We start from the raw sequence: 103,299 nt of genomic DNA, 5'->3' as shown, positions 1-103,299 counted from the left end.
AGGGTGGTGCGTCGGGAGAGGGCGCGGAAGCTCTGCACCTCCCTCCCCCAAAACCTTATTCTGCGAACCTCTTCCTTTTGGCTGTTTCTGCGTGTATCCTTTATAGTGAAATTGTAAGTACAGCACCTTCCTGAGCGCTGTGAATCATTTCATGGGATTATTGAACTCCAGGGGAACGCTGGAAATGCCCCAATTTGTAGCCGTCCAGGCAGAAGTGTGGGTAGCCTAGAGACCCCACTTGCTGCTGGCATTTGAAATGCGGGGGGCGGTCTGGTGGGATTGAGCCCTTAACCTATAGGATCTTTGCCAACTCTCAGTACTTATGGTCAGAATTGAATTGAAGTGTAGGATACCCACCTGGTGTGAGAGATTTGCTGTCGGAAGGCATGTCGCACTATGGCATAGTACACTTCCCTCCCTCCCCTTCCAAACCAGGACTCGGTACTGACGCCCACAGTTCCAAAGTCAAGACTGTGAAACAGAATACCAGCTCAGAGGCTCAGGCTCGGAGCCCCTTCGCCATACTACACATAGCCTGATGGCCAGGAAGTCCCTGGTGGGGTAAACTCATAGATTTCGTGGGTAGAACCACCCCATCCAAAGGTTCCATGTCTCATGACCCAATCTATAATCTGCCCATAACTCCAATCTGTACCTCCACAGAAGTCCCAGATCTTAGATTGAGTCACCTCAGCCAGCCTGAGGTGCATAAATCATTCAGATCGCAGAGGGAGAGGCTGGGGAGATAAACACACCCCTGGAATGTCAACACATACACTGAATTAGAAATTAATCTCTCCCAAGGCATCTGGCTGGCTTTGTCGGTAGAACGTGTGGCTTTGAGTTCAAGCCCCACATTGGGCCTAGAGCTTACTTACAAAATTTAAAAAGGAATTTTTTATTTTATTTTATTTTTTTTAAAGATTTTATTTATTTATTTGACAGAGAGAGACAGCCAGCGAGAGAGGGAACACAAGCAGGGGGAGTGGAAGAGGAAGAAGCAGGCTCATAGTGGAAGAGCCCGATGTGGGGCTCGATCCCATAACGCCAGGATCACGCCCTGAGCCAAAGGCAGACGCTTAACTGCTGTGCCACCCAGGCGCCCCTAAAAAGGAATTTTTTAAATTAAAAAATTAAAAAAGAAATCAGTGTCTCCTCTGTTTGGTTGTAAACTCCAGACCAGCATCTGCTTTTGCTTATCATTGTGTCCCTGTTCCTGATGCAGGACTAGGGAGTCCCTGCTTGATAACTACTTCTTGATTGAATAAATATTGACTCAAACTTGTTTATTATTTTTATATATATTTTTTAAGATTTTATTTATTTGAGAAAGAGAGAGCGGGTGCGTGTGAGCATGAGCCAGGGGGAGGGGCAGTGGGAAAGGGAGAAGCAGACTCCCCACTGAGCAGGGAGCCTGACCTGGGGACCTGGGGCTCAATCCCAAGACCTTGAGATCCATGACCTGAGCCAAAGGAAGACATTTAACCGCTTAACGGACTGAGCCACCCAGGCACCCCTCAAATTTATTAACATAAAAAAGAAAGCTTAGCTCATTCATGGCTGGCAGGAGTGCAAATGGTCTAGTCACTTCGGAAGATAGCCTGACAGTTTTTTACAAAGCTAATCATAGTCTTAACTGCCCAATCCAGCAATCGGGCTCCCAGCTCTTTGACCAAGTGAGTTGAAACTTCCTGTCCACACAAAAACCTGCACATGAAAGTTTACTGCAGCTTTATTCAAAATTGGATGCAATCAGATATCCTTCAAAAGGTGAACGGATAAACAAAGTTTTGGCATACCCGTGTAATGGAATAGGGTTATGACTTCGGCCTCGTCTTGGGTGTAGACCTTATTTAAATAATTAAAAATAAATAAAAAGATTACATACTTTGGTTCCAACTAAATGATATTCTGGAAAAGACAAAACCATAGACATAGTGAAAAAGATAAGTGGTTGCCAGGGGCTTGGAAGAGGGTAGCTGGAACACAGGATTTTTAGGGCGGTGGACTTACTTTGTACCATACTGTAATGGTAGATAAATGACATTGTCTTTGCCAAAACCTGTAGAATGTACAACACAAAGAGTGAACCCTAATTTAAACTATGGACTTTAGTTAATAATACTGTATCAATATTGGTTCATCAATAGTAAATGTACATAGTAAGGCAAGATGTTGAGAGTGGGGGGAAATGAGTGGGGGAGAAGGGTTATATGGGAACTCTGTACTATGTGCTCAATTTTTGGTAAACCTAAATCTGCTCTAAAAAATAAAGTCTGTTAATTAAAAAACAGTAAATGAATGCCTCTATAAAAGAACTCTATAAAAGAAATTCTAAGATCATTTCAAGCTCTGGGCCTCAGGTTCCCCATGTAGAATAAAATCGAGCGGAGTTCTAAGTGTCGCGCTCGTGCGGAAACGGAGGGCGGCTCTCCAGTCGTCCAAGGATCCAAGACAGCACTGCACAAGGTGCCCCTTTGGACCTCCGAGGCCGGTGACAAGACCTGCACCCTACCTCGACCCCACCCCCTACGCGGACACTGCTCACCCAGCGAGCGCGTCCCAGCCCAAGCGCTTGCAAAACCTCCAGTCGCCTAGGCCACGCCCCCGCGCGCCATTGGCTCTCCGATTGGACGGCTAGGTGGAGGTGTGGCCGGAAGGGGTGAGTCTGATTGGCAGGGCGTGAACGACGGCGTGCGGCGAACATGGCGGAGCGCGTGAAGAAGCGGCCCTGCGGCCCGGTAAGTGGCGGGTGGTGGGGCCCCGGGACAGGACAGGAGATGGGGGCGCGAGAACGAGCCGCGTGGGGGCCCGTGGCGGGGCCGGGCCGCGCCTCCCGCTCCCTGCTTGTCGCTGATCCGAGGCCGGAAGCCCCGAGGTCCCGCATGCTCGTGGCCGCGTGCGCCCCTGCTTGGATAAGAACCGGGGGTGGGTGCCGGGGTCCGAGCCAGGGCCGGGACAGCGTCAGGTAACCCGTTGCTGGAGCCCCTTGCAGCTACTCTGACCCGGGCGTGGATTCAGGAGATGAGACCCTGCCCGCCCTCTCGAGCCCTTTCGAGGCGTATCTCTTATGACTCCCAGGGCGACTTTCCCCCTGAGCTTCAGTTTCCTCTTCTCTCCTGTCAGACTCGATTCAGCAACTTATTGAGTGCTTGCTATGTGTCAGACCCGGTCCTAGGCACTAAAGTATAGCAGAGCTCTGCCCTCCGACGCTCTCCCAGCAGCGGCAGTGAAGGGCCGATCCGTGGTTTCCTCACCACCCCCATTTATAGGCAGGAAGTGGGACTCCCTTCCAGTTGTGATCATTAAGCCTCACTCCTATACCTCTTCCCATTCCTACTCTAGGGTGAACATGGCCAAAGGGTCGAGTGGCGAAAATGGAAGCAGCAGAGTAAGTAAAGGGGTGGGGAGGAGTGGATCTATTTAGCCTTGCCCGAAGCCACTCCAGCAGTGCACTGCTGAACCTGGGGGAGAGCCTCCAGGTTTGTCCCTCTGGGTCCCCCAGCACCCAAAATGGGAAAGAAGGGGCCACGGAGTTTCCTCTGGCTGCTCGCTAAGCAGCTCTGGAGAGCCCAGGCTGATGGTTCTGGGAGGACACCATCTCCTGGATTGCTCCGTGTCCCTCTCCCTCCAAGTCCCTCTCCCCTCCACCAACCCACATGTCCTCTTCTCCAGAGAAAGAGGAGAAAAAGAAGTGGAAGGATCTCAAGCTGATGAAAAAACTGGAGCGGCAGCGAGCACAGGAGGAACAGGCAAAGCTCCAGCAGCAAGAAGAGGCGGCTGCTCAGAGGGAGGACCAGGGTGAGCAGGCTGGGTCCTGGGCAGGGGAGAGAATGTCCTGTCTGGAAGGGACCTTAGAGACCCATGGGTCCAAACATCTTGTCCTGAGGGAGAAACTGAGGCCCAGAGAATGGGAAGACCCGAGTCCTAACGTCCTGCTTAGGTAGATTTCAGTCTTTTGGGACATAAGCGTCCCATATCATAACTTCATACCTCCAGAACTCAGCATCATCACGACAGTTTTTGGTGTTGTTTTTTTTTTTTTTACTTTTTTATTGAGCACTTTCTGTGTGCTTTAATCTAGTTTTTCGTTTATTTATTTTGATTTTATTTTTAAGGAAGCTCTACACCCAACGTGGGGCTTGAACTCACCACCCCGAGATCAAGAGTTGCGTGCCCTACCGACTGAGCCAGCCAGGCGCCCCTTATTTTGATTATAATAAGAATTTGTCTTTTTTTTCCTCGTTAAATAATACTTGTTCAAAACAACCCCTCCCCCAAAATACAGAAAACTATAAAGAAGAGAAATCCCAGCAAACACTGCGGTGAGAGTTTCTCCAGATGTTATGTTATATCCACTCATACATATGTAGAGAGTAGACAGATACGGTTGTACAAAAGTGAGATCGCTTTACCCATTTGCTTCTGGACCTGGTTTTTCTCATTCCACATTGTGCCCTGCGTGTCCCTCCACATCCGTACGTCTGGATCTCTCCTAACAAATTGTATCTTTTCTTCTTGTCTAGACCCAAACCTCAGGAGGGTTAGGGTGTCATAACGTGCCCTCTAAGCCCATTGGCTACCAGTGACGAGGGTGACAGTGGGAGCAGAAACTGAGCATGTCAGCTGTTTCAGACACCAGGGAAGTCCTTCCTGGGTGTCCCTTCACGTGGCTCCCTTTGGGTGACTTTGGGAGAGAGAATATGGTGTTCCCCCGGAGCTAGACAGCCTGAACCCATATCTCAGCTCTCTTGCCTTTTGTGTGACTTTGGGCCACATGTTTGATCTCTCTGGGTCACAGGGTTCCCACCTCTCGATGGGGATCATAGTAATACTTGGGCTTATGAGGCATATGCACACAGAAAAGGCCCTAATAATATTAGCTGTCTTTAGTCTCCCCATTGGACAGCTGGAGAACTGAGGCAGTAGGGGCAGAGCGAGCATAGGAACTTGGGCCAGTGCCTCTAACCACTCTCCAGACTTGCCCTGTGGTGTGCCCTGCTCCTGGGAGCGTTGGGGACCAGTAGATCCATTTTCCTCCTGGGTAGATTGAGGCCTGGAAAGGGGAGTTGGAGCTATTTTGCTGGCCTCAAAATTGCTCCCAGAGGGAAAGTTCTCTAACTCTGGGCCCTGGGATTCGAGGGAGGGAGGGGAAAGCACGGCCCTAGCCTCTCAGACTGACCGTGAGCGCCCCTCCCCTGCCCAGGTCGGCCCTACACCCTAAGCGTGGCCCTGCCAGGCTCTATCCTGGACAATGCCCAGTCACCGGAGCTCCGCACCTACCTGGCTGGCCAGATTGCCAGAGCCTGCACCATCTTCTGTGTGGACGAGATTGTGGTGTTCGATGAAGAAGGCCAAGATGCCAAGTGAGGGGGCCATCCAACAGGGCACCCGGGCTCAGGGAGGAGGGAGGGACTGCTGGGATTGACTTGGCTTCATCCTCGTTGCTGCCTACTTACCTGGGCTGAGAAAGCTGCCTGAAGTGTCCCCGGGGGGTCTGGTGGGAAGAGTCGCAAAGCCAGGGCACTACAGGGGTCAGATTGGGTGGAGGAGCTCTCGAAGGGAGCACAGTAGGCTCTGGAAGCCCTATCTTTCTCTCTCCAGGACCGTGGAGGGAGAATTCAGGGGAGTCGGCAAGAAGGGGCAGGCATGCGTACAGCTGGCCCGGATCCTGCAGTACCTGGAGTGTCCACAGTAAGGGCGTGAAGGGCAGGCCCTGAGCGTGATGAGGAGGAGGAGGTGACGGGGAGGAGGAGGGGTCGGTCGAGGTGCAGGTCAGCCAGGAGGTAGCCTCCCCTGGGAACTGCCTGAGATCCACGGTCTTTACTAGGTATCTAAGAAAGGCGTTCTTCCCCAAGCATCAGGATCTCCAGTTTGCAGGTAAGGCCGGAGGGGGTGCTGACCTCCCTTTCTCATGGATTATCCCCCAGACCCTGAGACATTGCTGTGCAGTTGAGAAAACAGGCCCAGGCAGGGCAAGGCCTGTGCCTGGCGGCAAGCAGCAGGTCTGCAGCAGGCCTGGAACTCGGAGCAGGCCTCCAAGGTTCCTGCCATACCACCGTGTGCCTTTGCGCCTCCCTACCCACAGGGCTTCTGAACCCCTTGGACAGCCCTCACCACATGCGTCAGGATGAGGAGTCCGAGTTCAGAGAAGGCATTGTGGTGGACCGGCCCACCCGGCCAGGCCATGGGTCCTTTGTCAACTGTGGCATGAAGAAGGTAGGGATTGGGAGAGTGGGTTGGGACATACGTTCCAGACGTACCCAGGCCACAGAGGGCAGGCAGGGTCCTGTGAGCGGGGAGCCCTGGCCCCAGGCATCTGTGCCTACAGTCACCCCACTGATGCAGATTTGGGCCAGAGAAGTGCCCCCAAACAGGGCTCAGTAGATAAAGCCAGGAGCAAATGTACTGTTTCTTAAAAAGTCACTGAACAGAAGGTAGTCCTCATGCTCAGACCCAATCTGCCCCAGCCAACACCCTACAAAACAAGTTCCGAATCCCTCTGGGGCAACTCCAGCAGGATCCGGAGCCATGCCGGGATTGGCGCATTCGTCTGCCACCTGCTTCCTCTCAAGTCTTCCGGAGTCAGAGACAGAAACATTTCAATGTGGAGGGTCCCCTCCCCTCAAAAAGAGTAGACCAGAAATGAGGGGCTAAATGCAGACCAGGATGACCCAGACGAAAGGAGAAAACAGGAGAAGCCTCAGAAAGGAAAGAGAGGGCCCTATCCTGAATTCAGAATTGGCACAAAACAGACATCGGGTGTCATTCATCACAGCTCCCACTGACCTCACGCCGGGCCCTGGGCAGCGTAACAGGAGCTGTTGTTTATGGAGAGTTTGCTCTTCGACAGAGGAGGGCACCAAGGCTCGCAGAGGTTAAGGGGCCTACCCAAACCCGTGTAGCTAGGAAGTGGTGTAGCCATGTCTGTTCAAAATGTAGAAGATGGGATTTCATCTCGCGAAGGACTTCCTGCTCTGTGCCAGGCCCAGGGCGCTCGTCTTTGCCCAGTGTCCTGTGGTGCATGTTTGCAAGAATGGTCTCTTTTTTTTTAAAGATTTGTTTATTTGAGAGAGAGCGCATATGTGCTCGCATAGGGGGCAGGGAGGGGCAGAGGGAGAGGGCGAGAGTCCTCAAGCAGACTCCCCACTGAGTGCGGAGCCCGACGTGGGGCTCGATCCCAGGACCCTGGGATCTTGCCCTGAACCAACACCCAGAGTTGGCTGCTTAACTGACTGAACCACCCAGGCGCCCACAAATGGTCTCTTGAGAGCAGGTCTGGCCCAGGTGCCAGAGAAAGGGGACAAAGGACCCCTTTGACCTGGACCCCTCAGGGACCTTTCCCGCTAGCTGCCCAGAGCCCCCTCCTTCCCCAGCATCTGGGAGAATGATGACACCTGCTGGCCCTCTGGGGAACAGCACCCATTTCTCCTGACTTCTCCCCAGGAGGTAAAGATTGACAAGAACTTGGAGCCTGGACTTCGAGTGACGGTACAGCTGAACCAGAAGCAGCTCCCAGGTATCTGGAAACTTCCCAGCCTGGCCAGCTGCAGGGCTCGGAACTGCCTCCTGCCACCTCCTTGTCCTTTGCCCCATCTTCACCATCTCCCTGCTTCCTCTCCAGAAAGCAAGACCTACCGGGGAAAAGTCGTGTCATCGCAGGACCCTCGCACCAAAGCTGGTCTCTACTGGGGCTACACGGTCCGGCTGGCCTCCTGCCTCAGTAAGGACAGAGCTTCCTCCTTTGAAGAGTTGACCCCTCTCTGGGAGGCCACAGAGAGCCTTGTTTGACCCAAAAGGCAGACCAGGGTCCTGTTCCTGCCACCTTACTGTGTGTCGGTCCTTAAGTGAACGCCTTTCCTTCTCTGGGCCTTGGTCTTCCTGACTGCACTTCTTGGAACACCGTAAAGGACTTCTGAGGAAAAGGATCGTGATTCGTTAGTAATGTCTGCCGTGGGGTTGGGAATAGGACAAGAGGACCAGATAGGTCCAAGGTGCACTATGAGTTCTCAGAGCTCAGGGCTCCTTCCTACCCACCTTCTGCTTTGTTTCCTCAGGCTAGCACAGGTGTGGTTTCTCCCTGCTGAGTCCCGGACTTTCCAGAAATGGTGGATGTGTGTGGCTGGGTGTGGCCGCCTGAGTCCCCTTCTCCACCCCTTCCCCGCAGTATACAGACACACATAGCCAAATGGCTCTGGCATTGGACCAGGACCCCCAGTGAACCAGTCTCTTCCCCCAGGTGCTGTGTTTGCTGAAGCGCCCTTCCAGGACGGGTATGACCTGACCATTGGGACATCAGAGAGAGGCTCGGATGTGACCTCCGCCCAGCTTCCCAGCTTCAGGTGGGTACGGCCTGGGGCAGGGGCCGGGGTAGGGGGAATAGACCTGGAAACCTGTCTGGTAGGGGCAGAGCTGTACAGACCGGGCCCCTGCTGTGTCCCGGGAGTGGGGGGCTGAGAGCTCTGGGAAGCTGCATCCAGTGTGGCCTTGGTGAGCAGTGACTGATCCCCCCTGTGGGTGCCAGGCATGCTCTCGTGGTGTTCGGGGGCCTCCAGGGGCTGGAAGCTGGAGTGGATGCTGACCCCAACCTAGAGGTGGCTGAACCCAGTGTCCTCTTCGATCTGTACGTCAACACCTGCCCTAGCCAGGGCAGCCGCACCATCCGCACCGAGGTGAGCCTTCCTGCCTCCCGCCTCCAGCCCCAGGCTGTTCTCAAGGTCCTGCCGCCAGCCAGGGGTCTGTCCGAGCGGGGGTGCCGTCCCAAGGCTGTCTTGAGCCAGCCTCCTCTGGAGTTGGTTTCCTGACAGCCTCAGCCTCTCACCACCGCGAATTCCAGCAGGGACGGGGTAGGAGTGAGCTGGGACTCAAGAATCCTGGGTGGGTGCTGGTGCCCGTCCAGCTGCTCCCAGGCTGGGTGACGCAGGAGACCCTGGCCATCCCAGCTCTGGGCCTCAGTTTCCCCAGCCATACGCTCAGTGTTCCACTTCCTCACACGTGACCGTGGTGGGCAGGGCCACCCTCCCCGCTGGGCCTCACTGGCATCTCAGTCCTGTGGCAGGCAGTATGCAGCCAGCTCTTGGAGCCTCAGTCCTGGGCACCCATGGGACCAGTGGACCCACTTCTGAGGTCCGCACACTAGAGACACTTGGCTTCCAGTAGTCTCAAACAGGGTTGACTACACAGGGGGGCAGCTCCAGTCTGTCCCTGACGGCCCTACAGGAGCCACACCCTCCCCGCAGGAACCCCTGCACCCACCCTGTCCTGGGGCTGAGAACTCCCCTAATCCTGACCCTGACCCTGGGAGGCAGGTATTACCATGAACACGTTTTACAGAGGGGGAGAGTGAGGAGCAGAGAGGGAGAGCCCTTCCCCAGCAGGGCACGCAGCCAGCCCGTGGCAGATCGGCAGGGTGTGGCCGAGCCTGTCCTGAATGTCCTTGGGGCTCTGTGGAGGGCAGCAAGCCCCTGGGGGTTGGTCCCGGGTGGCTGAGCCTGGCAAGGCCCCAGCCCACGGCCGCACTCCCCTCCAGGAGGCCATCCTCATCTCCCTGGCCGCCCTGCAGCCTGGCCTCACCCAGGCGGGTGCCCGGCCCAGCTGAAGGTCCTGTCAGGCCGAAGACAGCGAAGAAGCAGCAGGAAAGCCTGAGGCTCCTGAGCGGCCCCTGGGACAGACACGGCCAAGACTTTCGTCTCCAAAAATCACCACCTTTAATGCGACCCAGTCCCCAGTCTGGCAGGGTACGGCCTTCACTTGCAGCCTGCAGTGATGGACTTGAGGCTGCCTGCCCGTGCCAGAATATTTGGCACAAAGAGCAGCCCCGAGGCCCGCTCAATGCTCTCGATGGGCACCAGGAAGCGCTCCAGCGGGACCGCCTCATCCACAGGAGCATTGGGCATCACGTAGGAGCGGAGTTCGATCTGCCCGCCTGCTGCCTCCAGGATCAGCACCTTGAAGAAGTGGGTGGGCACCGCCACGTGGTTCTTGCCGATGACCTGGTACTTCACGTAGGACTTGCCGTCAGCCTCCGTCCTGCAGGCAGACCGGGCACACGCGGCTTTCAGAGCTCTCGAGGGGTCTGGTCGGACCTGAGGCTATACCTCCAAGAAGCCTTCCCCGACCTGACTTCCACCTTGCATCAGCCTGTAGCACTGCGCCCTCAGCGGGAGGCTTCTGTGCCCTCCTCGGCGCTCCCTGCAGGGTAGACACTCCCCTACCCTGTTCTCCTCGGGCCCAGCACTGGGTCAGGCAGGGTGGGTGGTGGCAATAAACTCTGCTGAGAGAATCAGGCCTCGTGGGCGTTCACCTGCACTCGTGCAGCACAGGGCATGGGGCCCAGGACACGGGATGGGTGACTTCCAGTCTTCCCCTTGGCGGGGCGACCCCATTCAGCAGGCACCTGCTAATTACCAGTGCCTTGGCCAGCCCATGCTGACCGCTTCCTCCAGTGACCTCCACCACCCCCCTTTCACCCCTAAGCAACCATGAGGTAGGGAATGGCTATTAGCCCCACTGTAGAGGAGAGGATATTGAGGCCATTTGCTCATGGCACCCAGAGACCAGGTGACAGGGCCTGGGTTCCATCTCAGGCCTGTGGATTCCAGAGCCAGCAGCTTTGCCACAACCCTTTGCCTCCCCGATCTCAGTCTTCAGTGGGCTGGAAAACTCAGCATGCCCAGAGGAGCTCAGTCCCTTCTACCTGGGAGACAGGGCTGCAGAGGGACAAGAGTGAAGGCTCAGGGTCAGGGAGATGGACATCAAACCCCTGGCTCCAGGAGATGGGTGAGGAAGGGTGCTCCAAGCAAAGGAGACAAAGCAAGAGCCTGGTGCAAGGCTATCTGGACAAAGGGAGTCAGGTGCATGTGGCAAGAGGGGAGGAAAGAGAGGAAGAGAGAGGCAGGTTTGGGGCCTGGTGCCAGGAGCAGAAGAGACAGTCTTGGTGGGTACCCCACAGGTCTCCAGCTATAGAAATGCAATTAGGGGGCCTGAAGCAGGGAAGAGACAGTCTTGTCAAGAAACCAGATGACGTGACTTGGCACTGCGTGTGGACCCGGAGGCTGAGGCAGGCCTGGATGGTGAGTGACAGGAGGGGGCCTCTAGTGAATGGGAGGCCCTGGCATCCCCAGCATCCCCCACCCCACCCCCAGTTCTAGCCTTACCTGGGCAGGAAGAGTGGCCCCGTGCATACATAGACATTTTGGTAGGTGCGGGTCAAGCTGCGGCTGTACTTTTCCAGGTTGTTCCAGGCATTCTGGTTGAGATGGGGCACCTGGTTGGAGAGGTGGGGCTCAGACTATGGCTGGGGCCCTTCCCCCATTGTCAGTTGGTCAAGAATTGGCACCAAGCCGGGATAGTCCGATGGGGAGTGGAGTGGGCAAGCATGCTGAGGTAATGGGTCCAAGGAAGGAGAGACGCCTTCAGGCCACCTGGCCATGAGGGTGCAGCCAGACAGAGCTCAGGGGGTGCTAGCCCGCCCCCATCCAGAATGGGAGGACTAACATCCCAGGTCTCAAAACCGTTCCTCAGCTCCAAAGAGCCACACTAAAGAAAGGGGCATTTCTCCCTCTTTGGAGAGAAAAACAAGCCTCCCCTGACCCCCCCAACCCCAGGGGCTCATGGGAAGGCCAACTCCCCAGGCCTACCCTCTCTCCTTTCTGAACTGCAGGCAGAGCCCAGCAGCTGGAAGTCATGGGTCTGCTCTTGACTCCCCACTCTTGAGTTCTCCAGTGTCTAGTCAAATGGGCAGGGAACTGTGATGCTGGGAGAGCAAAAGTCAGATGGGAGGCTCAGACCCCCTGGGCTTCACCCAGAGCCCCAGGTCAAGTCTCCAGGCCCTGCTTGAACTGGGCTTGAAATAGGGCACACAGTGACTGCTAACTGCTGACTTTGCAAATTACTTTCCTTTGATTCCTGGGAGGCAGGCAGGGAAGGCCAACTGGCTGAAAGCTCAGGGTCCTCTAGACAGACTGCCTGGGTCTCCTGCTGTGTGACAATGGGCCAGTCACTTTGCCTCTCTGTGCCTCAGTTCCCTCATCGCAAATAGTAGGTGCTGAATGCATGCCTGGCCCAGGAGGAGTGCTCAGTACTTTGGGATGCATTGTTTTCGGTTCCTCGGCGCGGCGCTGCGAGGAAACTGAAGCTCAGGGAGGTGCCCAGAGGCCCACAGTTAAAGTCGGACCGCAGAGCGGGTGCTGGGTGGCCCCGTGCTCGGTGCCTCCCGCCTGGGACGCGCGGGGTGAGCAGCCAGGCGCCTGACCCGGAGCGCGCACTTGACAGCTTCTCTGCTCCGCAGAGCGCAAGCCGAGGCTCCGAGAGGCTCCGGGGGGCCGGGGCGCGGGCGCTACCTGGGGCGCGACGTTGCTCAGGTAGAAGGTGTCCTCCATGGCCTTCTGGCTCCAGCGGTGGTTGGCGGCGGCGGCGAGGTGGCCGCGGTCGAAGCCGCTGCCGCGGTAGTCGGCGTTGGTGGCGCGGTGGTACGCGTGCACCGAGTCGTCCTCGCGGAAGTCGCACGAGCGGCGGTCGCCGTCGCCACGGAGGCGCTCGGGCCGCAGCTGCTCCACCACCCAGAGCGCGCCGCGGGTGCGCGGGTCGTAGCACAGCACGTACGACTCGCGGCTCTTGAGCTGCGCCAGCCCCGGCAGCCCGTACTTGGCCAGCTCGCCGGCGCCCGCCGGGGCCCCGGGCTTCGCGGGCACGGGGGGCAGCTCGGCCGCCGCGGCCACGGGCAGCACGGGCAGTCGGCCCAGCAGCCCCGGAGGCGCCCGCGCGTCCACCCGCCGCCGCCGCCAGCCCTCGGCCGCCGCGCCCAGCCCCGCGCCCAGCGCCAGGGTCAGGCCGGCCCGCAGCGCCTGCATGGCGGGGAGCGCGGCCCGAGCGCAGCTGGAGTGCGGCCCTCTACGCGCGGGGAACGCCGCGACCTCCGGCGTCCGACCCGCGAGGCTCTTAAAGGGGCCGCACCGGCCTGCGGGGCCCACCGCGGGGGAGGGGGCCGGGGAGGGGCGCGAGAGGGTGAGACGCTCGTCGTTTCCACTCACGGGCGCTTCGAACAAGGGACCCCAACAGAGCGGGTCGGGACTGGCGCGGAGCAGACGTCCCGGCGCCCTTTCTTTGCACTTTTAAGACGCGCACGAGGCGCGGGGGGGGGGGGCGGGGGGCACCGGGTCACTCCCTCCTGGTTCGTGACTGGCTGCCACCGCCCGGCTCCGCCCCGCCCCGCCCCCTCAGTGGACTGACGGGGACCTTCCGCGCGGGCTGTAGGAGCTCGACTAATGAGGCGAGGACGTGTCAGGCACTGACCTCAAGCGCTTCCAGTACTACCTGCCTTAACCTTCAAAAGAGCTCCGAGAGGACGTTCCTAGTTGGCAGAACAAGAAAACAAGAACAAGACCCCTGGTCTGCCTGACACCAAAATTTACTCCCCTAACCACTACACCGTAAGTCAAAAGTTCTAGGACATCGGTAAATATTTTAACACCGGACAAGAGGACAGGGATGCAGGCAGCTGATTGGAACAGAAACGGGCACGATTCTAGAAGGCAGTTTGGCAGTATGTGTAACAACCTTAAAAAGTTTCATACCTTTCAACCTAGTTAGAGGACTGAGCTGGGGAAATGAACCGGGAACGCAAGGATTTTAAACAGGAAAGCTTCCCCACAACGGAGGCAGAAATAAGCAAAATATCCCAAGATAGGGGCTGGATTCAGACATTTTCAGCATATGAGAATGCTATGTAGCCCGTAAATATATTTTAACATCATACAGCAACTTGCTTACCACCTAACCTGAGGGGGGAGACAGTATACAAAACTGTATCAAGAAAATGACAACGATGTAGCAAAGACTAACACGTTCTCGGTGATTTTCTCTAGATTGTGGGTAGTACGGATTTTATTTACTTGAATTCTCAAAGCTTTATCAACCTCAAAAATAACTTACTTGTAATCAAGTGTGTAGTGCCTCCTTCCCTAGCCCACTGGCCTTTTGCCTCCAGCTGCAAATCGCAGTGGTCGAATGAGAAGACTTGAATGGGCTCGTCCAACAAGAATTTCCCAGCCTTTTTCTTTGCCCACTTTCACAGTCTCCTGACCACCCCTGCTCAGACTTTTCCTTGTTTCAGGCCATCATAGCACCAATGCCCATTGCAAAGAACACATGATTTATTAAAGACAACTTGTCATCAACAGCATTGATTCAAGGAAATAAAACTGATGAAAAGAACAAAAGCAGACTCACATTCTGACCCCCAAGTGAGACCTGCTGAGTTCATTTTGCCCAATCTATAAGCGTCCAAAGTCCTGGGGGAAACTTCCCAGTGGGGAAGCCTCAGGCACTCTGGCTCTCAGGGCACCTCCCCGGAGAGTCTGGGGTGGGGGAATTACCAAGGGCCCTTCCTGTCTCCAGGCAGTATCCCACTGGGGACCACAGCCTCATCTGGACAGGGTCCCTGCTCTTGACCCTCATCCCAAGGTCAAGGAGAGAGCACTGGACCTAAACCTGTCACTGAGGCGAATCAGATGCAGTGATTCAAGTAGTATGGCCCCAGGAGGGAAGGCAGGGGACAGGCAAGAGGGAATGCATCAGGTGTCCTGGGCAGAGTCTACTGGGTCCCAGGCTGGGGCCCAAGCCTCAAGCTGTGAAGGGGTCAAAGTTGGGACTGAACCACCAGCTGACAAGTTCTGGGAAGAGGCTGAGCTAGGCTGGTGGGAAGTGTCTCTGCGCCATCTGGGGTCTAGCAGTCCGGAGACGATACCAGCCCTCTCGACACCAGCCCTCCCGTAGCCCTAACCCTCAGTTCCAGTACAGAGCTCACAGCCCTCCCAGCCAGGACCTGCTGGAAAATCAGGAAGGTCCCAGAGGCAGGGGGAGAGGATGTGGACTCTGACCTTGGAAGGTCAGGAAGACTGTCTCCAACTGCTTTTTACCCTCCTGGCCCCACCCTTCACCTCCAAATCAAGCACTAGCCAGTCTGCAATAAATAACCAGGAGTCTGAATAAATAGTAAAAAATCTCCCAAATACTGTGTGTTGGGAGAGGAAGAGGCAAAAAGGCATGTGCATAACATCCCAGCAGCATCCAAGGTACAACCTGGTATAGGAGCCACTTGGGGACAGCTTCTTCCTGGCCCACAGCCAGGCCTGGGCGGGCAGCACAAAGTCCTGCCTACCAGCTCGGGAAGGCTTTAGGGACAAGAGGGCCACCACTGGCCAGTCTGAGGAGAGGCTGAGGACCCCTGCCACATTGCCCAGCCTTCCAGACCCAAACCACCTGCCTCCTCACTAGAGGAGGAGGGGCTTGGTCAAAGTAAGCCCGCTCCTCCCACAGCCCCAAGGCAAGAGAAGAAAGCCGCTCCTGCTTGGGTGCCCCTGCCCCAAATCCCGGGAACAGCCCAAGCAGGTGACCAGGGAAGGGCCAGCAGCTCCTTCACCCTGCTTGCGGGAGACACACCTTTCCTCGCACCGACAGGATCCAGGGCTGTTAAGCTCAGCTACCCCAGGCCCAGGGAGGCTCCCATTGGTCCCACCTGCCTTTGTATGGGCCTCACCGCTCTGGGCCAGGATTTGGAGGCCGTGGGAATGACTACTCTCCTGAAGCACTTGGATCCCAACCCCTGGTACAGTACCACTTTCGTGTCCTTTTCCTTCAGGAAACAAAGGCCTTTGGGGGGAATCTCTGGAAGACCCAGCTCTCTCTCTTCTCCTTCCTCCAACCTTGGGCAGAAAGGACGGTAAGGGGCCCAAAGCCTTGTGGGCCATCATTTCTCAGCAGCTTTCCGTTTCCAAGATTTCTGTCGGGAGCAGATTCGGGGCCCTCTAGTGAGGCACTGGGACTCCCTCCCAGTCTGTGGGACCTGGGGGGCCTAGGGCTGGGGACAGGAACAAGCCAAAGTTGACCCCCAGGGACTTAGCTAAGCCAGACTCCTCATTCTGTCTCTGGGGTTCATGGAATGGGGGGGGGAGGCTGGGGATAAGGCACCCCAAGAAAGAAGGGCAGAGGGAGAATGGAGAGAGGGGCAGACAGAGCGAGAGAGTCACACACACTCTGTGAAGGGAGGGAGACAGAGAAGAAAAACCTCAAGGGACCAAAGATACCCCCACCCCCCTCACACACACACTGACAGACACACACACAGGAGCAGCAGACACCTGGGGGAGGAAGGGACACAGACACACCCATCCCTGACTACAGACAGAAACACACGCTCAGTGGGAGAGGACCAGAGGGTGTGACCTGGGCCTGGCAGCTTCTTAGCTCCTTCACAGTGTCACCTTCCCCATGGAGAAGCCTAAGCACCAAGCCCCAGAAGAAGTGGTTTCTGGCTCATTTGCCAAGCACCTCCTGCAACCAGAGCCCAGGAGAGCCGAGCAGGAGAGGAGGAAGGGAGGAGCAGAGCAGAGGCAGGGACGGACCCTTGCCAGCTCCCAGTGCCCCCAGTGTGCCTCAGCCCCAGGAAACCACCTCATGAGCTCCAGCCTTGCTCAGCAGCCTGGGCAAAAGGTCCCCGGGTCAAAGAGCAGGGAGGGAGCCAGGGCTGGGTGGTTAGAAAGGAGCATGGCACAGTGTGCCCCCAGCGGGGAGCGGCCTAGGGTGAGGGAGCCAGATGAGGAGGCCTGGAGTGGGCCAGTCCTGCAGCTTCCCCTCGGGCTGGCTGGGATCCCAGAGGCTCCTGCGTGTCCCAGAAGCCAGGGCATAGGGGTCGGTGTCTTCTCTCCCAAACCTGGGCCTCTTGCCAGCAGGCTACTTTGAGTCTTGGAGTTCCTTGGCCTTCTGAAGGATCTGGCAGACATCTGTGATGGGGTAATCCTAGCAATGGGAAAGGTCAACGATATGCCTCTGAAGTCAGCTCACCCTTCACCACCTCTGCCACACCCACGCCCTTCCCACGGGGCCCCGTCACCATGCTGGGCCCTGGGCCTCAGGGACAGAGACCACAGGCTACCAGACAACATTGGGCATTCTGCCCAAACCGCTGCATGGAGCAAACACTACACCCACTGCAGCCCGAGCTGACCCAACCCAACCAGCACCAACCAGTATCACAGCCCCTTCTCCTCAGGAACCAGGACTCCCCCATCTCTCTCCCGCCCTCAAACCCGAGTGCCGTTCATAACGAGCCTGAGAGTGGGCCTGACGTTGCTCACACACTAGTTCAGTGGGTTGCCTCATCAGTCTGAGGAGAAAGCGACTGTGACTAGGCCTGATCAATCCGATTACTGCAAACCCACCCCAGGCCAGGCGTTGAAGAAAGCGAGGCCTGGAGAGGTTGTCACTTGGCTCAGGTCACGTGACTAGCACAGCGGCACAAAGACGTGGACCCTGAGCTGTCTGCTTCTGCACCCACGTTCTTAACCACTATAGTCCCCTCTCCTCCCCCAGGCCCGAGCACTTGCACCCCCAAGCGCTACGATGGCCCAGGCGCCGCTGTGTCCCAGGTACGATGAACTTCCGTAGAGCGCGTGGTCCAGAGACGTCTAGTCATTCACTCAGGGCCACACCACACGCAAGGGGCAGAAGTGGGATGCAAACCCAGATGCAAACCAGATCCGCCTCCGGAGTCTGGACGCTTCTGCCTTGCTCCTGACCCAGCCTGTCCCAGCAGCCGGCGTGGGTGGCTGCTTGGTAAGTACGTGCCTCCCGGCTGAAGACGGGGCTCGCCGCTCCGAACCCCATACCTGCAGGAGCCGCATGTTCACGGTGAAGTCCCCTTCCAGCAACTGCTCCCGGATCAGTCTGAGGAAAACAAGCAGCGAAGGTGCTGGAACCCTGGGCCGCAGAGGGCAGGCCCAGTGGGCCCCTTCCCGCTCCCTCCTCACTCCCCACGAGGGCAGTCCCTGCACGTGCCCCTCTGCTGGCTGTCACACTCACATGAGCATGGCGCAGCAGACCAGGAGGAGGAAGTCGAAGCGGTTGTCGTCGGCGAAGAGGGAATCCCAGATCCGGATGACGTCGGGCAGCAAGAACTCCTGGGACAGCAGCAGTGTCAGCCAGCGGAAGGCGAAGAACTGGGGCTTGATGTTCTGCTCTTGCTGGGGAGACAGAGGCGTGGGGTGGGGTGCTTGGCTGCCACGCAGTGCCACGCAGCCCATCACACCGGCCACACGTGTCCGTGCCAGGCACACGGAGTGGGCAACGGCACTGGGGCACCTGGAGAGCCCCGGCCGGCCGAAGGGGCAGCCACGGCTTGCTACCGGCCGGTGCTTCCAATATTTCAACAGAAGCCAGAAATCCAACCTTTTATATAAGCTCTCCAGATTTACAAACGATGGCTTTAATTCTTTCAAAATACGGTGTGGATTATAACCTTGGATTTAGGGCCAGACAGACCCATTACCAGTCACTTACTGATAAGCCTGGCCTTGTGCTTAGTATGTGCAATAGACCGTTTCACTTACTGACTCCACACCACAGCCTTACGGGGCCGTCATTCCCCGAGATGAGCCCTCCGGTCAGGCCCAGTGAATAGTAACTGAAAAATTGTTACAAAACAGCAAAAACGTATCTGTATCAGTTTAAAAAGACCTGCTTACATGTTTTTTTTTTTTCAAATGATTTTTGTTTATAGAGTTTCTCTTCACAAAACTGTTTTCTGAAATAAACAGGGAATGCCACTCCCATAACTTTCTAGAGGATTTTTAATTTTTAAAAATGACGTTCGTCCTTTTTTCCCGGAGGACCACCACCGGGCTAAAGTCATTCAGATATGGTAAATGCCCCGCGCCATGGCTGGCACACGACGGGCACCCTACCAACTTCCTCTTCAGGCCCAGCCTGCTAGGCTCCCACGTCAGCTGCTGCCTTGGTCTTCCGGTCGCGCCACAGCGCTTGGGCAGTGCTCCCCAGCGGCAGCAGCCACTGTCCATCCCCAGACTCCAGCCAGACCTTTCCCCAGGCCTGGGTGCTCAGGAGGCCCGCTGTCTGTGCCCCTGCCCGCCTGCCCGCCGTGGCCCAGGCGTCCTGGCGCCCCTCACCAGTTTCAGGTAGAGTTCCACGTCCTTGGCCTTCAAGGTGCAGTACACCTTTTCCATCTTATAGGTGATGCCACATTGTGAGTCGTCCAGGCTCTTGATGAAGTTGTCCCGGATCTCAGCCATGAGGTTGGTGAAGCAGAAAAAGGTGTCTGCCTCGGCGTGCTCTGGGCAACAGGGACGGGGGGAGGGTAGCTGCAAGAACACTGATGCTCTCCCAAGTCCCACCCCATCTCTCACGTGTGTGACGGGCCACCCACCCTCCTGGTCAGGCTAGGGCCCTCCTCTATCCTTCACCATGCTCCTCCCCTACGCTAAGGACATGATGTCTTCTCACGTCTTCTGGCAACGCTGTACTTTCGCTCAGCAACTATCACATGCTCTTCTGATGACATTCTTCCGATCGTTACTCATTTAATTCCTTGTCAATCATTCAGCTTCCTGTATATACATCTCATCTCCTCTACCAGAATTTCGGTTATTTTTTTTTAAAGATTTTATTTATTTGTCAGAGAGCGAGCGAGCATAAGCCAGGGGAGTGGCAGGCAGAGGGAGAAGCAGGCTCCTCGCTGAGCAAGAAGCCCGATGCGGGACTTGATCCCAGGACCCTGGGATCATGACCCGAGCCAAAGGCAGATGCTTAACCGACTGCACCACCCAGGCGCCCCCAGAATTTCAGGTATAAATGCTGAGAGATCAGTAAGCTTCCAACATTCTAGAAAGCCTGAGCTGCAAAGGATCTTAGGAACCATCCAGGTCAACTCCTCACATCTGATGGAAGGGAGATGGAGGCCCAGAGAAGGGAAGTGAGCTGCAGAGCCCAACAAGGCCCATCAGCCCAGCTTCCCTTGGTCCATTTTTCTAGGGAGCCACAGGAGGGATGCGGGCAGCCAAGAGCCCTTTTACCTTTCCACTCGCTGTTGGGGTCGGTGGCAAAGGTATAGTAGAGGGGCCCCACGATCTCATTCATGCCCTGCACGTAAGCGATGCCAGGGTTGAGCTTGGCGTAGATGAACAGGATACGCTCCACCACCTCCCAGTGGGCCTCGCAGCCGTTGGGCAGCACCTCATACTCATTCAGGGAGGACGGCGCAGAGTTCTTCTGTGGGGAGCTCATCTGCGGGAGGACAGAGCCGGTAAGGCGGGTGGCGTCACAGATAACGTGTTCTCACCAGAAAAGCTTACCCTTCCAGCCTAGACTCAACTTCCAGCTTACGGGGAACACACGGCAAAGCAGGACGTGTCCAATACCGTAAGGAGAAATGGGCAGACAAATCCAGAATGTGGGATATTCCACAAGACAGCTGGACTACCGTCTGATTCACGGTGATAAGAGCTACAACAACACTTACCTCTGAGGTGACGGCGTACTGACTGGGAATGGACATTAAGGAACATTCGAGATGATGGAAATGTTTACTGTCCTGACTGACGTGCCAGTTACAAGATATATATGTAAGAAAAAGTTCATCCAGTTGTATACTTAAGATCTCTGCATTTTACTGCATGTAAGTTATACTTCACTTGTTTATTTATTTATTTAATTTATTTTTAGGTTTTATTTACTTATTTGTCAGAGACAGAGAGAGGCAGAGAGAGCGCACAAGCAGGGGGAGCAGCAGGCAGAGGGAGAAGCAGGATCCCCGCTGAGCAAGGAGCCCGATGTGGGACTCGATCCCAAGGACCCTGGGATCACGACCTGAGCCGAAGACAGACATTTAACCGAATGAGTCACCCATTTTAATTTTTTAAAGACTTTATTTATATATTTGAGAGAGAATGAAAGCAATCACAGAGGGAAAGGAATCACAGAGGCAGAGGGAGAAGCTGACTCGCCGCTGAGCAGGGAGCCCGGTGCAGGGCTCAATCCCAGGACCCTGAGATCATGGCCTGAGCCGAAGGCAGACGCTTAGCTGACTGACCCACCCAGGCGCCCATACTTTACTTTTTAAAAAAACCTTTAAGTAGGGGAGCCTGGTGGCCCGATTGGTTAAGCATCCAACTGCTGGTTTCAGCTCAGGTCATGATGTCAGGGTTGTGGGATCCAGCCCCGGGTTGTGGGATCCAGCCCCGCATCAGGCTCTGCACTAAGCAGGGAGCCTGCTTGAGATTCTCTTCCTCTGCATCTCCCCTGCGTGCACGTGCACTCTCTCTCTCTCTCTCAAATAAATCTTAAAGAAAAGAAAAAGCTGGGAGATAAATAGAAGAGGATCCCTGCTAGAGGGGGATCTTCTTGCAGCAGAGCAGAGGTCTCCAGCAGGGGTGCCAGCAGAAGCCTCGGGGGGGCTCTGCATTCAGGTGCCTGCCTGGGGTTCCCTGTGTGAGAGAGCTACAGGCTGACGCAGGCAGGGACGGTGTATGGAGCCATCCTGGAAGCACGGGGTCCTGAAGACGAAGTCCCTCTCCCATCATACACACGTGTACATGGGCGCTCACACACACATCACTAACATGTACTGAGAGCTTTCTAAGTGCAAGACAGTGCTCTACAAGCATCCTGCCATTAAATCCTCTGTACAATCTAGAATATCGGCTCAACATCATTTTCAGGATGAGGAAACTGAGGCTCAGAAATGTTAGGTCACTCGGGGTGCCTGGGTGACTCAGTCGGTGAAGCGTCTGACTTCGGCTCTGGTCATGATCTCAGGGTCCTGGGATCGAGCTCTGAGATGGGCTCCCTGCTCAGTGGGAGTCTGCTTCTCCCTCTGCCCCTCCCCCTGCTCGTGCTCTCTTTCTCTCTCACTCTCTTTCTCTCAAATAAATAAAATCTTAAAAAAAAAAAAAAAAAAAAAAGGAATGTTAGGTCACCCATCAAAGGCTCACATTACATGGTGGCACTAGGACTCGAACCCAGATTGGCTGACTCTGGAGCCTGAAGACGAGACCTCAGAGAAGTGCTTTCCAGTCTTCCAAAAATCTGCAGAGCCATGACCTCATTTCATCCTCTTGGCAATTCAAAAGCCAGGAGGATGGAAATGATTAGGCCCAGCTTATAGAAGAGGAGACGGAGGCCCAGGAAAGTGAGCTGGTATTACTGACCCAAGGTCAGATGGGTGTTCAACTTGAACTCAACTGTCCAACCACAGGCCTCAAGGTCCAGGGATGAAGCTTCTGGTCAGGTTCTCTGCCACCAAGACCAAATCGAAACCTAAAGTGGGTAAGAGCTTGGCTCTCACACCCCAATTACTATAGTGAAATGAATGAAGTCAGGTCCCCACCTTCCCTGGACCCAGAACATCAGCAGTGAGTAAGAGGGTCGCCCACAAAACCAAACATTCTGCGCCCTCCGACCCACGCAACTCTGTCCTAGTTACAGTGGACGCTGGGATCAGCTGTAACTGCCCTTGTCACCCTGGTAGCAGAAAACGGCTGCTCTCCTAGAGACACAGAGACTTGACCACTCATTCTACTGGGGGGAACAAAAGCTTCTGCAATATCATCTGTCACTAGCTTGTGAGAGCTTACAGAGAAGGGTTGTTCCACTGTTGGAGGACAATGAAACATTCTGAGGAGCACGTTGGGAGTTCCACGTACCAAAGCATAGGTATAAATTAAGGAATAAGGTAATGTGCTTCATCTGGTTACAAGCAGCTTCTCCGAGTTCCAGGAATCTGCTAGAAGAATGGGACTCAAACACTCGGCAGGACTTGGCCAGCACACGTCCTCTCAGTTCTAGCGCCTGGGGCGCCTGGCTAGCTCAGTCAGCAGAGCATGCGATTCTTGAGCTCAGGGGTGTAAATCTGGAACACCCGTGTTGGGTGTAGAGATTACTTAAAAAAATAAAATCTTTAAAAAAAAAAATTCTAGCTCCTAAGTCTCTCAGCTCCACACCCCCATTCTACCCTGGCCCTTACCCACCTTTGCCTGGACGATATAGCCGCCTCCTGACCTCCGCTGTTACCCCCCCCCCCCCCCCCCGCCGATCAATACCCCCCAGGGCCCACACCAATCCTTTACAAAGGTGGACCCGAATCATGTCACTGGCCTGCCTAAAATGCTGCAAGGCTCCCCAGCCCTCGGGACAAAGGCCCCAGGCAGCCTCACCCCCACTGATCTTGCCAGCAGCCTCCAGCAGCCCTGCCTCTAGCCAGGCTGGACCCCACTATTCCCTGAACGCACCACACTCTCTCCTGCCTGAAGCCTCCAGGTATGCCCTCCTCTCCACCTGGAATGAGCTTTCCTCGTAGTTCTTGGATGCTGGGCTTAAATGTCACTTCCTCAGGAAGTCTTCCTGGACGCCCAGGCCCAATCAGCTCCCCACCGCCATCACTGCTCCCACCACACTTTCCCATCAACGTGCAATTACTTTTTCAAGTAATTCACCGCACAGCACGGCCCTCCCCCAGTACCCCTTACACCCAGCTTTTGATACCTGACTTGCAGAAAGAACCCCAGAGGCGGACCTGGCAGGACCACATTACCCAAAGTCCCTCTGGGTAACTGTCAGGGCAGATGGTCATAGGCCCAATGGCCAGTGGCCAGGGCTCCAAGGGAAGCACGGAGGAAAAGGCTGTCCTAGGACATCCCTGCGGCCCCCAGGTTGGCTCTCACATTTGTGACTCCACTCCGGTTCCGGGCCACTGTCTGGGATTTCAGCGTTGTCTGTTCCACCCGCTTTCGAAGGGTCTCGAACTCATTCTGGGGGTCGAGGATAAGGAGGCAGGGGTACTCGGTGGCTCTCTGGAAGAAAGATATGTCTGGGCACAACCTCCTGTCAAGAGGGAACAGGACAGAGTTCTGTTACTCAGGGTGGAAGCCTGGGGCATTCCATCAGCACCCTACTGCAGGGAGCTCCAGTATCCCAAAAGGCATCTTCTGGGTTTTTTAAAAAATAACATTTTATGTTTAAAAGTTTAGTTTTTAAAGAGCAATACACTTATTATACATGCATATATACACACACGTACACACGCAAAAATATACCCATATTCTTATGTGTTATTTGCAAAGAGATACACATACAAATTTTTTAGGTGTCCGTATGGTCTTATAATCCAACTCTTCTCTTAAACCACAAACATCTCTCCACGTCAAAAACATTTATCTAGGGACGCCTGGACGATATAGTCGTCAAGTGTCTGCCTTCAGCTCAGGTCGTGATTCCAGGATTCTGGGATCGAGTCCCACATCGGGTTCCTTGCTAATCGGGGAGCCGGCATCTTACTCGGCCTGCTGCTCCCCCTGCTTGTGCACGCGTGCGTGCACCTGTGACAAATAAGTAAAATCTTTAAAATTTTATCTAATGTGCACAGGGTATTAAGTGTAGCGTGGCTCGAAATGGCCACATTGCACATTGTATAACAGGACAGCATATACAGCTGACATAGGAAGATGTCCAAGACAGGGGGAGAGGAAAAATCAAGGTGGGAGACAGTTTCTAGAATGTGATCGAGCTGGTATTGTTGTTTCCGGGCTGACTAAGGTATAACGGACACACAGCGCCGTGTGAGTTTAAGGCAGCAAGTTTTTCTCGTGAACGTACAGCAGCAGAGGCACATTTTCCAGACGTCTTACACAAAGCACATTGCAAACGCGCCCTCCAGAAACGCTAGGGACGTGCTACAGTCGCTACCAGTGTGAGACGCGAAACCGTTTCTCTAGAACGGGTTTAAGACGTGGTTCTTGACTCCCAGCTGTTAATGCACCTTGTGGACAGAGGCTGGCCCAACACCAGCTTGAGAACACAGGAGACGAGCCCCCTTTTGCACCCTGGCTGAGCCGCGCTGGGCTGGGCGTCCACCTGGGGCCTTCTGAAGATGGGCCTGGGCAACATGAGCATAGAAAGAGGAGCGGCCCCCACCCAGGGTGGTGAGGGCCTGGAGACACAGCTCACACCCGCTGCAGGAGGAACTGAAACCAGGCGAACAGATTCCAGAACTCCAGCTCTAACCACTCAGCCCCGCTGCACACAACCTCCGTTCCGGCTCCTCACGCAGCCCTGCGGGAAATCCCGCCCGCTGCCAGACCCGCCAACCCCACGGGACGGCCCAGGAGTGTTTCCACATTTCTCTGCCAAGTGGAAAAGCACACCCACGTACGCACTATAGCTCACAATTTTTCAAAAAACACACATTTGACCCTGTCCCTCCTATGCTCAAAACCTTTGCACGAATGCCCCATGTCCTCGGGATCAAGTCCAAGGTCCGACCCCTGCCTCCCTCTGGCGTGGCTTCGAGCACGCTGGCGCTCACGCAGCTCCTCGAACGTGCTTCCGCGGGCTTTCCAGGGCCTTCCCACAGGCAGCTCCCCCCAGCCACGACCCTTCCCTCCGTCTTCCCCCAAGGCCTCCCACTCCCGAGACCTCAGCCAAGGCTTCCCCCAAACTCTTTAAGCACCCTGAACGCTCCCCTCAGAGCATTTACCACAGACGCTAATTACTCAGAAGATCGGTCTTGCTGAATGACTGTCTTCCCGTCCTCCCCACCAGGTTCTAGGCTCCTAAGAGGGACCATGTCTGTCGACGCCATGCTCAACCCGGAGCCTGGCACAGAGCCTGCTGTGCAGTAGGGCCGCAATGCCTGCCGCCGGAGCGGTCAGATCAACCCATACCCGCCTGGGGCACCAACGCCACCGGGGCAGGGAGAAAGGAGCGTCAGGCCCTCGCCCCGCTTGCAGCCCCATTCACAGGCCCATACTGCTGGCCTGTGGGCCTGGACCCACCTGCTGGATGACCCACCAGTTCCTCAAACACCTGTGGGCGCGGGCTGGAAAGTACGGGACTGGAAACTCCCCAACAGTCCTACGGGCCAGCTCCTGAGCCCCAGGGCCCCACTTACCGGACGTCTTTGTCGATCTGCAGCAGCACCTCATTGTCCTTGAAGTAAGTGTTCCACCGGCTGTCGGGGTTGGGGTTCAGCGGCTGTGGGGAGAGGATCAGCTGCTCTGTGCTACGTCAGACTAGGACGTCAGCGGGCAGACTCCAGCCTGGGGGCCTGAGCAGAGGCCCCAAACCAACAATCCCACCAGAGGCCCCGCCGAGGCTCTGAGACCGCCTGTGAGCTACGCGGGGAGCCTCCCACATCACGTTCAAACTGCAAGTGCGGTCCTGCAGTGTGCTCCGAGGGCGTCCCTGCTGGCCAGGGAGCGCCCTGTCTGCGGCTGCCGCTCTCGAATGCTGCCTATACCAGGCGCTCGCTGAATGCTTGCTGGATGAATGAATCGCCCATCCTAATCCTCGGAGCGTGGGCCTCCGTCCATCCATCCCCACTTCCTGCACGAGGGGAGGGGCTTGGTATTTGAGGAGAGAACGAGGCTTCCTCCAGGCCACAGGAAGATAGTCTATTCTCACTCCTGCCCTGCTCTGACTTTCTTCAACTATAAAATTAAAACCTTTCCCAGGACAAAGAGGTGAGGAGGAAAGGAGACAGAGCCCACACGGAGGACCGGGCTCAGTGCTATGCACACACTCGGGAGCCCAAGCTATGACTTACATTTCTGACTGGGGCCAGGGCCTGGGAAGCAGAAGGGAGAGACAACAGCCTTCACAGGCCAAGCGGCCCGACACAGAAAGGAGGTACTGGACGGGCCCAGGGGACCCAGATTGGCTACACCTGTCCTCTGGGGTGGGGGGAACCTGCCAGCTCCAAAGCCTGTACCCCTCCCTATTCTGTAGCCTCACTCCCTCCTGCCACCCGTACTTACATGGTCCTCAAAGGTCACATCCTCCCTGGACACACCCATGTTGGCCTTGGCAATGCCAGGCTGGATGATCATTTCCCTCAGGAACTGGGAATATAGCTCCCTGGGGAGAGAAGAGGACAGACACATGACCCCAAAGGTCCCGTCCAGGGAGCCCAGACCAGAGAAGCAGCAACAGGAGGCAAGGCCTGTTGTCTGATACAAAGGCCCTCCCGTCATCCCTTCCTCATGGTCTCACCTCTGCTTGGCCAGGATGGAGGTCCATGAGGCTCTTTCCAAGGGGAGGTAGTTCAAGAGAATCTGCACAGAGGGAGGGGACAAAGCTCTGGCGACTCTCCAGCTCAACCCCAGACAGTAGATGGAGGCTGACCGGCCTCCAGGAAAACGTCTAATAAAGCCCAGAGAAAACCAGATGGGCTGAAACCCACGAGTGGAGGTGTGGGCTGGGGATAGCCTCCCCTTTGCTCTCCACTGCCTCCCTCCTCCTTTACCCCAAACACCAGCCCTTTCTGCTGCTTTCTTCACACAGACTCTTCCAAATAATAATAAAACCTGGTGCTCCAAGCGGCTGGAAACCCAGACACTGGGCTTTGGCCCCCACCTCAGCTAAGAGCCGTGGGCAGAGCATGGCCTTTTTCTGGTCCCATGAAGCATCACTTCCGCTACACTGTATGGGCCAGGAAGGAGAGGGCTTCACTGGCACTACAAAGCGTTCCATCCCCAAGGGGATCCTGGAGGGACACCAAGAAGAACAGAAAACCCACAACTTCCCAGAAGAGTTTCCTCGAACAAGCAAGGAAAGGCGTAGAACAAGAAGGGGCCGGGGTGGCGGCAGCCCATGCAGGAACCCAGGGACTCTCGGCAGAGCAGACGCCCCAGGCCAGGCACACCCACCTTCCAGCAGAGGCACCGCAGTCCGCCCTCACAGGGGATGCCTGTGGACACAGCAGGCAAGAGTCACGCCCCAAGCCAGAGCCCCCGGACCCCCCAGCCCTCCACCTCAGAGCCAGTTGGCAGGGAATGGAGTGGGCAAGAAGTACTTCTTCAAGGATCATCTTCTGTCAGAAAGATGACTGGACTGGATCCTAATCCTGTGTATTTCTCCCCATGATCCTTGCCCCCAGCCCAGAGCTCCCTCTGTGTGGAATGTTCTTTTGAGGATAACACCTTCTTATTCTTGGTCATTCTTCCTCAGAGCAGCGTTTACCCACCATCATCTCTTCCCAATGAAAGTCAGATCTCTTGTTACAAACGATGACGGATCCGTGGCTTCTCCTTCATAGCGTCCATCACAGTCGGGATTGTATAACATAGTTGGTGTATTTATTTAACATCTGTAACCCCGACCACCGGGTAAGCCCCAGAAAGAGAAGAACCAAATGCGTCTTACAGTCCCCGTCTCTACCATGGGGCCCAGCACACAGAAGGCATACCACAAATATTTGTGGAACATAAATTAAGCTATCAGTGGTAAGTGCTTTGTGCCTGATGGACACTATTTCACTTAATCCTCATTAAAACCCTAGTAAATAGGGAAGATTAACATAGTTGTCTGTAAAGACAGAGCAATCAAGGACTCAAACACAGGTCTGTCTTAACTCTACAGCCCAAACTCAACCACTCCTGCAGAATGGCTCCCCCGAGGCCTGGTAGATTCTTGAGCTCAGTACACATCCCGTGACCCCTCAAGGCCTTCAGGGTCTGAATATCACTCCTGAACAAAACAAACCCCTCCTGCAATACAGTCAGGAAGCTCGCTACAGCAGCCGTTGCTCCAGGACCCCTAATACCATGAACAGGAGCTAATGCCCCCACCTCAGAATCTGCCCGGGCAGGAGAAGAGCAACTCAAGAATTCCTTGCTGACAAAGTCACAAGGGCCGAGCAGTAACAAGAACCACACAGAACACCCAGGATATTTTAAAAGATAAGCAAAAATCTCCATGCTGGAAGGTTCACCATGCTGGGGAGGGCAAAGTCAAACATTGCTGAAGTCCAGCTCCTAGAGTCAGGGTCTCAAGGCCTTAACCAAAGTTCACTATTGTCGGAGTCAGCTTTGATCCCCAAGCCTAGGGCAGAACCAGGAACCGCTCTGCAGCTTACCAAGTTCCACAACACAGGAAGTGGGCTGAGGAGTGAGGAAGACACTGCGCGGCTCCAGGCTCATGTCTCCTCCCGCTCCAGCCTCCCAGCCTGCCGCGTTCAGCCTTCTCCAGTTACTCTCTGCCAGCAGCAAGCACCACTTAAACGCCAGGAAACATCCTAAGGCCCACAGGCCTGCCCTTGGTGGTCAGGGCCGTCAGGGTTGTTCAGAGTCACAAGATCTGGAGAAGTCCCCAGGGGGCGGCCTGACCCCAGGACTGACCAGATGTTGGGGCCTTGGGTACCTTTCCCTCCATTCTAAACACAATGCTGCTCTAGGGAGACCCTGAACCCAGAGAGCTGCCGCTTACCACTAAAACTGAGTTCCCGAAGCTTTTCCAAGGCGATGGTGGGCTCCTTCAGGACATCATGGAAATCTGCAATCCTAGAAGGCGGGATGGGGAGGCAAGTGAGGCACACCCAAACCCCACGGTGACAGACTTAGCGATCACTCCTGAAGCCCAAAGCTCTCCTATCACCAGTCTTCACCCTGCTCCTCCCGTCCCTTCAGGACAGAAAGGCAGCAAAGCTGTCAAGGTCCTGGCCAAAGGCATCCTTGGGGAATGACAGAACTACAGATCACTTCTTCCTCCAAACCCAGAAACAGAGAGATTCTTGTCTAGAGGTTCTCAAATGAACATCATGAAATTAGACACATTTCTAATATTTAGTGAGCAAGCATTTATTGGGCACTTCCTGCTGGCCAGGCCCAGCCCACAGGGCCACTATCTGAACTCAAGGAACCCTAGGAACCAGGAGTAACATGATCCCTAGACAAGGGGCCTGTGTCATCTGCACGCAGCTCTCCAGGCTCAAAAATATAACCATTAGAAGACCTCTGGGCTAGCCTGCAGGCAAAGACCAAAGGGTTAAAGAACAAGTCCTGGACGAAAATTGAAGAGTGAGCAAAATTTGCTGCGGGATTTGGCCTGGGGGAGGGAAGACTGGAGAATCCAGGTTCTCCAGCATGCCTTGTAAAAAACGTGCCAGGGGGACAGGGAGCATTTGGAGGGGAGGGTACTGGGGCAGAGAATTAACAGGGGAGACAAAAACTGGGGGGGGGGGAGCTGGAGAACGGGGGGCATCCAGGCCTTGGATGAGGAAGACACGAGGGGAAGAGGGAAACCCGGGGTCCAGGATGAGGGAGAGAGATGGGGTGACACCAGGGAGCAAAAGAGGTGCGTCCGCTCCGTGCCCTCTTAGCCCCAGAGGCAATGAGGTGTGAAAGTGGGCGCCCGAGACCCTCTACCGGGAGGGGGTCCCCGACTCCTGGCCGCACCTGCGCCCCCCTCTGCAAGGAGGCAGCTTGGCCGAGAGTGGTGTGGCTGGGTCGGCCCCATGGCCCTTACCTGCTCTTGTGCAGACTCGACATGGTGTTGACTTCCGGATCCCCCCGCTGCCTCCGCCGCCTCCACCGCCGCCGCCGCCCCCTAGGGAAGCGGGGCGCTCTGCAAAGGCCTCCGACCGGAAACGCAGCCCCCGGCGCGCGCGTTCCGTCTCGCCCCGCCCCTCTGCCCGACTCCGCCCCGCTCACGTGCCGCCCATCCCCCCACTGCCGCGGTCGGCCCCGAGATTGCCGGGAGCGGGGTCCCGCCGCCCAAGTTAGGGACGCGCCGGTGAGCGCGCAGGCTGTGTGCCCGAGGCCTGTTCTTTGCGCTTCCCTGGGCCTCAGTTTCCATCTATGCAGTATACTTGTCACCCTGCCCTCTTCCTTACCCGGTCCTCGCCGGCGGTACACTGTGGCGTCATTGTTTCGGGAATGTGGACCTTCCCTGCTAAACTACACAGGCCTCCAGGCTGCTCTTTTTACTGCTGAGTCCTCGACGCCTGTGACAGCAGCGCCCGCACCGAGCAGACGGTTCAGTAACTGTCGGATGGAAGAGCAGGACTACAGTTCAGTGGCTTGGCTTTTGGAGTTGATGAACGTGAAATGTACCGTATCAGCACAATAGAAAAAGAAAGCCAAGATTTCAGGATCCTTCCCGAGAAAAGACCCAACTGGCAGCCTCACAATGATTTTTCTCTACACAGAGGTGCGCATATATGTATAATTGTCCTTATTTTTTTAATTTGTCCACTGATGGGTGAAAACGTTGTCACTGGACCGGGAAACCTCAAACCCACCCTCAAGCTCTCAGGACTTCTCCGCTCCATGAAGCCCGCACACAGATACCTATCTGTTCCTTTATTCGCCAGTCCCACGATTGCTGCTCCCACTTGTGTGCTAGGTACCGAGCTAAATGTTTCTGTAGGCTGCAAAGATTACGTTCTTGTATGAAATACAAGACCTAAATGAATACTGTCATAATTGCACAACAGGAAAGGACTATTTTTCCGGATAAAAAGAATAGCAGTTGGTTAGGAAGACAAGGAAAAACACAATGGTATGTTAAGAAAATGGCAGACTGTGGGCTATCATTTAGAAAAAAATAAAGTCCTATTTCTACCTCACATCTGACAGAAAAATAAATTCCAGATGAATTAGAGCTTTTCAAGGGGAAAATCTATGGGATTAGAAGAAATACACAGAAAAATGTTTATAATTTTAGGGAAGGGAGACACAAGACCCAGAAGCCATGAAAGATAAGACAAATAACTACCAGAAATTTAAAACCTCTATGTGGCAAAGTAAAAAACAAACATCAATAGGGGGAAACGTATGCGCCCTTTGTGATAAAATGTGAATCTTCCTAACATATACGGAGTTCGTTTTTTAAAGATTTTATTTATTTATTTGATAGATCGAGAGAGCACAAGCAGGGGGAGCGGCAGGCAGAGGAGAAGCAGGCTCCTGACTGAGCAAGGAGCCGGATGTGGGACTGGATCCCAGGACCTTGGGATCATGGCCTGAGCCCAAGGCAGACACTCAATGGACTGAGCCACCCAGGAATCCCAGAGTATTGGAATTTTAAATAGTGGGGTCTGGCAAGCTGCTCTGAGGTGACATGTAAAGAAACATCTGAAGGAGGTAAGAGAGCCAAGCTTATAAGTAGGCACTTCAAAGAAGAAATAACAATGTTTCACCAAAGCCTGAAATGACATTAAATTGGGCTTACGCTGAGATGAGTATGAATTGAATAACCGTCTTCTGCCTCTTGGATGGGTAAAAGGAATCAGCATTTACTGGGGCGCCTGGGTGGCACAGAGGTTAAGCGTCTGCCTTCGGCTCAGGGCGTGATCCCAGCGTTCTGGGATCGAGCCCCACATCAGGCTCCTCCGCTGGGAGCCTGCTTCTTCCTCTCCCGCTCCCCCTGCTTGTGTTCCCTCTCTCGCTGGTTGTCTCTATCTGTGTCAAATAAATAAAATCTTTAAAAAAAAAAAAAAGGAATCAGCATTTACTGCACATACCATCACTGGGCTATGGAAGAACAGGCCTCTCTCCAACGAGTTTATTTATTTTTTCTAAGATTTTATTTATTTATTTGACAGAGATAGAGACAGCCAGCGAGAGAGGGAACACAAGCAGGGGGAGTGGGAGAGGAAGAAGCAGGCTCATAGCGGAGGAGCCTGATGTGGGGCTCGATCCCGCAACGCCGGGATCACGCCCTGAGCCAAAGGCAGACGCTTAACCGCTGTGCCACCCAGGAGCCCCTCAAACGAGTTTAAAGTGAATTAAACCAATACAGCTTTTTCCCAGAGCAATTTAACAAGTACTAATACGATTTTTTAAATTTGTATTTAACTTTCTATATTGAAATACTATAGGTTTGCAGGAAGCTCCAAAGATAGTACAGAACGATCCTTTGTACTCCTCACCCAGTTTCCCCACTGGTTTCATTTTTATACAATTTTACCAGCTTCGAGATATATTTGATGTGCCCTAAGCTGCCCATATTTAAAGTGTACACTTACATAAGTTTAGAGATATATATAGGTATATATATATACACACACAACTGTGAAACCGGCACCACTATTAAAATAATAAGCATATCCTTCGCCCTCAAAAGATTCCTCCTGCCCTTCCCATCTTCTGCCTTCTTCCTCTTTTTGTAAGCCCTCACCTCCCCCTCCCCCCCCTCCAGGCAACCGCTCATCTGCTTTCTGTCACTATAGATTAGTTTGCATTTTCTAGAATTGTATATAAAAGGGAACATATGCTGTGTGCTCCTTTTTATCTGGCTTCTGTCACTCAGCATAATTATTTTGAGATTTTGCATGCTGTGGCATGTATCAGCACTTCACTACTTTTAATTTTGTTTGTTTATTTTCAAAAGACTTTATTTTTAAATAATCTCTACACCCAACGTGGGGCTTGAACTCACAACCCTGAGATCAAGAGCCTCATATTCTACCAACTGAGCCAGCCTGGCGCCCCCACTTCATTTCTTTTTATTGCTGTGTAGATTCCATTATATGAATACACCATTGTTTATCCATTCACCTGTTGGTGAGCATTTGGGTCGTTTCCATTTGTTGCTATTAATCTAAAGCTGCTATGAACATCCACGCACAGGTCTTTATATGGACATATGCTTTCTTTTTTTCTTGGACTGGAAAGGCTGGATGAATTTTAAATTTTTAAGAAACTGCCAAAAACAGGGGCGCCTGGGTGGCTCAGCTGGTTGAACGGCTTCCTTCGCTCAGGTCAGGATCCCAGGGTCCTGGAATCGAGCCCCACATCGGGCTCCCTGCTCAGCGGGGAGCCTGCTTCTCCTTCTCCCTCTGCTGCTCCCCCTGCTTGTGCTCCATCTCTCTCTCTCTCTCTTTCTCTCTGTCAAATAAATAAATAAAAATCTTAAAAAAAAAAAAAGGACGTGCCAAACCATTTTCCAATATGGCTGTATCGTTTTTCACCCACACCAGCAGCGTGTGAGAGCCCCATTGTACCACATCCTCACCAACACTTAACATGGTTGGTCTTTTTATTTTATTTATTTTTATTTATTTTTTAAAGATTTTCTTTATTTGACAGAGAGCAAGAGAGTACAAGCAGGGGGAGCGGCAGAGGGAGAGGGAGAAACAGGCTCTCCTCTGAGATCATGACCTGAGCGGAAGGCAGACGCTTAACTGACTGAGCCACCCAGGCGTCCCTGGTTGGTCTTTTTAATTTTGACGTTCTAGTAGGTGAGTATTGGTATCTTATTATAGCTCTAATGTGCATTTCCTTAAGACTAATGATGTTGAGTATCCTGTCATGTGTTTGCCATTCATGTATGTTCTTCGGAAAAATTATCTGTTCAAATCTATTGCCCATTTTTTGTTGAATTGCCTGCTTTCTTACTGAAATTGAGGGTTTTTTTTTTTTAATGATTTTTTATTATATTATGTTAGTCACCATACAGTACATCCCCGGTTTCCGATGTAAGGCTCGATGATTCATTAGTTGTGTATAACACCCAGTGCACCATGCAATACGTGCCCTCCTTATAACCCATCACCGGTCTATCCCATTCCCCCACCCCCCTCCCCTCTGAAGTCCTCAGTTTGTTTCTCATAGTCCATAGTCTCTGAAATTGAGGGTTTTTTTTAAAAGAGTTTTGTTTGTGTGTGAGAGAGAGAGCACAAGCAAGGGGGAGAGGGAGAGGGAGATGGAGAAGCAGGCTCCCCTCAGAGCAGGGAGCCTGATGCAGGGCTCGACCCCAGGACCCTGGGATCCTGACCTGAGCCGAAGGCAGAAGCTTCAGCCACTGAGCCACCCAGGCGCCCCCTGAAATTGAGTTTTGAGAATTCTTTAGATTTCCTAGATACAAGTCTATTTGATTTTGATTTTTAATTGTGATAACATAAACAAAGTATAGAATTGACATCTTAACCATTTTTAAGTGTACAGTCAGTAGTGTTAAGTGTATTCACAAGGTTGTGCCAATAAGCTCAGAAACTCTTCATCTTGTAAAACTGAAACTGTGCTCACTAAACAACTCATTCTCTCCTTCTTCCCCGCCCCCCTGCCCTTGGTGATCCCCATTCAACTCTCTGTCTCTATGAATTTGACCACTCTAGGTACACGTAAGTGGAATCATGTAGTATTCTTTTAGTGACTGCCTTATTTCACTTAGCATGATGTCTTCAAGGTTCGTCCACACTACAGCATGAGTTAGAATTTCCTTCCTTTCTAAGGCTGAATAATACTCCCCATGTGTATGTATACGTTGTAGATATTATATACTACAATTGTTTATCCATCCCTCTGTCCCAACATGGGTTGCTTCCACTTTTGGGCTGCTGTGAATAATGCTACTATGAACGCGGGTATACAAATATCTCTTCAAGACTCAGTTTTCTGGGGCACCTGGGTGGTTCAGCCAGTTGAGCGTCTGACTCTTGATCTCAGCTCAGGTCTTGATCTCAGGATCATGAGGGCAAGCCCCACGCTGGGCTCCATGCTGGGCATGAAGCCTACTTAAAAAAAAAGAGAGAGAGAGAGAGAGACTATTTTCAATGCTTTGGAGTATATACCTAGAGGTTGAGTTGCTGGGCCATATATAGAATTAACATTCTATTTTTATTAATTAATTAATTATTATTAAAGATTTTGGGATTTTTTATTTATTTTTTAAAATATTTTATTTATTCATTTGACAGAGATAGAGACAGCCAGCAAGAGCGGGAATACAAGCAGGGGGAGTGGGAGAGGAAGAAGCAGGCTTCCAGCGGAGGAGCCCGACGTGGGGCTCGATCCCAGAACGCCGGGATCATGCCCTGAGCCTAAGGCAGATGCTTAACGACTGAGCCACCCAGGTGCCCCGATTTGGGGATTTTTTAAAGTAATCTCTGCGCTTAACATGGGGCTCAAACTTACAACCCAAAGATCAAGGGTCACATGCCCTCTGGCCTGATCAGCCAGGTACCCCCATTGTATTTTTAATTTTTTGAGGAACAACCATACTTTTTTCCGTAATGGCTAAACCCATTCACATTCCCACCCACAGTACACAAGGATTCCAATTTCTCTGCATGCTCACCAGCACTTTCCTTTTTTTTGATCATGGCCATCTTAATGGGTACAAGTCTTTTAAAAGTATGTGATTTGCAGATATTTTCTCCCAGCCTGGGCTTGCCCTTATATTCTCTTAAGCAGTGTTTTCAAAGAGCAGAAGTTCTTAATTTTGATAAAGTCTGCCATTCCTTTGACGTCATAGCTAAGAAACCTTTGCCTAATTCAATATCACAAAGATTTTCTCCTTCATGTTCTATAATTTTAGGTCCTACATTTAGGTCTATGATCCATTTAAAAATGTTACAATCCATCTTGAGTTAATTTTTTTAGAAGTTTTTTTTTTTTTTAAGATTTTATTCATTTATTTGACAGAGACAGCCAGCGAGAGAGGGAACACAGCAGGGGGAGTGGGAGAGGAAGAAGCAGGCTCCCAGCGGAGGAGCCCGATGTGGGACTCGATCCCGGAACACCAGGATCACGCCCTGAGCCGAAGGCAGACGCTTTAACGACTGCGCTACCCAGGCACCCCAGAAGTTTTTTTAATTTATTTGTCAGAGAGAGCACAAACGGGGAGCAGCAGACAGAGGGAGAGGCAGGCTCCCCGCTGAGCAAGAAGGCTGATATAGGACTCAGTCCCAGGACCCCGAGATCATGACCTGAGCCAAAGGCAGATGCTTAACCGACTGAGCCACCCAGGCATCCCTTGAGTTAATTTTTGTAAATGACGTGAGGTAGGGATCAAAGTTTATATACATGCATATCCAACTGTGCCAGCATCATTTGTTGAAAAGATTACCCTTTCTCCAACTAAATTGCTTCTGCACCTTGGTGAAAATCAATTAATCTTATGTGTGGGATCTATTTATGGACTCTATGTTTTGTTGATGTCTTTGTCTACCATTTTGGCCTCACAACACTATGTAAGTAACTTTGTAATAAGTCTTGAAGCTCCTTTATACTATAATTCTGTAGCAATATGATAAGTCTTGAACTTGTTAGGTGGGGGTATAACTCCATCAACTCAGTTCCTCCTTTTCAAAGTTGTTCTGGCCTTTGCATTTGGTCCTTTGCATTCCATATGAACTTTAGAATCAGCTTGTGAATTTCTAGGTAAAAGTTGCTGGAATTTTTATTGGGACTGCATTGAATCTATGGATCAATTTGCAAATAATTGATACCTTAACACTACTGAATCACCTGCTCCATGAACATAAAATCTCTCTCCATTTATTTAGGTCTTTAATTTCTCTCAGCAGTGCTTTGTAGTTTTCAGTGTAGAGGTCTCGTACATAATCAGTCATATTTATCCCCAAATATCTCATATTTTTTTGATGCTATCATAAATGGTATTTTTAAAATTTCCATTTCCAACTGTTTTTTTTAAAGATTTTATTTATTTATTTGACAGAGAGAGAGCCAGCGAGAGAGGGAACACAAGCAGGGGGAGTGGGAGAGGAAGAAGCAGGCTCATAGCGGAGGAGCCCGACGCGGGGCTGGATCCCAAAGCGCCGGGATCACACGCCCTGAGCCAGAGGCAGACGCCCAATGACTGCGCCACCCAGGCGCCCCCCCATTTCCAACTGTTTAATACTAGAGTACAGAGATACCATTGTTCTAAATTTTCTTTTATTATTATTTATAATAACAAAATGAATTAATTTTTAAAAGGTTTTATTTAAGTAATTTCTTTTTTTTTTTTTAAAGATTTTTATTTATTTATGCGACAGAGAGACAGCCAGCGAGAGAGGGAACACAGCAGGGGAGTGAGAGAGGAAGAAGCAGGCTCCCAGCGGAGGAGCCCGATGTGGGACTCGATTCCGGAACGCCAGGATCACGCCCTGAGCCGAAGGCAGACGCCTAACGACTGCGCTACCCAGGTGCCCCTATTTAAGTAATTTCTATACCCAACATGGGACTTGACCTCACAAACCCAAGATCAAGAGTCACATGCTCTATGTACTGAGCCAACCAGGGATCCCTAATAAAGTTAATTTATAATAAATTATTATTTCTTACTTTTAACTGCTTTTGTTGATCTTGTATCCTGAAAACTTGCTAAACTCACTCATTAGCTTGAGAAGCTTTTTTGTGGATTCCCTAGAATTTTCTATGCAGACTATTGTTTTCGTTTCCTCGGACTTGTGTAAAAAATTACTACAGATTGTGTGGCAGTCTATTTTATTGAGAATTCAATTTATTTTGTTAAGTTTTATTTTATTTTATCCTAACAAAATGCTTGTATCTATATTCACAAGGGATAGAGGCACCTGGGTGGCTCAATCGGCTAAGCGTCTGCCTCTTCGCTTTGGCTTAGGTCATGATCTCAGGATCATGAGATCAAGCCCCAGAAGAGCCCCGTGTTGGGCTCTGCAGTGGTCGTGAAACCTGCTTGAGATTCTCTCTCTCTCCCTCTGCCTCCCCCCTCCCCTCACCGCTTATGCTCGTGAACTCTCTCTCTAAAACAAATAAATAGGGGCGCCTGGGTGGCACAGCGGTTGGGCGTCTGCCTTCGGCTCAGGGCGTGATCCCGGCGTTATGGGATCGAGCCCCACATCAGGCTCTTCCGCTATGAGCCTGCTTCTTCCTCTCCCACTCCCCCTGCTTGTGTTCCCTCTCTTGCTGGCTGTCTCTCTCTCTGTCGGATGAATAAATAAAAATAAAATCTTTTAAAAAAAAAACAAAACAAAAAAACAAACAAATAAATAAATAAATAAAATAAAACATAAGTGCATTTTAACAACTTTATTGGGATATAATTCATAGACTACACATTTAGAGTATATATTTAAAGTGAACAATTCAGGGGCACCTGACTGGCTCAGCTGGTAGAGCATGGGACTCTTGACGTCAGTGTTGTGAGTTTGAGCCCCATGTTGGGCGTAGAGTTAACTTAAAAAAAAAGAAAGAATAGAATAAAGTGAACAATTCAGTGTGACCATCAAGGTCTTTCTAGCTGGACTAAGAATCAAATTGACCTAAAACAAATGAACAGGAGAAAATTAGACTTAATTTCGTACATACAGTGAATCCACACACATGGAAATTCCAAAAACAGAGAGGCAAAGTGAGATATAGATGTCATTCTGACTGGGTGTTATACACAACTAATGAATCATCGAGCCTTACATCGGAAACCGGGGATGTACTGTATGGTGACTAACATAATATAATAAAAAATCATTAAAAAAATGTCATTCTGAACCAAGGAGAAGGGGGTAGGAGTCTGAGACTTCAAAAGGAAGAAATGTAATTTGTAGGAAGATGAAAAAGCATAAATGTCTGGCAAACAAGTGTTTGCTGAGCCACATAGAAACAATGGGGCATAGAGGACTCGGATCAAACATGCCTTGCTAGGTTCCTCCCTGTCTACCATACGTGGCTCATAGTATAATGTAGTTATCTATCTATGGTCCTAGCTCTCTTCCCAGAGCAGGTCCTCTATCAATTCTTTTTAGGCAGTTGCTGGGGCGGGGGAATCTGCTGGGTTTTGATTGCGTAAATAACGTTTATGCCAATGCAAACTATCTTGGGACCGCCTGCCCTTGGCCTCTACAAGTGATTTTCACAATATTCACACAGTCATACATATAGAACTATCGTCCATCAACCATGCAACCATCATCCCTATCTAATTTTAGATCATTTCACCATCGCAAAAAGAAGCCCTGTACCCACTGGCAGTCATTCCCACCCCCCCCCCAGACCTAGGCAACCACTGGTCTACTTTCTGTCTCTATACATATGTCTATTCTGAACATACGAATAGACTCATATAATGTATGGTCTTTTGTGACTGGTTTCTTTCATTTAGCACATTTCCAAGGTCCATCCGTGTTGTAGCACATCAGTACTTCATTCCTTTTCATTGCCCAATGATATTCCATCGTATGACCGCATCATGCCATATCATTCCCATCTGCTAGTTGATAGACATTTGGGTTGTTTCCACTTCTTGACTATTGTGAATAATGGTGCTATGAACATTTCCTTTGGAGTATATACCTAGGAGTGGAATTGCTGGGTCATGTGGTAACTCTAACTTTTTGAGGAACTGCCAAATTGTTTTCCAAAGCAGCTGCACCTTTTGAAATTCCCACCAGCAATATAGAAGGGTTCCCATCTCTCTACATTCTCAGCAATACCTGTCATTGTCTCTTTGACCAGATCCATTCTAAGAATATGAAGTTGTATCTCATTGTGTTTTTTTTTAGACTTACTTTAGAGAGACAGGTGGGGGGAGGGGCAGAGGGGGAGAGGGGAGAATCCCAAGCAGACTCCAACCTGAGCACAGAGCCCGACACCGGGCTTGATCTCACGATCCTGAGATCATGCATGACCTGAGCCAAAACTAAGATTCGGACACTTAACCAACTGAGCCACCCAGGGGCCCCTCTCATTGTGGTTTTGATTTGCTTTTGCATGATGACTAATGATGCTGAGCATCTTTTCATGTGCTTGGTGGTTATTTATATAACGTTTTTTTAATTTAAATTCAATTAGCCAACATAGAGTACGTCATTAGTTTCAGATTTAGAGTTCAGTAATTCATCATTTGCATATAACACCCAGTGCTCATCACATAATGTGTCCTCTCTAATGCCCATCACCCAGTTACCCCATCCTCTACCCACCTCCCCTCCAACAACCCTCGTTTGTTTCCTGTAGTTAAGAGTCTCTCAAAAAAAAAAAAAAAAAAGTCTCTCATGGTTTCCCTCTCTGATTTTTCCCATTTAGTTTTCCCTCCCTTGCCCTTGATTCTCTGTGCTATTTCTTATATCCTACATATGAGTGAAACCATATGATAGTTGTCTTTCTCTGATTGACTTTCATTTGTATAACTTTTTTGGAGAAATGTCTATTCAGCTCTTTTGCCTATTGTAAATTGGGTTATTTGCCTTTTTGTTATTTTGTTGCAAATTCTTTACATATTTTACATTGCTAGTTCTTTATCGGATATATGACTTGCAAATATCTTCTCCCGTTCTATGGGCTATCTTGTCACCTTCTTGATGCCCTTCGAAGCATTAAAGGTTTTAATTTTGATGAAATCCAATTTGTTTATCTTTGTCATATAAGAAACCCTTGCCTAACTCAGTCACAAAGACTTACTCCTATGTTTTCTCCTTAGAATTTTATAGTTTTAGCTCTTACCTACACATACATATATAATACACACACACACACACACACACACACACGTGTGTGTGTGTGTGTATATACATAAAATAAAGGACTAAGGGGATCCTCACCAAACTGCCAAGAGTGGTCATCTCTGGGGAAGGGAATGAAATTGAGGTTGGGTTCGGGTTTGAATGGAGATTTCATTTTTCTTCCCACCATACATCCCTGAATTGTTTGAATTTTTTTTTTTTTTTGCAAGTATGTCCTCTTTTGGTAATCTGAAATCATCAATAGACTTTTCAAAGGATTCAAAATTGTACAAACGTAGTTGCATACGGTGGAAGCCTAAAAGATACAACGCAAAAGAAAAAACGCGCGCCAAAGTAGTCATGGCATCATAATTGGCGGGGTGGGGGGGGCGGGCGGGGGTTGTGTCAAGAAAGTAGCTTCTAAACTGAGATTAGGAGGAGGAAGAGAGAGCGTGTTGGATATAGATATAGCAAGAAGAGCGTTCAGTTGGGAAGAAATTTTTTGAGCCTATAGAAGAGAAGGAGATCATTACAAGAACCAAAAATGCTTTAAGCTGTGTGGATTGGAGAATGGAAGGAAGGACAGATGAGAGGAAGACGACCAGAGGCTGGAGAGGTGACCCTAGTCGTCTGTGTTAAGGGTTGCAAGCAGGGGAGTGCGCTGATGTGCTCCAAATTCGGGGGAGAAAATCCCTCTGGGACCGTGGAGGGGAGGGCGCGTGCGGAGGCTGCCGCCGGGATGCGGGGAGGAGATGTCGGTGGACGGAGCCGGGCACTACTGGGAGGACAGAGGCTGGTCTGCGCGATCGTCGGGACTTGGCGACAGGAACCGGAGCTGAGGGAAATGCAGGGGCCAAGGCCGACTCCCACTTCCCCACGTGGCGGCCCGTTAGGTAGCTGGCTAAGCCGGCGCGCGTCGGGCCGCGTGGGCGAGAGCTACCTGCGAGGCACCCGCGGGGGACGTTCAAAGGGGCGCCGGGGCTGGGGTGGGTGGGGGGGCGTCCAGAGAGACGTCGGTGCTGACGCGGGAGGTGGAGTCCGTCCCGCCCGTCACCACTGCCCGGGCTCTCCCGGCCCGCAGGCCAGAGCGGGCCCCAAAGCCGGAGCGACACAGCGGGTGCCCCCGCAGCCAGGGAGCACCCGGAGCAGCGTGCTCGAGTCCCGGTGGGGCCCACCCGCACTCCGCCGCCCGCAGACCGGGCCCGGCCGGGAGAGGAGCCGCCGCGCGCCCCGGAACCTTCGGCCGCCGCCGCCCGCATTCGCCGCGGGACCCGTCGGAGGAACCCGTTCTCTGTTGCTAAGGGGCGGCCCCGGAAGTGACGCGCCCCGGGTTTGTTGACAGCGGAGGCGGCGGCGGCTGCAGGCTCCGAGCCTCAGGAGCCGGATCGGGGGAGGGGCCGGGCCCCGGAGCCAGCACCCGGCGGCCCTCAGCCCCGCCCGCAGCCCTAAGGGCAAGGTAACGGCCACGGGATCCCCCCTCTCCGGCGCGACCCCCTCCCGCGCGGGGCTCCAGTCCCCGGGATCCCAAGCTCCGCCCCGCCGACCCCGGTCTCCCGCAGACCCCGGCCCTGGCCTGGCGAGATCCCCTGTCTCCCGGGCGCTCTGGCCCCAGATTCCCCCGGGTCACATCCCCGGCTTTCCTTGCAGAGGAAGCAAGCATCCCGTCGGCTCCCGGTGCCGAGGGTATTTATCTGCGTCCTCCCCCTTTCCCTTCTGCCTCAGGCGCCCGGGCATCACCGCTGCAACCTCTTGCACAGGTCCATTTCGGCCAGTGGTGGGAGGGCTCCTTTCTCTGCCCCTGCTGCCAGGTTTGGGAAACGTGCCTTTAAAACTGAGCTCCCTTCCTCCGGAAAGAAAATGACGCCCTGTCGGATGCCCCTACAAAATGGGGGATCGATCTAGGGCCAAAAGGGCCAGCCTCTGCCCCTCCTACCTGTTGGATGAGCTTAAGTTCCTCCAAAGCAATGCTTAAAAGCTCAGGGACGGCTTGGACTCTGGAACGGGTCCCAAAAGGGATGACAAGGTGCAGGAAATCCAACAGGATGAGAAAGGGATGGGCTGGGGTTGCAAACCCGAGGGCCAAGGGAGCCTGGTAGGTGAGTTGAAAGTGAAACTCACTGCTGGCCACTATAGTTCTGTGGGTGGAAATTGACTTGGCTGCCCTTTGGCCCAGGGAGTCCAAGATTTCCAGTCTGTGCCTGTGCCTGTCAAGGCGCTTGGTTTTTAAGGGAGGAAGGGAGGCCTGATGCCTCCACAGGGAAAAACACCCCCTTTGATCTTTTCCACAGAATGTTTCTCTTCAGGGTTCAAAATTGTTAGAATGAGCTTTGAAGACAGCTTGGAAAAGAGTAACAGGAGACTATGCTTAGAGCAGGAGGTGGTTGCCAGTGGTGAGGGGTCTCTGTTTCAGTTCATTGCTTCATTGAGAAAATAAGAAACATATAATATGTAGGATGTCATGGAGAAAAATAAATCAGGAAGGGCCCTGGCAAGGGCCAGAGAGTGGGGTCACCTTTGTGGAGATGTTGATTAGAGAAGATCTCTAATAAGGTGATATCTGAGCAAAGTCCTGAAGGGAGGAAGGGAGCAAGCCGTGCATCTGTCTACAGGCAGAGCATTCAACAGCAAGTGAAAAGGTCCTGAGGTAGTATACTTGATGAGTTTTAAGAAACAACAAGAGGACAATAAGACTGGAGCAGAGTGAAGGAGGGGAAGAGTGGGAACCAGGTAATGGTGGGGAGAATGTCAGGGGCTGTCCCTGTGATGCAGGGTCCCAGAGTATCTAAAGGAGCACCTTTCAGATCTGTACAAACATGGTAGTCAGAGAAAATATAGATTTGTTTTAGATGACAAATAGCCATTATGCTCTGGCCTGGCGTTTTAAGTACTCTTTTTCCATCTTTGAGATGACCGTTGATGGAATTAATATAAGAAGGACAGCCATAGAGCACTGTAGTTAAATCAGGTCATGCAGCTGCTTCCTGGTTGTGAGAACTTGGGTGAGGGACCACCTCAGTGTCCTCATTTGTAAAATAGGGTTGTTGGGCTTAATGAGACATCAAGCACTGAAGTGCTTAGCGCGCTGTTTAGCACGGATTAAGTACTTGGTCTCTAACAGTTGTGATGATGGCAGTGGCCATGATGAGGAACTGTTTGCATGTGTCTACCTCAAAGCCTTTCTTTTTAGCACCAGCTGGTGGTGCCACCAGCTCTGGCTGCCTCCCTGAGCTAGTCGAATTTTGGAGAACAGTGGGGGTGGGGGGAGACACAGTGGACACTTCCTGTCACCCCTCAGTAGAAACAATGCTTGCATATCCTACAGAGAAGATGGCAGCTTGGTCTTGGCTTTTCTGGACGGCACTAGAAGGTGGTAGGGGCTTTTAAAAAAGAGCCCAGCAAATCCCCATTCTACCACATAAAATAGACAAAATGATAGTGTTGATGGAAATGTGACATGAAGACAGGTTGGGAAGGGCGATCCCTGTTGCCCTCAGACACGCGGTTGGGTTGTGTGTGGCTGATCTGCTGGTGGAGAGTGTTAATCCGAGAAGTACCCAGCAGAGGCTGAGACTTTGCAGCCTGCCTTATAGGGAGCGGAACAATGGTTGATCTCCCTCCTCACCCTTCAAGCCTGGACTATATCATCAGGCCTGGGTCATAAGCTGAACAGGGTAACTGGGCCAGATGATTTAAAAATGAGAAGTCAGAGCGCTTGGATGCTGAGAGCCAGCCTATTCGAGCAGCTGTTGTGGCTGGAACCTAGGACCAGCTACCTGGGGACCTGGATTCAAGCCCCAGCTCTGCGGCCGGCTCACTGTGTGAACTCAGGGGGGCGAGTTCCGTCCCCTGTCTGGGCCTCGGCTTTCCTAGCTGTATACTAACTGTGAAGTCTGTTGAAAGGATGAGATGAGACTCAGGTCGTGAAAGCATTTGGCGTACTCTAAAGCTCTCTACAGAGGCAAAGAACGGTTCTTGCTATGACTAGAGCCGTCAGTACCTCAGCTGTTCTCGACTCCTGAAATGCCACTTCAGGGACCCCTGTTGAGTCATCTGTTTTGGGACCGACGTTCTTTATCTGGCTCAATCACTAAAGCTGATTTACCACCTGCCAAAATGAACAGAAGGCTCTCCAGGCATGATTCCTAGGAGATCCCTCCTAGGTGATTGCTCACCACCTTCTTGACATTATTTCATGGCATCTGCTCAGCAACCCCACAAGGCAGATGCTGTTCGCAGCACGTTGACCGATAAGGACCCTGATGAATACTGAGGCCGGTAAATATCGCTTGGGGATCTCACGCAGCTGAGGCTCCTTCATCTGCAGCCAGCCAGCCATACAGTCACTGTGTCATGGAGACGCCATGGATCACACAAGGTCCCCACCAAGAAGCTTCGAGTCGTGTGGCCAAAATGATATTTGCTCATAGCACAGTGAACCAGCGATAACAGCTCATCTGTGCTCGGTGCCTAAGGACATGCAGAGTTTTAAGGAGTCAGTGAAGCCTCATTGGCAGAAACAAGATCTGAGGTAGGGGGGAAATAGTTCCTGCCCATAGCGTCATGGGAAAGAGAGCCAGGCACTTGCTGGGGGACCTTGGGCAGGTCCTCACACATCTTTGAACCACGGTTTATTCATCTGGAAAACAAAATAATATGTTCCTCCTAGGTTCTTTGTGCCTTCAGCGAGAGCACGCATGGAAAGCTCGGCACTCTGGGTCTGGACCTAACACATACATGTCTGTGTGTTGCTAGGTACAGATAGACCCTTGGACCTATACATAATCCGTGGCAGAGTACTTCACCACTCCTCAGCTGCTTATCTATAAGTCGTGGATTCTAGTAACTCCTGCTTCGTGTGGTTGCTGAGGGAATTAAATGACCTAACGGATATCGAGTAGAGCTCTTGGAATATGGTACTCAGGATAGGTGTGAGTGCAAGCTTGGAACCCAGGTATTCCCCAAGGCCCCTCTGCCTCCAGGTGGCTCCAGTGAGCGGGAGGTGCATCCCTCCCTCATGACATTTCTGCATCTTCTTAACATCACCCAGTCTGCGGGTTAGGCTGGGCAGGCAGCAACCCGTTGGGATGCTTTCTGCCCCTGGCCTGCACCCTGGCCCCTGGGAGACCCTGGCACTTGCCCTGACTCTCCTCGTAGCAGCTTCCCACCCCCAATATCTGGCCTGGGATCTGCTCCCTCCTGGAAGGCTTCCAGCTTCTGTAAATAGGGCATTTGTTTGGATTTCCCCCCCCAGCTCTTGGGTTAATATTTCACAGGGTGGGCGTTGCTCCAAGGCCCAAGCTTCTGGATCCCCCAGCCTCTCCATCAGCCAAGTGTCAGGTCGCCGGTGGGGTCCCATGCTCCTTCTGGACCACAGTTCCTCTTCCTCCCCACGCTGCATGGACAGAAGACCCAATGGTGTGGTGAGATGCACGGGTTTGGTTTAGGACCGCGTCCCCTGTCGTCCGTTGTGTGATTTCAGGCAAGCCTCAGTGTCTTCATCAGCAAACGGGGTAGCAGTCAGTAATCAGTACCTCAGCTGCTGTAGTGAGGTCAGGGCAAAGGCAAACCTTTATTCTGATGCGTGCCGGGCACAGACTGGCACGGAGGATCCGGGAGCCTGCAGGCAGACCGGGTTCCCATCCTCCATGAGCTCACGGGCTGTGGGAAGGGTGTTCGGCAACTGTTACACAAATGTCAACTAGCTTCAAGTACCGGATCCTAGGGAATGTGTGGTTTGTTGGTTAAATAAGGAACTATATGCAGTAAAGTGTGAGGGGCTCAGCACCCCACCTGGAAGCAGCACTGCTTCTGTTTTCTGCCTTCTCTCCTCTGCTCTCCGCTGCCCGCCCCCCTGTCCCCCATGTCAGAGCTCAGGATGGATCCAGTGTAAAGAACCTGCGAGAGAAGGGATGGAGGAAGACACAGGGTTCTTCTGACTGGGCGGCGTGCTCTCAGAATCAGAGTTCCCTCTGTCCCCAGTGGCCAGAATCCCAGATGGCTGGTGCTTGCTTCAGGAGTGAGGAGCCCTCGGGGGTGGGCGTGGGGAGGGTAGAGATGGCAACTGCATGGGGGCACAGTGGCAGGGCGCCCCAGGCCTCTCGGCCTCCGTGCCAAGATGAGGACGGCCCCTTCCTCCTCCAGCTCACCCCAGCCCCAAGCAGCAGGGTCCCACTGCCAAAGGGTGATTAGCAGATGGTACCATCTGTCTGGTTTGTCTGTGGGTGACCTTAGTGGCTGAAAGGGTGGTGTTTCTTCTACCTGGGGAGCAGGGTCAGGGCCTGGTGGGTACCTGGGTAACTGGGCTCAGCCGAGAAGAAAAGGCAAAACCCCTGGCCGCGCTCTCTCGTTCAGAGCGGTGAGGGTTCCTCTCTGGCCTCTGGGGCCTCCCACTGTCCTGGCACAGTGGACAGGGAGGATACAAGGGTCTGCCTTGTCCCCCAGGCTCCTGCCACGTCTGCCACAACCTACAAGTCCCTCTCGTCCCTTCCACAGGCCCGTGTTGAAACCCTGCAATGTATCAGGCCCACACAGGGTATTCAACACTTCCTTTGCTCAGCAAATTGTTGTGGTATTGGGCCTGTGGCATCAGCGTCCCATACCCTCTGGCCTTTCAGCCTGGGCACATCTATTCCTTCTTCCTGGAATGCCTTGCCCTTCTCTGCCCACCACCAGAGTTAACTATGACTCATCTTTCAGGTTGCAGCTGAAATATCACTTCCAAGGAAGTCTGCCCATGACTCCCCAGTCCAGGGCGGGTCCCCTGGCATAGGCACCGAGAGCCCCAGGTACCTCCTTCTCCTCCAGAACACCGGTCCCGGTGACAGAGCATGGGGCTTGTGTGTTTCTTAGGTGTATGTCCATCTCCCTCGGAGTGAGTTTGCTCCATAAGGACGAGGACCTTGTCTGGTTTGGCTCACCCCCGAATCCACAGTGCTCAGTAGACAGCTCCTGAGTGGATAAAGAGGTGACCTGGGCTCCGCACACGGACGCCGCCGCACAGACAGCCCGGTTCCTGTCCTCATGGAACTGGCCATCTGGCAAGGAAGCCCGATCACTAAACCAGCATTAGTTCAAAGTGTTAGTTGTTACGATGGGGCCATGGGCGCACAGGGTGGGAGCACCCTGGCAGGTCAGAGAAGGCTTCCCAGAGGAAGCGATGTTGATTCTAAGGCCTGAGATATACGAGCTGTACGGGGAGTAGCTAGTGAAGGGGTGTTCGAAGGTGGTGTGGGCTGTCACGTGCGTGGGCAGGGATGCTTCCTGGAGGAGGGACACGGATGTGTTTTGGGGGCGGGAGTCGTATTTAGAATAAAAAGTGGGATAATTCACGGAATTGGGATGCTCCCAGTTGAAAGAAAACAGACTGAGCAAAGGTCTGAAGGTGACCCTGTGCTTAGGGCCTCTTGCCAGTAGCGCGAAGGAGGCCAGGCTGGCTGCCGTAGGGGCCAGTGGGCACCGAGTGGGCCAGAAGGCTGGCTGTGGTTCAGCAGGCCTTGAGTGACCGCTTGAAGAGATGGGACTCCGGTTTCTAGCGGGGTGCGCCTCCCTGCCAGCAGTGCTCCCCGGGCTCCTGTGGCCCAGGGAAGATCTGGACGCGAATGAAGGTAAAGGAAGGCCGTGCTCAGTGCCCAGGCAGCCTGTTTATTGTGCCTTCCGTCAAGAGTGGCACACAGCCAGTGGGGACAGCTGGCACCACAGGCCTTGTGGCAGGAGACCCAGGCTTGAGGAGCACAGGCCTGGAACTGGGCAGGAGCAGACCCTGCTCTGTGGGGGACCAGGGCAGGTGAGGCAGGAGAAGGAGATGATGATGGTGGTGGTGATAATCGTAATTGTAATAATAGTTGCTCTTTGTTGAGCAGTTACCACGGACTGGGTGCCAGGCTAAGTTCTTCCGGTATTCCATGTTATCCTCACATGGTGCTCCTGGTTTTAGAGAAGAAACCGAGGCACAGAGAGGTGAGGACACTTGCCCAAGTTCACCTGCTCTTAAGTGGCAGGGCTGGAACTGGAAGCTGGGTGGGCCTGACTCCCGAGCTCTCAGACCACTGCACTGATTAAGTGGTGGTGCCAGAACTTAGACCTTGTGATTCCAGAGGGGACAGGGCTCTGCCCGCCCCCACCCCCTGCCGGATTTCTAGAGCAGCCCCGAAGGCTCAGATATGGACGTGGGGGTTCCAGGAAGCCAGGGGCAGTGCTGGGACCCGAACTCCTTCAGAGGTCTCCAAGGGGTAATATGATGGAGTCCGAGAGACCAGGTTCAAATCCCACGTTGGACAGAGTAGCCTCCCTGAGCTTGAGTTTTCTCATCTGCAAGATGGGATCATAAGCAACATTTCTTGTATACTCAGTCTCATCAGGCCTGAGACCAAGGATTTTCCCATCATCTCATTTACTCCAGCAGCCCTGTGAAGTGGGGATTATTATCCCTATTTTCCGATGAGGAAACTGAGGTCCAGAGAGGTTAAGTAATTTACAGTGAATTGTAGAACCGGGTTGAAACATGGATCTATCTGACGACAGAGCCTGCACTTAAAAAACCAACCAACCAAACAAACAAAAACCCGACGACAACCTATGGAAGTATAACGTAGCTAGGGAAAGGCCTGGAAAGCATGCGTGGACAGTTGGATAAATGTCCACAAGCGGACATACCTGTTCCTGAGGCCCCCCTGTCACTTTCTAATCACTGCCTCTCTGCAAAGGGAATCGCTACCCTGACTTCTAACACTATGGATTCCTTTTGCCTATCCCCGCCCCCCCCCCATATAGACTCTGGTAGGAAGATGGTTGGGATTAATTCCTGACTTTCCTGGGTTCTATAAATGGTCGATTGTTTTCTATCTTGTTCATTCAATTTGAATGTGAAGGTTCAGTTTTCATCGTCTCTCAGCCACTTGTAGCTGAGGAACTTCCCTCTCAGAGCAGCACCTAACTGACCCCAGTCCCCTCTGAACATGGACCCCTTTTGGTGTCCAGGCCATTTTCTTAACTTTTATTGAATTCTACATTTTTAAAAATCACACACCATGGTATACAGTTCCCGAATATTCCCAAAGTGAGCACTCCTGTGTATCCAGCACTCAGATGCGGGACTAGAAGCTTCTCAGCACCCACCCAAATGCCCAAAGTAACCTCAGTCCTGCCTTCTGCCACCACAGATCAGATTGTCCTGGTTCTTTAACTTAATGGAGTAAAACATGAATGGATTCATTCGGTATGTAATATACTATGTGCTCTTTTGTGTCTGACTCCATTCACTAAACTCGAGAAGTTCATCCAAGCTATTGTGTTAACAATAGTTTGTACCTTCTTGTTGCACTTAATATTTCATTGATGAGTGTACCGTACTTATTCATTCTAATGTCAGGGACGTTCAGATTCTTTTCTGGTTTTGGCTATTCTGAGTAATGCTGCTGTGAGCATTCTGGTCTGTGTCTTTGGGGGACATGCATATGTGCATCTCTGCTGGGTGTGTGCCTAGCTGTGGCATTGCTGAACATTGAACATGTGTGCATATGCAGCTTTAGTAGATAGTGTCGCACAGTATTCCGTTACACTGTCAGTTCGCACCAATTTATGCTCCCACCCGCAGCGTGGGTGACATCCCATTGTTCCGTCTTCACCACAGCACAAGCTTGGTATTGCCTGGGTTGTTTCCAGTTGAGCCATTCTGGTGGGTGGGAAATGGTATCTCATTGTGGTTTTACGGACACTAATGAAGCTGAGCCCTTTTCCGTGTGTCCATATATTCTCTATGGTTTATGAAATGCCTGTTCAAGTCTTTTGCCCATTTTTTAGTTGGGTGCTATGTCCTTTTTAAAACAATTTGCGGGGGGGGGGGGGGTTGCCTGAGTGGTTCAGTCGGTTAAGTGCCTGACTCTTCATTTCAGTTCAGGTCGTGATCTCGAGGTTGGGAGATCAAGCCCTGTGTGGGGCTCCATGCTCAGTGGGGAGTCTGCTGGGGATCCTCCTCTCCCTCCACCCCTCACCCTGCTCGCTTGCATATGTGCAGCCATGCGTGCACTCTCTCTCTCTCTCTCTCTCTCTCAAATAAATAAATAAATCTTTTTTTAAAAATCAACTTGGGAGCACCTGACTGGCTCAGTCAGTGTAGCATATGGCTCTTGATCTCAGGGATGTGAGTTCGAGCCCCACACTGGGTGTAGAAATTGCCAAAATATGTATGTATGTATTTATTTATTTATTTATCTGTTTATCTATCTATCTATCTATCTATTTATTTGAGAGAGAGAGAGAGCACAAGTGGGGAGTAGCAGAGGAAGAGGGAGAAGCAGGCTCCCCGCTGAGCCGGGAGCCCAGTGTGGGGCTCAATCCCAGGACCCGTGATCCTGACCCGAGCTGAAGGCAATGTCTTAACCGACTGAACCACCCAGTTCAAGATTGCTAAATTAAAAAAAAAAAAAAGGTTTGTAGAAGGTGTTTATATATTCTGAATATGAGTCATTAGTTGGATATATTATTAGAAATATTTTCTAGTCTGTGACTTGTCCTTTCTCTTTCTTAATGATTTCTTTTGATGAATGATGTGCATTTTAAGGCAGTACAATTTTTTTTTATTAATAATGATTTTTTATTATATTATGTTAGTTACCATACAGTACATCCCCGGTTTTCGATGTAAGGCTCGATGATTCATTAGTTGTGTATAACACCCAGTGCACCATGCAATATGTGCCCTCCTTACTACCCATCACCGGTCTATCCCATTCCCCCACCCCCCTCCCCTCTGTAGCCCTCAGTTTGTTTCTCATAGTCCATAGTCTCTCATGTTTCATTCCCCCTTCTGATTACCCCCCCTTTCTTTATCCCTCTCTTCCCCTACTGATCATTCTAGTTCTTATGTTCCATAGATGAGAGAAATCATATGATAGTTGTCTTTCTCTGCTTGACTTATTTCACTAAGCATTATCTCCTCCAGTGCCGTCCATGTTGTAGCAAATGTTGAGAACTCATTCTTTCTGATTGCTGAGTAATATTCCATTGTATATATGGACCACAACTTCTTAATCCAGTCATCTGTTGCAGGGCATCTCGGCTCCTTCCACGATTTAGCTATTGTGGACATTGCTGCTATGAACATTGGGGTGCATATGGCCCTTCTCTTCACTACGTCTGTATCTTTGGGGTAAACACCCAGTAGTGCAATGGCTGGATCATAGGGTAGCTCAATTTTTAACTTTTTAAGGGACCTCCACACGGTTTTCCAGAGTGGCTGTACCAACTTGCATTCCCACCAACAATGTAGGAGGGATCCCCTTTCTCCACATCCTCTCCAACAATTGTTGTTTCTTGTAAGGCAGTACAATTTTTTTTTCTTTATGGTTTCTGGGTGGGTTTTTTTTTTTTTTTTTTTTTGTGACCTGTTTAAGAAATGATTCCCTACTCTAAAAGTCACAAGATGGACTCCTGTGTTTTCTTCTAGAAACCTCGTTGTTTCACCCTTCACATACAGGTCTGTGGCCCATCTTCGATTAATTTTTGTGTATATATGAATAGAAGTTTCTTCACTTCAATGCAGATTGGTTTATCATATTTCCCTTATGAGTCTTTTTAAAGGAATCTTTACCTAGTTCAGGCATGAAGATAGTAGGAGACTTTAGGGTTGGTGGTTTGTTTTTTTTCCTAAGTTTTTTAGTAATCTGTACTCGGGACCCCAAGATCAAGAGTCACATCCTCCACCAACTGAGCCAGCCAGGTGCCCCGACTTTATTTATTTATTTATTTATTTATTTATTTATTTATTTATTTATTTCAGTAGGCTCTACGCCCAAGGTGGGGCTCGAACTCACAACCCCGAGATCAAGCATTGCATGCTCTTCTGACTGAGCCAGCCGGGCACCCTCCGACTTTAGTTTTTTAATAACGGTTTTATTGAGCTACAGTTCCTATACCATACAGTATACCTATTTAACATAGATGATTCAGTGGTTTTTAGTATATTCAGAGTTGTGTGACTCGCCATCATCAATTTTAGAACATTTTTATCACCCCAGAAGAAACCCCGTACCTATTAGCAGTCACTCCCCATTCCTCACAACCCCGCAGCTCTTGGGCCACCACTGATCTACTTCTGTCTCTATAGGTTTCCTGTTCTCACTAGACATTACATATCAACGGGACCCTACAATATCTTGCCTTTTGTGTCTGGTTTCTCTCGCTTAGCAGAGTGTTTTCAAGGTCTGTCCGTGTCGTAGCACGTGTCAATACCTCATTCCTTTTACGGCTGAATAATATTCCGTTGTATGGGAGACGATTTTTGTTTATCCACGCATCAGTTGATGGAAAGTAGTTTCCACTTCCTGGCTATTATGAATAATATCGCTGTGAACATGAATGTGCCATTTTTATGTGGACACATTTTCGTTTCTCTTGGGAGGAGCCTTCATTCTTGATCATATACAATGAGATTCAGTGACAGCCTGTCTAGAAAGCCTTGGCACAAACTGAGTGTTCACATGATGACAGCTATTTATGGGTTAGGTTACATAGTAAGGGACACCCCTGTGTCGCTGTTAAGGAAAGCCCCTGTTATCCTCACCCAAGCATGGAGTCCCCAGCACATGCATGTCTGCCCACAGTTACTGTGAAGGCATAGAAATGCTTGGACAAGGCCCCGTGCCCTTTGCAGGTCAAATCACACCTAGCAGGGAAGGAATCAGGAGCCCTGGGGCATGTTTCTGCTAAGCTGCTAATTTGAGTGTGACATCCTAGGGCCTCAGTTTCCCTACTCAGAGAGTGAGCATAGGGTAGCCGGTGGTTGTGGCTCTTACGTGTGGCTCACTTAGCTTCTTCCTGTTCCCCAGGCTGTGGTTCTGCCAATGATCCTGTGAGTGCTGGGGAGTCTCCGCTGCCCCTAGGGGCCCCTGTCCCGGATTGGTCCACCCACCCGCCCCCAGCATGGCGTCCGACACCCCCGAGTCCCTGATGGCCCTCTGCACCGACTTCTGCCTGCGCAACCTGGATGGCACGTTGGGCTACCTGCTGGACAAGGAGACGCTGCGGCTGCATCCAGACATCTTCCTGCCCAGCGAGATCTGCGACCGGCTCGTCAATGAGTGAGCAGGCGAGGGGCTGGGGCACGGGTGTGAGTCTTACGCACAGCATGAGCACGTACGGAGGCTCTGGGGCCATCGTGTGCACCATGTGGGGATGTGGCTATGAATACACACGTGTGAGGGGGTGTGCACACACTTGGGTATCTGTGGGTGCAGGAGAACACTGGTATATTCATAACCATGAAGTTACATACGTGCACGTTGGTATGTGTGTGGAGGGGTGTGCATGTGAAGGAAGGGGTGTATATACACACAGGGGCTTCTGCAGCACGGGGTATGTCTGAGTGTGTAGCTGTAAGTGTGCACTACATCTGTGAGAGGGTATAGAAACCTGCATATAGGGTTGCCTGCGTGGCTCAGTCATTAAGCGTCTGCCTTTGGCTCAGGGCGTGATCCTGCGGTCCTGGGATCGAGCCCCGCATCGGGCTCCTCTGCTGGGAGCCTGCTTCTTCCTCTCCCACTCCCCCTGCTTGTGTTCCCTCTCTCGCTGGCTGTCTCTCTCTCTGTCAAATAAGTAAAATCTTTAAGAAAAAAAAAAGAGAGAGAGAGAAAAGAAAGAAAGAAACCTGCATACAGGGGCGCCCGGGTGGCTCAGTCAGTTAAGGTCTGCCTTCAGCTCAGGTCATGATCCTGGGGTCCTGGGATCGAGCCCCGCATCGGGCTCCCTGCTTAGCAGGGAGTCTGCTTCTCCCTCTGCCTCTGCCCCTCCCCCACTGCCCTACGCGCGCTCTCTCTCTCTCTCTCAAAACAATAAAGAAAATCTTAAAAAAAAAAAGAAACCTACATATGAACGAAGGAGTTCTGGCTGTTGTGCGTGTGTGTGTATGCGCATACCTGTGCCTACAAACACGTGTCTGTGTGTGCACATGGACACACACATGTTTACGTGCTGGTACACAAATAATGGATCTGTGACCAGGAATCGAATCATTCGGAAAATCTTTATGTGGGCCCTCCTGGGGCCTCCCCACTCTCAGAGGCTCCTGGCCATAGGATATGCATTCACTCACCTCAGGGAGTTCAGTCTAGATGCCCAGAAGGGAAATTGTTAGACCAAACAGTTGCATATAAAAATGGGAACTTGTCGGGACCTGTGGGGCGCTTCGCTGGCTTAGTCAATGGACCGTGCAACCCTTGATCTTGGGGTTGAGTTTGAACTCCATGTTGGGTGTGGAGATTATTTAAAAATAAATTCTTCAAAAAAAAATTTTTTTAAGATATGTTATTTATTTATTTATTTGAGAGATAAGAGAGAGCACGGGCGGGCAGGAGGGCCAGAGGGAGAGGGAGAAGCAGGCTCCGAGCCGAGCAGGGAGCCTCATGTGGGGCTTGATCCCAGGACCCTGGGATCATGATCTGAGCCGAAGGCAGACGCTTAACCAACTGAGCCACCTAGGTGCCTCAAAATCTTTTTTTTAAAGATGTATTTATTTATTTGAGAGAGAGAGAGTGCAAGTGGGAGGGGCAGAGGGAGAGGGAGAGAGGAAATCCCAAGCAGACTCCCCACTGAGTCAAACACGGGGCTCCATCTCAGGACCCTGAGATCATGCCCTAAGCCGAAGTCAGGAGTCAGCCGCTCAGTGGACTGAGGCACCCAGGTGCCCCTAAAAATAAAATCTTTATAAAGTAAAATAAAATTGGGGGCCCCTGGGTGGCTCAGTCCGTTGAGCGGCTAACTCTTGATTTTGGCTCAGGTCGTGATCTCAGGGCGGCGAGATCAAACCCCACATTGGACTCTACGCTCAGCAGGGAGTCTGCTTCTCTCTCTCCCTCTGTCCCCGCCCCTGCTTGCTCGCTCGCTCTCTCCAATAAATAAATAAATCTTAAAACCATAAATAAATAAAATCTGAAAAAAAGAAAAGAAGAACGAGTGGGAACTTGCATGTGTCCTGAGGACAGAGCCCGACTTGTGATCATGTTCTGAGCACTTAACGCGGGTCAGGCACTTGCCCGGATGCTTTGTGGACCCGAGTCATGTCCATTTTACAGAGGAAGAAACCAGAGTCCGGGGAAGTTCCATTACTCATGTGAAGTTGCCCAAGTAGTGAGCAGCCAAGCCAGGATTTAGAGTCCAGGGTGTTTGACTCCCGAGCCTTTTCCACCAGACCAGGATTCTTGTATCAACTGGCATCTGAAACGGGGTTTTATTGAGTGCTTGCCCTTACCCAGCTGGGAATGTTAAACCCCTTGGCTTAATCTTCCTGTTGGAAAGGGTCCTGGGAGGGGCTCGATCAAGGAACAGAAGCTGGCTTAAAGATGAGGAGTGTGGACGTGTGTGGTTGTTATAGGGGTGCACGGTTTCGGGAGGGAGAGTTTGGGATTTGCTATTGATTAGAGGCCCTTTCATCACCTTTGCTCTCCTAGGGCCTGGGGCCACCTTCATCTCACCTGCAGGGCGGTCAGGATCCAAGCAGGTGCTGTTAGAAAGAGGGGCAGGGGATGGAGGAGATGGAAGTTGCTGACGGGTGGTGAGGGAAGGTTTCAGGGACAGGAGGGCTGGTGCTGAGCCTTGAGGGACGACGAGGGTCCCCGGGCCCTTCCCACTAGCCAGGCTTTTCTCACTCCCAGGTACGTGGAGCTGGTCAACGCCGCCTGCAACTTTGAGCCGCACGAGAGCTTCTTCAGCCTTTTCTCAGACCCCCGCAGCACCCGCCTCACCCGGATCCATCTCCGCGAGGACTTGGTGCAGGACCAGGACCTGGAGGCCATCCGCAAGCAGGTGAGACCTGCGTCGCCAGCCAGCGGGGACAGCCATGGGGAGGCCGGCCGGAGAGGGCCAGTGAGTCGGGGGCCTGGTGCTCGCCTCCAGCACAAGAGTCCAGCGCGCCCCCGCCTTGCACACGTCCCTCCCCAAGCCCACGTGTGGTCTGGGGTCCGGCCTGGGGGTGGCCGGAGGTGGGGGTGGGTGGGCCGTGGTGATGACGGGGCTGTGCCTGCTACCAGGACCTGGTGGAGCTGTACCTGACCAACTGCGAGAAGCTGTCTGCCAAGAGTCTGCAAACACTGCGGAGTTTCAGCCACACCCTGGTGTCCTTGAGCCTCTTCGGCTGCGCAAACATTTTCTACGAGGAGGAGAACCCAGGGGGCTGTGAAGACGAGTGCCTCGTCAACCCCACCTGCCAGGTGCTGGTCAAGGACTTTACGTTCGAGGGCTTTAGCCGCCTACGCTTCCTCAACTTGGGCCGCATGATCGACGGGGTCCCTGTGGAGTCCCTGCTACGGCCACTCAACTCCCTGGCTGCCTTGGACCTCTCGGGCATCCAGACGAGCGACGCGGCCTTCCTAACCCAGTGGAAAGACAGCCTGGTGTCCCTTGTGCTCTACAACATGGACCTGTCAGACGACCACATCCGGGTCATCGTCCAGCTGCACAAGCTGCGGTGAGCTGCTGGCCCAGAGCTCACCAGGGTAGGGGTGGGCAGGTACGGGTTGGCAGTCCCAGGAGGTCCGTGAGTCCCTGGCCGGGCAGTAGTGGGTTTGGAAGAGACAGTCCCCTTCCTTAAGCCCAGTGTTTTGGCTGCATCCGGGCTGTTCAGGGCCTTGGGGTGCCAGCAGGCTCTTCCCCAGAATGCCCTGGAGCAGTTGTGGCAGGGATGGGCCCCTCCCCTGCCATGGACTGAAGGAGCAGGGGTCTCTGAGGCAGCCCCAACCCGTGTCCAGCTCCTGACCTGTGGCCCCCACTCCAATCTCCAGACACCTGGACATCTCCCGAGACCGTCTCTCCAGCTACTACAAGTTCAAGCTGACTCGCAAGGTGCTGAGCCTCTTTGTGCAAAAGCTGGGGAACCTGATGTCCCTGGACATCTCTGGCCACATGATCCTGGAGAACTGCAGCATCTCCAAGATGGACGAGGAGGCAGGGCAGACTAGGTGGGGACCCACCTGCCATGGTTGCCAGCAGGGTGTCATTCAACAAGCATTTGCCGAGCCAAGTCCTGTCCTGGGTGCTAGAGATAAAGAAACGAACCAGGCCCTGCCCTCTTGAGTCCGTACGAGCTAGTGGGGACAGAGGAGTCATTATTAGGACTGTGGCAGGGGAGGCAGAGGGCTGTGGGGTTGCCCTGAGGATCAGGAAAGAGGAAGGAGGAATGGCATCCAAGCTATCCTGAAAGCTCCTTCTGAGTTTGCCAGAGGAAAGGTGTTCCAGCAGAAGGAACAGCATATGCAAAGGCTGGAAGGTGCAAGCTTGAGGAGTGACCGGGAAATTAGGACACTCAGCCTGGCTAGAGACGGGTGGTGGTGGTGGTAGGATGGGCCAGCAGTGTCCGCCATGCATTAGGTATCACAGCAGGCAGGATGCTTCCTGGCTTGGCTGGTTGAGAGATCTGATTCAAACCCATCCAGTTATAACTGGCTATAAGCCCTATCCCCAGCCATACGTTCACGGGGTTGGGTTGATGGGCATGTCCCTTCGTGATTGTTGGTAGGACTTTACATAAAGGTGACAAGTTCTCACTAGAAGGGCACATAGTATTTTCCAAAGATGGTTACAACAGTATCTCCCATCCCACATGTTGTACAGTGTGACCTTGCCACCTTTCCATCAAGAGGTGGGGGGGGTCTATGTCCCAAAAGATGAGGCAGGAAGGCCTAGTAGAGGGCCCTGAGGAAATGCCTAGCCACCCCCAGGGAGAAGCCCTCCTGAACCCAGGGCAGCCCCAGTCCATAGGCCACTGACCCCGACACCCTGTTCCCCCAGCATTGAGCCTTCCAAGAGCAGCATCATGCCTTTCCGGGCCCTGAAGAGGCCACTGCAGTTCCTTGGGCTCTTCGAGACCTCCCTGTGCCGCCTCACACACATTCCCGCCTACAAAGTGAGAGAGGGAGTCAGGGAGGGGGGCGAATAGGGAGCCCGGGGACGGGGAAGGGGGCGGGCTGGGGGCCCCAAGGTGTCTGCCCTGGGGCTAGAGATGGAGCTGGGATCTGGGGACTTCTGGGTGGTTCTGAGTCTGTTCCATTCCCAGGTCAGTGGTGACAAAAATGAGGAGCAGGTGCTGAATGCCATAGAGGCCTACACGGAGCACAGGCCTGAGATTACCTCACGGGCCATCAACCTGCTTTTTGACATCGCACGCATCGAGCGCTGCAACCAGCTTCTTCGGGCCTTGAAGGTCGGCCTCAACCCCGGGGGTCCCCAGCCGGCAGGTGCTGGACTCGGTTGAAGCATGTCCCCCGAGCCCCCGTCCCTCCTCATCCCCAGGACACTAGCGGTCCTACCCCCGAACCCCAGGCCTGACTTGTCCCAGCGCTGGCCTTATCCCAGACCCCTGGTGCTGTCCAGTGTCTGCCCCCCGCCCTCGCTTCCGCTCTCAGAGAACAGGCTTGGGGTAAGCCGGACCCCAGAGGACCCGTCCAAGCCCCCCTGGCAGAGCCCTAGGCCTGGTCTTGCACGACTTGAACAGGACTTGCCAACCCAGGCCTACGCTGTCTTCCTACAGCTGGTCATCACGGCCCTCAAGTGCCACAAGTATGACAAGAACATTCAAGTGACGGGCAGCGCCGCGCTCTTCTACCTGACCAACTCCGAGTACCGCGCGGAGCAGAGCGTCCGGCTGCGCCGACAGGTCATCCAGGTGGTGCTGAATGGCATGGAGTCCTACCAGGAGGTGACGGTGAGCCCCTGCCCGCGACGGCCCTGCATGCTCAGGCCCAGCCCCTCCTCTCCCTGTGCACCCTGTGTCCCAGCCTCGCCCACCTGGCCCCTCAGGGGGCCGTGCTTATTCGCACCCTTTTCCGCCTGGCTCTGTACTGCACGCCCCCCGCCCCCCCTGCTGCCGCCCGTCTTACCCACAGCATCCCTCCCAGACTCTGGGACCTGGTATTCAGGACCCTGTAGCCCGGCTCCACCTGACCAGCCCATCCCCCATGCCACCCTCCCCACCCAGGGACCCTGTTCTCCTGCCTCTGGGCCTCTGCTCATGCTGACTCCTCAGCCCTTCTGCCCAGGAACGCTCTGCTGGTCGGGGGGCAGGGAGATTGTTTTCCAATAGCTGCTTTTATTATGAAAGTAAAATTTTGACCTTAGAAAAATTATAATTACGGATATAAAGTTAAAAAGAAACCACCCGTAATCCTACCACTCAGAGATAAGCCGCTGTTGATGGTGGATACCTGTCCTTCTGGATTTCACCTGTGCATGTTTATTTAGTAGATGGGGTCATCCTGCACTTACTTACTCTTTGCGTAACGTGGATTTTTATCTCAGCAGCGTCTTATGAACGTGAACATCTTCCAGATCAACAAACGTTTTTACAACAGAACTTTTTTTTTTTTTTTTAAGATTTTATTTATTTATTCGACAGAGGTAGAGACAGCCAGCGAGAGAGGGAACACAAGCAGGGGGAGTGGGAGAGGAAGCAGCAGGCTCATAGCGAAGGAGCCTGATGTGGGGCTCGATCCCATAACGCCGGGATCACGCCCTGAGCCGAAGGCAGACGCTTAACCGCTGTGCCACCCAGGCGCCCCTACAACAGAACTTTTAAAATAATGTTTCTTTTCTGATTACAAAAGTAAGACATCTAATGCCTAGAAAACAAATTCAAGCACCATTGACCCTTAAACCACATGGGTTTCAACTGTGCTGGTCCACTTAAATGCAGCTTTTTTTTTTTTTTTAAGATTTTATTTATTTATTTGAGAGAAAGAGAGAGAGAAAGGGTGGGGGGAGGGGCAGAGGAAGAGGGACAAGCAGACTCCATGCTGAGCACAGAGCCCAGTGGAGGGCTCGGTCCCACGACTCTGAGATCATGACCTGAGCTGAAATCAAGAGTCAGATGCTCAACTGACTGAGCCACTCAGGCACCCCTTTTTTAAAAAACAGAGTGATTGGTTTATTTGAGAGAGAGTGAGATCAAGTAGGAGCAGGGGGAGGGGGAGAGGGGGAGAGTGAGAGAATCTTAGGCAGGCTCCGTGCTGGGCACGGAGCCTGATGTGGGCCTTGATCTCACAACCCTGAGACCAAATCAACCTTGATCTCACAACCTGAGCCAAATCAAGGGTCAGACACTTAACCGACTGAGCCACCCAGGCACGACTAGATGCAGATTTTATTTGACAAATACAGTGTGCACTGTCACTGTATTTTCTCTTCTCCCTGGTTCCCTTACATTTTCTTTGCTCCAGCTTACTTTATCGTAAGACTACAATATGTAACACATATAATGAGCAAAGTGTGTCGATTGCCTATCGATGTTATCAGTAAGGGTCCCTTCCAGTCAACAGTAGGCTGTTAGTGGTGAAGTTCTGGGGGAGTCAGAAATTATACGTGGATTTTCAGCTGCACGGCAGCAGGTGGGGAGGAGGTCGGCACCCCTAACCCTCAGGTTGTTCAAGGGTCAACCATAATATGAAAATGTGTTCAGGCGTTTGGGTGGCTCAGTCAGTTAAGCATCTGCCTTTGGCTCAGGTTGTGATCCCAGGGTCCTGGGATCGAGTCCCCCATCAGGTTCCCTGCTCAGTGGGGAGCCTGCTTCTCCCTCTGCCTGCTGCTCCCCTTGCTTGTGCCGTTTCTCCATCCGTCAAATAAATAAATAAAATCTTTGAAAAAAGAAAGAAAATGTGTTAACTACAGAGTGAAAGTTGTTCCCAGTCCAGCTGTCCTCCCCCTCGCAGCTGGGCTTCACCGTCGTTTTATAGCTGCTGGTGTCAGCACAGTGTTCAGCGTCCTCATCCAGGGAAGGCCACTCTGGAGCCGACCGTGCGCCCGAGCTGGGAGGCAGTGGCCAAGCCCTGTCCCCACAGAGTAGCCCAGGCTGCCCCACAGGCGCAGGCCGCAGTCACTGAGTCAGCCCCCATGGTGAACACATAGGTGACTTTTTTCTTGTTTGCTATTTCAAATAAGGCTTTGCTGACTCTACTCAATTGATTATCCTTATAATGCGTGACTAAAAGTGGCATTGCCGGGGCAATGAATGTGTAGGTGTATTTTTAAAGCATTTGGGATGTATTCTCGAATTATCCTCCAGAAAGGCTACGGTAGAGATACAGTCTCTGCAGGGATGAGAAGGCCTGCTTTCCCACTGCCTCCCAACTCCAGACTTTAGAGCAACTGTTTTCTACCTTGAGATTGATTTTATCATCCGGTAAAAGGGGTGTCTTTTTTTTTTTTTTTTTTTTTGACAAAAATGCTAGTTGAAGACTCCCAAACAAATTAATAAACTCTATCAGAGAAATGGAAATTAAAATAACGAGATATCACGTTTTATCTCAAGAGACCGATGATGCCCAGCGTTGACAGAGGTCAGGGGAGAGTACTTTTGTATACTTATCATGGGTGAAGTATGAGTTGTATCACCTTTGTGGAGGCCAACTGCCAGAATTTGCCAAAACTGTAAATGCATTGATCTTTGGACCTCTGTATTCCACAATTCAAATGTTTTTTTTAGAGGAAAAAGATATACCTACATCTGCCCTTTTTAATTAAAGATAAATGAGAAGAAACCAGAACGTTTTAGTATTAGGGACCTGGAAAAGTAACATACCCACACAATGGGATATTATGGTATGTCCCTAATGTGGAAAGATGTCCACTGCATGTTGATATGCAAAGTTTTGGGCCAGTATTTATAATATCTTTTTTTGCCTCGCCTCTCCCCCAAATATATATTTGTATTTGCGTGATAGAAAAATCTAGAAGGACATGCACCAAACTTTTAACAGTGATTACTTCTGCGGAATAAAGTGAGAGACTTTTTAACTTTTCGCTCAAATACTATTTGAACTTTTTACAGTAAGTATTGGCTCTTGTAATTTAAAATAATTTTTTTCTCAAATTAAAAAAATTATGGGTAATTGGGGGAAAAAAGTTAACTAAGGGTGCTACCCTCTACATTACATAATTGATGAAGCACGATGATCTCCCAAAATCTAACGAGAAAGGATGGAAGGGTATTAAATTACAGACACACACTCTAAGAATACTTAAAAAAAAAAAAAGCCCATAGACAACGCACAAAGAAATCAAAGACGTCGAGCAGCGTGAGGCCGCCTACGCTGCCAGTGGGACCGTAAACGGTACAGCCACTTTGGCAAACAGTCTGGTGTCACCGGGTCAAGTTGAAGACGTGCCCGCCGCGTGTGACCCAGAAGCCCGTGCGCATGGACGCCAGGATGCATGCGCGAGACATCGTGTGAGGTTGCCAAGCGCTGAAGCCTCCTCAGATGTCCGCCAACAGTGGGATGGGCGAGTGAATTCAAGGACCGTAACGCAGTGGGCAAGTGAATGCTTTTCAGCTGCTTTAACGAGATCCTTGAACTTGCAAACCTATGGTAGACAACGATAAGCAAGATGCTAGAGAGTGTTTCGTGCAGACTAGCAGGGACAGTAGTTCTCTCTAGTGGGGAGAGGGGCTGATGACCAGGAAGGGACCCACGGGGATTTCTGGGTGCCAGCAGTGTTCTATTTCCTGACCCAGGAGGCGGTTGCATGGTTGCCGAAAAGCTTGTTCGCTTCATAAATGCTCGTAAAACTATACATTTGTGTTTTATGCCCTCTTCTGTATGAAGATTATATTTCACCATTTTTTTAAAATGTTAACAAAAAAAGGCTTGGAGTCTCCTCTTCCAGAAAGCCTTCCCGGACCATCACGGCTCTGGCTGATCTCACGCCTCCAGAGCGCCCCTGGAGTCCAGCTCCTGAGTCCGACCCTGACCGTGCTTCCCTGTCTCCCGGCCCGGCCCAGGTCCAGCGGAACTGCTGTCTGACCCTCTGTAACTTCAGCATCCCCGAGGAGCTGGAATTCCAGTACCGCCGGGTCAACGAGCTCCTGCTCAGCATCCTCAACCCCACGCGGCAGGACGAGTCGATCCAGCGCATCGCCGTGCACCTGTGCAACGCCCTGGTCTGCCAAGTGGACAACGACCACAAGGAGGCCGTGGGCAAGATGGGCTTTGTTGTGGTGCGTGCCCTCGGGCGGCGCCGCCTCCCCTCCCTCCCTGCCTGCCATCTCCAGAGCCCCTCTGCTGCAGGAAGGATTGAGGCTAGACCGAAGGAAGAATTTCCTCACCGTGAATGTAGCTTATGTCCCGGAGATTTGCTCTGCCTGGAACACTCTGGCATCCTCTCCCAGCTGCTCCATCCGCCCATTTGCTCCCGCCGCCCAGGCCACTCCTGGCTCCTCAGACCAGGTCCCGTTAGGTCCTTCTCACTGGGGTATCTCAGGGACTGTTTAACGTCGGCCTCCCCACTGGCTTGTGAGTTCTGCGAGGAAGGACAGTGTATGCTTGTTCCTTCTTCCGTCATGACAGCCCCAGCACTTTTTAGCGTGGGGCCTGGCACACAGTGGGGAGGTAAGTATTTGCCGAAGAATGGAAGGAAAGGATGAGGAAGGAGTGTCTGGTCTCCTCTTACTTTGGCGCCGCATAGGCCGGAGCCCTCAGAGCAGAGGGCCAGGCCCAAAGCTACACAGGGAGCCAGGGTGGAGCCGGGACGAGCACCCAGGCCTCCCGATGCTAGGGACCAAGGCTGTGGGTTGCAGCCGCCCAGACCAGAGGGGCACGTTTGATCTTGTCAGGATGCATCAGCCAGGAGTAGACGTGCCGACTCTCCTCTCTCCATCTTGGGTCTTGGGGGACACATAGCTCTTGAGCCCTGGCCCCCCGCAAGTTCTCTTCTCTGCCCACAGACCATGCTGAAGCTGATTCAGAAGAAGCTGCTGGACAAGATAGTAAGTCGAGCCTTCATGAAGCCACTCCGCCCCTCCCCTAGCCCGACGGGATGGTTTGCCCCTGGAGGATACCCATGTTTTTTTTTTTTTTTTTTTTTAAAGATTTTATTTATTTATTCGACAGAGATAGAGACAGCCAGCGAGAGAGGGAACACAAGCAGGGGGAGTGGGAGAGGAAGAAGCAGGCTCATAACGGAGGAGCCTGATCTGGGGCTCGATCCCATAACGCCGGGATCACGCCCTGAGCCGAAGGCAGACGCTTAACCGCTGTGCCACCCAGGCGCCCCAGGATACCCATGTTTTGTTAGGGGACGCCCTCACGGGTGCCAGAGCCTGCGGGGCCCTCCGGGTGAGCTGTGCTGAGCCCGCCTCTCCCTTCAGTGTGACCAGGTGATGGAGTTCTCCTGGAGTGCCCTGTGGAACATCACGGACGAGACACCCGACAACTGCGAGATGTTCCTCAATTTCAATGGCATGAAGCTCTTCCTGGATTGCCTGAAGGTACTGCCCGTGGTCAGCGCAGCGGCCTCCTTGACCACCCACATGGCCACCCTCCTGTCCCCGGGCATCCCACCACCCAGATCCGTCAGCAACCTCTCTCCCCGTGGGCAGTGGGGGCCGACTTACAGGCCCACCCCTCTTAGAGCCCTCCCTCCAACGGAAAACCCAGTCTCGTCCTTGTCCACAGTGATTTCCCAGGCTGCCCACAGTCTGGCTGGGGTTTGCTGGGACATCAGCTGGATGGAATTCTGTCCAGTAGGAGGGTCTTTTAAAAGTCATCCTTGGGGCGCCTGGCTGGCTCAGTTCGTAGAGCATGTGACTCTTCATCTCAAGGTCATGAGTTCAAGCCCCACATTGGGCATAGAGCTTCCTTTAAAAAAATTGGGGCACCTGGGTGGCTCAGTCGTTAAGCATCTGCCTTCGGCTCAGGGCGTGATCCCGGCGTTCTGGGATCGAGCCCTGCATTGGGCTCCTCTGCTGGGAGCCTGCTTCTTCCTCTCCCACTCCCCCTGCTTGTGTTCCCTATCTCGCTGGCTGTGTCTCTCTGTCAAATAAATAAATAAAATCTTTTTTAAAAAATAAATAAAAATAAAAAAATAAATAGTAGCAATTATAAAAAATAAATACACCTCATCCTTTATTTTCTTGTTCTAGTTTCTACGAGGTTTCCCTTCAACAAAATTTTGAGCTTTTGACAAATAGAACCCTGTTTGTCCTCTTTGGAGTTTTTTAGGTCAGATCTCCACTCAGCCTTTGATTTTGTAGCAGGGAGCCCCCACTATTTGAATCCCATACGGTACATACCCAGCACTGTATTCGTGCAGTAGGATACGAGAGATGCGAGGACAGCAGCGTATTGTTCCCCGTCTTGGTCTGGCTGGAATGGCCAGACGCCCATAAAGTTTCTCGGTTAATGGTACCAGACACTTCACAACAAAACCGCACCAGATGCTAATTAAGTATTAATCGATGTGGCCCCGCTGGCTCTCATTTTGCCAGGAATTCCCAGAGAAGCAGGAACTGCATCGGAACATGCTAGGACTCTTGGGAAACGTGGCCGAGGTGAAGGAGCTGCGGCCCCAGCTAATGACTTCCCAGTTTATCAGTGTCTTCAGGTTGGTATTTCTCTCCTTTCCCTTTTTGCCTTGGCTGCCAGGATGCTCAGGGCTGTAGTCTGTGTTCAGTTGCAGCAACCGCTGTCTGCCTAGGTTTCTGTTAGAAATGTCACTTTCCATCTATAAAGTGGTTTCTCTCAAGTCTCCCTAAATGGTCCTCTTGTAGCTGTGTCTTCAGCGACCTCGGATCTTTAGAATAGTCACCGGGATATGGATAATAGGTGATAAATCAGCAACACCTCTGGCATCCAGTTTGTAAGCTGGGGCCCAGCAGCTGGTGTCTGAAGAGGGAATTGGAGGGATTTTTCTCTCTCCTGCTTGGCAGCAACCTGCTGGAGAGCAAGGCCGACGGGATCGAGGTTTCGTACAACGCCTGCGGCGTCCTCTCCCACATCATGTTCGATGGGCCCGAGGCGTGGGGCATCTGCGAACCCCCGCGGGAGGAGGTGGAGGAGCGCATGTGGGCAGCCATCCAGAGCTGGGACATCAACTCTCGGAGAAACATCAATTACAGGTGCGGAGCGGGGAGGGGAGGAGGGAACAGTGTGCGAGTGGGGTCCGTGGGGAGGCAGGATGCTCGTTCCCAGCAAGGCCCTTCTTCTCGTGCCCTGTTGGCTCTGGCCGAGGGACAGCCCCCGCACAGCACACAGGTCACCCATAAAGCTGGGCGCATGTTTCGTGCACACCAGCACCTGTGTGTACCCAAAACTTGCTGTTGACAAACATCTGAGACGTGTTTATTTGTGGGAAAAAAGAAGAGGAAAATACCGACACGCACTAGGGAACAAAACAGAAGCCATTCGTGAGCTCGCTCCCCGAAAGAACCTCTGCTCCTGGTCTGGGGCCTCCCCTTCCAGCAGGTTCCCTCGGCTCTGATTTCATTCCTTGCAGTGCAGCTGGGGTCAAGTCTTCCTAGCTCGTGGCTGGGTTTGCAGCCACAGCTAGGGGTCTCCCTCCTCATGTTGTGACTCAGTGGCCTTCGGGGTGCCGATGGGCCATCTTGTACGGATCGACGCTGACGGCGAAAACCCATATTGGGAGGAGCGGGCTCACCACGCTTGTGGCTCTGCCGGTGCTCCGGGGACTGCCGTTCCCAGGGAGACGTGAGGTGGAATCCCCGGCCCCGGGGGTTTGCATTTTTCAGGCTCTGGGACCATGACTCCAGGGGGCCCGCAGAAGGCCATCATAAGTCTCATTTCCATTTCTCAAGGTACTTCTCCCTGCCTCCCCAAAACCAGCTTGCTCCTCCTTGCCCGCGAGCACCGTTTCTGCACCACCTGATCTGTGTCGCTCCTGCCTCCCTTCCGCACCCCTGCGCTGGACCTCTCTCACAGCGAGCTCCTTTCGCGGAGCCGGAAGGGCCCGATGCCCCGCCTCCGCAGGGTCCTACTAGCCTGCTCGTGGGGGGCGAGCCCTCCAGCAGGGGAAGATGCACTCCCCCAACCCCCGGCATCAGAAGTGACCCTGATCTCTCTTTCTACAGGTCATTTGAGCCAATTCTTCGCCTCCTTCCCCAGGGCATCTCCCCGGTCAGCCAGCACTGGGCCACCTGGGCCCTGTACAACCTAGTCTCTGTCTACCGTGAGTACCCACTTGACCTTTGTTCAGACACAGGGCTGCTCACGGGGCTGCAAGCACACTTGCCCCCTGCGAGCTTATAACCCAGGCGCGGAGTACTAAGAGAGCTGGCGTCAGTGTCTGTACCTGAGAGCACGGCCTCCACTTTCCAGCATCTGTGGGACGCCTGGCATCCCCTCATCGCCAGAAGCTAGTCTGGCAGGTCCAACGGCCCATCCAGAGTTCCCAGATAGCTTTCTTAATGCCTCCTGCTTCTCCACGCCCCTGCAAGACAGAGTAAGACCAACCCAAACAAAGAACTAAGCCCTGAGGAAACAGAGTTCCAAGGGAACATGAGAGAACTTTAAAACAATTCTAACTTTATTCCTCTGAAAGCGCCCCATCCTCCCATAGAAGAGCCTGAACCGTCCTCTGCTGGGTGGCTTTGGGGGGGAGGAGAAAGAAGCTATAGCACTAGGAGACCTTGATGACAGGCCAGGATTGAGCCTCGTTCTCTTTCTTCCTGGTTATGTGACCTCATGCAGGTTATTTAACCTCACTGGGCCTCGGTTTCCTCCTCTGTAGAATGGGGACAGCGATCGTGCCTACCTCATAAGATTGATGTGAAAAGAGAACTAGCACAAAGTGCCCAGCCCGGTGCCCGTATCCTGCTCAGTCCCTCTAACTGGCAGAGTGGATCAGAGTGTGGGCTCTGGGGGCAGACATCTGGCTTTGAACCCTGGCTCTCCCACTTGCTGTGGCTGTGTTTCTTTGAGCAGGTTTCTCAACCTCTCTGGGCCTCAATTTCCTCATCTTTAAAATGGGATAAAAATAGGATCGCTGTGAAGTAAGGGATATAAAGTGCTCGGAACAGTGCTTGGCCCGTGCCAACTCTGCAGTAAGCATCAGCCTTTTTCATTACTAAAAAGTAGCCCCTGACCTCCGAGAGGCAGTGTAGTCCAGAGGGAAGAGCCCTGAGCTGGGACTCCCTCAGACAAGCTTCCAGAGTGACTTTGGATGAATTCCTTCATCCCTCTAAACCTCAGTTCTTTCATCTGTGAAATGGAGAGCATAGAAGTAACTCTTGACTGCACAGGGCTGCAGGGGTGGAGGGGTGGGGAGGGTCCACTGAAATGCTCGTGTTCTCCAGGGAGCATAATGCCCTGATCCTGAGCACTAGAATATTCTTCATTGGCGTGAACCGTGAGCCACCCAATAATAGGAAGGAATGCTGGTTCCAGCCTGGCTGGACACCAAAATCAGCTGGTAGTACACTGTTAAATATACAGATAAGTTCACGTTCCTGGGTCTGTTGACTCAGAATACCCAAGTGCAGGGCTTAGGAATCTCTATCTTTACAAAAACTTCTCAGAGAATAGAAGCCACTGGTTTGGGAGTTATTTCCCACGGGGTGAGCTGTGGAAAGACATGTGGCTGCGTCCCAAAGTAGCCTTTCCCAAGGACTCAGCCCTTGCTCCCCCAGTGGACCCAGGAACTGAGGCCCATGGGGCTGGGCAAACAGGCGGCTCCGGGCACAGCAGCGTCCTCACCCAGGCCCACGTCTCCACTCCCCCCACGCCAGGGGAGGGCAGCCCTCGCGGCAAGGGTGGGTTCTGGGCCACAGGCTGCTGGAAGACCGACCTGATCACCTGCTGTCTGCCCCTCCCGGCAGCCGACAAGTACTGCCCCCTGCTGATCAAAGAGGGGGGACTGCCCCTGCTGAGGGACATGATCAAGATGGCAACCGCTCGGCAGGAGACGAAGGAAATGGCCCGGTAAGAGACGGGCGGTGTTTCTGCTTGCAGCCTCTGTGGTGGGGGGGGGGGGAGCTGGGGACACCGTGGGGGCCCCCTGAGATTCGCAGGGGCAAGTCGGAGTGGAGTGTGGAGGCAGACAGCGTACTGCTGTCCAGGGGGCCCCAGCTCTCACGGAGCATCACTGCCCTCCTCTGTAAGCTTCCTTTCCCCTTACTCCCAACGAATTCCATCCTCTCCTCCCTGGCCCTTACCAAGTCAGGTCAGAATTCACCATTTTTGGCCAAAGACCTTCCAATGAAAGAGGACAGCGTGTGGTAAAGTACATTCTAGAGAACTGGCAGGCAAGTGCAGATGGGTTTGCACACGTCAAGGTGTGAAGGTCGCGCACATGGCAGAGCTGCCAATCCCTTGGAACATCTACCCCAGTCCCTTTGAGCGTCTCTCTAAGACCTGAGATGTGTGCCCGAGCTGGCCGGCCTGTCTGAAGCCGGTGTGAGTGACACCCAGAGGGAGGTCAGAAGTCACCCCGCCCATCCCCTCCCGTCCCCCCTTACTGGGCACCCCTTACTTCCTAAGAGGCAGTAGGCACCCCTTTAGCACACGGAGGCTGCAGTGAACACCGCCCCCTGCCCCTGACCCACCCAAAGGCTTAGTGTGGAACAGGAAGGCCACCTGAGGTCCCACGTGACACCTGACTGCAGCGGGGCAGCGGTTCTCAAGGGTCTGTCTGGAGGGGGCACAAGACCGGGGCTCTGGGCCTGGCCGCTGGAGGGTGTCAGGGCCCCTCGTGCTGGCACGGCTGCCCTGGCCCCACCCGGATCGCCTCGGGATCAGGATCTCTGGGCGAATCTGACACGCAGGCAGTTCGGGGACCACTAGTAGGCTGCCCGGGTAGGCAGGGGGAAAGGGAAGAAGGCAGGCAGGACTCAAGAAAGGAACAGAGAGGGTTGTGAAGGTCAGGCCTGAGCCGATTCAGGGGAGCCCCTAACCAGAGAGGCCCTGGGGCTGAGAGGTAGGGAAGGGGGGGCCAAGGAGGAAGGAAGGGAGCACGGGGGCCAATAGTATTGGTGGCCACAGGTGCCATTTCCTGGGCACTCGGCATGTGCCAGACGCCCCGCCAGCCCCCCCCCCCAACGCACCTCCTCCGTCCGCATCAGCATCGCTGCTGACATTTGCTAGCAAATCCAGAGGCCTCATCTGCCGGGGGGTGCCAGGCCCCCCTGACCCAAGGCCGCCCTCTGACCCTCTCTCTCCCACGGTCTCCAGCAAGGTGATCGAGCACTGCAGTAACTTTAAAGAGGAGAACATGGACACGTCCAGATAGAGGCTCCGCCCCCACGGCTGCCACTGCTCTGGACCACGAGGCCGGGAGGAAGCTCTCAAGCAGCCCAGCGGGCGGACCCCCACCAGGGAGCCTCCCGCTGGATGAAGGGACATGGGGACTTTTGCACAACCGACGCTTTTCCTTAACATTAGTGAGATATATATATATTATATATATATATATATATTATTTTTTTTGGTTAGGAAGTGTGAAGTTTTGTGTGTATGATTTCTGTACAAAAACAAAAGAACACTCCTTGCGTCCCTGCAGCTTCCTCGGCCACCTCAAGCCCCAACTTCAAGCCTTCATTGCTGCCACTCACTTCTACCCCCTCAGAGTAAATGCCTCTAACGTTGTGAGAGTGCGGTCCCTTCCCAGTGACCTCAGACCCTGGCCTCGCTTCCCATTAGGCGAGGCAGCGGGCTTCCAACAGCCCACTCCAGCACCCCAACCCACCCGCCTAAGCCTGAGAACCCCATCTAGGCTCTTGGGTGGAGCTGATGGGGTTTGGGATGAAAACTAGCCCCACTGGGTCTCCCGAATGCCTTGGTGCTCCCAGCCGTGGGCCATCTGGGGCAAGAAAGTAAGTGGCCAGGCCCAGGCCGCCCCAGCCCCAGGGGACCCTCAGGAGCGGGGCTCCCAGTGGCCCCGCCAGTTCTCTGGCCAGGCCTGCCTGAGGCCACGCTGCTACGGAGGCTGCCTCCTGGTCTCCCACCAGGTCCCAGGCTACTGAAGGCCCCAGCCCAGGGCTGGTCAGAACTCAGGCAGATTCCACTGCCCCTTCTGCCACACATATTCAGCGCCCGCCCCAGCCCTGGGAGCCAGCACCGCCAGGGCCAGGGCCTTGCTCCTCACTCCCCAGCCCTTCCCCTGCCCGCAGCACCCATGGTGCCCAGGCACCCCACCAGCAGAACTGAGCCGGCCTCCTTTGCGCCCCCCACCCGACCTGCCCCGCTGCCCGGAGGACCCCACACATCTCTCAGTGAGGCAGGAGGTCCCCGCTCCAGCCGGACCGCAGCAACGGGTAGCTGCCTCCAGACCAGCACGGGGCCCAGCCTGCAGTGGCCCCACTCGGGCCCTTCTCAGCCCCTCCTCCCTGCCCCCAGGCATTACCTTGGGAACCTCTGTGCTGTGTTTCAGAGAAGTGTGAGCTGCAAATATATCTTGAAATATCTTGTGGTCCTCCCTTGATGTAACTCCGAATTGCTTCTCTGGAGACAGGCGGCAGTGAAGGGGCCGCTCCAGAACAAGGCCTGGGGGAGCAGTGCCGACTCTGCAGGCATCCCCCGAGGGGATGACCTCTCTTCCTTCCTCCTTCCCCAGGCCTGTGTTTGGATTCTAGCATTTCTGCCTCAACGTAGAACATGCTGGATGAACAGCCCAAGGGAGAGGCACCAGGCCTCCCCAGAAGCCTGTCCCTGCCAGTCCCGGGAAGGGGCGGCTGCCCTGTGCTTCCCAAGCTTGGCAGACAGGCCACGCCTGCCCCTCCCCTCCATGCTCACATGGCCTGAGCCAGACCCCTGGGCAGAGTTCACATCCCATTGCTTTACCACCCGGGGCCTGGGTAAATGTCTGTACTTTGGGATGTCACAGAAATACATTTTTGTGCAAAGTGGAAAAAGCGGAGTGTCTTTTTTTGCAGAAGGGATGGGGTCAGGAGAGGGGCTGGAGCCAGTTGGGGCGCTAGCCCTTAAATGAGGGGACGTGCAGCAGGGAGGGTGCCTCGGGTCGATTCCTGTGCCCAGCCTGGAGGGCCAGTCCACTGCAGCCTGGGGACAGGTGGCGGGTTGGGCTGAAGTACCTGGCTCCTCTCATTCTCTCCACACCCCCATGCCCAGGTACTGGGATACAGCTGGCAACAGGCCACCTGCTCAGGGTGTCCACTCTGATGGTAGAGATGATGTGTGTGATATTACGACCCAGTGTGCAGTGGGCAGGGAGCACAGGGAGGGCGCCTCCCGTGGGCTGGTGGGAGTGGAGGGGCGTCCGGGGGGACAGGAGTTAGCTGGGCGACCGTGCTTCAGTGAGGGAAGAGAGCCTTCAGTGTGGAGGTAAGAGACAACATGGTGTCCCCGAGCAGGCAGGGAGGCTTCTCATGAGAGGACACGTGAGAGCTGAATCCAGCAAAATACAAGGCTGCCAGGGGGCGTTTGGGGGGCTCAGTCGGTTAAGCATCTGATTCTTGATTTCACCTGAGGTCATGATCTCAGGGTCGTGGGACTGAGCCCCGTGTTGGGATTCTCTCTCTCCCTCTCTCTCTGCCCCTCCCCTCCTTTAAAATAAATAAATAAATCTTAAAAAAAGAGAAAAGAAAGAAAGAGAAAAAGGAAGAAAGAAAGAAAGAAAGAAAGAAAGAAAGAAAGAAAGAAAGAAAAAGAAAGAAAGAAAGGAGAAAGAAGAAAGAAAGAAAGAAAGAAAGAAAGAAAGAAAGAAAAAGAAAGAAAGAGAAAGAAAGAAAGAAAGAAAGAAAGAAAGAAAGAAAGAAAGAAAAGAAAGAAAGAAAAAGAAAGAAAGAAAAGACAGGGCTGCCAGGCCTGACCATGGGGGAGCCATGGAAAGAGCACTGCAGACAGAGGGCCCCGCTAGAGGGGACTTACAGGGAGAGCACGAAGCACCCCCCGTGGCTGCAGCGGAGCGAAGGAACAAGAGCACGAGCAGGAGGACACGGAGAAGCAGCCGGAGTCCGGCTTTGTTCTGGGAGCGCCCTCGGTGCTCCTACGGTACTACTGAGGCTGCACCCAATTGACAGCTCTTCCCCAAAGAACAGTCTAGGTGCTGGGAGCCGATCAAAGGGGATCATTCCCCCACACATGCCAGGCGGGTGCGTGCCCAGTGCCCAGAGACAAAGACTCACTCCTTGACCAAACTCTAGTCAGGCCCCTGAGCCCGCTTCTCAACTAGGCCTCAACCTGGGCCTGTAAGAGCCCTACTACGGGTTCTCACCACAAGTGATATTGTCCGTCTCCCTCCCCTACCTTAAAACACTTAACCACTAAGGTAGTTTCTAACAGCTCAAGGTCGCAGCCCTAGGATGACCCCAGTCCCCCTTAAAGGGCCTGCCAGAGAGGGCTCAAGGATGCCAAAAGAATTTACTATTTATTTTAGCCACCATCTGACCAGAGCCCGCCCCCCCCCACCCCCGGGGTTTTGAGCATTTACTAAAAAAGCCTTACAGTTGGAAATCCTTTCTCTGTCCCTTTGAAATGTATTTGTGTCTCAGGAGACCTGAAAGCCATTCCTTCAAAGAGCAATGCTGAGGAAGAATCAGGCCTCCGTCTCCCAGTGTCTGTGGGAGGACAGGCAGCTAACTTCAATTACTGCCAGCTAGCGCACACAGCTGGCCTACTCAGCATTGGCACTGACCAACCCTTTGTAATTTTTCACTTCCCTGAGTCTGTTCAAGCCACCACTGTTCCCTCTCTCCACTGCCTCCCGCTCCCTTTAAAACACCCAGTCAGCTCTGTACAAATCAGAGCTGCATTCAACTTACACTGCAATAACATCTTACTGATGAAAATCTGTCCTTACCACCTCAACTAGTGTCTGACTTTGTCTACCTTTCACACCAGCACAGGGCCTGACTCATGGAAGCTTCGGGATGGTTTAAGTGTTTCCATTCAGCACACTACGGAACCCACTCCAGTAACCAAGACTGAATTGCAAGTGACGGTCACTCAACTCAAATACCTACCGAGGCTAGTCAAAGGTGGGAGGGAATTCATTCACAGAACCCAGAGGTCAACATCTGCTTCAGGAATAGCTGCATCTAGGGGTCCAGACAACGTTGCGAAGACTCTCTCACTCCCTCTTTCAGGGCTGCTTATCTCTCTGACTCTAGAAGTTGGCTTCATTCTCTCCTGCCAGTCTCCCTCCACATACTGTAAAGACAGCTGCCAGTGGCCCTCACATCCTATTCCTGGTGCTTGAGATCCAAAAGAATGCCCCTTTCTCTCTCAGCATTTATACAGTACTCTTACAGAGTGATTCTGTTTGGTCCCGCTGAGTCACATGTCCACCAAGGGCCAATCACTGGGGACACTGAGATAGGGAACCAGGTTTGGCGCTCTAGAGTGACATGCCCACATCTTGCCTGCTGTCACCCTGTGGAGTGAGGGACACAGTTCCTCCAGAACCACACGGGATGGGGAAGAGTCAGTTCCCCAACAGAAAAGGGGATGCTGAGCTGACAAAACAACAGATGCCAGAAGAATGTACTGGAGGGGCCGGAGGGGCCCATCTGTTGGAGAAAGAAGGTGGATGTTAGTATCAGTGGATGTTAGTGTCAGTGGGAAGTGTGGGTGGAAAGGCCTGGCTGAATGGGGAATGCCCTGGGGACACAGCTGAAGGAATGTGAACAGTGAACGATGATGAGGTTTCGCCTTAGAAGAGCCCAAAGCCTGGGGTTGGGCGAGTCCTTCTGGCGGGGTGAGGTGTTGGCTTACAGCGGGGGAGATGACCGCCCGCGCTAGACACTGACTGCGCTTGCATTGTTTAATCCTCCCAACCACCTTGGCGGGGCGGATGCTATCATCGGTCTTCACTATATCGGCAGAAAACAGAGCTCAGAGTGGTTCAGTAATGTGCCCAGGCTCACACAAGTAGGAAGAGGCAGTGCTGGTATTTCTGACTCTGACTTCACTTGGGCCCCTCGTACCCAGGATGTGCACCACGGACGGCCGCTTTGCTCTCATCCTGTTTGCAATATCTAAAAATGAATAGCCAGAAGGTAAGGGTGTCACCACGGAGCAATCGAAGGCGAGTCCTGCCCCTCTAAAGACCTTAGGTATCGTACCCTTGAAACCGGCACAATTCCACAACCTGGAGTCACACCAAACGTCTTGAACATGGAAGCGCCCAGGGAATTGTACGCATGCGCGAGGCCCTGGGGTTGGGAGCCCAAGGGGGCGGGGCCGAGACTCGCGCCTGCTCCTCAGCTTTCGAAAGTTACCTGGCTAGTGGGGGCTGGGGTTGGGGGAGTTACCAGCTGCGCGCGCGCCGGGCCCGCCCTCAACCTCTTCAGGCACCTGTTGGCTCGAGGGCCTACTCGGCCGCAGCTGCCATCCAATAGGCAGCCTCCCCGACCCAATCAGGCCCCGCCCACCTCCCAGATCCACCAATCCGCGGGTTGCCGCGTCTCCTCTCCCTCGAAGGGCCCGCCCCTCCGGGCGCTTCTTCCGGGTGGGGCCCCGGGCGGAGGAGATGGCGCCGTGGGCGCTCCTCAGCCCTGGGGTCCTGGTGCGGACCGGGCACACTGTGCTGACCTGGGGGATCACGCTGGTGCTCTTCCTGCACGATACCGGTGAGCCGGACCCCGCGCGACCCCAGACCCACCCTATCCCGCGTGGTTCCCCAGATGTTTGGGTCTCACTGGGTCTCCTGCTGAAGCCCCAGAAATCCTGGGATTCACCCCGTTTCCGCCAGCCCCTGAGTCTCTTCCCCATCTATCATTCCAAGAGCCACCTGCCTTCTGCCTGATATCCAGCTGATCCCTAATTAATCCCAGCATCTTCCTGATCCCTCCCAGATGCCCTGTGCATCCCAGGACCCATCCGGTGCCCGCCAGATCCGACGACCGACCTGAGTCCCCATCTCCCCTGATCCCGGGACCCACCTGGTCCTTCCCGGGAATTGACTCCCAACCGTCCCTCCGTAAGATTCCGAGGATCAAGTAGATCAAGGACTGGCACCCCGCCCACTTCCGTGACCACTAGCTGCCCAAGTCCAGGCTCCCCAACCTCTGGGGCAAGAAAACACCGAGGGGAGCGGCCTGCCCCTCATTTCCTCATCCTCACTTCTTGCCCTGAGGTCCCCATCCACCCCACTGACCCGACCCCACTAACATCGTTCCCCTCTTTACCTGCCAGGCTGCCTCCAATCCAAGTTCTTACCCTCCCTCCCTGCCAGGGAAGGTAGCCCCCACTCTCCCCTCCTTGCTCCAGCCTCAGCACCTGGACTGGGGGTGTTGTCACTTTCCTCCCAAGACCTTCTCAAGCCACCTCCACGGTCTTCACCCTTAAGCCTAAAAACCTGCTCAGTCTTCCCCTCAAAAAGGACCCCCAACCCACCTTTCCTTCTCTGCTCCTTTTTACAACTAAGGGGCCCCAGAGCTGTCCACACTCTGTTATCTAACTGTCCCATGCCCCTCACTCCCCACCCCTGCTCCCCCCAAAATCCTCATTCACCCACATGGGCTGGACCCTTCCTGGCCAGGCCGTCCTCTGTCTCGATCTCATCAGCGATCTCATCAGCGTATCAGACCTGGCTGGTCTCCCCATCATGGAGCCAAGGGCAGGAACCCCTCCTCCCTCTCCCACACATCTAGTCAAGTCTGGCCCCTTCACCCCCTTACCCCTTATCTACCCATCCCTTTGTCTCCACTCTTCCTGCCAGTGCCTTTGTCTGGCTACCCCCTTCTCCCTCCTAGATAGGCTCTCTGCCTCCAGGCTTCCCTGCTCCCCCATCTGTCTTTTCTCCAGTACCACAAGGGTTTTCAGAAACAGATCGGACCCTATAAGCGTCCATGCTTCCCTATTGCCCTTTGTCCTCCAGATAAAATGCAGATGAACTGCCTTTTTTTTTTTTTTTTTCCTGGGCCCAAACTTCTCCCTCCTGTACCCTGTGCAGTGGCCACCCTTGCAGACTTGGCCACTCATCCACTCCTTAAACCCCATCTCCAGGCCTTTGCTCAGCCAGGGACAGACTCCCCTCCTTCAGCTACACCCCCCCACGACACAGCCTCCTCCTTCTCGGCTTCGGCCCCTGCCTCACTCTCCTTCTCCGGCCTCTCCAGCGCTGCGGCAGTGGGAAGAGCAGGGGGAGCTGCTCCCGCCCCTTACCTTCCTGCTCCTCGTGCTGGGTTCCCTGCTGCTCTACCTGGCCGTGTCGCTCATGGACCCGGGCTATGTGAATGTCCAGCCCCAGCCCCAGGTAACCAGGGGGCCCCTGGGGGCCGGAACCCTTCCTCCCACCAACAGGACACGCAAGGCCCCTGTAATGGTCTCATGCCAGGATCTGTGCAGAGCGCTTTGCTGGGGGCACCTCAGTGAATCCTCTTAGCGGCCCTAGAACCCCATCCTACGATGAGGAAATCGCCAAGGCCCAGCGAGGGGAAACAACTGGCAGAGGTCACACAGCTTCGCTTCTCTGGGACCACAGCACTCTGCCCCACCCTACCCCCTCCATGACACAGGGGCTGGGCCCCCAACCGCAGAGACCCAGAGCGAAGCTAGCCCCCAAGGGAAACACCCACCTGTGCTGCCTCCCAAGGGGACCCTATCTTATACCCCATCTCCCACTTTCAGGAGGAGGCCAAGGAGGAGCAGACGGCCATGGTTCCTCAAGCCATCCCCCTTCGGCGCTGCAGATACTGTCTGGTGCTGGTGGGTGACCAGGGACCTCCACGGGAGGGCGCAGGGGCAAGCTGGAGACTCCCTGACCTGCCCCGCCTGCTGTGGCCTCCCCCCTCCAGGAAGGCCTCCCAGATGGAGGCCCCAGCCTCCTGACCTCATCACTCCCCTCAGTCTTGGGCCCAGAGGGGAGCTGGCATTGAGCCCGTCTCCCTCCATGCCCACAGCAGCCCCTGAGGGCCCGGCACTGCCGCGAGTGCCGTCGCTGCGTGCGCCGCTATGACCACCACTGCCCCTGGATGGAGAACTGCGTGGGGGAGCGCAACCACCCACTCTTCGTGGCCTACCTGGCGCTGCAGCTGGTGGTGCTTCTGTGGGGCCTGTACCTGGCATGGTGGGTTCCACTACTGCCCTGGGTGCGGGGGGAGGGCCGCAGCATGAGCCTGCAAGGCGGAGAGAGCCAGGACTCCCTCTTCGCGGCCTCGGACCTTCTCCCAAACGGCCTGCCCACCAGGGCTCCCTGGGGCACCCCTGCCCTCCTCCAGCCTCGGTCCCCATCTCTATCCTGCCCTGCAGGTCTGGCCTCCATTTCTTCCAGCCTTGGGGGCTGTGGCTGCGATCCAGCGGGCTGCTGTTTGCCACCTTCCTGCTGCTCTCCCTCTTCTCTTTGGGGGCCAGCCTGCTCCTCGCCTCGCACCTCTACCTGGTGGCCAGCAACACCACCACCTGGGAGTTCATCTCCTCACACCGCATTGCCTACCTCCGCCAGCGCCCCAGCAACCCCTTCGACCGCGGCCTGACCCGCAACCTGGCCCACTTCTTTTGCGGATGGCCCTCGGGGTCCTGGGAGACCCTCTGGGCCGAGGGAGAGGACGAGGAGGAGGAGGGCAGGAGCCAGGCTGTTTAGGGTCGCTGGAGGCAAGGCCACCGTCTTGTGCCTGAAAACCAGAGGGGATGCCACCCCGCTGGGGTCGGCCCTCCGAGGGCCTGAGGTTCTTCACTCCTGCCCGCTCCTCGCAGGCCTCAGAGCAGAGCTGAGCGACAGAAGCCCTGCCTCAGTGGGCAGTTCTGCCCTCCAAAGAAAGAAGGGGAGGCAGAGGACCTGGGGGGGAGACCTTCAGCCTGCCCCCCACACCAGGACGCCTCCAGTGCAGAGTTTTATAAGTTTAATAATCCATAAAGCAAGTCAAGTATTAAAAAACCAAACCGAACTGCTCCTTGCTGTGCCGCCCTTTCTGGTCCAGGTCTCCCAGGGGGCGGGTAGCCCCCAGCAGCCCCGCCGCTGCCATTTCAAGGCCCAAGACCCACAAATAACCCGGCGAGGGCTGGGCCTCCAGGGCTGGGTGCGCAGCTGGGCAGACAGGGCAGACGTGCCAGAGAGGCCCTCAGGGCCCCAGGAATCCCTCTGACACAAAGTCAAAGTCTCGGAAGGCGGCCTGCTGGCGGGCAGTCAGAGGACAGCGGGGGTCAGGCGGGGTCAAGGCTGGCGGCAGCCCCGTAAACTCGCCCTCGAAGTAGCGCAGGTCCGTGGGGCCGCAGAGCGTGGGCTGGAAGGGGGGCTGGACGGTGCGGGCGAGCAGGGCCTGCCAGTCGGTGGTCTGGGGGCGAGGGCGGAGCTGCCTGAGACGACGAACAGGGGCATGTGGCCCCGTGACGCCTCCCCCTGTGCCAGGCCCCCGGGACCACTCACCCTGAAGAAAGGCTGGGTCTTGATCTCCTCGGCATCCTGCTCACCCCCCCCCAGGCGCTGCTCCGGGCACTTCTGCAGGAGCTGGGCGAGGGGGGGGGGGCTCACGGAGGGCACTCGGCCCCAGGCACTGCCCACCTGCCCAGGTTCCCCCAGCGAGCTGGGCCGCAGGGCCCCCAAGGGCATGGGTGGGGACAGCCCGCTGGGAGCCACAGCCACGTCCAGCCCCACCCCGCCCCTGCGGTGATACCTTCTGAATGAGCTCGAGCCCTTGCACCGACAGAAAGCGGGGATATGGCGCATCTGCGTTGACGATGCAGTCAAATACCTCCTCCTCTGTGTCCCCCGGGAATGGGCACTGGGGGAAAGGGGGCTCAGCAGGGCACCTAAGCCACCCCTGCCCCACCCCCACCTAGAGGCCCCGGCAGCCCAGCTCCAGTGCTCACCTCGCCCACCAGCATCTCGTAGAGCAGCACGCCCAACCCCCACCAGTCCACAGCCCGTGTGTAGGCCTCCTGGGTCAGCACTTCCGGGGCCAGGAACTCCGGGGTGCCGCAGAAGGTGCTTGTCCGGTCCCCAAAGCCGATCCCTGCAAGCCAGCATCCACACTGGTGCGGGCCCCATGGGTCTCAGCCGCATAACCTCAGTGGGTGTAAGAATCAACAGCCAACCCTCATGACCTCAGGTCCCGGACCCTGTGCCAAGCCCTGCCCCATACCCTTGGAGGTGGTGGCAGTTTTTATGCCATCTGACAGCAGGAAGGAGAGCCTCAGCCAAGCTCACGTGCCAAGGTCACGAAGAAAAAGGAGAACCGGTGCCCTCTCCCACCCTGAGCACAGCCTCTCCCTCTGGCTAAGGGCAAGCTGGGGCTCTTTAAGAGCCTCTGGGGTTGGGAAGGAAAAACCAGCGTGTCCAGCCGATCCCTGGAATGAGGGCCAGGGTGGGGATGGGGGGCCCACAACTCTGCTGGCCTGGGCTGGCCGAGCAAGGCTGGAGGACACGGGATCCTGGACAGGAGGCACCCACCTTCCTTACACAGCCCAAAGTCTGCGATCTTCAGGAAACCCTGGGCATCCAGCAGAAGGTTATCCAACTTCAGGTCCCTGAGGGTGAGGGGGGCAGATCAAAGGGGCCCTGGAGCATCGCAAGAGGAGGGCAGCGGCTGCTCCTTCACCAACCCCCCCCCCCCACCGCCCGGACCCCGACCCCGGCACTTCCGGGGCAAGTTACCTGTAAATGATCTTCTTCTCATGTAGAAACTGCAACCCGAGGACCACACAGGCCAGGTAGAACCTGAGGGTGGCGTAGGGGGTAGTTCAGGCCCAGGACTGTGCGGGGCAGGGCGGGGGGACACCAGGATGGCCCCGCCGGGCAGATTGGATGAGAGCCTGAGGGGAGCCTCATGCGGGTGCTTCTCCAGACACCGGCCTGAGGCTGCTGCCCGCTGACAGCCTACCCTTCTCGGGCTCCGAGATTGTGCCAGGAATGATGCCATGTGTCCCCATGTCTTACTCTCCCACAGCCTCCCCACCATCCGCAGCAGATCCTCATCACATCTGTTTCTCAAAGGAGGACCTGAGACTCCAGGTCAGGGACGCCCCTGGGGTCACACAGCTAGTGGCAGACCCAGACTCCAGAGCCTGCACTCTACTGGGCAAGAAATAATTCCAGGGGCGCCTGGGTGGCTCAGTCAGTGAAGCGTCTGCCTTCGGCTCAGGTCGTGATCCCAGGGTCCTGGGATCGAGTCCCGCATGGGCTCCCTGCTCAGCGGGGAGCCTGCTTCTCCCTCTGCCTCTGCTCCCCCTGCTTGTGCTCTCTCTCTGACAAATAAATAAAATCTTAAAGAAAAAAAGAACTCCAGTTTCCAGTCACCGATTAGTCACGGGTTCCCGTGCTCCACAATTTATAAACACTGGGTTCATCTACCCAACAAGCCTGTGAAATAGTTCTCATTCACCCCATTCCACAGCTCCATAAACTGAGGCCCGAGGTCACAGTGCTGTGAGAGCTGACGAGAGCTGACAACCAGGATTTGAACCAAGCCTTCCCTGATTCTACACTGTTCTGCTGCTGGGCACCCTGGGGGAAGCAGGGTGAAGGGAGCGGGCAGAGGGGACCGCGGAAGGCTTGCTCGAAGAGGCAGACAAGAAGGGTGGGCACCCACCGGGCCTGGGGCTCAGGGAAGACGTCCTCGTGGATCTGCATCATGAGGTCGCCACCGGGTGCAAACTCGGTCACAAAGCAGGTGTGGCTGGAGGTCTGGAAGCAGGCAAGGAGGGAGAGCAGGAAGGGGTGCCCCGTGCGGCCCACCGCCTCCAGGATGCGTTTCTCGCAATACAGGCTGCAATGGAGGGAGGGGGCATGTGGAGGGAAGGAAGACCCCTGCTGGCTGTGCCCCGCCACCCACACAACAGCCTCGGCCCTCTGGGTCTTCAGTCAAAGTGCCAGGTGGTAGAATGATGGCTTCTACGTCTCAGGCAGAGAGAAGAAGGGAGCTGCTCAAGGGCACCCAGCTAACCACTGCAGGTGCTAGAGAGAGAACCCAGGACTGGGCAGCCCCAGAGGGTCACCTCTTCACAGCCCCAGGAGCACTCAGCTGCCTTTCCCGTGCCCCCGGCCCAGGCCAGCCACCCGGGGTCCCCTCCAGGGCCGGGTACCCACGGGCCTGACTGCACACCTCTCTATCTCGTCTCGGCTCAGCACCTCCTGCTTCTTGAGCGCCTTGATGGCATAGTACTTCCCCGTCCCCTTGAACTGGACCAGGAGGACCTGGGGACCAGAGAGAGCTCGGGCTCCAGACGGACAGCACAGGGCAGCCTTTGCCTCCCTCACCCACGGCCCCAGGAATCACAGCCTCCTCCCAGCTCAGGTGCCGGGGCATGCTCACCCCCTCCCACGGTACCCTCCTCAGCCCACTACCTTCCCAAAGTGTCCCCGGCCCAGCACGGCCAAGCAGCGGAAGTCCTGAAGCCGGGGGGGTTTCCTGCAAGACAGAGGGCACGGGAAGCCCCCTGGCACAAGAGCTGGGCCTCCATGAAGAGCCGCTCCAAACCCTCCACGTCCACTCCTGGGCTGTCCCCACCAACGAGGCTGGAAAGCCTGGGGGTGGGGGGTGGGGGGTTGGGGTTCCTGGGATAGCGGTTTCCTAGAGCCTGGAATGCACCTGGAGCTCAGTAATGTGGGTTTAGTAAGAACCTGACAGCAAGGAGGATCAGATGACGTCTGAATGGACATGCAAACACCCGCGTGAGCAGGTCAGTGTCTCAAGCATAAAAGGGAGCCTGATGGGGGTACCTGGTGGCTGAGGCTGGAGGAGACGGCCCGACTCGCGTCCTGGGCTCCATGTGGGGGCGTTTGGTGCGCTGTGAGGGCAGAGGGGCTCAGAGCAGAGCCAGGCTTCCTGCCCTCTTTCCCTCCAGCCCTGCCACCCCTACCCCCGCAGGCCCCAGGGCCAGCAGCACCCCCTCACCGGGATCTCCTCGGGGGTTGGCTCCCGCGGCAGGTAGAGGCGTGGGGGCTTGGGTGGGGGCCTCGTCTCTTCTCCCAAGGGGCTCTTCTTGGGTGGGAAATTACTACGTGGAGAAAGCAGACACATGGCAGGCACAGGCCAATGGAAGAGCCGTGGGACGGACACATAGCAATGCCGGAGATAGACAGACGGAGGGTTGGAGGGTACGTGATGGGAACAGACACCAGTTGCACGTGGAGAGAGGCAGCCATAGCAGGGAAGCAGGCAGCCGGGGCGGGGCGGCTCCTCACCTGGGCGAGGCAGGCTCAGCAGCCCCCCGGGGTGGGGCCGGGGTCTGGGGGCACACTTTGGGGGGGCTGATCGTGCTCGGGGAGCTGCAGGGGGGCAGCAGGCTCATGACCAAGCGTCCCCAGGCCGCCATGCTGAGGTTCATCTGTGAAGCCCTCAGGAAGTCCTGACCTGGGACAAAAGGGGGGCTCAGTCCCAGAGCCCCCGACGGCCCCTGCCCTGCCCCCTAAGGTTGCACAGCCCTCTCCCCGTCCACACCTCTGCGTTTAGAGAAAATGCGTTTCTGCCTCCGCAGCCGGGGCCTCCTCTCAATGACAGGGTCACAGAAGGTCACCTGCAGGGGCAGAGGGCAGGGCTGGAGACCAGTCCTCTCCCACCCCACCTGCCACCAGGGTACTTCCCTGGTCTCCGGGATCCCAGCCTGAGCTCCCTGTGTCAATGATGCAAGACCAGAGGGGCCCCAGAGAGGGGGATTCAAGGTGTGTGTTGGTACAAGTGGAGAAACTGAGGCCCAGAGAAGCGAGGCACTTGTCCACGGTCGCACGTGAGGCTAGACAGTCAGGACCAAGATGCGGGCCTCTAGACTCCCACGCAGTCCTCAAGACAGGGGCTGGGAATCCTTAGTCCCTGGAGACCTCCTCCCTCGGGGCCCTAATTTCCACTCCTATGTGTGGTAAGGTCACCTAGTCTTGAAGGCCCTTCTAGCTCAGATGGAGCCGGGGCCCGTCAGGTCAGAGGGTGGGTAGGGGGCACCTGGGCAAACAGCAGCCCCTGGGGCACCAGACTGAGGGAGAGCTGGTGACAGGCATTGTCCAGGAAGTCCTCCAGCCGCAGGAAGGCCACGCCACACAGCTGCCGCCAGTCCCGCCAGTGCACCCCGATCTCCAACTCCCGGGCCTACGTCGGGGAGGCCAGGTTGAGAAGTGGGGCACGGCACGTTCCCCCCCATGGCCGGCCTTCCACCCCGTGGCCTGAGGTCACACCTGCCCGTCCCAGGGCTCACCCGCTCCAGGGGGACAATAAAGGTCTGGTCCCAGGACTGCTTGGCCACCGGCCCCCAGCCAGTCTGGCCCACGACACGATTGTCCACCTTCAGCACAGCCAGCACCTCCGCTGCGGGGCGAGACCGGGAGCTCAGGGCAGGCGAGGGGCAGGGGTCCTCTGCTGTCCCCCGCTCCCTGTGGCCCCTACTCACTGGCCAGATCTCCTCCGCCACGCTGCGGCTTGGCCCTGCCCCGGAGCCAGCCCTGGGAGGGGCTCCCGGCCAGCGCGGCCGCCGGGGACCGTCCAGGCACTGCTGTGAGCAGCTGCTCACAGCCCAGGAGGCGGACCTCCAGTGTCCCTGCGGGCAGCGTGCGGGAAACACCGTCAAGCGCCATTCTCCCACTGCCACAGCCAAGTCCCCCGGGGCCCCCGGAAAGCTACCTTCTACCGAAGATGGCTGAACCCAGACCTTGCCCACATTAGTTGGGGTCTTTAGCCAGGAGACAGGATATAAGGTGGCCCCAAGTAGCCAGCTGAATTCTAGGCCTTTGAACAAGCCATGCCCCCGCCCTGCCTTCCCCAACTTGTCTACTTGGCCAACTCCCAGAAGCCCTTCAAGGCTAAATGGAGACAACACCTGCTCCAGGAAGCATTCCATGATTCCCCAATGCCAGGTGAGGGAGCCCATGCAGCCCCTGTCCTTCACCTTCTTGGCTCTGCTCACAACGGGATGTGGCCTGTCTAACCCTGAACCAGCTCTGAGAGGGGAAGGAAGGTGCTGGGCTCTCTGGCTGGCCCTGTGTCCCGGGTAGGAAGTTCAGGGTTTCCAAAGGCCACATGCTTAGATTACTGGTTGATTATAATTCAGCTACAATTCAGACAAATGCAGCTCAGTGATAAGAAAGAACTTTCTGGTAGTCCAAACTGCCCAGAACTGGGTACCACGGCCTCCAGGGCCCTAACACGGGCGCTTTAAACATTGTCACGGTTACTCATTTAAGTAACAGCTTCACCGATCGTGTCCGGACTATGCCCGCCCTGTGCCTAGCACTTCACACGCGACAACTCACTGAATTTCACAGCAACTCCATGAAGTAGGTGCTGTTATCATCGCCATTGACAGAAGGATAAACTAAGCGTCCAGAGAGCGGAAAGCTAGGGGGTGGTGGGACCAGGACTGAAACTCTTCTCCCAAGTTCTCCCCCTCTGTGTTTCAGGGTGCTCGTGGGAAGAAAAGGGGAGCCCTGATGTGGGAGGGACTCCTGGCTACCTGTCAGGGCGGTGGGCTTCACAAGCACCCCGGAAGGCTGGGGGTTCCCCGACACAGCGGTCCGCAGCTCCCGGGCCACTCTGCCACGCAGAGGGTGAGCGGAAGGCAGTCCCTCCAGCAGCTGCCCCAGGGCCAGCCGCAGGAGGTCCAGTTTCTGGGAGGACTCCTGGAGCTGGGCCTGAGCCTGCAGAGCAGAAACAGGCAGGGGGGACGGGCCCCTGGAGCACAGGGGCCAGCGCCAGGGCAACGAGGTCCCGACAGAGCGTGCCTCCCGTTTCCTCGCTGCCACCCCACACGGCACGGCCGCGGTGCAGAGGGTGGCGTGGGGACAAGCAGGCACTCGGAGAGGAGCGCCACGGGAGGGCACCCTGGTCTGACCTCGGCCAGCGCCTTCCGGTCTTGCGTTCGCTGGCCACCCAGCAGCTTCACCACGTTCTTGGCACCCTCGGCCACAGCAGCCTCGATGCGGAGCCGATGTCTCAGCTCCTCCGCCAGCGGCTCGGGACCTGGGAGCAGGCGGTCAGCCCTCAGGCCCACGCCCCGCTCTGCCCGGCCCGCGCCGCTTCTCCCGGCCTCACCTGGTTCTGGGGACCCGCTGGCTTCCAAGCTGCTGATCTTCATTCGCAGCAGGGCCACCTTCAGCTGGCTGTCCCGGAGCATCTGCTGGGCAGCCACCAGCAGCTTCCGCTCCTGTGGGGTCAGGACATAGGCCCCCACCGAACCAGGGCCAGGGCTGGGCCTCCCTGGTCAGACCCGGGCTGAAGCCACATCTCCCTTGTGAGCCTAGGTCTGGGCCAGAGCCTCCTCCCTCAGAGGAGACAGGGCTCGGTGGGATCCAGCTTCCCCCGTCACATCAGGGCCGAGCGCCCCACATCACGCTGGGAGTTGGGGCCGGGGTGGGCCTTCCCTGCTAGACCTCCGGGAACGTGGCCTGGGGTCTCCCCATCAGACCGCCTTGTGCCTCCTCTGCTAGATTGGGGTTCAGGCCGTGCCTTCCCCACCAAGCTGAGATTTGGGGAACGTGCCTCCCCGATCAGACTAAGGGTTAAGCCTGTGTCTCCCTTAAAGGCTCACTGGCCCAGCTGCATTCCCTCTCAGAATAGGGGCTGGGGCAGCACCCCCCCAACAACCCGGGGGCCGCAGGGAGCCTCACCTTGGGCGTGCCGTGGGCATACGTGTGCGTCATGTTCTCCGCCCCCTGCTTCACCTTCAGCTCCACGTGCAGCTGCCTCTGGAGGGCCTCCAGGAGCCGAGCCCTGGGCTGCTCTGCGGGCGGCTGGGGGCCCGGGGCCACAGGTTCTGTGCACAGCGTGGGGCCCATGAAGCCCTGACCCAGAGCCGAGAGCCCCCTACCCTAGAGCCCTGCTCTCTCCTCCCTCCCGGGCAGGGGGGCGCCCAAGGAGACCGAGCGCGCTCAGGGCCGAGGTGGAGAAGCTGGGTGGGCCCCGCACCCTCCCCACCTCCCACCCTCACGCACCGGCCGGGCCAGGCCCGGGGCCCGGCAGCAGGATGCGCGCGTGCAGCGCCCTCAGCTCTCCGTGCAGCTGCTCCAGGCGGCGGTTGGACGAGCGCAGAAGCTCCTGCACGTGGCCCAGCTGGCGGCGGTCCGTGGCTACCCTCCGCAGGTTCTCTACGCCCTCCTTGATTTTCAGCTCCTTCTGGATGGCCCGGCGGATCACCTCTTTCTCATCCTCGGGGGGCCGCCCGTCGGCCCCAGGCTGTGGAATGGCAGAGCAGTCACGCCCCCCACCCCACCCCGTCCCCGTCCCCGGCGGCCTCGGGCCTCGGGTCCCCGCAGACGGAGGGAGAGGGAGGTGTGCCCGGCAGCCAGGATGGACACCCAGGGCTGGGGGGCATCTCTGACCTTCCAGCTCGTTGGCCAGACGCCAACCCCAAAGCTACGCACCGCCCCACACCACACTCCTGTCCTCCGCCGCTAGGGACGAGGGAGAGGGAAAAATTGGCAACGCCTCTTGAACACGGGTTTGAACCGCACGGGTCCACTTGTAAGCAGAGTGTTTTCGATAAACACAGTACAGGGCTGTAAATGTGTTCTCTCTTCCTTACGATTTTCTTAATAACGTTTCCTTTTTTTTTTCTAGCTTCCTTTATTGTAAGAATACAGAAGAGGCTACACGGAGTAGACTCTTCATGTCACCTGTAAGGCTCTGGTCGCCACTAGGCTCTTAGTAGTTAAGTTCAGTTCTGGGGGAGTCGAAAGTTATACACGCAGTTTCAACTGCCGGGGGGAGTCAGTGCCCCAGGCCCCTGGGCTGTTGAAGGGACAACAGTACATGGTGTCAGGGTCTGTTCTGAGCTTCACATCCGTTAATTCGTCAATCCTCACAAGAATCCCATGAGGTAGATATAATTATTATCCCCATTTTACAGATGGGGAAGCTGAGACACAGAGAGGTTAAGTAACTTGCCCGAGGTCACAACACCGAGAAGGGGATGCCACCCTCTCCCTGCCAACCCATCGGGCTGCTCTCTCCAAGGCTGCGATTCTAGCTGAGACGTGGGGCCAGCAAAGAGGCTAGGGAACCATCCCAGATCACACAGAGAGAGGGCAGCCAGAGGCCTGAGTGGGGGCCAAGGATGTTCCCTCAGGGAGCAAAGCAGAGGCACAGAAACGGGCTGAGGAGGCCTCCGGGGGCCATGCCCAGCTCAGCTACGGGGAGGAAGTGGAGGCTTTCTCATTCTTCACCCCAGGTGGGAGCAAGGAAGAGGAAAAGCTCCTTCTCAGAAGCCAACACTTCAGACCAACCAGTGCCAAAGCTGACCTCAGCCCAGGGTAACCCGTGATGCCCCCCACTCCCCATGGACTCCTCTGGGGCCTCCACCTTACCTCTCGGCTCTCCATCTCCTCAGCCCGGTGTCAGGGGTGCCACCCCAGCCTCAGGGAACCCCACCCCCCACCCCAGGCCTCCGCTGGCCTGCTGGCCTGGCTGTCAGAGGGCAGGGGCGGGACTCAGGAAATCCTTTGAGGGCCCTAGGCCAAAGGGCTAGAGCCAAAGGCCTGAGCAAACAAAGATCCCATGGAGCAGGGGGCCCGGCCACTGGGGTCCTGAGTCACCCAGCTGCCGCTGCTGGGCGGAGGTTCACAGGAAATCGGAAAATGTGTACAAGCCACTGCTGGGACAGGCGGAGGGACCTCCGGAGGAAGGGGGTGCGAGGGGGCAGAGGCAGTCCTGAAGGCTGCCTAAGACGTTGGGTGGGGGCACGCGAGGAGTCTTGTGGAGGACACTTTGCCCTTGGGCATAGCCCATGGTCCTGTCTGCTCTGGGCTGGAATCCTGCCAGGTACACACACCTCCGCCTTTCTGCTCTACAGCTGCCCCCCACCCCCCGCATTTGCTCTGGGGAGACCTCCGCCCCTCCCTCCCCACTGACAAACACATAGCTTTGGCCGCTGACTCCACCAGCACCTACTGCCAGCGCCGGCAGGAACACCGCAGCCCTCGCCACTTGGACTAGAGCCCTCTGTGTACCCAAAGGTTCCCGCCCAGGTGCTGGGCCAGGCTCCCCCATCTCGTGTCCAATCCCCACATGCCTCTGTGATCCTGGAAGGACCCCCACAAGTGCGCAGAGACTGGCCCCCTCCCGGGCCCTCTTCTCCCTGCACCCACACACATATTCCTCTCCCCCAGGATTGGTCCCAATGTGCCCCCACGGCCCCCCTTGCTTTCCAGGCAGATCCCAGCGGTCTTACAGTCCCACAGGGAAGAACCGATTTTAGGAAACTTTGGGGCCCATCCTGGTGGCCCTGACTGCGGATTCAGACGTGCTCATGCGTTGGCCTGACCAGAGGCTCTGAGTCACTTGGGGGTGATTTGGGGGCGTTTTCAGGCGACAATGACGACTCACCCCCGTGCTCAGGTCTGCCCTGCGAGGTGTAGCGACGCCCGGGGCCGGGGCTGAGAAGGGACCCGGGAGGGGCTGGGGGTCGGGTCTAGGGGACGCGGCCGGAGCTCGGGGCGCCCGCGGCGTGAATGAGACTCCCCGACCCCCTCGGCCCGCGCCCGCAGCCCGGCCTCTCCGGGCGCCGTTCACCTGCCGCGGCGCCCCCTCCTCCATGGCGCCGCTCCGGCCGCTCGGCCCCTCCTCTCGACCACTGCAGTTCCGGAAGCCCCGGCCCCTCCGCCAGGACTTTCAAACTTGAAACTTCCCGGGAAGCGGAGCCGGAGCCGCGGGATCGGGCGCCCCCTCCCGAGGTCCGCTGGCCCTCGCGGGAGCTGGGATCAGCGCCGCCTCTCGGCCACGAGAGGTCAGCGCCCGGGACCCCACTCCTGAACCCGAGGTCCGGCCTCCCCGGCTCCCAGGTTCCGCGGGCTTTGGGGCTCAGCGCCCCTTTCCTGAGGCTGCAGTTCCCGCTCGGTGTGACGCTGACCCCCGCGCCGGGACACAGGGGCAGGAAGGGACTCCTCCCGGGCCGGGGTTTTCTAGCTGCCCGGAGGGGTGGCGGGTGGCGATGGCGCCGCCTGCCGGCCGTGGGACGCCGCCTGTGCGGCCGGCCCGCTCCAGGCTGGCTCAGCCCCTTCCTCCCGCCCCAAAGTTTCTCATCGTCTTAGATCCTTGGTGTCAAATGGGCTAATCCCAAACCTGTCGCCCCCACGAAGTCTTGGCCCTGCCTAGAGTCACTACTCTATGAACGTATGCGTCTCAAAAAAGGAAAGCCTCACCCAAATCATGCCAAATTACAAATGACAGATGAATAAACCAAACATCTCAGGGCGCCTGGGTGGCTCAGATAGTTAAGCATTTGCCTTCGGCTGGGGTCATGATCCCAGGGTCCTGGGATCGAGCCCCACGCTGGGCTCCCTGCTCAGTGGTCTGTTTCTCCCTCTCCTCCTGCTTTTGCTCTCCCTCTCTCAAATGAATAAATAAAATCTTAAAAAAGTAAGTAAGACCAGACATCTCTCAGGCCCCCACCACTCAACCAGAGTGGAGTTTTCTGGGTCAGCCAGAGCCACCGTTCTTCCCTTGCCCTAAAGAACCCATCCAAACAGAAGACACATTTACATCTTAGGAAAGAGCCACAATTTCAGGAAAGCCAAGCAATGGGCACTGACTGACCTGGCAATGGCTCGCCTGTGTAGGAATTCTAGGGTCCTGTGCTAACCGGCACTGTGCCAGGACTTCACTGGAAGGAGCCTGGTCCAAGGGGCTGGGAGCAGGGGTCAAACATTGAAGGTGGCTGATGTGCTGACTTGGAACAGGCGCCCTCCGGTGCTTTTACTGAAGGAAATATCAGTTTCACTTTGCTCTGACCACCTCCCACTCAACAGAGTGGAGAAGGGGATACTGACAAGCCGTGGACAATCCTGGGTTGTCCTGCAATGGAAAATCAACCAAATGACACCAGCTTAAGCAAAGGCAACTTGGTTCAGTGGGGGGCATGCCTACACTTCACAATCACTTTTACACGTGGGCATATTGCCGAGTTGCCGAGGGGTCTTTTCAATGGGTTATCAAGTTGCACTGAGCTGAATGTTAATCAAGCATAATTTAGAAGCAAAAAGACTACCAATTTCTGACTGCAGGTTGAAGGAAAGCACAAACAAGCTAAGCTAGCAAAGCTTCTCTTTTCGGCAGGTATCTGTCCCTCGCCTTGGGGATCATTTATCTACCCCTACACCCAAGAAAGCTGAATTATGTGAAAGATCTCAAAATGATTTTCCAAGTTTGCCATGTGTTTCATCGCCTCACTGGCCAATAATGGAAAGGAGGTGAGAAGTAGCAGAATCCACGAGCCCCAGGCTGGGCAAACCCACAATGAATGCAAATCCTAGGCTGATGGGAGGAGTCTGACCAAAGAGCTTCATCCTGTCCGATGGTACTTCATGAAATTATAATGCTTAAGAAAATTGAAGTTCACTTCACATTCAACATCCAGTAAATAGTGTGAATGGTGCAAACAACTAACTGTATAAACATCAACCCAAAAGAAACGTATAACTTCCTGGCAGGTACATTAGGTAAGTTTTACTTTCTGGGGGTGCCTGGGTGGCACAGCGGTTAAGCGTCTGCCTTCGGCTCAGGGCGTGATCCCGGCGTTATGGGATCGAGCCCCACATCAGGCTCCTCCACTATGAGCCTGCTTCTTCCTCTCCCACTCCCCCTGCTTATGTTCCCTCTCTCGCTGGCTGTCTCTCTGTCAAAGAAATAAATAAAATCTTTAAAAAAAAAAAAGTTTTACTTTCTATACATTTTCTTCCAGTATTGCAAACATCAATCCATCTATGTTTAGATTTGCCTCCCTTGGGTAGTAGGAGTACCCCATGTCACCAACTAATCAAGCTGGCACACACCCTCCACTCCCTATTCTTGTTCTAATCACAAAACCGCAGTCCTTTGCCTCGGACCTGTTAACAAGTAAACTTGTACGTCTTCATGAACACAGCCACCTGTTCAAAAGGGAATGGTGACTGCTGGGGTTGCGGGGGGGGGGTGCTTTTCCAAAGGGTAAGATGTCCTCTTTAAACAACTGGAATGGTTGTTCACTCATCTCCTAAAGAACTTGTCTCGATCCTCAGAAACCCTGGAAGTCTTTGCCCTTTGCAACAGAATCCCATTTTTGAAATGGCCAGAAGACTTCATAGCACAACCTAACAGAAAAGGCAGAAAAACTAAACCTGTTTCTGGGACCAAGTGAAACGCTGAAACCAGTTGTTACAAAGCAGTCATGATAAAAATAAATTAGTTCAGAAACACAATTGACTAGGAATCCTCTGAAGCCTTTTCAAAGGCCCCCAGAATCCATCAAGTCAAAAATCCGTAACTTTTGGCAGCCAGACAGCTAACACAAGTGAAACAGGCCAGATGTAAAACCAACGGCAACCCAATGAGACAGGCAGGATTCTGTGGACATTTAAAACTCTACATATATCCCAGAGCCAGAGCTGGGTCGAACTGCAGGGCTGGTCACAGAGGTCAGGGAACAGTTAAGTCCTCTAGAAATCAGAACATCTTTGGAGAAACCACCTCAACTGCAGTGATGGTCTAAAATAACATGTTCCTTCAGGTTTGAAATGAAACCTCCGGATACATTTCCAGATGGATACATTATCTATACATTATCCTCTGTGCCCCAGTTCATGTAGTTCACTCCCTCACGAGCAGAGCTTGGCACAGCTTTGTAAGATGCCCTCTTCCCAGAGAAACAACAGCCACCATTTACCCTTTTTCTTTTGAAATGTCCTTGTACCAAAGGAGTTTTAAGCCATTCATCTGGCACTTTCCAATACACACTTACCTGGGGGCCGGCCCGAGAACTCCTCTTGCAATCGGACACAAACTGCACCTGCTACTCTTACTCTTACGCTTTCCAGCACGCTGCCACGGCCACCTGCCTGCCTCACAGCCCGGCACCCTTCCCAGGATCTGCAAGCACAGGGCACCTCAAAGGCGATCTCAATAGTTGGGAGGAAATCATCTTTAGGGGCTAGGTTTTTAAATCACCTTCTCAAAAGTAAACGAACATTTTAAGATTGGATTGTGACCTATAACCTGACAGCACTCCAATCTCACCAGCCCTTCGTCAGTTTGGTAAACCAGAACTTTGAGAAACAAAAATTACAGGCCTCCTTCACGAGCAGCAATTCAAGCGACTAGGGATTTTTTTTGCGAGCCAACAGTCCTTTTAAAATGTTGAGCTTTTGACAGGAAAACATTCAATCCCTTCAGGAACTGACAACATTCCGAAGACGTTTCTTTTCCATGACCTTTATACCTACCCCTTTCGTACAGGCCGTATCTCTGCTATACTGGACAATTCGAAGAGCGGTTTCCCCCCTTCCCCAGTCACTATGAACACAAATCACACAGAAAAACTTCCTTATTATCTAAACCCAAAAGCAAGTAACATGTCTCTACAAAACAAGGAGAATGACCCCAGTCAAAAAAAAATCTTTATGTTCCTTTATTGGAGCAAGATTCCTGACCGGTATACAGTGACGTATTACTAAACAAGACCTGTGCAGAAATGACATACTATCCATCCAGACAGGTTTTCATTACACTTTGCCTATCGATGGAATAGTTCCATTTATAAAGTTTTATACATCAAAAAGCTTTGAATTTGACCAGGCTGTCCATTAATTCATCTCTGAAAAAGTTAAGTGGCATTTCATTTTAGCTACTATAATTTACAGCATTAAAAAGCTTATGCATTAGGTAGCTTCCCAAAATGGTATCCTATGCACAACGGCATTTAGCAGAGCAGGGCCCGTCCTCTCACCCAGATTCACACAGACAGGCCTCGCTTGAGAGCTATATGCTAAATAGCTAGTACTTCGAGATTAAAGTACTCCTGAGGTTCTTACCACCAATACGGACTTCTTACTCTGAGTCTTGTCTTCCTGGCCACATTTCGTAGTACCAACGAAGACATGCCAGTTAACTGCCCTGTGTGTAACTTGGCATTAGAGCACCAGGTCTGTCTGATGGTGGTGGCAGGCACTATTATTATATCCAGGTAAATAAAGGCCCATTTTTTCAGATGCCAATTTGAGACACAAATCAAGGGCACAACATAATCAGAACCGAGTTTTGAGCAATCTGGTATCCAGACTGATGTGGAAGATTTCAGAAACTGACAGCAAATTGTACCCACGATGGCTCCTGGCTTTGGAGACATTAATACATTGATTCAGATCCCTTTCTCAGTCCACACAGCCCTGAGGTCACCCTGCAAAGTGCGTATCAAAAAATACGGAGTCAGAGTGACAAAGTTTGACAATACGTTATACAAGTCAAACGTGGAAAATCGTATTAAATACACCTGTTCTGAGAGAAAAGCATCAAATCCTTTGTGTACACATTTAGTTTTATTGTAACAAAGCAACTTGTACACTTTTAACGTTTAAAACTGAGCATCATCTTTCCTTTCCAGTGAAACAAAAAGAAAATTTAAAAATAAACAGAACAAAATTACAATAGAGAATGTCAATTCCAAATAAGATCCTACAGGTTCTGCTGATTCTCCCATCGAGTGGCAGGGCTCAAGTCATCATTAGGAGAGAGTTTTATTTTAAAAGTGTCATCTTAAACTGCAAGGATGTCCGTTAAACATCACAATTAAACATGCCAAAGGAGAAGCCATGTTGTCAAAATGCCCACTTAACCCACCCAAACATCTCAAACCCACCCTTTGCTGACCTTCTATAACCCCATTTTTTTAAGTTTTTTTTTTCTTTTTTTTAAACAAGAGAAAGTAGACAGGTACATGTTGGTAAATGCTAACTGTCCATATTCACATAGAGACACAGTGTAATCTCTGAGCCCAATATACAGAGAAAGGAGGAAAAAAGCTAGAATTCTATGCACTACTACACAGGGGCCTAGCACCCTCCAGCTTCCAGCAGAGCTAAGGGAGCAGAAGGTTTTTCTTTTTTCCCACAGAGCACGGTGGTGTTGATTCCATAAAGTTTTTGTTGAGACAGGAAGGGATAAAAATGAATTTGGAACGGAAAAGGGTAGAGATTCTTTTCCCACTGTATTCTGCTCAAGGTATTTCCCCCCAAAATAGTTGAGAACCATGGTATAAAGGGAGAGAAAAGAGACTTCAAAAAACAGGGCGAATGAGCACAAGAGGAGGAAAAAAAAAAAAAAAAAGAAAAGAAAAAAAAAAAAAAGACTGCAACTTGCTCCCAGGGACTGAAGAAAATTAAAAAAGGAAGGTTGGAATCCATCAGTGTTCCATTAGTCATCTTCTCCTTCATCCTCCTGTAAGAAAAAAAGCGGGCATTCAATTTTCAGGGTTAATTCTAAAGTCATTCCTCAACATTCACACAAACACTTACGGACTTCCACAGAACATACTGCCACGTTATGGAGACTTGTACTTTACGAACCTACAAATCAGTCTGTATCAAATCTCAACTGAAAGATACAGTGATGCTGTTTCAGATAAATTAATTCACTTTTCAGCACTCATCAAAATCACTGACCTCTTTCATACCACATGATGCAAACCAAAAGCCAATCACGATCTCACTATAAGAATTCTAATGTTTGTCTAAAACATGCAAATCTGTTAGTCAGGTCTCTCAGAACTGACCAGCTGCACTACACCCTATCACCCTCATTAAGTACTGGCCAGGGAAGGACAGGATGGAGTACGAACCACAAAGGAGAACTAGTTATAGTTAAGTCACAGATACAAGAACCTTATTAAAATCTTCTTCCACCCCAGACAACAAAACAGTTTATCTCATTTACAAATCCTCCCACAATCAGTTGGCCACTTTTATTATATAACCACAAAATAACAAGGTAAATTCTTTGAGATGATCTTTTCTGGACTTAACCAAATTGTCTTTTACCTCTCCTTCCTCCCCCTCATCATCATCTTCATCTTCTTCACCTTCATCCTCATCTCCTTCTTCGTCAATATCTTCCAATCCTTCTTCTTCTTCATCATCATCATCATCTTCTTCTCCTTCCCCTTCTTCATCATCCATGTCAGGAACCTTAAAAAAACCAAGAGTTACCTGAGGAACTAATTTTCACACAAAGGAAATAAATACAACCTTGAACAAAAGTACATTCTCAACTCACCAAGTAGTACTGTAACGGATTTGGCCAAATATCATCTTTGATGACCTCTCCTAACTCATCTGCACCTGCGTCAGAATGGTCAGTAAACCAGGTGAAGAAGCTCTCTGGTTCCTCATGCTGTCTCTTCCTGCTGGCTTTATTCTGTGTTTGACTTGAACGTTTCGTCAAATCCTAAATGAAGACAGAAGAACTTTTGACACAGGTTCTCCATAACACCTGAATTCCCTATAATTTAAGATTTTTAACCCAAAAGCGGGGGGAGAAGGGGACGGGGGACAACGACGAACAGGGGGACACACACAACTGGTGTGTTTCCTATACTTGTTATCTAAAACAAATTATAAAACATACAGCAGGTAAATAAAAGAAATCCTAGAATTCTAGGTCTGCAAAGACTTTTCAAATTTGTACAACAAGCTTTTCCTAAAAAGGTACCATGTAAATTTGGCTTTTTTTTTTTTTTTTTTACACAAAATCAGTTCCACTTTGACAACCACTACCGTAACACAGTATAATAATTTAATATGGGGGGCACCTGGGTGGCTCAGTATCCTGGGATCGAGCCCCACATCAGGCTTCCTGCCCAGCATGGAGTATGCTTCTCCCTTTTCCCCTCCCCCTACTCATGCTTGCTCTCTCTCTCCCCCTCTCTGAAACAAAATCTTTAAAAAAATTGTTTTAATGAGTTCACCACTTAAATGCAGACATAAATGCAGACATAAATGCAGTTTGGGAGGTAGCAGGCCATTTGAAAAAGCTCAGTCACCAATATGAAAATCAAAAAATGCAGCCTGTCTCTTTAAAGACTTGCACTAGAATATGTAGCAACAGCTCTAAACCACTGTGTTCCGCTTTAACACGCTAGGGGTCTTTTTGTTTTGTTTTTTACATTTAAGGATTTGCACCGAAAACATTACCACAGCAGCAAGTATTGGTAAACGGTTCAACTAAGCCAAAATACACAAAATGATACCTTCACCCAACATTTCCTCAAATACCTTTCCAGATTTCCATTTGATTTCGGTGGACTTTGAAGATGGATCACCACTCTCATTCAGATGAAATTCTTTGGAGAGAACTTTATTTTCGAAGTAAGGGTTTTCATCAAAATACTATGATAAATAAGATTGGAGAACTGGTAATCAATACAAACAGGTCTTCTAATCAAAGCTCTAATTCATTTCCACAGTGGCAAACAAGAGGAGTTACTGATACTTACAAAATCTATTCTGTAACCTGATTTAATATCTTCAAATTCTGTCACTTCAACTCTTGTCAAATAATGCAGTGCCTCTTCGTCCTCCTCCCCAAGCAGTGCAGACACTAGATGAGCAAATTGTAGGTCAAATGTGTATTAAACAGACAAATAATAACAAACAATTCAAGTGATGCCTTTAAAATTTTTCCAAATTTAGTGAGCATCTTCGACTTCATAAATCCATTAAGGGCAAACCAGATGGCTTAGTGGCAGAGCTGTCACCATCTTTTACCAAGTAATTGAAGAGAATCCCAAGTTAGAATATAGTCTCTTCTAAAACAGAGAAAATATTAAAATGCAAGCCTCCCCTCTCTTCAGTGTTTTAATCTCTTCGTGTAACCAACACGTTGAACTAAGTTCTCAAGCCAAGTCGCTCCACTAACAAGCGCAGACACCCCATACCCTGGAGTAATGCTCTGCCACAACGTACCTTGTGGATGGTTGACAAATGTTGTTACCCAAAAATTGGGGATTTTGGCGATCAATTCCGACCTCTTCTGAAAAAATGGTTGGCGGAGTTTGTTATATTTCTGTTCTACTTTCAAAATCTCCTCACTGGCTTGTTCATTAAGTCTGAAGCAAATGAAAAACCATGTTGACAATGATCATATCTGACAAATACAAAAAATGCTGAAACTCCAGAATATTTACTTATTAGCTTTAGAAGAGTACAAACTACTTATTTATAATAACCAAAACACCTAGATTTATAGTTAGAGACTCAAGTCAAAAGTAAGATCCCAATTTGATCTGCTTCACCAACAGACACGCTCAATAATTAACTGTTCTTGAAGTGCCCAAACTGAGCATTTTGGTAACATTGTATATTTACATCACCAACTCTATCGCCAGGCTAAATTCAACTGTTTCAACCTCAAGCAGATGAAGTTTACAAAAAAAAAAAAAGTTGCTAATAAAGTAACAAAGTTATCACCCAAGTGGGAGCAACACTGATGCCATAATGCTAAACTATCAGAAGTCCAGGCACTGCAATTCAGAGAACTTGTAGCCTTTGAAAGCAAATCCAAGCTTTACAAGGTCAATGTACTTTCTTCAAAAACTTTTTGGTCAACATACAAGTATTTCACAGGAAATTAACACTGGACTTTCAAAATATTTCCAACTAAGTTATAATCATCTCCACTTAGCCAGTGGATACAGATTTATTTGACCATAGTTTCAGTGATTATAAGATTATAAGCTGCATCTCAGAAAACTTCTCCAAAATAAACTACAAAAAACTTTACCTGTCTATTTCATTTTGTACTTCATCAATATGTTCAATTGCTTCTTGCTGTTCTTTTTCTGCAAGAAAAAGGTGTACAGGACTCAATACTAGTTAGAATATAAAATTAGTTTTCCTGATGTTAACAGAGTATGTGATGTGACATATCCATAAAACAGTTTTTAAAAAAGAAACTGCCTACTACAAGGCATGCTCTCCACGTGTTCACGCCTGTAGTTGACAAATTACTTTTTAATTAAACGACTGTTCACAAATCATGCAATCTGCTAGGCTACTCCAAATGTTTGCAGCACTTTTTTCAAGAGTTCCCTTACAAGAAAGAGACCAGTTACTACTTTCTATTACGAAAGATAAGGAATAAGCCTTACTCAAAAATTCTTACTGTTATTTATCACATTGTATACCTGTTAACAGAATGATGCCAGCTGTTAACTCCACTACAGAAACTAACCCACGACCATAACGAAAACGAGGACACCACCTATCTCAGTGATAAAATCACTTCTTACAGAGTTGAAAATACTGCTCAGTATCGATTACAATTAAGACATCAGACATGCCTGACAGGTAAGGCCCTTGAATCTGCCCGACCATCGTAAACACTAGACTTTACCTTCTTAGAATAGGAAGCCTAGCATTCTACCCTGATCTTTCTCTCCCCTCCAACCCAATTTCAGGCGGGCTTATCTCAGATGCGGCCCCACACGATTCTGGAGCACACTTACAGGGAGCAAGCATGAAGTCTGAAAACTACGAGCCACAGAAGGCAGAGGAGGAAAAGGGGTGTGCTATGGAAGAGGTGCCCTTTTGTCCGGTGAAGACTGCAGAACCTACAAAGCTAAGTGGGCGTGAAGGGGCCTGATCGCGCGGTTCATTTCCGGTAACCATCCCGGGTTTTGCAGCCCCCCTGCCGAGAAAGCCTTTACGGCCAAGGCTGGGAGGTTTGCTAACAGCCATTGTAAAGCCCCTCCGACACGCTGGCCGCCGGGCCAGGTTTCACAGCGCTCTACCGCGACGGGGTGGCCACCCCACGTGGGAAGTGTGCCCAGGGCAGGCCAGAGCATCCTCCCGGGCGGCCCAGGCCCAGTGCGCGGCCGGCCGCGTGCTTCCCCGCGCCCCCACCCCGCCCCAGCTCCAGGCGGAGGGCCGCGCCGGGGCCGGCCTGCGGGTGCGGGTGCGGGTGCGCCGCCCGCAGGCCGGGCGCGAAGGGGGAGCCGCGCGGAGGCCCGGCCGCGGGGCCGCGTCCGGCCGCACCATGTGGCGGCGGCGGCGGCTGATGGGAGCGAGGCATCATGGCGGAGCACAATAAAGAGAGGCTTCTCGGGAGGGAGGGAGGGGGAGGAGAGCGAGGGAGGGGGGAGAGGAAGGGGGGGGTCTCCTCCGCCCGCGCCGAGCAGGCCGCAGCGCCCCCGCCTCGCAGCGCCGTCCGCCGCCGCGGCGCCACCCCGGCCCCGGCCCCGCGCGCACAAAAAAGGGCGCCGAGGCGCGCGCCGGCCCGTCCGCCCAGCGCCCCCCGCGCGCCCCGGGCCCCGCCGGCGGCCTGCGGGCCGGGCGGGCGGCGAAGATGGCGGCGCGGGCCGGCCCCCGCCTCGCCTGCTCCTCACCTGAGGTCTCGTCGGCCCCGTCGTGGTTGGAGTTGAGCTCCTTTTTACTGACTTTGGCCGCCGGCGCCGACATGGTGCTGCTCCGCGGTCGGGGGGGGAGCGGGGAGGGGGAGAGAAGGGAAGGCGAAGGGGGCGGGCAGCGGCTTCCCCTCACGCCACACGCGCGGGCGCTCGCTCGGTCCGGCCGCCTCCTCCCGGCGCTCGCTCGCTCGCTCGTTCTCCCTCCCCCTGGCTCGCGCGCGCTGCCCTCGCGGCCTGACGACGAGGGAGGGGCTGGGGCGGCGTGCCGGGCCCCGGCCCGGGCTCCTGCTTACGGAGGGGAGGCGGCGGCGGACAGGCAGGCGGCTCGGCTCCCTCACTCACGCTCCGCGGTCCAGCTCGCTGCTCGCTCTCCCCGAGCCGCCTCCTCCTCCACCTCCTCCTCACGGCGAGGGGCGGGCGGCAGGGCGCAGGCGCGCCAGGCCCCGCGCGCACGCCCCGCCCCCGGCCGGAGAGGCTCGCGCCGCCCCGCCATTGGCTGGAGCGCCGGGGCGAGGGGGCGGAGCCGCGGCGAGGAGACACAGGGCCTGGCCGAGAGGCGGGAGGAAGGAACGCCGCGACGTACGGGGCCGGCCCCCCGCGCCGCGCTCCCCTCCCCCGCTTTCCCCTTCCCTGGCTCGACCCGGGACATTTGCGCGCTACGGGCGCGCGGCGGCCCGAGGGGCGGGGCCTCGCCGGGCTGCGCGCAGGCCCCCCGGCGGGCGTGTCACGTGGTGGCGGAGCGGCTTCCCTTCTCTGCGGGGTGGCGCGTAGCACGGGCGAGTGGGGTGTTACAGCCCCCCAGAAGTGCAGGCCTGGTTGTAGCCTAGCCTCACGGGGGCCCAGAAATACACCCACCCCGGGTTCGGCGCCCTGGGACACTGCTGGGGCATCCCTCTTGGTGGGTGAAGGAAGGCGACAGACATCTCCATCCTATTTTCCAGATGGGGAAGCTGCACTTAGGACACACTCAAGCTTGTCTGCAAACCCCGAAGCTGTCCAGTCCACTTACAAGGCCTTTTCTTTTCCTGGCTTCTAGTCCAAGCTCTGCCCAGACGGCTGTGTGCACTTGGACAGGTCACCTTCCCTCTCTGTACCTATTTCTGTTCTGAAATTATATAATTCAAAGAAAGGCTGACAAAGGGGAACGTTGTGTGATTGGTGACTTTTAGGCAAGGCCGCGCCAAATTGGAAGTCCTCTGAAGGCAGGGAGATGCCACACTCATCCGTGCGTCTTTTTTGCCCAACTAAGTCCCTAACGCTTGCAAGACACAGTACCGAGTGCTAGGAGCCAGTCCCAGCAATAGGAGTAGATCTCATTGAAGCGCACAACTACCCGATGGCGTAGGCGGTGTTAAATTCATTTCACCACGTCAGAGCTAGGACCTACAAGACCTGCTTTAGCGGCCAAGACTTGAACCACTAAGTAAGGCCAAGGCATTTCTGTTTAAAATAACGTTTTCCAGGTAATGCAAATGCACCACGGTTCTAGTCCCTCTTCCAGAGCCCCAAGAAGTGGACCACAAAAAGCCTGAAGTGTCTCCCTGGGCTTTCCTAAGCAGAACTTGGGGTTGGGTTATTTGCCTTCTAGCAGCACTCACGTTTACTGTCAGCTCTTAAAGACACAAGCAGTGTCTTTAATGTTCAAGACAGTCCATTGGTAGGTGATCAATAAAGATAAATGTTAAATAAATGGCATACAGTCCATGAGTAGAGAATACAAATGTCTTCTTGGGACTCTCCCCCAAACCCCAAAATTCATCTAATCCTTTCCCTCCCAACCTCATTCTCAATTGAGCCCAGCTCAATCCCACACCTGTCTCAGTTGGATAGGCTTTTTAAAGGAAGAGTTATTAGCACCAGCGATAAGCTGGTAAATGTTTGACAACCATCTCCCAGAAGAGAAAAAAAACACACCCAAGCCCCCGATTTGTAGCATTTGCTGATTTCAGTGTTGTATAAATACTCTCATGGCCAATTTCCTGCCACCACTGTGAAGTCACTGAACAGCGTTGAATTAAAACACCAGGCTCTATTGCGCTGCTGAAGAATGCACCGTGGGCCACAGGCCATGATAAAGTACATGTGTTTTCTCATTTAATCCTCACAAGTAGTACAAGGTAGGCATTAATATCCTCATCTCACAGCTAAATCCAACTTTTTTTGATGTGAGTGGCAGAACCACAATTCTAAACCATGCTAGTGGATAACAAGGTCCCTGCCCTAAGACCGTTTTTCCATTTTTTGACGTGACATTTGACATCAGGACTCAGTATAAACCTAAACACAAAATAATACTTACCCTTACTAAGTGTGATGCGCCTCTTAATTTTCTACTCTATTTTATTTTCTTTAAATGCAGGTTGCACTCCATGAAATTGATTTTGTGACCCATTAATGGGATGAAACAGTCTGAAAAACACCGTGTTGAGGGCTGCTGTTTTCAGACGAAGCCTGCTTATAAACTGTGAGTACCAGTGACCCAGAGCCCTCTCCTAAGTGCCTGATCGACCTGTGTTTCCCACGCATCTGCAGGGGCTCCAGGTCTCCTTTCCGACCATCCCAGCCCTTAGAACCACCCTGCTCCTCTTCCTGACCTTTCCCACAACACTTCTCAAGATGAATGCAGGGAGCACACACTAGAAGTGGAAGAGAAAGAGAAAGCAAAAGGGCAAGAGTTTCAGTAAACAAGGGAGTGGCATGGACACGCCAAGAGATAATTCACCCATGCTGAATTAGTCACTGTGGTCTCCCCCAATCTAACACCATGAGCTCTGCATTCTCTCCTCGGCCTCTGACCTCCCCCTA

General features: G+C 53.6%; 7 protein-coding genes and 1 long non-coding RNA gene across 20 annotated transcripts; 4 read left to right on the top strand and 4 right to left on the bottom strand.

Annotated features, from left to right (window-relative positions):
• The first annotated feature begins 2,654 nt into the window (after window positions 1–2,654).
• Window positions 2,655–10,282, top strand: SPOUT1 (SPOUT domain containing methyltransferase 1). Of its 3 annotated transcripts, none has more exons than XM_044389655.3 (12): window positions 2,655–2,741; window positions 3,346–3,391; window positions 3,676–3,801; window positions 5,207–5,366; window positions 5,605–5,694; window positions 5,831–5,880; window positions 6,089–6,219; window positions 7,447–7,519; window positions 7,625–7,723; window positions 8,240–8,342; window positions 8,525–8,672; window positions 9,563–10,282. In XM_044389655.3, the coding sequence occupies exons 1-12, from the start codon at window positions 2,706–2,708 to the stop codon at window positions 9,596–9,598; spliced, it is 1,098 nt and encodes a 365-aa protein (XP_044245590.1). In that variant the 5' UTR covers window positions 2,655–2,705; the 3' UTR covers window positions 9,599–10,282. The 3 variants fall into 3 exon arrangements, with proteins under 3 accessions (XP_044245590.1, XP_026369908.1, XP_057169782.1); XM_026514123.4 differs by having other exon boundaries at window positions 9,530–10,282; XM_057313799.1 differs by having other exon boundaries at window positions 8,525–10,282.
• On the bottom strand, window positions 9,747–13,117 carry ENDOG (endonuclease G). Its single transcript, XM_026514124.4, has 3 exons — window positions 12,342–13,117; window positions 11,157–11,266; window positions 9,747–10,029 (listed from the first exon to the last, which is right to left on the bottom strand). Exons 1-3 carry the CDS (start codon window positions 12,849–12,851, stop codon window positions 9,747–9,749), a joined length of 903 nt encoding a protein of 300 aa, XP_026369909.3. The 5' UTR covers window positions 12,852–13,117.
• A 1,018-nt stretch (window positions 13,118–14,135) lies between these two features.
• On the bottom strand, window positions 14,136–30,227 carry TBC1D13 (TBC1 domain family member 13). 2 transcript variants are annotated; one of them, XM_026514120.4, is made up of 12 exons: window positions 30,088–30,227; window positions 29,050–29,123; window positions 27,492–27,532; window positions 26,836–26,897; window positions 26,601–26,700; window positions 25,736–25,818; window positions 23,511–23,670; window positions 19,866–20,076; window positions 18,963–19,126; window positions 17,860–18,020; window positions 17,667–17,724; window positions 14,136–16,797 (listed from the first exon to the last, which is right to left on the bottom strand). In XM_026514120.4, the coding sequence occupies exons 1-12, from the start codon at window positions 30,108–30,110 to the stop codon at window positions 16,732–16,734; spliced, it is 1,203 nt and encodes a 400-aa protein (XP_026369905.1). In that variant the 5' UTR covers window positions 30,111–30,227; the 3' UTR covers window positions 14,136–16,731. The 2 variants fall into 2 exon arrangements, with proteins under 2 accessions (XP_026369905.1, XP_057169781.1); XM_057313798.1 differs by having other exon boundaries at window positions 14,136–17,724; window positions 30,088–30,206.
• Window positions 30,228–30,292: 65 nt separating this feature from the next.
• LOC130544005 (uncharacterized) lies at window positions 30,293–33,927 on the top strand. The gene is made up of 3 exons (XR_008959848.1): window positions 30,293–30,771; window positions 31,480–31,706; window positions 33,654–33,927. It is a non-coding gene; the product is annotated as an uncharacterized LOC130544005 (long non-coding RNA).
• An 8,161-nt stretch (window positions 33,928–42,088) lies between these two features.
• On the top strand, window positions 42,089–72,383 carry ZER1 (zyg-11 related cell cycle regulator). 3 transcript variants are annotated; one of them, XM_044389653.3, is made up of 17 exons: window positions 42,089–42,224; window positions 52,872–52,966; window positions 53,593–53,844; window positions 56,413–56,563; window positions 56,788–57,224; window positions 57,538–57,714; window positions 58,544–58,658; window positions 58,809–58,955; window positions 59,283–59,456; window positions 63,525–63,740; window positions 64,467–64,508; window positions 64,890–65,009; window positions 66,009–66,124; window positions 66,450–66,638; window positions 67,608–67,705; window positions 69,354–69,456; window positions 70,705–72,383. In XM_044389653.3, the coding sequence occupies exons 3-17, from the start codon at window positions 53,687–53,689 to the stop codon at window positions 70,760–70,762; spliced, it is 2,301 nt and encodes a 766-aa protein (XP_044245588.1). In that variant the 5' UTR covers window positions 42,089–42,224; window positions 52,872–52,966; window positions 53,593–53,686; the 3' UTR covers window positions 70,763–72,383. The 3 variants fall into 3 exon arrangements, with proteins under 3 accessions (XP_044245588.1, XP_044245589.1, XP_026369904.1); XM_044389654.3 differs by lacking the exon at window positions 52,872–52,966 and having other exon boundaries at window positions 59,283–59,450; XM_026514119.4 differs by lacking the exon at window positions 52,872–52,966.
• A 3,535-nt stretch (window positions 72,384–75,918) lies between these two features.
• ZDHHC12 (zinc finger DHHC-type palmitoyltransferase 12) lies at window positions 75,919–79,314 on the top strand. 4 transcript variants are annotated; one of them, XM_026514113.4, is made up of 5 exons: window positions 75,919–76,061; window positions 77,553–77,689; window positions 78,064–78,141; window positions 78,339–78,502; window positions 78,685–79,314. In XM_026514113.4, the coding sequence occupies exons 1-5, from the start codon at window positions 75,962–75,964 to the stop codon at window positions 79,013–79,015; spliced, it is 810 nt and encodes a 269-aa protein (XP_026369898.1). In that variant the 5' UTR covers window positions 75,919–75,961; the 3' UTR covers window positions 79,016–79,314. The 4 variants fall into 4 exon arrangements, with proteins under 4 accessions (XP_026369898.1, XP_026369897.1, XP_026369899.1 ...); XM_026514112.4 differs by having other exon boundaries at window positions 78,336–78,502; XM_026514114.4 differs by having other exon boundaries at window positions 78,336–78,502; window positions 78,654–79,314.
• PKN3 (protein kinase N3) lies at window positions 79,258–90,200 on the bottom strand. Of its 5 annotated transcripts, none has more exons than XM_026514111.4 (22): window positions 89,859–90,200; window positions 87,284–87,524; window positions 86,960–87,105; window positions 86,385–86,496; window positions 86,185–86,312; window positions 85,807–85,990; window positions 84,748–84,894; window positions 84,556–84,665; window positions 84,306–84,449; window positions 83,811–83,886; window positions 83,555–83,723; window positions 83,265–83,367; window positions 83,090–83,157; window positions 82,715–82,778; window positions 82,473–82,564; window positions 81,960–82,136; window positions 81,026–81,088; window positions 80,822–80,898; window positions 80,242–80,384; window positions 80,046–80,153; window positions 79,843–79,879; window positions 79,258–79,706 (listed from the first exon to the last, which is right to left on the bottom strand). In XM_026514111.4, exons 1-22 carry the CDS (start codon window positions 89,880–89,882, stop codon window positions 79,576–79,578), a joined length of 2,544 nt encoding a protein of 847 aa, XP_026369896.1. In that variant the 5' UTR covers window positions 89,883–90,200; the 3' UTR covers window positions 79,258–79,575. The 5 variants fall into 5 exon arrangements, with proteins under 5 accessions (XP_026369896.1, XP_026369895.1, XP_048079321.1 ...); XM_026514110.4 differs by having other exon boundaries at window positions 79,799–79,879; window positions 89,859–90,195; XM_048223364.2 differs by lacking the exon at window positions 89,859–90,200 and adding an exon at window positions 88,655–89,119 and having other exon boundaries at window positions 79,799–79,879.
• Window positions 90,201–93,710: 3,510 nt separating this feature from the next.
• SET (SET nuclear proto-oncogene) lies at window positions 93,711–100,914 on the bottom strand. The gene is made up of 8 exons (XM_026514103.4): window positions 100,474–100,914; window positions 98,871–98,928; window positions 98,054–98,196; window positions 97,585–97,688; window positions 97,364–97,477; window positions 96,366–96,536; window positions 96,131–96,277; window positions 93,711–95,531 (listed from the first exon to the last, which is right to left on the bottom strand). The coding sequence occupies exons 1-8, from the start codon at window positions 100,544–100,546 to the stop codon at window positions 95,508–95,510; spliced, it is 834 nt and encodes a 277-aa protein (XP_026369888.1). The 5' UTR covers window positions 100,547–100,914; the 3' UTR covers window positions 93,711–95,507.
• Between the last annotated feature and the right edge of the window lie 2,385 nt (window positions 100,915–103,299).

Source organism: Ursus arctos, unplaced genomic scaffold (genome assembly GCF_023065955.2).
Source record: "Ursus arctos isolate Adak ecotype North America unplaced genomic scaffold, UrsArc2.0 scaffold_18, whole genome shotgun sequence".
Classification (NCBI taxonomy): domain Eukaryota; kingdom Metazoa; phylum Chordata; class Mammalia; order Carnivora; family Ursidae; genus Ursus; species Ursus arctos.
Note: the sequence above shows the minus strand (reverse complement) of the source record. Positions and strands in the feature narration are given on the sequence as shown.

Coding starts and splice junctions, on each gene's coding strand:
- SPOUT1 (XM_057313799.1), top strand. CDS start 2,706: ATGGCGGAGCGCGTGAAGAAGCGGCCCTGCGGCCCG. Junction 5,367..5,604: donor GAAGAAGGCCAAGATGCCAA/GTGAGGGGGCCA, acceptor TTCTCTCTCCAG/GACCGTGGAGGGAGAATTCA. Junction 5,881..6,088: donor TCAGGATCTCCAGTTTGCAG/GTAAGGCCGGAG, acceptor CCCTACCCACAG/GGCTTCTGAACCCCTTGGAC.
- TBC1D13 (XM_057313798.1), bottom strand. CDS start 30,110: ATGTCGAGTCTGCACAAGAGCAG. Junction 29,124..30,087: donor TCGAGTCTGCACAAGAGCAG/GTAAGGGCCATG, acceptor CCCGCCTTCTAG/GATTGCAGATTTCCATGATG. Junction 23,671..25,735: donor CAGATCGACAAAGACGTCCG/GTAAGTGGGGCC, acceptor CCCTCTTGACAG/GAGGTTGTGCCCAGACATAT.
- SET (XM_026514103.4), bottom strand. CDS start 100,546: ATGTCGGCGCCGGCGGCCAAAGTCAGTAAAAAGGAGCTCAACTCCAAC. Junction 98,197..98,870: donor GTACAAAATGAAATAGACAG/GTAAAGTTTTTT, acceptor CATTTGCTTCAG/ACTTAATGAACAAGCCAGTG. Junction 96,537..97,363: donor TCAAATGGAAATCTGGAAAG/GTATTTGAGGAA, acceptor GTCTTCATTTAG/GATTTGACGAAACGTTCAAG.
- ENDOG (XM_026514124.4), bottom strand. CDS start 12,851: ATGCAGGCGCTGCGGGCCGGCCTGACCCTGGCGCTGGGCGCGGGGCTG. Junction 11,267..12,341: donor TGAGCAACGTCGCGCCCCAG/GTAGCGCCCGCG, acceptor CTCTCCAACCAG/GTGCCCCATCTCAACCAGAA. Junction 10,030..11,156: donor GGGCCACTCTTCCTGCCCAG/GTAAGGCTAGAA, acceptor GTCTGCCTGCAG/GACGGAGGCTGACGGCAAGT.
- ZDHHC12 (XM_057313797.1), top strand. CDS start 75,962: ATGGCGCCGTGGGCGCTCCTCAGCCCTGGGGTCCTGGTGCGGACCGGG. Junction 76,062..77,552: donor GCTCTTCCTGCACGATACCG/GTGAGCCGGACC, acceptor CGGCCTCTCCAG/CGCTGCGGCAGTGGGAAGAG. Junction 77,690..78,063: donor ATGTCCAGCCCCAGCCCCAG/GTAACCAGGGGG, acceptor TCCCACTTTCAG/GAGGAGGCCAAGGAGGAGCA.
- ZER1 (XM_026514119.4), top strand. CDS start 53,687: ATGGCGTCCGACACCCCCGAGTCCCTGATGGCCCTCTGCACCGACTTC. Junction 58,659..58,808: donor CACACATTCCCGCCTACAAA/GTGAGAGAGGGA, acceptor TTCCATTCCCAG/GTCAGTGGTGACAAAAATGA. Junction 63,741..64,466: donor GCAAGATGGGCTTTGTTGTG/GTGCGTGCCCTC, acceptor CTCTGCCCACAG/ACCATGCTGAAGCTGATTCA.
- PKN3 (XM_026514108.4), bottom strand. CDS start 89,882: ATGGAGGAGGGGGCGCCGCGGCAG. Junction 84,666..84,747: donor TGGCGGAGGAGATCTGGCCA/GTGAGTAGGGGC, acceptor CTCGCCCCGCAG/CGGAGGTGCTGGCTGTGCTG. Junction 83,887..84,305: donor AGGGGCTGCTGTTTGCCCAG/GTGCCCCCTACC, acceptor CTGCCCCTGCAG/GTGACCTTCTGTGACCCTGT.